This window comes from Camelus ferus, chromosome X (genome assembly GCF_009834535.1).
Source record: "Camelus ferus isolate YT-003-E chromosome X, BCGSAC_Cfer_1.0, whole genome shotgun sequence".
Taxonomy (NCBI): domain Eukaryota; kingdom Metazoa; phylum Chordata; class Mammalia; order Artiodactyla; family Camelidae; genus Camelus; species Camelus ferus.
The window spans coordinates 65006893-65151071 of NC_045732.1; the positions used below are offsets into that span (position 1 = coordinate 65006893).

The 144179-nt window shown below is 41.2% G+C and overlaps 1 protein-coding gene across 1 annotated transcript; it reads right to left on the minus strand.

Moving 5' to 3' along the window:
• Positions 1–4829: 4829 nt before the first annotated feature.
• Positions 4830–104392, minus strand: PCDH19 (protocadherin 19). Its single transcript, XM_032476098.1, is given in 7 exon segments — positions 4830–10619; positions 43055–43157; positions 43159–43228; positions 50487–50545; positions 98067–98394; positions 99088–99228; positions 102140–104392. Coding segments are annotated over 7 exon segments (3438 nt in total). The 5' UTR covers positions 104287–104392; the 3' UTR covers positions 4830–10029.
• Between the last annotated feature and the right edge of the window lie 39787 nt (positions 104393–144179).

Sequence of the window (144179 nt, forward strand, 5' to 3'; positions counted from 1 at the left end):
ATTCATGAATCTTATTTATCATCTATCTTCCCCTACAGAATGTAAACTCCTTGAGGGCAAAATTTTCTGTCTATGTTGTTCACTGCTATATCCCTAGCACCTAACAGACTAACTATCATCTAGTAAGTGCTCAATTAGTATTTGTTGACTAAACGAATATATGATCATCTTCCTCCAATCAGACCATTATAATTTCTTGCGTTTACCAACTGTTTTCTCTCATTTTTTGCCTTTTAACCCCCAATCACATAAACTTTGCCAAGTTTTCTTTCTAGTACCACTGCCACTGTGGTCCGATGCCATTCAGGTCCTCATAGCTTGTGCCTAAATTACAGCAAGAGTTTTCCACTTATTCTCCCTTAATATTCATCCCACTGCCAATCCATTCTTCAAAAAGTCTGATACTCAGCCAGCACTCACAAGTGATGCTTTCTGAGGCCCCTCAAAGCTTGTGCCATGCGCAGTGGGCCCAGGTTTGTAGAGGTAGGGTTATGGTACGTGAGGCTCAGAGTAGAAGGAGGGTGGCTACAGCTAGATGTCTTGTGAAGTTCTGACATGCATTAATCCTTCAAGAAAGAAGAAACACAGAGACAGGCTGAAAATGTAAATAATGAACCCAGTTTCTCAGACACAAGGGTAAACACTAGAATGCGAAGAATCAAGAGAGAAAATGCAGTAAGAAATAACTACGCCGCTAACTACAAGCTTCAGCATTCTCCTTCACAATTTGTAAAGTCTGTAGGTGAAGCCATCTGAAAATTCAAGCTAATGTGCTATGAAACGAGGGTATCTCTTTCTTCCTCTGAGTTGTGTTCTTTGAAAAAATTCATTTTGTGACGTTGGGTTGGAGATTGAATTTATGTTAAATGGTGCTTTACTTGTCACGTATATGCATGTACTTATTTACTTACATACTTGTGAGCATTATATACATTGAGAAAGAATAACAGAGAAAGAGAACTTGTTTTGTGATTGATTGGATTTTTTTCTCTCTCTCTGTAGTAATCATGAAAATTATTTTTTAGCTCATTGCCTGCTAATTAAGGTTAGGTAACTACTTTGTTTAATAAGTATGGCATATAAAGGTAATGTTGGTGTGGTGCCCATCAAGATCTGGGCCTGTGAGTAAGGCACTGTGTGATCCTGAAATGTCTCTAGTCAGAGCACTTACTACCCAGGGTTGGGGGTGAGTTGTTCTGCATGTAAAAACTGGGGGGTCTTCGGGGAACGCACAAAGTCCTGGGAACTCTAAACAAAGTATTTGTGTACACCGTGATAGTGGTAAAGTTTAGTCGTGACAACAGAGATCATCCGGACCACAAAGCCTGAAATATTTACCATCTGGTCCTTTCCAGAAAAAGTTTGCTGACCATAGGCACACGGAGTTGAATAGGAAATCTCAGAGTGCACTGCAGGTAATGAGGATAAGTGTTGCTTGCAAACTGTTTGTTTCAGTTATGTACATGTGTGGCTACTGAGTCATGATGCAAAATGCACTTCTTACTATAGGGAGCAATTCACAAAAATTGAAAAGCACTCTTGTAGTCCGTGTTAAGGAGTTAGAACTTCATCTTAAGAGAAACCACTGACAGGTTTTAAGCAGAGTTGTGATTTAACCAGCATTGTATTTTAGCAAGGTCCTTCTGGCTGCAGTGTGAAGAATGATAGAGGCAGGGTGGGTAAGTCCAGGCAAATCAGGAGACTAGTTCAGTCATCCAGATGAGGGATGCTGTGGCCTGCATCACAGTGCCGGCAGAGGAAAGCTTATCAAACAGTTTGGGGAAAGCTCCTTTATGTTAATTTGGGGACATAAAATGCCTGTGTGTTGGTCTCTGACATTCTGTATTTTTCTGCTAAAAAGAAAAAAAAAAAAAAAAAGAATGCTAGAATAGTGTTGGTAAAACATCTCAGTGCTTAGCATTTCCTGTAACTCAGTTCTGACATCCCAAACCCTGAAGAACTACATCCCAGACTGAAAACATTTTGGACCAGTGAGGCAAACTGGACAAGGTGACATCAGTGACAGGAATTTTAAAATGGGTTGGTCTTTACATTCTTTATAGCAAGGCCTCCTTTAGGGGAACCTGGTATATTCATTACCAAAGACTTTATGCACGTAATTGGGATCATTCCTCTCCTTCCTTCTCCTTTTTCTTTGTCTAACATCACTTTGTTGTTTAGCTCCGAGTCAGGGCCCCTGTTGACTGAGAAGGACCAGATAGAGGGCCTTTTGGGGCCTTTTCAACTCCACCTGAACTATGAAGCAGCCATGGGAACCAGTTCCTGGGCCTCTGATGGCCAAGTGCTCATCACTGATTCAGCCCCTTTTCCCAGCTAATTTTTTTGACTCCCTGATATCTTTCTTTGCAATTGCCTTGATTTCAATTTCTTTTTCACATGTGCCTCCCCTCCCTACCACCACCCACTACCACTCTGTTTTAGCCTTCAACTTCCCTCACCCTCCACCAACTTCCTGGATCTAAAAAAGTCACCAAGGCCTGTTGTGAACATGTATTGGGATGGACTCCAGCTGCACTGACCTGTAACACACATGAATACATCCTTGACAGATTACTTGAAACCCAGAGGGACAGATGAATATAGGGTTACCAGACCTTGATTTCAAGGGCTGTTGACTAGCTAGAGTGCACAGACTCTAAAAGGAGCCATAGTTCTGTCGTGCATGACTAATATGACTTGAAAGCAGGCACTGGGTATAGAAGGAGTAGGGAGTTGCCTGTGAGGCTGATCAAAAGCCCCCTGGCTTAAAAATCTCACTGCTACAAACACTTCCTTGGACCATGACACTGAGGTCTCAAAGATCTCAGCTAAAATGTCAATACGTTTTTCAGATAAATAAATGCCTTAAGACTTTAGCATCCATTGTTAATAACCTGGTAAGGAAGAACTTACTGGGTTGATTATTTGTCCCTTAAGAGTAGTTGAGAATGGTAATGAATTTAAGTAGATAGACAGTACACCGATCCTTGGGAGAGTGGGGTGGGGTCACAGCCAATGAGCCAGGAATTGCACGTAGCTGAGAGAATCTTGTGCCACTTTCTACCTTTTCTGCTCCGCATCAAAAGCAGCACAGGGATGAGGCGTCAGACATGTGCAACTAAGTAATTAGCAACATGAAGGAAGCTTAAGACCTAAAACTCTAAGAGAACACCTCACTGCTCCCATCCTGGAGAATTTTGTTTGGGGGAGGTTAAGGGTCCCATCCCTTTACAAGTGGTGGCAGTGCATCCAAGATGGTCTTCTCTCAGGCATGTTTCTACTCCCAAACTCAAATTATAAAACATGGTTAGTCCTGTCTTTCACCCTGGAGCAGTTGTCACCCTCGTATGAGAAACTGCCCTCTTGGACATCAGTTCCCGCCAGGGTTTCTTGAGCCCCACACACAGCAAATCAGTGACACATTTGAGAAGAGTCACAAGCACTTTGATACCAAACTGAGGAAGGGGATTATTTTAATGATTTGTTTTGTTTTGTTTCATAAATTTGAATAGCTTTGAGATGTTGCCTCCAACCTGGCCACTCTCCTGCATTAGGTAGAGGTCACAGTAATGTTCCATGACCTTGGATGTATGTATATTGCATATGTGAATGCCCTTCATTACATGAGAATTTACTTTCTCTTATTCTTTGAAGGATCTTATTTTAAAGGAGAAGGTTTTTGGGTTGTTTTTTTTTTTTTTTTTTTTTTTGGTCCTCCCCTCCCCTCTCAAACAAAAAGGTAGATGGAGGAGAGCCAAAAACTTATCTTTGTACTTTCGGTGTAGACTCAGAAGCACTCCTAATAGCCTCCTATGACTTAATGGCCTCCAAACAAGTGAGAGACCAGCCTCCCTCTGATACACCTTTGTGAACATCTGCACACGTATCCGTGTATGTGACTTGTGTGTCCCAGCATGTCTGTGTTTGCATGCCGATGTAACACCTGCTAACTTGCAGCACCAAATAGCTGCCTATTGCTATGGCTTTCGGGCTAATTCTGGGGAATAAGATGCAATCGCCATTTAATACAGGTGGGTGGAGACAACAGGAAGATGGCAATCCAGAGAAGCCATGGATTTCCTTGAGATCATTTCTTTTTAATTGTCCAGAAAGAATACGTCAGGCTGAAGCAAGTTAGTCTTTAACCATTAAAGGCACTACTTGAAAATGTTCTTCCGTGCTCCTTTTTCTTCTCTACTCTGATTTCTTTTTCTGCCAGTTGCAGCCAGAATGAATACTTATAGCGCCAGCGCTAAGTCCCAGAGAATAATAGTTGGGATAAAGAAAGCTTGTCAGGGCTTTCGCTGCAGCCTTGTTATGTGCAAAGTCAGAGCCTTTCCTGTTGCTTTGCTTTCAAACCTGAAGGCATCAAAGGAGCAGCCAGGTCATCTTTGTTTTAAATTCTCTTTTCCCCTGCTGTCAGCCTCTACTATTTCTCACCTTTTTTAAAATTAATTCTTCAGAGAAGTCCCACTGTGAAGTTGGCTGCCTGAAATGGTTTATTTTAAAGAATGGTTTTAGTGCTCTTGTGTAAGGTGCCACCCAGGAAAGTCTTTACCACTCTAGATGTGAATGGGTCTCCCTTCTCAGAAAAAGGTATTGACTGGGGTGGGGAGGAGTGGAGGTACTCAGGAAATGATGGGAGCCTGGCTGAAGGAAGTGGCCCCTCTTAGTTGGAAGAGTTGGTGATTGTGTGAAATGAAAATGGCAAGAGAAATCATTTGGGTTGGAACAGCAGTGACCCCACTGAGGGCTGGTTCCCTCCTAATAGTCACCCCCACCCCCATGCCAACCGACACCCTCCGAGACACAGTTCACCAAACGCTCAATAATTTTTCCATAATAGCCTTTAATACTAAAATGCATTAAATTTTTGAAGCAGAGAAAACACATTTAAGGGGAAAACAGAGAACCACCAGAGAAAAGGAAACAATGTGGCAGATAACACCATTTAAAACATAACTGTAATAATTTAATAAAGCTGCTTTATCATTTTCATAAAATAGACAGAGTGGTGATTCTTTTTTGTCTTTTTTTTTTGTCTTTTTACAATGATTCAATCACTGTGAAAATGTACATAACATACAGATCAGCATATACAACAATTTCATCTTCATATAGTCAGCAACAGAGACTGCTTAATGAGACATACTGTACTTGCATCCCTCTAAATTTCCACCCTGGTTTGACAGGTAAACAGTAATAGTGTCATCAGGCTCATTCCCCTCACTAGAGGAGAGAAGGCGAAAGCCTTTTGCAACTAATACCTTAGCATTCAAATAGCACAAGGAGGTATTTGTTGCTGAATTTCTAGCTCGAGCTAGTCTGGCTCTTGGTCATTAAAGTCTGTATCCTAGCCTTCCTCAGCTGAACGCCAGCCAGTGCCAGTAAAAATCTACTTAACCAGTGCTGTAATGGTGTTAGCTGGTTTGTTTGCTAAGGTTGACAGCAACTTGCAGTTAGTAACAAGGTCATCTTTAATTGCCAACACAGCTGGAGCAACAATCAGCATCATCAGTTGTCCCTAATGACCTACAGTGCTTTCCAATCAAGATCAGGTTTTCGTGCGTTGTTCCTTACCAAGAGCGCCTTACAATGTATATTTCCGACAAGGTGGTTTGATTTTCTTTGTGTTACAGAAGCGATATGAGTTCTATTGGAAATTAATTCACTTTTGCACAACATGTGACCCACAGGCCAATTCCAGCCTCACAAGAAAACAAAGAGAGCTGCAACAGCTTCATTAGGACAATGTGTTTTGCTCTGGAATATTTCATTATCAATATAAAGCCACCCGGTCCCAGCCCCACCCCCACACATCCCCTTTGAATATTACTTTGTTACATACTTAAACTAAAGAACAACACCTCAATACACTTCAGTGTCAGCAGATACAATTTGACTCATGAAATGACATCCTTAAATGTAATTTTACTGAGAAGGCAAACACTAGGACTGTATACAATGGACTTCATAAGCTCATTTATGCCAGTTTTTCAAAGTCAGTTAGGGTCTTATTACCCCGGGTAAAGAGCCAAGTGGACCAGACTTGTCAGGATGCTTTGGGGAACATTCAACATCGAAATGATCCCCATAAAGTGAATTGGAATTCCAGTCAGAACTTCTATTATGTACAATAATAATCCTTTTCCCACCTTGGATGCCCGATTGAGCTATCCTCTAAAACCCTGCCTCTCCCCAAACTGCCCTTTGTCCTTGCTGCTTCAAGTGCACAGCTTTTGTTTTGCCTGTTGATATGACAGAGCTATATGAAAAGTTCAACTGAATTCCCTTCATACAATCAGCTGTATGCTGAAGTAACACTATTGGGATGATACTCTGGGTGGTTCCAATTTTCAGAGTTTTAAGTTGTACTCCATTAACATTTTTGCTTAGTGATCCGTGGGACACCGTGTCAATGAACGAGTTTAAACAGGCATCTTAGGTGCAATTAGCTCTATGAGACAGGTTTACACTGGAGCAGTGATACTCAAAGTGTGGTTCCTGGGCCAGCAGCATCAGCATCACCTGGGAATTTTTAAATCAGCAAAGACTCAGGCCCCAACCCAGACCTACTGAACCAGAAACTCTAAGTGTGGGTCCCCTCAACCTGTGCTTTAACAAGTCCTCAACCATTAGTGGGGATCTGATCCATATGGATTGCCAGGTCCCACAGCCAGAATTTCTGCTTCAGTTGGTCTGGGTGAGGACAGGGAATTACCATTATCCAAGGGCTGCTGGTGCTGTCGGTCCAGAGACCACACTTTGAGAACCACTGCCATTCAGGAACTGCAGGGTCCCTTGGCCCATTACCTATTTGGGCAATAAGGTGGGCCATAATTTCCTTTACTGGCTTTTAGAGACTCAAAGGATGGTAAGTTTCCTTCTGAACAGGTTCATAGATTAGTCAGTAAAAAGAAGAAAAAAGAGATTCCACATGGCATGGTTCTCTTCTTCCTATTCCTTGTAAGTAGTATATCCCCATATTTGGGGGAAAGCAATCAATCAATGCAAACTGAACCCTTTCTAGTGCATGAAGACGTTCACCTGCTCAGGGACATGCCCAAAGCAGTTGTTAGTAAAGTAAGTCATGCCTCAATACCGACTCCTCCCTAAAAGGGACATCAGAATAAATGGAATGGAACTCCCTAGGATTTAGGAACTGAAACTGCTCCCTCATATTTAAATGCATAACATGTTTAGAGAGGGAAAAGGAAGAATATCTGGCCCTCTGGCCTTTGTGGCTTTTTATCAGACATGTTGAAAAGAAGGGGTGGGGAAACATGAACCAAAGGGAAATTTAGGATCCTTGCACAAAATTCCTATTCGCAGGCACAGCCTGCCTATAAAACCAGCTTACAAAGCCCTCCTAGGATGCACTTGTGCTTCTGGGAGGATGTATACATCAGACAACTGGAAAGGAAAAAAAAAAAAAAAAGATATTTTCTTAATGAGGGGAATTCTCTGAACATGCTCAATAAAGGGTTTGGAAGCCAAAAAATGTCTGACTGCCCACTGCGAACAAAGTATTTTGAGAAGGAAAAAGGATTGGTCTATAGCTTGAAACTGAATTCTGAAAAAAAGAAAAAGGAAGAAAAAAACACAAGAGAAAAGCAGCATCAATGTCACTGCTACTCTAACCAGTTTAAACTTAGCCGGTAAGAGACATGCCAGCCAGTGGCCTCTCTGGCTCAACAGCCATCTAACATTGAATGTTCCCACTTGCCACAATCTGTTCAGCTCCCTCCTTCCTGCTGAGCATGGTAAGAAATACACCTGTACAAAAACTGTCAAATCTGACTTGAAAGCGACCTTGGGGTGGCACCTAACAACATAATATCAGGATGGATCAGGCAAGGAACAGTCTAAATTCTACAGGCAGCCATTATAAATTGAATGAAAAAAATTAAATTTTAATGTGTTGATCAAATAGTTTATTCACTTGCAAACAGAAATAAATACCTAATTCAAAATCTACTACTAAAATGAAATGAATCAAAGGGGAAAAAGAGAGAGAATTAAATGAACCAAAATGAAGATGGTACAGTAATCGATTTCTAATTGTGTCAGTTTCAGAGGGAAATTTGCAGCCACACCAATATTTTGCATGAGGTAGTATTCAGCACTGAATAAGGAATAAGGATGAATTTGTAGCTTCATTATAAGTTCTTTTTCAGAAATATTCTCCCCTACCTAACCCCATCCCCACTGCCTTACCCACTCCCTCCCTCAAAGCCCTCCCCCCTCCACAAAAGAAAATGTTCCTAGTAATGTATAAAGCCAGGAACTCAGGCAAAAATAACTAAAACATTTAAAAGAGCTGACTTATCTACCTAAACTTAAGAAAATAAATCCTCTTTTGCATTCTAGTGCTCTAACCTTTAAGCCTTTTTTTTCTGGGTACTCTTGAATTTCAAAAAATGAAACAAATGAGAACATAACCACAAAACTTGTTTCTCCAGAAACAGCTCTTTTAAGACCAAGGCAGAGCAAAGGTGACATATTTGTTCATTTTTAAACAATGAACTCTTAGGCTGCAAGAATACTATGTTGGCTAGTGAATTTAATAGACAATTAGTAATGGGGGAGTGGGAAGAATGTGTGTAACAAACTTGCTAATTAAAAAAAAAGGTGTATTCCTAGCCTACAGCAAAGAGTTAGCTAAATCTAATGGATATTTATTTTAATAGTTTCTTGTTCACATTTTTAATTTAAAAAAGTACTAATCATAAAAAGACAAGTTCAAGTGTCCAAGTGTCTCCATTTAGAAGGCATGGTAATTGGATCAGTGATGCTGTTACATGTTACCTGTCTTTTCCTAAATGTACACTTTGTACTGCTTACTCTACCCCTATTTATAATCCTACATGGAGTTCTCAATTCCAGCCCATGACGTGCTTTGCAGTCTAAAATTCCAATCGTGATTGGGAAACACTGAATCAGGAAGTGTATGCCTGAAAAGATGCTAATTTAGAACTCAAAATAGATTTAGTCTTTTTGAGTTTGAGATGATTGGAGATGGGGAATTTCTAAGACTGGAAACTGATCACTTCAGGAGCAACTTTCCTGTTCAGGGCCTGAAAATGAGAAAAATTGATCTCATAAAACTTTCAGCACAGTATTTCTGACAACTGCAAATTAGATAGCAGAATATCCAAAAATGACTTTCTGCAATGATCTATCATGGATCTGGGCAGAAGACTGAAAGGCAGGAAAACTATTCTGCAAGGTGGTGAGCAACCACTCCGTGGGTCTCCTCCACGTGAGTCTCCTCCAAGTACTCAATCTTCATGTGTGGTCTTACTCATTCACTTGCCGTCTCAGTTGTTTGAGCTTTGTTTTTGTCTGTAGTTTTATTTTATTTTTTTAAGAAAAAAAACACCAACCTCTAAAAGCCTTTTGCCATCACCACACACGTAGCAATTTGCAATATCAAATACAACAATAGCACAGCTAGCAAAAGGGTTCTTAAAGCAGGGGTGTCCACAGCAAAGTAGTGGCATTGGAAAGTACTCGAGCTTCAGAAACAACCTTTTAGGGGCTCAATTTCACATCACTGAATCAATGAAGAGTACACAATAAATGACCATTAACTTGTCTATACTACAAAACAGTGGCGAGCTTATTAAAGGTGTCCAGAGCTTCTTTTTTTTTTTTTTTTTTGCTTTTTTAAATGTAATCCTCCACAAACAATGGTACTTTTTATTATAATTTCGACATAGAAAAATATATAAATTCAAACACTTAATACATAATACTTTTTCACAACTGAATTTGTCTCTGTTTCCCCAATATCAAGGCCCCATAAACAACTAAAGCCAAAGCTAATTTGCTCCAACGGAACACCCCTGCTGTCTGTTGAAACGAGAGGGATTGTCACAGAATGATAGTCATTTATAAACAATACATTTAGGGAAAGCTCTGAAATACAGCCACTCAAAAACCAACCATTGATGAGCAATTAAAATGATCAGCTCCTGCCTCTTCGCTAGCCAGCGTGGTTTCTCTCTCTTCTTCCCCAAGCCTGGTTTAGAGAACGATATCCTTCAGACGCTTCATGCCGGGAGACTCTTTGTCGCGACCCTCCTTCAGAATGGGGTTGACCTCGTGCACGACTTTCTCGCCATCAGCTCCACGGGGCTCAGCTTCAGAGGGACGAGAAGGGGCATTGTTGACATACTGCTCCAGATCGCGGGCCGGGGGCGCCAGGGCAACGGTGTAAGACACAGAAGGCTTGGTAGGCAGAGGGCTCTTGAGGTGCAGAGGGGAGGTGACGGGGCTAATAGCCTCACAGCCATTGCCCGCCTCCCGAATAGCGCCATTGACCTTGGGGCTGCAGATGGTCACATCGACAGTCCTCCTGCCTTTCAGGGTGGGCCTCTCCTCAGCCGGGTGGTCGCTGACATCTTTTCCAAAGGTTGCAAAAGTCCGCTTGGTGGGGCCGCAGTCGTCATAAGCTTCAACATCAGCCGCAGTAGCTTCAATGGACAGCGCAATGATGTTCCTCACGTGCTCGGGAGACTTGGAGCGGGTGGGCATGGGGTTCCGAGGCATCCAGCACCTGTCAGAGTGGCCAAGAATCCGGCACTCTTCCCTGCAATGAAATCCTTCATTCTGATCTGTTTGGAGAAAATAAAATGTCAATTTCATCAGCTTTTCCCAGGAATCACTGTTACTCTCCAGTGTTGGTTTCTTAGGTGCCCACAAGCCCTTTTGGGAAATGATACCTCTAGATAGTCCTTTATTGCCTTTTGGGACAAGTGTGAAGAACTGGATTTTTTGAAAGCTGTAGGTCTCCCCCTGTATACTCTCCCCAACTTTTTTATTATTATTTTTGTTGCTGCTCCCACTGCTGACAAAACTAAAAACCTAAAGGGAAACACGTTATGATGAAAAAATATATTTAAAAAAAAACTTTATCCTAACCGTCAAGGTACTGAGAGTCAGCATTTTTATCAACAACTCCTACTAAAAATCAACCGGGTTTGAAACTGGTTCCAGCAGAAGAGGGAGTGGAGGCAGAGGAGAGAATCCAACAGTCAGTATATCTGAGAAGTCTTGATCATGTTCTCGAGTAATAGCACTGTCACACTTTCCCACCTTACCTGTCAGTGATTATGGTGCTTAATATTTAGATTGGTCTCATGCTGTCTTTGAAAACCCAATCATGTCACTTCTTTTTGACCACCAGTCCCACCAGCCAATCTCCTCACTAAACCATTGACATGACTTTATTTCCCATTAGGAGGAATACACTGAAATCTCTTCCTTCTATTTGACCCAGAAGCTTCAACTGGCCCTATGCATGTATCACTCATAGGCTAAACATCGTTTAATTATACCCAACTAGCCATCCCTCCTTATCTTTCATATCTGAAGTTTCATTAGGGTCAAATTTATTAAAATAATTCTTTCATGGATTACTTTAATCCTATCAAAGAAGATCTCACCAGACAGAATTTAGAATTACTGGCAAGACATGTTTTTCTTTTCAGGTCAGGTTCATTTAGAGTTAAAAGTTTTAATTTGGCTCTCAGAAAGTCTTTCTACATGGGCTTCTCTAAAGCACAGGCCCAGGGTTAACTTCTGCCTGTCTATTGAAAAACTGTTAATGTCTGGTTTATAGCCCTAGTTTTCCAGGTCAACTTATATTTATGTTACATTCTTGCATGAGGATGACCTAATGAAAATTTTCATCCCATCGCACAATGCATCAAAATATGAGCGGCGTAACATTTATAGAAATCCTTGGGGCAGGATCGGAGGAGGTGGAGAAACAAGGAGAGATTGTAAAGACAAAAAATACATGACAAAAAAAGTTGGAAATATGTGCTGTGACTGCTTTTTTGCAGGAAGCAGAAGCCTGCAATTCAAGGTCTTGCCTGATATTAATCTATATATAACACATCTTCCATATACACTTGTAAATGACATAGCAAAGAGGCACTGCTCTCCCTCATTTATCTAGAGTTATTTTGGTAAAGGGGCACTTGGGAGGGGGCTCAAGAAATAACGGTTGAATTGGCTGTATACTTCATAATTTGAAGAAAAGGTGTTAGAAGCAGCTAAATGTCAAGACCTAATCCAGGCTGAGTCCAGATTTCAACACAGCTCTGGAAATGGCCCTTGACCTAGTCTAAATATAGTATCTCCAGAAGGCTGTGGGATCCCTGTCCTATTTGTCCACAGTTTAGCACACAAAGGCCTAGAGGCCTTAGCCTATGAGCCCTGGAACCACAGCCATATGACCAGCTGTGAAGAGGAAATCTCAGCTGACCTTCAGACTCATATTATAGGCCATTTGCTCACATTCCTCGAGCAGAACAGTGGTAAACTACAATACAGTAGAATCTTCCCAATGCACTCAACATAAAGCTCTCAGTTTCTTTTAAGGTTCTAGTTTCAAGTGGCTGTCTTCAAATTTGAAGATGCAGTTCCTCTTCAACACAACTCAGTGTGAGAATGGCATCCACGTGGCACCCCAGATCTAAGTACCTGCTCCTTCCCTAGAGTAGGTGGCTTCAAGTGAACAGCATGAGAAGACCTGGATCCCCAGCATACCCGGAGGGCAGAGACTCCAGAGGCAGACACCTCTAAGATCTTATGAACTCAGGAAGACCAGAGCAGGGGAACTCAGTTATCTCAGAAGCTTCTCTGCAAAGACAGTACTTGCTCTCAGCTTACCCAGTGCCTAAGTGAATAAATAAATCACTACTTTGGGAAAAGGAAAAGTTAAACTCACTCAGCGCCCCTAGGAATGCAATCAGTCTAGTCCTACCCTCCAATCTCACCAAGCCCACCTTAGCCCTATTGCAGCTAGAATAATATGTTATTCTCTTGGATTAAGTATGTGAATGTATTATGTGCACTGTGCTTACCTCATGCAAGTGAAGACTTGACTCTGAAGGACTCATTTACTCACAATGTCTCACTCCTGGCTTAGATCCGATATCTTTAGTTGCTTAAATCCTTACCAAGAGCAGTGACTTGCTGCTTCTCATTTTTAGTACCAAACCACACTTAGTGACATTTGTGTCAATACTATTGAAACAAAATCTAACCCAGCTTTAGTGTTTCTACCCATATGAAATATGAAAGAAACCATGGAGAATATAGACTGGCATAAAGAATGTCTTACCAGCCCAAGGTAACCTACCTTCATAAATGTAATGCAAAGGAATTACCTTTCAAAAATCAAAACTTCAAGTCAGTAAGGAAATTAAGTGTGTTTAAGAAGTGAGAAAGTTACAATACAAAGCCCCTTAACAATACCAATGATGACAAATCAGATGTAAAAAAGCAGAGACTACTTCTGGAATTCCTAAGACTGGTAGAGATTATGTGCCTGCCATCATGTAGTACTGTGGCTAGGGGTGGAGATGTGAGAATAGACAGGAACCATTTTGTATCATCACAAATTAACTGTCAAGATGCTGGCTCCAGCTGAAACAGAGGTAAGCTAACAATTCACTAATTTCCAGCTAAGAGTCCTCTTATGAGCCTATTTGCGACTCTATACCTTGCTAGATCTTTCTCTGAAAGTATTACCCTGAGCTTAGGCAAAGCAACATGTAAGACTTTAAAATCCACACACAGTTGTGGAAATTTAAACACATTAACATGTACAGATGAATGAAAGCAGATGTAGACATGATTAGGGGTGAATGATGAACTTGCAAACTGGTCTTCCCTGCTTGTGAACTTGTCCTTAGCATTTACAAAAAATATTTTATACACACACACACATATTTTAAATGAATGAAGAGTGTGCATAGTTTGGAAGAGGGACACAAATCTCAAATCTCGAGGCCATAGAATTCCTTAGTTCAAAATAGATCAGATTATTTTGGACAAAAAAAATTAAAAATAGAAGAATAAAGTTTCTTAAATTTAAGTAGTAATAAATACATATTTTGGTTACAATTTGTCATTAGGGCTTTCATGAGAGACTCCCAAAACCTCTGGCAAAAAAAGAAAGAAAGAAGTAAATCTTAAAGCATCAGTCTTGTGAGAGCATGGGAGGCATAAGAGGCAGTGATGACTAAGTCATGATGGATAAGGAAGTAATTCAACAGAAAAAGAACAGAATATGTTATTTTGTGTAGATAATAACAAACCTTTTACAGCAATTACTACCCTCCTCAGGACATGAAACTGCTGTCTCTTCAGATGTGGGCAAACAGTGCGGTTCCACACTAGAAAAAGCCTACCCAGGGTCCTAACCAAAGTAAAAAAAGGAAAATGATGAAAACACCATCTCAGGCTTTGCTAAAACTTTCAAAGTCCTGGTGGAATAGAAGGGCTGAGAGGCTCTATTGGGTTTGTATAGATGTCCAGCCACAATGGATGTGTTCAATAACACTGGCAGTCCTTTCTCATGATTCAGAGTTTGGGTGTATTAACTCAAAGATCCCTATGATCAGAGACAAAACTCCAACACTAAAATAGTTCAAGGTAAGAGTTACAAGAGCAATGTGTTACCTCCTCAGAGGTGATCTGCAATCAATGAGGCAGAAAGGGAAAGTTAAAGTGAGTTCCAGTTCCTAAGAGTTCAAGTAGTTAGCTACTTCTAAATAGCAACAGTAATATAACCTACAACCAAGTGATGTGTAAATCAGAAAAGCTTCCTGGATTGTACTCATAATATCCACTTGGCTTAATCTGCATCACTCCATAAACAAAATAATCTATGACCAAAGTGCGGCCATTTTTGGTGAGATATAATGGAAGGGATTGTGGCATTGATTATGAAAAGGGTAAGTGCTATTAAAATTAATCACGTGCACCTAATCAAGAAAACATAAATGTTGAGGTGTCCCCTCTTGACTTAACTCTTACTCATCTGAAGCAGACATAACAAACTGTCTACCAAACAGCCGTATCTATTTTTAGTATTTAGAAACAGAAGCCCACTTCTGTTAGGATTGGTAGTGTGCCAGCTAAAAAACGGTATTTCCTAGTCTTCTTTGTAGATAAGGGTGGCCATGTGACTAAGAGTGGCCCAATGTTATGGAGGCAGGATGTCAAGAAAGTTCCTTAAAAGAGGGAAGCTGACTTAGCTGACAGACTCTTTAGTTTTTATTCCTTCCTGCTTTGTCCTATCTGGAATGGAGACATAATAGCTGGAGCTACAGCATCCATCTTACTACCATGAGGCAACTCTGAGGATGGAAGCCATGTGCCTATGCATAGCAGAGTAAAAGGATATAAGGACTTCGGGGGAGGGTATAGCTCAGTCGTAGAGCACAAGCTTAGCATGCATGAGGTCCTGGGTTCAATCCCCAGTACCACCATTAAAAAAAAAAAAAAAAGGATATAAGGACTTTGGGATATTGAAGATGTTGTTGACCTGTCTTACTAGAACTGAACTTCTTTCAAATAAAAGGAAAAATAAGCCCTCCTCTTGCTTAATTCACTGATTTATTTCCTTCAGTGGGAGAAAGGGATCTTTATTACCAGCAGCTGAACACTATTCATAACTGATATATTATCCCTGAAGTCTCAACTTAAATGTGACTTCCTCAGGGAATCCTTCCCTGATTCCTTAGATTAAGGTAGGTCCCATACTACCTCCTTTTATAGCACTCATCATACATGTAATTACTTGTTTAATATCTATATTTAATGCCAACTTGTAAATTCTAAATGAGCAAAGATTATATCTGTTTTGTTCCCTCCCACGTCCACAGAGCCTAGCAAAGGGCCCAGTACAAACCAGATACTCAACAACAGTTTAATTTAACTGAATGAAAAAGGTACAAAAAAAAGAGTGTTAGCAACAGAACAAAGCATCTTGGTCAACACACCAGATATTGTGCCACTAATACAACTCCTAAAAGTGGAAATAACTGTTACATTGTGTTTAGTAGAAACACTATGGAAACCTACAAAGAAAACTATGTAGCTTAGCCAGAGGCAATAAAGTGAATGAAAGCTTGAGAAAGTCAAGTGTCATCTCAAGTCTCTGAATGGTTTGCTGCATACTATATGCAGATCTTAAAGAGGTCTATTATGCTTGGCTGTCCAGTTGAAAATACATTTGCCATGTGCCTTGGAGTTTTTAATCCTAACAATATTTAATGGGTCTTGTACTATAATAGTTAACAGCACAACAATTAGAGCATCTGCTTTATGAAATTAACTTGTTCAAATAGCAAGCATTGTTTCTTGACATCAGATAGAATTGTTCATTCCTATAAAAAATAAAAACCAAAAATGGGACCTATGGTGAGCCTTTTAGATCCACTGCAGATGCTGATTCTTTTTCACAAAACTAATTTAAATGCCCATTGAAAAACTAATGCTCCAGTCAAATATGCCTGGGAATCACAAAGGAAAGAATTACCCTAGAAAGAATTCTTAAAAGCATCTTAAGGCCTGCAAAGAGTCAGGAGAAAGAACATCTATCCTTTATCTGTAACTTAACAAGGCAAATGGGTTCAGCAATGGGCTCAGTGGAAAAGGGAGGGAGGGGGAGGAAAGGAAGGAAGGGGAGCAGGAAACACGATCTAGGCTTCAGACATTCCATCATGGCTTTGAACTGGTTGACATCTTAAGGGCTAGGCTTCTTTTGGGTATACAGATACCAGCTGAGCAGATAGCAAAAATCCAATAAGGGCTTAGGACTTTGCAAAATGACAACTTCCCAAAGCCCTCTCACATTGTAATTCCGGGAGGAGTTTACACTCACTTCCTAAAGGACCCAAAGTTTCAACAAGAAAAGATGGAGCTCCATCTCTAAAATATTTAAGGGTGCACCAGTGAGAGCAGAGACATTTTTAGAGGCTCATGAACCAATGACATCAAGCTATCCTGCAGCCATTCCAGTGTGACAAGAAGTAACTCACAAAGTACATACACTACAAACCACTACTTGTCTCTTACTCACTCCTTTCTTCTCTTTCTTTCAGCTTTTGCTGCCATTTTGGTTCCTCCCTAACATTTCCTTTCTGTTCTTCTGTTCCCTAGCCTCCTGCCAGTTAGCAGCCCTTCCTACAGCACTATGGCCTGACGGACAGCAGGCAGGATGCCAGAACTGTGACTGGCATTCAAAATATCCACGTGGTATTATTTGACAGATGACAAAGAAGAGTTATGCCAAAACCAGCCCTTGTAACATGGCGAGAAATGCCCACATTTTTTATTCATCTGGGTAGAGGCATTAAAGGCCCTGTTGAAATAAAGGATCCACTACCAAACTGAGGTCATCAGATTTTCTTTGGTCATATAGCAAAGCCCTGGGTGAAGGGAAGGATAGGAGAGTTCTGGAGTAAGAAAAGCTAGAAATGTCTGGAGGCAGATACCTCAGGAAAGGTAAGGTGGGGGATAGGGTATGGGAACAAAGATTCTGAGACTAGCAAAGGGATGTTGCCAAAAGGGAGAAGACAGGCAGAGAGAAAAGCCCATTCTGATCAGCAAAGACTAGCATTTTCAAGACAGCTATTTAAACAGCAGGAATTCTGTGACATTTAGTTTCAGCTTAGGATGGAGAGGATGGCTGAAAAGACTGAGGAACCCCGACCTTGTCCTAGACCATTAGACAGATCAGCATCAGTTAGCAAGTGCCACCCAGTATTTGGCCTCTGTGATGCCAACTGGCACATTGGCATCTCCCCTCATTCACAGTCTATGCACCTGAAATTCACTTACTCCCGGTGCAACATTAAAAGAGATTAAAAAGATGCCCCTCTCAGAATGCAAAGCAACTGCATTATCTTCAACGGAATCTTCAGTGCTGAGCTCATCAAAGAGACAAAGTTAAAACATACTGAAGTATAAGTGCTTGAGAATTTAATATTTATGATAGATGAGAGTGTGGCATGTACAGTCATACAATCTAAGTTGCAATTTGGGCAATCACAATAGTTCCTGGAGTTTCCATTTTTGTACTGGGGCCAAATTCAATTCGATCCGTAAAGAAGAGATTTCAAGATGTGTATAAGTATAAATCATTTGTGCTGATGCATGGGGAGCAAGGAAATGAAGCAGAAGGCTGCCTGGAAAATTGAGACTGAGAAATAAGAGGTGCTGACAGTGACTGAGATAAGCAGAGATTGACTAGAGTGGAACCTTTGTATTTTGGCTTCTATGGTGGAGCAAATTATCTGACAAAGTGCTGGACTTCATCGAGGTGCTTAGAAACCATTTGAAAAAGCTTCACAAGTAAAATATGAGGTGTCACAGAAGGCCACTGAGCTATTCCCCCAAAAGAGGAACACTGAGATACTGCAGCTTGGAGCAAAGTGGGACCATTTTTTGAGAGTTTCATTCTAACATGTGCACAGAATGAAGTCCCTTAGCCTACATCCATCAGACACCTCTAACACCCAGTCACTTCTGTGAAGAGTTCGAACCCGTTGTTTGACTTTGTGTAGATGAAAAACAGATAGATCGTTTCACACTGTTCTACAGGTAGTTATGCTGCAAAGACAGAGCCTTTAGATGGTGCTTATAAGTAGCACTGAACCTAATGTTATCACCAACTTGGTTTCACTTTTTCCTCGAGAATAAGGAAATTGCTGATGTGTCATTAGCATGAGAACAAGGCCACTTTTAGGCTAGTCGTAAGTTTCTGGGTATTGAACACAATGTGTAGCAAGGATGGCACAAATAAGGCTGGCGCAGAAAGCAAGAGGAACAAGGCATGATCAAAAAGAGAAAAAGCTCCCCTTTTTCAGTGAAAATTTACTGTTGGTGGGAAAAAAAAAAGGCATCCAGCAGTTGGTGTTCTTCTTAACAGGAACTGACACTTCCTTCAATCAAGTCCCAGGACATTCAGTTTTGTAGAACAGGCAATGCTATACATGAGTCAATGAAAAATGTTGCAATGGTAACTTCTAAATTCTTTACAGATTCTTGACTGCCAAAATGTTCCTGTTACTCCAATCACTTCCTTCCCATTTGAAAAATAAAGCGCTTGGTAAACCAATCACTGTTCCTTGCAGTGATTCAAAAAAAAGATACCATGTGTCATGTCATCAGCTGGCTAAGCAGGAATCACTAGAAATAGTCACTGGAAGCAAACAGGAGTGTCAGAGGGATTAATATCTGTTAACTACCTAGGTTGGACTATTCATTACTAACAAAAGCCTCATAGAAAAGTCTAGCATTATCTTGATATTTCAGTGTAACTTCAGCAACCATCTGGAATACTGTAATTGCGATGACACTGCTTCTGGGTACAGCAAACAGCACAATCATTAAAAAAAATTCATTTCAAATATCTTCGTGGAAGCTAATAAATTTTACAGCCATTTCAATCCTTCCTCATTGCAACAAAGAAAAGCTTAGTTCCAGACAAATTAAAAGTAAATTGATTGCCTTAGGGGAATCTATTCAAATATCACTTTTCCATGTTAGAAATCTTTTTTCCTAAAACATTAAAGACAGAGAGAGAGAGAGAGAGAATGAATCTTGGATGGGGGTGTGAGATGGATGATGGAGATAGCGAGTGGGAAAGGGACAGAAGCCACTGTATGAAAAAGACAAAATAGCAGCAGAGGCCAAAACCATTAAATCCTTGTTTGCAAAACCAGGTAGAAATCAACTTAAAATAAAATGCAAATATGCCACTGGGGTGCAGGCCTAACATTTGTGCTGGAATTTATGAATAATAACTATGAATAATGAATACCAAAATTGAAGGGAGCAAACGCCACCTTCTATGTTTACTTGTCATCATCCATCTTTCATGGACAATGCTCAATTTTATTCTTTTGCTCTTTTCCTTACAGTTACTTAGAATTATTCTTTTTCCAGTTGTCCACTTAATCATACTAGTGGGAGAAAGCCAGCTGTATTTTCTTGGGTGTTGCCTCAAAAGCAATTAGACAAATCGAGAAGCAAGGCCAATTAATTTGTTCTTTGAGGAAGCTTGATAATTTGAATGCACCATACGCTTAAAGTCCTTTACAGCTTTAGCACATGGTGGTTCCAGGATGAGCCCCTGACCTTCAGCTTGTCCAAGTCTACTTTGAAAGAAAGAATGGCCGCTCCATCTGAAGCATCAAGGAAGTCTTGGAATCTCTTTTGGCCACAGCTGTGAGGACTTTTTCTGAGCTGGCTTGAATTCTGAATACAGGAGAAGCAGAAGGCTTTTCGGTTAAGATGACCTGAGTTAAGATATTCTGACACAGCTCTGGAAAAATCTATGTAAGAGCTGATGCATAGTAAGTCTGAATTATGGCCACAAAAAACTATCACAGATACACACATGTGTACACACACACACACACACACACACTCACCACTACCAGTCCTCATCATCCTGAATACTTATCTCCATTCACAAGTTGAAACAATGGAGCATTAGACATCAATCACATCTCAATAAAGCTGGAAAAAAAGCCATGGAACAAATCAAAAGATTACTAAAAACCAGTCTGGTAAATTTAAATGCTCCGTCCATTTAGTACAGATCATGTACCTTTACACCCTTGGAATAATCTGTTTTTCCAAAACATTGCATCTCCTGAACTCCAATTTTATTGCATTTGCCCCTTGTTGGTTAAAATGCCAATCTTTCATGACTGGGTCTGTAAAACATGAGGCTAATGAAGGAATGCCACGCTGTGGCTGGAGAAGCCCTGAGGAATCTAGTTCTATGTGCAGAAAACAAGACAGCACTGGGAGTAGAGAATTTGACGCTTCATTCAGCCTGCATGATTTCTATTCTCGAAGATTTCAATTTGGCAGTTCTAGAGAGGGAGGGTGCAGGCTTGTTTAATCTAAGATGTTGGACTCTAGCATAAACAATATTCTAAGAGTAAACTGAAATTATTAATTAAAGAAAAAGCCTTCTTTGGCCCTAGAGCTTCCTTATCCCCTTAATTCCACTTTGCAATCTTTTTTTATTTGCTTCTATCAGTTAGTGAATGGCAAATAATTTAGCTTGTTATTAAAATTGCAGATAAAATAATCAGCTTTGGCAAAATGCAAACGGCAATGAACTGAAGAGCTAAGGATCATCATCTGCTTACATATTAAGATGTGGTACCATTCCTTTAACTCTCTTAATGGTCTTGGATTGGGGGTAGGGGGTAGAAAAGGGTTGGAAAGGAGAAAAGAAGGGGGCAGATGCAGAATTATATTTTAAGACCTCCTGCTGACATTCAACGAGCTCTCTGCTCTTACTAATCACACACACATACACACACAACACAGAATTGTCATGCTGACATAGCTTCCTGGATAAGATACTTAGAGGACAGTAACAAAGACATTGATGCATAGTTTTACTCTCCTGGGGAATCTTTGTCCCCCTTCTTCCAGAGTTTATGCAAGCTGAAAAGTTTATATGTTTAACACCCTGTTATCCATTCCAATATGGGAGGTCAGCGGTATTTCAACAAAGAAACCACTCATGAGGAATGATTTTTACGGAGACAAGAGTGGGAAAACGAACTGTTTGAAATGAGTCTAATTCCTTGTGTGACGGCTAATAAAAAGAAACATCTGAACACAGTGCTTGAGAAGCATTTTTGCACTGTTCAACAGACTGAAAATAATAGCCTTTTTTCTGGTCTGCATTACCATTAATAACAGCCTTCCCTTCTGGTCCTCTGTGTTTACAGAGGGAATAAAGATTGATACAAGGGCTCCCCTTTCTCCTGCACCACCCAACAAGACACAGACTGTCCTGATGATTTTTTTTAAAACAAAAACCAACTTTTATTTTCAAAAGCAAAACTAGCCAGAGTACCTAAATGTTTCAAAAATTACTTAAAGAACTGTGAGGAAGCCAGAGAATTGCCTAGAGAGTGCTCAGAAAGATGTTCGGAGAATAAAACGGGATGTTGACATCCCGCCTTTGTTTAAGGAAGCTCTTGAACTCCCCTGGGAGGAAATCCTTCATCTGTTCTATTTACTTTCTCCTGACCACACCCCAAAGACTGTCCAGGGCAGGGGAAGAGTAGATTGATCACGCACCAGATTGAATAATCCACAAACTGCAGGCTGTCAGCTCCGCTAATGCATCTGAGATGGAACTTGCCTTCACAAAATTTCAACACATTCACAGGTATTGCATAAAGGAAGGTTCCCCTGAAGTTCCATGGACCTTTTATGCCCACCTATAAATAATAAGTGCTCTCATGAATTAATTTTCACTTCTTCTTTTCGCATCTCATTTCCCTCATCTCCATTCCATAGTATTCAATCCATCTCTGCCCTGCCCGAAATAGTCTCTTGTCTTACCATTCTGTTCAGACTTTGTTTCTCCTCCTTTGGCTTTGTAGCCTTCCCTCATCACATCAAATGTTTCTGCCTAGAAACTCACACCACCAGGGAAGCTACAGGGAGGCAATCAAGAACAATAGCAGTGGCCAAGACTCTGACAGAAAATCTACCAATATGAAAAAGGCCTACTCTCTGAGATGCTTCCCCCTTCCCACCAAGGAATCTTCTGAGGAAGCCTGATGGTTCTGTGGGGGCCCCTCTGAATATTAGAAACAGTTGCATCTGGAACTTCCTTAGCCGGGTATGTTACCAGCACCCCTCACAAGAAAAACTTGAGGAGAGGACTATTATCTGTACAGCTACATAGTCTGCACACTCTATAAAACAGCCCACATTTCCATATTAGGAAAGTGAATGGTTAACATTTATTGTAAAGTAGAATTTTAAAACTCACAATCCCCTCAAATTTGGAAAAAGTTGCCATGAATTTTATGTCTGCCAAAAAGAAAATCAAAAAGGTATTCAATAAACTACTCAACTATTTGTTCATTGGAAATTCACAGACTAACACTGGTCCTCTCCTGTCCTTCATGTTAATATCATTGGGCCATCAGCCAAAGCCTAGAGACGTAGTAAGCTTCATCTTGGTGAATTGGAATCTCTAGTGTCAGATACAGTCAGCCTGACTAATGCGAACTACAGCTTGCCAAAATCTACAGCCTCCCTGTCTGTTCCACCCATCAAATATGCTTAGAAGTCCCATGGCACAAGCCCAGCAGTCTACAGATCCTGATCAACTATCAATAGCTTAAGCGTAAATGATTGTAAGTGAAGTACAAGCCAAATGTGTTTCCTTTTTAGTTGCAGGAATCCCAGTGCTATTATGGCACCCATAATGCTCATACCTAATGATTCAGACAAGCATCCAGGAGCTTAGTGTTATGGGATGCTCTGCACATGCTACAATTACAGCATTCAGCATAGCACTAATAGACATCCCAGTCTCGAGTTCCAAGGGCACCACATGCACAGCATTGACAGGCGTGCCCCCCTCCCCAGTTAAATATGATGGAAGATGTAGGGGTTCCCATATGCCCTACTGCTAGTCTGGAGACCTGTTTCTGCCTCTTCGGACTCCCACAGATAGTGAACAAAGGATGCATGTGTAGACATTTTAGCCTAGGACTCTCTAGTGAGTCTTATTTCTCCAACATCCCAATATGGCATCAAATGGTAATTTATTGAATTTCCCTCTCCTTTCTATTCCTCAACACTCCCCATATGATTCAAACTCAGTACTCTATTGAACTAGCTTTTCTACTCAAACCAGAGGCTTCTCATCCTATAAAAGAATATTCCATCTCAGCAACACGACTTTGAAGTGAGCATCTCAGGAAAAGTGTTTTTCAATAGCTAGTTGTATCAGGAGTGAATCTAACTGACTGTGTTATCCCTAAATGCAACAGCAACCCAAAGCACTTAAAAGGCAATGCTTTCTTTTCTTCCTTGATCAGGACCATATCCTGACATTCACATCCAGTGGAAAGCCAAGTGCCTTTGTGTTAACTATCACTGACCCTCCCGCAAGAATAAACTGGAGAATCCAAGACATGGAAACCTGCTATCTCATCAAAATCTCAGGAATATGCAAGCCCATGTGCCTCTTTAGAGGGACAGAACAATTACTAGATCCAGACTCTACTGAACTAAGCAGAGCCAACTTTGTACATAATCGTGGGTGGACGGTGGGGATGGAAAAATTGGATAATCCATAATATTTGTATTTGTTATGGAGAAACCACAGTTCCTTCCACAATAATAGTGTTCATATATTAACAGTCTTTAGCATTATTGAGCTAGTCGTTATTTCCACAAATCTCAAGAACAAAACGGAGTCCAGGTATCAGAACAAATCAGCCCTTTTCAAAGGCAATATGTCTGTGCCCTTGCTTCCAGTGAACATGGAGAGAATCAAACTGAATATAAATGCAGCTACAGTTTCACTAGACATTTTCTTTTTACTGCCATATTTAATCTTTAGGGCTTCCTTATTTTGTCCAGCGTCTTCCATTTCTTTGTTTCCTAGAGCCATACTGAGGCATAGTTGAGGATGTGGCTTTCAATTTTCCTAACCTTTGTCTAGTTTTCATCCCCTACTGATAAGAAGCTATGACAGTAATAATTAACACCAGCTGCCCCATCTTCGCTTCTGACTCTAGCAGCTGAGCAAGGCAACCTCGCAGGGTGTGGACTAGAGTGGGTGGAAGAATGTCTGGCTCCAGCCCAGCCACGGTGGGCCTCTCCCAAATTGCAATCCTCCTTCATTAGACAATACCTCAGTTCTCCGATCATGTTTACACAGCTGGAACTATGCAGACCCCGAAAATCGGGCAAAGCGCAAACCGCCTAAGACTGCTCCCTGCTTCATTCGGGATTTAATCCTGTTTACCTAAAGAGGAATCAATGAATATATTAAATTCCCAGCGTTGGGATAACTGGCTACCGGGAAAGGGAGAGAAAGCTCCCCTTCCTGAGCACAATGTGTATTAATTATCATGATCGCAGCAGCCCACAGGTGTGACGCTTTCTGTCCACTTGTGAGTAATCAGCAGACAATAAAAGCGCACAGCCCAGAAGGAAAAGCAGCATAACAGGAAGCAGCTCCCCACCCCACCCCTCAAGAGGTGGTGTGGCGCAGGGCATAAGACTTTGGGCCCTGGAGCAAGGTTACCTGGTTCAAGTCCCAGCTCTACCACTTCACAGCCCTATCCAGAAGTTACTTAAAATCATTCTCTGTACCTTGCTTTTTGTTGGTTTTTTTTTCATACAATTCTTTGTATGACTACATTGAAAAACTACTTCTAGTGAAGAGACTGGCACGATCTTAGCGAGGGAGGATTTCTAGCCACTCTGGCCCTTGAGAGGATGGGTGAGTCTGCTCTTCCCTTCACAGAGCCCCTGCCCTGCGTTTGTCATGTTCCTGCTGGCCAACAACAAGGAGACTCCTCCCCACAGCTCCATCTGCTCCAAAAATAGAGAAAAGATAGACTGTAAGTTTAGTCCTAGGCATCTGACAACCATCCCTGCTGAGGGCCTAAAGCCATAGAGACTGGTGAAGAAGATTTTTAACATTGCTGACTTTTTGGGTGCATAAAAGCAAAGGCAAACCTTTCTGATACAGCACTGTGTTCAAAAGCAAGCTTCTCTCCAGAAAGAATGAGGCATGCATAAGTCAGATCTACTGGGGCAACTCAAGACTTAATCTGTTTTAAGGGGGAGGGTATAACTCAGTGACAGAGTGTGTGCTTAAGCATGCACAAGGTCCTGGGTTCAATCCCCAGTACCTCCATTAAATAAATAAATCTAATTACCTCCCCCCAAAATTAAAAAAAAAAAAAGACTTAATCTGTTTCTTGCCAAAGGAAAGCTTACTACCCCTGCTGCACATCTGAAGCCAGCTTCTCTTAGTAAAGTGTGCATTCGAAAAAGGCACCATCCCCCTCTCCCAGAGGCAGGGTGTAAGACTGTGGGCTCTGGAGCAAGACTGCCCGGTTCAAGTCCACTTAACAGCCCTATCTGGAAATTACTTAAAATAATTCTCTGTGCCTTGGTTTTCTTTTCTTCCATCTCTAAGCTAGGAATAATAGCACTGACCTCTTGGGGTTGTTGGGATGATTAAAAGTATAAATGCATATAAACCAAGCAAAAGAGTGCCTGGCACTAAAGAAGAACTCAGTACATGGTTAGACCAGGAAGCTCTAGCTCCTTGGGATAGATGGAGACCAAGCTGGCCTTATCCTTAGGCCATGTAGCCAGCTACTGGTGGGATATGAACAGAGGGATGCTGGGAAAGACCCCATGTTAAAGACATCACCCTCATCAGGCTGCCTTGGTGACCCAAATGCCACTATTAATTATTCCTTTGGATTACCATCACAGTAGGATATCAAATGCTATTTGGAAAGAGAGACCAATGAGTTTAACAGATCCCTTGGAATAATTGGGACCTTGGGGAAATGGAACAGGAAACAGGTAAGTTTATAGGTGGGAAGTAGGAAACAAGCAAAGAGAGCCTGAGAATGCGGGGCCCCCGAGTAGAAGGGCTAATGGTGCCTGGAAACCAAGAAAACCCAAGGGGAGTTTTAGATGCCAATGCTCCCAAATGGAGGGGAAGGAGCAGGCAGACAGATACAGTTTCGCCACGGCTCACCCTTGCATACTCCTGAGAATGTGAGGAATGCTCTTTCCTTCTGTGCTTTCTTTCCTCCTAGGCACAGAGCTAATTCTGACTCTCTGCTGCAGTAAATCTCATCACTTAAGAAGAAAGAAAACACACACACACACACACGCAGAATGCATTCAAAATTAAAAAATAGACCTCAGAAAGGAAATATTGACAAGATGCCTAATATGCTAAGTATGAGGAATTAAGTTAAATGAGGCACTTGGGGCAGGGAAGCAAAAACAGGCTGCACCACACACATTTGAAACGACAGTACTAAACTGACAATACAGAAGGCTTTCGGTTGATTAACAGGGAGCATAATGTGAGAGGGAAGATGGAGTGGAGCGGAGAAGCTGACTTGGTATCTTAGATGTAAGAGCAAGCAATGGTAAGCACAAATCCCAAAAATTAACAATGGAAGTGAGTCATCATAAAATTAAAGACCAGAGGGGCAGATAACATCAAAGCACCTAGGGAAAAACAGCAATCGCCTTCTGAAACACAGGTACGTAAAAGTAAAACAAAAAAGAGCAACGGGTTTCTTAGGAATTGAAGTGGAGAATCTGTGAAGTGGACAAATAAGGGCCATTTAATTCAGAGACAAAGTGCATTTAGGATCTTTCTTATCCTCTGTTTTTCCATCCAAACCACATCAGGGACATTGGCCGAGGTTCTCTCCATAGATGAATCAGCATCTCAAAAGGCTGAACAATGGAATCACAACGAGGCAAACGGAGCTCCGAAAGATTGTTAATTCCCCCATTTCACATGAATTAAGCCCCCCAAAAGACTGAAAGGCACCAAAGGCAATGGGCACAACTCTGGCCATTGGATTTGGGAGTTCCATCACTAGGACATGGGCTAGCAGTCCTGAACTAATAACAAACTAAGAAACCGAAAGAAAGAGCTCATCATTCCATTTGGGGAAAGGCAGAGGCAGCTGCCAAAGCATCAGAGAGGGAACAGCTGTGTTCTTCACTTAGGGGAAAGACCTAATTAAGTTGAAAATTGCAAACTATTCAGAAATCGATGATTCAGTAAGGGAGAAGGAAGACAAGAACATGAATTGGGTGTTAAAGGAAAGGAGGACCATTTTCACAAAAATACACACACTTGAAAACAGAGTTAAGCTAAACATATGCAAACAAAAGTCAAAGAGGAGGAAGAAACTCAGAATGTTTAATACAAGCTATCTTCACCAGTTTCACCCTAATTTCACTTGCCATGATGGAAGGATTTTTACAACCCAAAGCCCCAGGATTGAGTCCTATTTCTCATCCTGCCTTGGTCTTTAGGAATAAAGAGGAAAACCCAGCCAAAATTCCTTCTGCTTCCTCAATAATCTCTTCATACTAAATGAAAAATGAAGAGTCATAAAGTATCAGCAAGAATTAGCCCCTATAAATCATTCCAGTCCAAACTCTTCATTTACAGATGAGGAAACTGGGGCCCCAAATGAGGAAGTAAGTTGCTTAAGATCACAAATGGAGTTAGTAACAGATCCAGGACTTGAATCCAGATACCTGAACCAGGGCTTTCCCCTCTATATAACAAAAAACCCAATAAAAAGAAAAAAAATTAGGAAACACCTCAATAAACACTGGGAAGTGAAGAGTGATCACAGGGTGTTTTAACAATGTGGAAAATTTTTTTCGGGTCATTTTTGAGAAATGTCTATCACCAAAATGCCCATACAGTACCACAAAGAGCAAGCCCATCTAGAATGAGTGGGCTTCAGCAAACCTGCAGTCCAATAAGTGAAAAAGAATGGAGCCATCTTTTAAAATTTATGCCATTTATCTTAATGAAAGCATTCGACCCCAAATAGCCCAGATCAGAGGAAAAGAGGAGGGGAACAGAAGCCAAAGACTTGAATTTCATCAGGCATTCTTTGAAAGAAAAAGTGTTAAGCCCCAACATAACCAAGAAACCATCACGGTTAGAGGAAAGGAAACTTCAGGAAGACAAGCTGTAATTCAATTGAAGCGTTGTGGTCAACGGAATTGTGAGTGACACAGACAGCACGACAGGCCAACTCAAAGAGTCAAAAACAAAGTGAAAGGCCAATATCTTTACAGATGCCAACACTGTAGACAGACCTGGGCACTTATCAAACATGCCCCTTGGGCTAGTTAGACAGACCAGTTCTTTCCTTCCATCTCATAGTCATGCTTCTGACTCCCTGAATCTTTCTGGCTTCACTCCTATACTGTGCTGCAGTTTCCCTAAGCAAGATCTCTTATAAATTGGAAGGGGTAGCCCTTTCCTAACAGGAATGAAAACTTCCTGCCAGGTCAGTAGCCTCTGAGATTTCAAATGGAAAAACAGAACAATGCCCTGGAGTCACATAACAAATCCAGGAAATACAAAGTCTCATCTGATCCTTGCCCCATCTTAGAATAAATCATTTCACCTCTGGCATTGGTAGAATGGGGTGGATGAGAGCTGCCTGGGGATCAGACATGGGTGGCTGGTATCTGTTGTTTGGTAGCATTCAGAGCAACAAATTGATCCACTTTTGTTCACTGAGGGTCTTCTCCATTCTTGGGAGTGTACTATGAGCTGTGTGGGAGGAGGGGAAAAGTAATAAAGAAGGCAACTGTACCCAATGAAAAGGAGCCATACAAATCTTCCATAAGGGGACACTGAACCACTGGAGCCACTGCAAAAAAAGTTCTTCCTCAGTGTCATTGAAAATATCTGTGGTTTTTTTTTTTTTTTTTTTTGTAAAAATAGAATGATGAAAGAGAAGTTGTCCCTACAAGAAAAGAGAACGGAATTCAATTGAGCTTAAAAGGGGGGAGGGTTGGAGAAATAACTAAATAAGAAACACTAAGGAAAAAAGTTGGACAAGGGCAGGGGAGAGGAGGAAGAGGGGGAGGGAAAGTCTGTAGTAAAGTTAGCAGTTTACAACCTGACTCCATAGAAAAAAGGATGCCAGATTTGGCTTAAAGTGTTAGATTTTAAGAAGAATAGACTGGCTGTGAGAGGTGTCACATGTTGATCGAGCAGGAGGAGGAGTCTTAAACTTTGTTTCAGGAAATGGAGACAGTTACCAACTAGGAATAGCCAATTTGTTTAGGAAAAGAGGAATGAACAGACAATCTAAGTCCACTGTGCCCTTAAACTTATCTGGCCTCTAATACTAGGGTGAAAAGCTCCTCCCTTGGGAGGCCATCACTGGTCCTCAGTTTTGAACTGTAATTTTTTTTTTCTAAAATGGAAACGTGACCTGCTACTTCAGTTTGATTTTCACCCCATGTTTCATGACATTGCCATTGAGCAGTTTCCAAGAAAAGAACGCCAAAGGGAGGAAATGAAGATGAAAGAGCAATTACCCCTCAAAGCAAGCACACCATACCATCTGTTAACCCGAGTAGGGCACTCATTACAGATCCACCGGCAAATGGCTGTGTGCTCAGGAATCTGAGAAGATTGTGCTCAGAACCTAAAATGCAGAATAAACGAGCTTAGAACTTGAAAGGTCCTAACAATTATCAACGCCCTCACAGATTTTCAAAAAAGAGGCAAAATGCAAATTAGTGTGATATAAAATATGTATATGGTTGTTGAAGAGGTGCCGAGGAAAGGAGAGATTGGTCAAGAAAGGCTTCTTAAAGGATTTAAATTTTGTCCAAGATTTGAAAGAAAGAAAGAGATACGGGTAAATGAAGAGGGAAAGTAAAGCAAGAAGGAGATAACTCCAGAGTACTTTCCTAAGTATTTTATGCGCAGTATCTCATTTAATCCTTACAGCCACCCCATAAGGCAGGTACTACCAATATCCTCTGTTCTACAGACGAGAAACCCAAAGATTGGACAGGATAAGTAACTTTCATACAGTCACACAGCTATGAATTCGTGGACTACGATGAGAACTGATAGCCCCTGACTCTCAGGTTAGTGTTTGTCTGCTAAACTAGATTGTACTGATAGTAAAGTGCTCAGGTCAAAAAGTCAAGGAGGAGAAGGGCAGAGGGAAAAAATAATTATCTGGCTCACAATTCTATTGTACCAAGAAAAGGTGTTATACACACATAAACAGCACTTTGATTATTGATCTTAGCAACATTATTGCTCATCAGACCCTCTATAAACATATGAATTAAGATTTTGAGAGGTGAGTGACTTACCCAGGGCTCTATGATAAATAAATAATAGAGCGAAAAACTACAATTCTCTTTCCCCTGGGCAACATGGCATTAAATCATTTTAGGGCTATAATGATCTTTTTAGCATTTTGCATGTAGCATGTGGATTTCGATTTTTAGAAAGGCAAAAATTAGGCCCTTCCAGTTACATTGATCATAGAATGTTATGTTCAAGCAATGGAAGTTCTTTTCCAGAATCTTTAAAAAACAAAACAAAACAAAAACAGTGCTTGCCCCTGAGTTCTTTTTGCATAGCCCTAATTCCACACTATTCTGTCTGTGTCCTCACTCTCCCCCTCCCTCATTCTTTCTGTCTTCCTCTCTCTCACCATTTCTATTTATTGGCAAACACAAATATGTCATAAGGTCCCTTACAAGTCGAAGCATTTTATGCCACAAAACCACAGCCTGCCAGCTAAATTCAACACACTATAACACTATAACCAGTGAAGATGAGCCACCGGACTCATATGAATATAAGACAAAGAGCTCTAAGTAAGGCAAGAGTTAAAAAGAAAAGAAAAGAAAAGAAAATTCCTTTATCAACTGTGTATTTAAATGGCTCTCCCCTGGCATTTATTATAGAGAGGATTTTATAAGGGGCTTTGGTTGAGGTTTTTTTCCTATCATTAAGAAATTCATTTTTTCCACTACTAAAAGAGGCAGAAAGCCAAAGGCACATAAATTCCTATCATTGCTCAGATGACATTGTCCCCATAGACCTGCTGTGAGCTCATTCATATGACAAGGAGATGTGACCTTTCAGGTAGGAGCTGGGCATTTTTCAGTCCATTGGCAGAAAAATAGAATAGAAAGGATCCTTTGCAGGGTGGCTTCTTTACAGGAAAAGTAGAAATGAAAAATGTATCTCTTCCATTTATTTTTTAATGAAAGTCTGGGCATGAGGCAGATACAAACAAATAAAAATAATCAAAATGGTGTCCCATTAGCCCTTTAAGAGCAGTGAGGCAAGAGAGGGAGAGCAGGCAAGGACAGGGACCCTGGGAGTCGGGGCATGTACATTTCTGCATTGGGAAAGCAAAGCGGAGTCAACGCCGACAGAAATGAACTAGAATTTTGCTTGTTTCACCACAAGGCTCAAGAAGATGTGCATTTTGTCCTGTAGATTAACATGGATCTCTCTTCCAAGTTCCTATACACATCCTATAATTTCTCAAACCAGAGTCTCTTCTAATTCAGGGAAAAAAATGATTTGATAGCAAAGGTAGCTTTTCATCATTCAGATGTTTCACAGTGAGAAATCAAATAATTATCCAGCATTCATTTGGACATTGATAGCTCTGGGCAAACTCATGAGGTTGTCACCTTTGCCACTCCTTTTTTGTGTGTGTGCTTTCCTCCACCTGCCAAGACCCTTAGTCTTCAATACTGTAGAAACCATGTCCCCACTGCCATGAAATTCAAACTTAAAAACAATCTAATAGCAGTCATTTACAACTTAGTGTGAATTTGAATAAATGCATTCCCTCTTCCCAAGGGCTGCTTGAAGTTTGAACTATAATTGTAAAATGAAATGTCTGACCCTCTGTTTAAAGGTATCATAGACAGCTGCAAGCAGATGAGAAGCTTTGGGCAGTGGTGTCCCTGAAATCACGCTAAGTGGATTATTTCGCTGACTGAATCTCTAAGTGATAACAGCTCAAAACCACTCTGATAAGTAATTTCTACGTTTACTCCCATTTTGTAGATGAGAATATTGAGGGTTCAAAAAATTAGTAATTTGAGTAAGGTTAATAGCTATTAAGTGGCAAAGATAAGCATGGAACTTAGATCTGTCTTGTTTCAAAATCTGTACTCTTAGTCACTGTGATGCTATGCTTGCCTTTGAATTTACAGGCAGATTAGTGGTGTCAATCTTGAGAATGAAGTAGGGTAGAAGCAGTTGTACTGACTCAATAGGACTTGCTTATATTAGTTGGAGCCTGAATTGATGGGACAGTCTGTCTGGCAGACTCTAAGGACAATTAGAATTCTCAGGTTTGCATATGAGGATTAGCTGGATAGTATGGACGATGCCTCTCCTGTCCCTGCCTACCTTACTTTCAACCACCAATGTTTGTATCTTATTTCATTTCTTCAACTCCTCATTCTAACTTTCTCTACTTTTCTCAGTCAGCTAAGAGTCTGACTTTGAGTCTCAGTTTAAATAGCTGTCACTCCTCTGTTAACTTTTTAAAATTCTGTGCCTGTCTCCCTCTCAGGGTTGCTGTGATGGATAAATGATATAACATGAATGCCCTTTCACAATGATTTTGGGGACTTTTCAGGACTTTAAACATTCTATATTAAGTGGAAACTCAAGATACCAAAGGGGCTCTAAGTAATGCTGCAAGTAGAATGTTAGGTTCTGTGTCTACATTTCTTGTATAGGTATATTAATCTCTAAAGGAGCCTAGATGATTAACATTAGGCTTCTGGAAGAAGTACCATTTTCTAAATTAAATTCAAAAAGGTCTAACTTTGCAAATCTCATTTTTTTAAATAGAGAGCCAATTCCTCATCTAGAGATTCTGTTCCCCTAGGATTATGTAAGTCATTTATTTTAGATAGTTTTTATTTAGGACAAATGAGAGAGAAATGAGACCTGTACAGGTGCTGTAGATGAATAAACAAAGGCACAGGGTAAAGACGTGAGTCCAACAAGCTTCAAACACTTATCTCACAATGCTCTTTGCTCAATGACACTTACTCCTGGGTGTGGAAACTGTCAAAGAGGGAGTGGGATGGGGGACAATAGCAGAAAGGAATGCTGCTCCTTCATCTTCATCATGCAAATATAATAGCTTGAATGTTGGGTAGGTCCATTTGTAACCTATCATTTTGAGTTAAACAGCTCTTTAATATACAAGACTCCCCCCTGCAACAGTACAATACTCATTCCTTGGCTCATCATCCTGCAGAAAGGAAGCAAAACACACCTCTAACCCCCTTAGGCAATCAAGAGAAATTCTGTCCAAAGCAGAGTGCAGACAGGGAGTCTGGCAGACAGCGCTACAGTCCAGGAATGGGTACCTTCAGACCGTCAACATATAATGTTGGTAGAAACATCTGCCGCCCACTTCAGTACCACTGGAATCTGGAGAGCATTATAAATTATACCAACTATGGAAGCAACTTCTTCTGGCATTTTAATTACTGGAACATTACAGATTAATCAAGCAAACCATACTTAAATGGCAAGTCGGTCATTTTCCTCTATGAGGGGAAACACCAAACTAATGGAAGCTTTAGAGTAGACTGTGTTTCTTTGAAAATTGTGTTTTAAACCAAAGAGCCCAAGCAGATAGTTTTATAGGTCTCTAATTAGCATCACAAAGGAAACACCAAAAGGTTAATCAGAGATGGTTAGTTTGGAATGGTGGTTTCCTGGTGCCAGCTCCAGCAGTTCAGTCTGTTTGCAGACTCATTAGCTGCATAGATTGATTATCAGCTGAATTCAGGAAGTGCTCACTTGCTGTGTTAGCAGAAGGCTAGTGTGATTCGATACACCTACCCTACAGCTAACTAGGGCCCAACAGTAAGGTAATGTTTTCTGCAGTCCAAGAAGGCAGGTTTTCTTTCCTTCAACTTCAGTTGACATCTATTATAAATCTGTTTGGTGAAGCTCTGAGAGGCATAATGAAACCTTCTAAGTTGACAGTTGGCACAAACAAAGGTCTGGCTCCAGGTCTTTAAAATCCACTTTGTGCATAGACACTGTATTTCTGAATTCTCATTTTGCCACTAAGCAAAATCATCCAGTGTAAGAAAACCCAAACTTAAAAGGCTACTCACAGATAATCACTCAACTTCTAAAATGTATAGTTTGATGGGCTGGGAGTCAAGCAAAAGAATTTGCACTTTGGGCTTCACTCTGAACATTGATTTGTGTTCTGAATTTTTGGTGCATCAGTTTTCTTCCAGAAAAAAAAACAAAACAATGGAACAGAGTTTTATACGAAGCATGCCTCTGAAATAAAATGGCTCCTTGAATTAAAAGGACTAAATTTTCTAGCTAGTGGTGATAATAATAATAGTTCTGCAAATTTAACGTACTTTACATTTGCACATGAATAATGGTTTAGCGTCTGCATCTGACTTGCTTTAGTTTATCAACAGTAGGCAACCTGACTTATAAGCTGGAGGCATTTTTTTCCAATAAGCTGATTTTTAAATTAAATTAAAATCAAAACCATTCTTTTGGTTCACCTCCCAGATTAGAGCAACTGACAGCCTCATTAATGATTAAAAACAGCAGGTGGTGATGTCTTGGAACGGTCTGACCAGTCTGAGTATCTTGGAACCTATACCATCCCTCTTTTCCCCCTTTTCCATGTGTTAAAAAGAAAGATTCCATTGTTCACATACGTTGGAAACTCCACAGAGTGAAAGAGGAGGGAAGAAAGCAAGTGGTCGAACATCTATTATTATCCATGCTAAGGACAGAAAGGAGAGGTTAGAGGTGGAGAAAGCAATCACACAGAAATGGGAAAATGTATCTCTGCACTGGATTTGAATTTGCAAACTCATGCCTGGGAAGCTCTCTTGCTGCAATCAACTAAGGTTACCAGGTTTCTCCAGGTAATTACAGCAGTGTTTGTTTACCTACATCTATTTAAGAGGGAAGCAGTGTAATAAGTTATGCTTCTGTTTAGAGCAGGTTACAGTTGCACTCCTGCATGACTTACAGTCTAGGTACTAGACCATGAATTAGAACCCAAGGCTTAGCTCACTGGAGCTGGGGAGATGAATGTGTTTTGAAGGTTCTAACTTCTACCAAATTGAAAATCTTCTTGTTAAACTAAAACAAGAACCTGGAGAGACTCATTTTTCAATAAAGTCAATATTATGAAGATTAAAAGGAACTAACCATAAAATGGTGTCAGCTATTATTTCAGATTTAACAACTTACAAGTTTGCTGTCTATACTGTTGTGAAGAATAATGGAGCAGAACTATAATTTCTGATTATCAGGAATCCTTAGAAGACAAAGTGTCTCTCACGAGGCCACCTCAGTGAGATAAAACTTTGAATGAATTCAGCCAGAGTTCATTTTCTGATAAACTCCTTTGGCTCCCTCTGAATTCTGTGCCTTTCAAATCACCTCTGCTACCTACCACCTCACCTATTCCCCCAACTACAACAGTAGATCTTTGACCTGCATGTTTTGGGGTGAAGTCCAGTGTTCACCATAAAACCTAAAATCCCACTTTTACTTTGTCACCTGCACACAAATGTCCAGCCTCAAAGGATTTGCTCCAAAACAACTCTAGAGACTGGCAGCTCATTGATAATCTCTTTAGCCCAAGCCATAGGGAATGGCTTTATATCCTCACTACATGGCAGAATAATCGGTTTTGGGGGCTCCATTCTGCCAACTTCTGTAAGTCTAAAAAGCAACTTTGCTGATGGCTCTAAAGGCTAGTTCAAACCTTTTCCAATCTGGTGCTTGGTGATTTTCCCATATCTGGAGTTTTATGTGGGGTAAGCCTTATAGGAAGAGAAATTTAAAAGATTTTATTGCCAAAAAGCCACATCTCCAAAGTGGATGTGTCAAATTAGCTTTCCTTGGCTCAAAATGAACAAACAGGCAATGAGCCATCTGGTGAAGACAGAGACCAAAAATACCTGGGGCAAAGACCTGGCCCTGGATGACAAAAAAGCATCTATAATAAGACTAGGAAAGCCATCTCACAAGTATTTTGCCCATACAATAAAGAAATAATACCTGATTTTGGTATGCTTGAAATTTCTTTCTATATTATGACTAGACTTAATTCTTCATATTTATTTCATAATAAAAGGGTTGAAGGGAAAATGAACAGAAAAAAATATTTCATAAACATTTCAATGGAAAGTTCAAATTCATGTTTTCCCATCCTGATGGAGTTTATTTATGGTTCTTAACCATCTTATGATAGGACAGAAATAATGTTAAATAGATTGAAAGACCCAAAGAAGACAATGATCTTGATATTTCAATGGACTTTTTGAGTGTATGAAACCACCCATTTGTAAAACGACTTGATTTGCTTCTCATCTGTTGTCCTATTGGCAGTGTCCCCACTTATCATGGCCTGCAGAACTTGCTCTATCATGAAGCAACTGGAAAAAAATTCACCTATCAAATCATCCCAAACAGAGCACAATTTTATCTTGCATACTCTGTCGGGGCCTGGCTTCCACTATTCCTCCAAAGGGATCCCATTACACCAAAGTGTCTTTTGAAATGCATTTTGCTTTCCAGCTCAAATAATCTTAATTAATTTCTTCACTGATCCTATGCAGTCTATTCCATACTGGACCATTTGTGCTATTGGGCCATAAACTCCTAGAGAATGAAATTCTTAATTGTTCAGTGTGCTCCCTTTATATAGCTTCCATCCTCCAATGCTTTCCAAGTGCTCAGAAATAGAGAAATTCTTAGTGTCAACCGGTCAAGAAAGCCCTTGGCATTTATTCTCTTGATGAATAATGAATCCCTTATTACAGGTAATTATTAATAATAATAAATTTTAAAGTAGACAATGACTATGAGACAGCTAAAAGTTCCAAGTGGATCAGGAAAACACTATTTAAAAACGAGGAATGGTGCTTCTGTTTCAAAGCAGATGAACAGATCTGTCCTAAATGAACTCTCTGAGCAAAGGGCCCATGCCAAAATAATGCTAACAAACAACTGCTAACAGGATGGATGTTTCCATCAGTTAAGGACAACTTTTTATTCTAATGATCACCTTGCCAATAAAATGTAAATAATCTTTTGGAAGGAGTCCAATTGTCTGATGTCGCAATGTAGTTGAAATACACAAAAACACCCACCTATCACCTATCTGCTCACCTACCCAGCCATGGCTGAGACTGAGAATGCATAAAGGTCCTGGACCTTTCAAAGGAAAAGGCAGACTGGGCATTGAGCATCACTGAGTACCTCTAAACCAGCCAGGTAACTGGGCACATCAGAGATTAAACCTACCAATCTTACAGTGACATTAACTAAAAGGAAGGAGGAAGTTCAATCTCAGAGCAGATGGACTTAAAAAGAAAATGTTTACCATTGTGACAATGTTCAAATCAGAACATCAAGGAAGAATCTTTCATGATACTCTTATTAAAAATAAGATCTTGACTGTTACAGTCTTCTTTTATTGTTTCTTTTGCTTTATTGGCACAATATTAATAAACTTTTGTTAGACCCAGTCTCTATTCTTATGATTTCTAAAATCAAAAAGAATTATTCATTTCATCATTGAGCTGACCTTGGTCACCCCAGTAAAACCCAGATAATCAAAGCTAAAAGATAACTTTCACAGTCAATAACAGAAGTAGCTGACACATTCCAGAACGAGACAAATAGTGGGCACTCAAAAATATTGTTGAATGAATGAATAATATATATTCATGCATGGTTCATTTCTACCTAGTATTAGAATGCTGTATACCTGAGGCAAGATGAAAAAAATAACCTGAAAGTCACATATATAGAAACACTGCCTATGTACACCTTACTGTGTTCAAGTAATTAAACATTTTACCTGGTATATTTTCAAGAGGCTGAAGACATTTTTAAAAGATTCTATATGAGCAAAACCAGGGGAGAAATAACCACATGAATTGCAAAACAGTATATCTAGCCTCAAAGATGCTAATTCGGGTCCAGGGGGATCTAATCAACCTCTTTGTTGAAGTAAAGATAAAACTTTTTGACAGCAAATGCTATTCTGATAAAATGGAATTTTCAATTACTCTATGAACATCTGGTCCATGCTACCATTTCTGGAGCCCAGCAGCACACTGCTTTGCAATGTCACCAAATATTCTCCATTGAGAACCCCCTATTTTGCTAAGAGACTAATTGAAAGGAGTGTTTGAAAATTTAGTGAGGTGAGAGGTGAGTCAGGGGGATAGGTAAGAGGATAAGGAAAGGATGTTCAGTCACTGAATCATAATTTCATTAAAAGGCAATGAAATGAAATTACACATTGTTGGTAGTGTTGAAAGTATAAACGTCTTAATACACCTGTGGTTGAAACTAGACTATGCATAGTGTGCAGCCTACAAAATATTTTCATGGCTAATTTGCAACAGCAGTTGCATTAGGCATAGATCAAGTTCTTCGAATCCATGGTTTACACCACAGATATGTTAAGTGATATTTGGGTGATGAAACTAGCAAATAAACAAGTTTAGTAAAATGCAGACGAACCTACACTTCCAGAAATAAAGCAATCATTATATTGCATTTGGGTGCTTTTAGATGTGAAAATCAGATAGATGTTATCACAAATTTCTGCATGTTGATTCCATTTGGTATCAATTAGCATGGGAGGGAAACCCATTCAGTGTTGCAGTCAACTCCAAATTAGGTGCATATTAGAGTAATTAGAGTCATCTTTTCAGCTGATGAATTTATAATCAATAATTAAAATCATACGGTAAGAGAGATCGAGTGTGATATGAAACAAATTGTTTGGGCTTGGGACTAGTATGTACAGTTCTAAGACATGAACCCATAAACTTGAATTTCATATCAGGACAACTTATTTAGGTATGCATAATGAGACACCTAAGTCATCACAAATGGGCATGCAGAGAAGCAAGGATGGGACAGAAGCCTACTAACCCCAGCACTACCCAACTCACAAATAACCCTAAGAAGAGACCTCCAATTGTGCAACAAACCCATGAGCCCATGAGCCTCTGACACCCCTGACCACCCTACTTTCTGGTTCCTCTTCTTAGAGACTGTCTGCAGAAATTGCCTATGGTGAAATTTCTGTCTCTGCCAGAAGGTGGTAATTTTACTAAATCACTCAAATTCAGGGAGAGAAAGCATTGGTTAAAAGATTTGAGCATGACTCCCAAGCTCAGCACCGAATCACCTCAGGAACCATATCAGGTAGTAAAATTTGCTGAGTGACAACACTTACTTGTTCTCAGGGCCCTCTGAGAGCTATAGAGAGATAGCACTCCCCTAAGTGTCATATGCCAGTAGAAAGTACAGGATAAAGAATGCTCCATCACCTTCTTTTCTGGGAAGCCATGACAAGAGCTACAGCATTGGGGACAAGCTGAGACATATTAATTCAAAGGCACTGCAGATGATAAATGTCATTCAGTCACCTGGCAACTGGGAAATTCCACTCAGCCAGTCCATCAACCCACTGACCTGGTTTTAGGCATGTCAAGAGTGATACCAGGATTGATAATAATCCAGAAAGCAGAGATTCCTGCCAGTCCCTCTTATCTCCACCCTGACCCAGCTCACAGATGTGTCTGGTTGGGGCAATCAAAACACAATCCAAAGACAACTGTCTAAACCTGGGCTTTTGCCCTTTGCGTACAAAACTCGTCCAGACAGTCTCCTTCCTTGGTTGAATATGGTGATTCTGGGTTCCCATTCCTAGAATGTTCTCAGAGAAGGGTTACTGAAGATTAAGGGATCTGAGAGTCACAAAGCACCCTTCACAATCATGCTGAGCATCCTTCAGCTACAGATAGTTAACAAGAATAAAGCTCAAAGAAACTTTTGGCAGTGTGAAGACGCCCAGGGCCCGACGTGCCTAAGAAAGCGAGGAGCAAATACAGTTTGTACCTTTTCCTCAAACACTGGCAACACAATATTAGCTCACTGAACAACTCATTCCTGCTCAAGGAAAAAATTTACAGATGCACAAAAGTATATTTTGAAAATTCTGAGATTCCCCATCATTCATATGCCCATATATATGCAAGGAAAGATGCTAATATTCAGAGTAGAAACATCACATCCAAGGTGACCCAAACTTCCCAAAGCAAAGGTGTAAGGTGCACTCTACTGGGTATATCTGGCCCAACTTTGGAGTGATTCTGACAGGACCAGAAGAAATCGTATCAGGATGAGAGTTCATCTGACAAGGTCATTGTAATCCCTTGCTCTTCTCCAGAGACATCCACTCAAACTTCAAGAATAGTTCAGCTCTAGAACCTTCAGGATTTCAGGGCACTTGGGTTTGAGATGCTTATCACAGGTAACAATGAACCAAAGAAACCTGGGACCTTTTTTTTTTTTTCCCCCTCAAGGAATCTTTGAGACTTTCAATGCAGGTCTAAGTTGAGAGGAGATTCCATTTTCCCTCCTTGCCTTCCTAAATCGGTAGTCCTCAGAAGCGACAGTACCATCTTGCCTTGGAACAAATCTAACTAGAACCATGCTGGTTATGATTACTAGTTATGTGACTAGAATGGTTACAAGATCAGGCAGGCATGCATGATAAATTCACTTCAGTGATTGCCTTTCAGCTACTGCGCCTTAGGACAAAATGAGAAACATTTATTATGTGAATCCAGGTTGGAGACAGGAAAGTGCTATAAAATGTTCATTTTTGAAACCATTGCTGTTGTTTGAGGTAGCAATATTCAAGCCCAGTGAACTGGGCTGACAGCATCTGTGGGGCTAGCCTAGAGCTGGTTTGGGATATGACAATTAAGTACCACTATGGAAAGCTCAGTAGTACTGGCATATCATAAGGTGGAGCCAGAGATGTAAGCAAGACCTGAATTCCCTTTGTACCTAAACTTCCAATGGCTCAACCAAATTGTAAAAGAACAAACCCAAGGGTTGGTCCAAGGTTTAGCCATTTCCAGAATAATGGAAAAAATGAGGATAAATACATGAAAACAGACTATTGAGAAACAAAATGTAAAAATGTTGCCAAAACAGAATAGCAAAAAATGTGTGTGTGTGTGTGTGTGTGTGTGTGTGCACGTGAAATCCTCATCTTAAACATAGGAGAGTCTTAGGATAATGCCACACGTTTGCTTTAGAATCTCATTATTATACAATCTATTGTATATATACGCATACACACAATACATCCCATTTGTAAGAAACACTCCCTCAGAAAGACTAGCTGCAGTCCACCGATGTTTTCCTAGAGATATACGACAAAAAACTAAAACAGATGTTGTTCTAGCCAGGCACAAAGTGAGAATCAATTATGACTATTTCTTTTCCTAGAGTCATTCCATTTTAGAGAGCATCTAACTAAAACCCTTTCTGATATAAATGAAAAAGCATGTCTTTGAGACGCAAGACTAGTAAATGATACATATCAGTCTGTATCCTGTGACATGCTGCCAATCCTCTGAGAACTAAATGGTCTCTGTTTCAGTTATATAAATGTTTAATTTTTTTCATCTTTAGTCTTAGTAAGGTTGCCCAGAAAGTATATTATCTCTGCGGATGTCACCACTCACCAATTAGGGAAGGCAGCAGGGCACAACTGGCAGTGACTTCTATATTATAGACTTTGATACTTGGGTCTGCTGGGGAGGGGATGGATTAAACAATTTAATATAATCTACAGTGACTAACTTTTTTTTTTCCATAGAAAACATTTTGTTTTGTGGATCCTGCATTTTTTTTTCCTTTGGATTCATTTACAAGACCAAAACAAAAGCATTTAATGATGTTTACAGTGAAATGAAACAGCTGAAGACCAGCACATAATCACCAGATTTTGTTTTCTCATCTTTAAATCTTTTAGCAGTGGGGCTTCCAGCTGAGCTTGCGTCTAGCTTCTCTCAAGACATAGCCAAGCATTCTGAAGCTTCACTGAGCCTACACACCAAGCTGAATTCATAGTTCTTAATTGAAAAAGACAGGCTGTTTGCCTAGCATGTTTGCATCCGTAAAACATTGAAAATGACATTTGTGCCCAAGTCCATCTGAGCATTCTGCCTTAGCTGAACTCTGCTAATGCTTTTATACCCTGGTTGACGTCTGGCACAATTTGAAATCGCCTCCTCTTGCCAAAGCATGTGTGGCTGAATTCACGAAGATAGACTCTTCTTCATACATGAGGCTGCCACTCCTGACAGGTGCTTTAAGGCATTTTTCACATGCACAGAATGTGACATTAAGTCAGCCATTTTGTCTTACCCTGGTCTCCAATGGCATGCATTTTCCTGGTAGCTAAAGGGATTTGGCATTGCAGCCCCATAGACAAAAAGAGAAGTTTTGGATTCTGTCTCCTCAGTAAAGAGTATACAATCTGTGGTCAGAGAACAGAGTCTCTTTCTGGGTAAAGTTAACCATCCTGATGCAGAAATTAAAACTGAACCCTTTGGCGTCATTAGCGCTGGGTTCTCTGCAACTCAACTGATCAGCTGGATTCATGTACTAAAGGAAAAAGAGGCCTTTATTCCTGGTGAGAAGGCATCTGCTCATTTCCTATGTGCTCAGTGCAAGTTATGATTAAAGAGTCTGTATGCAACATGTGTAGGTAGTCAGTTTTTTTAATGACTGAATGTTATACAATCCTAGGGGATCACTCAGGGAGGATGAAGAAGAATCTGGACAGGTGTCAGGACAGCTCAAAACTGTGTCGATGCTGCTGAAGCATGAGCACAAGGCACACCTTGACAGTACACTCATTATTCTAAAGTGGTAGAGTGAGCCTCCGGACACTCTGGGCTCTTTGGAATCTATGGTTGCAATTTATATCCAATCAGCCCTTACCATGGTCAGGCATCTGAGATCCCACGGAGGTCACGCTGGTGTTCAGCACATCATTGACGGCAGTGTCACAATACAGGCTCCGCTGGACATCATGCTCACTGTCAGGTCTGGTCACTCTCCTCATGGCCGCTATCCTTCAAGCTGTTGCCCTCTAAGTCCTTGAAGGTGGAGCTGCTGGGTTGAAAAAAGAACGACAATTTGTAACTGTGATAGATCTGATTTTCGAAAACCTTTCAGAGCCGGGATGATGTCAGCACTGTGGTGAGGCCAACAGTGACTGGATTGTCCAACAGGGTAGAAGGAAGAGAAATTTCTGTTTAAAGACCATGGAACTCAACACTGTAGAGAGGTTCCCACTACTGGATGGTGATGCAGCTAATACTTTCATTCACTTATCTTCAGTGCGTCACTACAGGCGAGGCGGAAGAAGCTACAACTCTGAAACAACCACCTGCAAAAGATATCATCATTTCAGAAGGTTTTTTTTTTATTCTCTTCTTACACAATCAAAGTAAAACAATCATAGCTAATGTTCACTGAGGGATTACTGTGCATGAGGCACTGTAATAAGTGCTTGATATGAATTAACTTTTTTACTCATCATAACTCTATAACAGAAAGGCGCTATGAATATCCACATTCACAGATGAAAAAACAGAGGCACATGGAAGTTAAATAACTTGTCCAAGGTCACACAGTGGGTATAAATGTTGTAGCTCTAAAACCAAGCCCGGGCCATCTAGCCCCAGAGCCTGGATCCTTAACCACTATATCTGCTAATCAGCTATGCAAATGAAAGTGGCAGAAATCGAGGTAATACAATTAAAATAGAAAGGGTTGTCCGGATCAGAGTACTCAAGTCTGTTTTAACTGAGAAAGGCTGAGGGCCAGATTCAAAGAAATAGAGGAGACGCAGGAGCTGAAAAGAGGGGAGCCTTGGCACATAGAAACTAGGATAAAAGTGAGAACCAAAGAGTAAGCTCGAACGAAATTGTGAGTGTCGTTATGCTAAGAACAGTGGCACTTTCAGCTCAAGAGTTTGTGGGTAAATTTTCCTTGCACTTATTAAATCAATACACCATTCAATGCAGTAAGCACACGATCCAAGAACCCCACACCATTTCTCATGAGGTAGAGAATAATACATAAGGTACATCCATAGAGGCCCCATCTGCTCTTCCTAATACTTTGTATGTCCTGACAGAGTCTGCAGCTGTGCTGCACCATGGACCATAAATTATGCATCTGAAATACCTAGTGAATGGTGAATCCATTCCCTAGTCAGCAAGGAAGCAGCAAAGGCACACTCAAGAAAATGTGTTGTTGTCTCAACAAGGGAGAATGGCACACTTGTGAATTAGAACAAGTCCCAACAGACCTCCTGTACCTCTGAAAAGGGAGCCCTGTGGAGATGACACTGCAAACTCGCTTGATCTGCTCAACCTTGAACATCCACAGGCCTGGCTCTCTGAGGCTTTGATAAGAACATTCGGTACATATGATGAAGAGCTATGCCGTGTACACAATGGCTACATTGTCATTCTCCACATTTGGTCAAAAGGAATCACAGCAGATTTTTAACATATGGACCAACCTAGATGTAGAACGCTTGCTTCCCTGAATATGAAAAGGAAAAGATCAAAAGGGCAGTAACTGGAAAGCCATAATTATCAGAAAATGAAGGGCAGAAGAGGGTGAAGCGCTGACCTGTTTGCTAATTATTTTCAAGAAGAATAACTGGGCATCAACTGTATTAAAACTAAAATCACTCAATAGGCCAACTCACTCAGCTCCTCCAAATTATGTCATGCAGCTACTCAGCCCTGGGGACCCACCAGGATGCAGTTCTATTCAAACACCAATCATCCTATGAGTCTTTTATGGTCATTAAGACCAATTGGAAACACATGCTTTAAAGTGTGTCACCATCTCTAGCTTGAGGGCAAAGATTTTGAGGCTTCCTGTAAAGACTAATCCCACAGCTTGACCAGATTCAAAGCTTGTTTTTTTATAAAAAAATTTGGTCCTGCCCACATGCACCCTGGCACCTTAGGAGACAGGAAATGACCTTCCTAGATGATGTTACTGGCTTCTACATTTTTATAATGAATAATTATTCAAGGTGTATTTCTGGTATCGGAAGCATATGAATATTTCTTTAATCCAGAATACAAAATTGTTACCTTAAGCCAGAGAATTCAACCCTGAATTGACTGCAGTTCAGCAGTTGCCAAAACTTATTTGTGATATATGATGGTGAGAGGTAGCGAATAAGGACAATGCAATTAACCATTCCTTAGAGCAAAGTTTCTCAACCTGGGCACTGCTGACATTTTGGGCTTCTTTGTTGTCAGAGGCTGGCCTGTGCATTGCAGGGTGTTTAGCAGCATCCCTGGCCTCTACACACTAGATGCCAGTAGAGCCCCTCCCAGAAGTTACAACCAAAAAGGTCTGAAGACATTGCCAAATCATCCCCAGTGGAGAACCACTCCTCTAGGTTCTTTAAACTCTATTCCTATAACAGGTTAGATCTCCTGACTGTAATGGAAAGCACATTGAACTTGGGAGTCATTAGTACAAGTGATAATCCATAATCTGCCACTGCATCTAGTGGGACCCTGGGCCTGATGGCTAATGTCTCTGTGCCTTGATTCCCTCATCTGTAAAATGTATTTGCTAAAACCTCCTTCACAAGGCCATTTTGCAAACTCAATGAGACACTCCCCATGAAGTACCAGGTACACACAAATGTTCAATAAATGGTTATTCGTTTATCTTTTTTTTTATCATTTCTCCCATATATGTTACTATGTTACTTGAGTTACAATTAAATATTATATCCATAGTCTTTTTATAGGATTGATATAGGAAATGCATATATAAAGGTTTCTAAATCTTCTGAAAAACTATAGTCAAACATTGTTCACTGTTAATTTCTTGTAAAATTCAGGAACAGGAAAACAATTCTCCTGTCCCATGTGTATCCTTCCTTTATCGAAAAATGAGAACAATATGCTCTAGTGTACTTACCATTTTGTCTTGGCTACTCAAATGCTTCAAGGTAAATATAATGTTTAATTGCAGTGAGTTAGTGCCAGGGATCTCTCTTTAGATTCTTCTAATTGGTTTTGGATCTGTCTTTTTAAAATTTGATCATCATTTTCATATGCAGCTGAATATTATAAACCACCTCAGAGCTTTTATTTTTTAGGTAGAAAGAAGAGAAATAATAAAATAGGGAAGAACTGGCTACTAGGATTTAAGGGACTGGTAGTATGAGTTTGAGAAGTCACGTATTCTCTAAAGAAAAAGCAAGGGGTATTAACTCCCTTTCCCCAAACCTTAGAATAGTTAACTTGCTTAAAGTCAGTTTGCCCATATGACAAACTAAGTACATTTACTCTCATCTTGTAAGGACACTTAGTGGCTTAATGAATGGATTTCTGTAAGGCAGTTTAAGACTCAGTAAGCAAGATGCTGCAAATTGTAAAACAGCCTGGTAAATGGCCACTCACCCAAAACAAATTACAATTTATGCCAGGCATAAAAAATGCTGATTTCACTTGCTTTATTACCTGTGTACCTCTTGGAAGATGAAAGACTTGTAAACCAACTTTTGTGGGACAGTAAATTAGGGTTCTTTTTCAGTGGTATTGTAAATACAGATCTGTGTATTACTTGCTCTGGTGGTCAACAGAGGGATAAGTTTGTTTGAAGAGAAAAAACTTTAGAACAAAACTCTGCACATAATAGTTACTCTGAAAATTCTTGATGAATGAACGTTAATAACATTCTGACTCATCTTTACCCTTTAAAATATCAGAAACTTTTCCAAAAGACAGAATTATCCAAAAGGTCATATTTGCTAGTAGGTCACACCACATATCCAGGAAATACCTTCTGAGAGTAAGAACGGGAAGGGAGTGAAAGTCAAATGAGTACTGTAACTATATTTTAAAGACATAAGGAAGATTCCAGAGTGGTTCTTGGACCACCTGTATCACAAGTCACCTTGGGAACCTGTGAAAACTAGAGATTCTCTAGGGATGGAGCTAGAGACTCTGCATTTAACAAGCCTCCCAGGTGTTCTAATGCATGTTAAAGGGCAGAAATTGCTGGCTTAAAGGGGCGGTTCATGCTAGTTTTCAATGGGAAAATGCTGAGGTTTTTTTCAACATCTTTCATCCATTCATTCAATAAACAGGTGCCACCACTTGTTATAGACAAGGCACCATACCAGGTGCTGAAAAACCCCAGGACAATTTGGGTGGAAAAGGAAAGTGCTATGCATGGTTTAGGAGCCAATGCTCATTTTTTTTCCCCACACTGCTTCAGTATCATATTCATTTCCTGTTTTATTTTCTTGGAGCTACAGCCTCATGCCCTGCTTGATATTGCTCAAAAAGCACTGCAGGAGTGGATATCAGACAGCAGCACAGAGAAGTGGCACGAGGAAAGACAGTGTTGCAGCAGGGGCCAAGTACCACTGCTGGCTTTCCTTGCTTTGAGATGATAGCAAGGAAACAAACATAGCAGGAAGGAAGTCCATCCAGAAAAAATTCCATACTGTCTCGGCTTGTTAATCTGGGACTCTGACATAAGCCTTGGATGCACCTGCAGGTTACAGGTGATGTAAGAAACCTACAGAAATATAACGCTAGATTCCTCAGTGTAGATTATGAGGAATGTGCCACATATCTCCTGTTTGCCTTCCAAATCTACTCTTCACCCTTCTCAACATTGATTTGTGCTAGGAGAACCCCCTTGCCCTCTAGCTTTCCATTGGTTTACTGGAGGTAGATAGATGTGAGAGAGAGAGGGGAAAACAAAAAAGGCTGCCTGTAAGACAGTGAACAATTGCTGGAGAATGCCAAAAAGAAGGGCCCAAGAAGCATCCTTGGATGAGAAGAAAGTGAATAGACAAAGAGAAAATGGATAGGAAAAGAATTTCTCAAAGTTGGCCTGAAATTGGTTTGTCATTTAAAGAAACAGGGACTTGATAATAAAATTAAAACTGATAATTACATTCAGAATTCTTTGGCCAGGAGCTTTTTCCATGCATGTAAATGGATCCGCAAGAAACCACACACAGCAAAATGCCTTTGAAACATCACTATGAGCTATCTGAACACGGTTTGCATGGTCTTATCACCTGGCATGAGTCACCACTCTCTTTTAACATTTTCCACACGTTTTACATTTAAAACAGTTAGTCCCCTCAAAAAAAGCATAGCACATAAGATTCCCTGTGTCTTTCCAGGTATTGTGCTTTGTCTAAATTCAATTGATCCCATAAATTCCAAGGCCTTTGTGGTTTTCCAAAGCCCTCAAGGTGCCAAAAACAGAACCTGGCAAAAATGCATGTGTTCCTGAGCTTTCAGATGTTTCCTCTTCATCAAGGTAGTAAAAAGCCACTCCCTTTGATTTCAGGCAACATCAGGACTTTTTTTTTTCCACTGAAGGCCTCTTAAATCCAGGTTGTGCCTTTTGTGTGTATGTTTGTGTAGACAAAAATATATAAAGTAATTAATCAAAATCAGACGTTCTAGTGAGTCCCAGAGCTGCTGTGGAAATACGTGTATCCCAAAAGCTAAATGTTTGAACGTAAGTTTTCATCTCATCAGTTTGCCTTGTGCGTGGGATATTCAGGTCTGACCAAGATGGTGAGGGTCCCCAGGAGTCTTAGCTTTCTGCCATGCTATTAAAATCTGGCTCATGCTCTGAGTTAAACCTGGACACAGAATTCCCAGGTACCCAGAGCTAGCCCAAGGGACCTGTGAGGATAAGGCAAGTCACTGTTTTAGCAGAAGTTTAAAAAAAAACAAAGGAGCTTTGAAATAACTGTTCTGAAGCAGAAAACAAAGCAGATTTCTGCGGCAAAGTTACTCTAATCAGTGCACAAAAAGAGGGTTTTTTTTTTTTTCCCTCCTAAAACAAATCAGTCGGATAATTTTGAATTCCTCACCTTTTGTTTTTATTCTGTGGGCCAAGAAAATATTCAAAATAGATTCCTCCCCACCCCTCAAAAAAATTGCAAACAGTGCTATGACTGTTAATACTGAGCTATACATTTTCAGATAATTAACAATCATCACTTAAGGTCGCAAGCAGTTCCAGACCAATACAGATAAATATAACATGTTTTCAGAGGTTATTGCAGCATCGTGAATTAAATTAGATATGAATTAAAGTTGTTTGCACAACCAACCTGTTTATTCCTTGAATCCTACCCTTCTGGTGATATAAATTTATGGGATTAGAGCCAGCAAAATAATAGAATTTTCTGATCTTCTCTACTGCAGCTCTAACATACCCTGCTTGCCTTTCTATTTCATTTCTATTATTTTAACAAACACACGAAGAGTTCAATTTTAGCTGCAGAATAACCACTGGACCATTCAAGAGGATGTTTGCATCGAAAAGTAATAAAGGCATCATCTGAATGGTCAGTAATGGTTTTTCTGCGCAAGAAGTTCTCTGCTTAGAGGACTCTCTGAAACCCTTGTCTTGCCTGCCTTGGGCACGTCAGTGCCCACAGCACCAGATGCAACCTTCCTTGGCAGTATTCTGCTCTGTATTCACATACATTGTGGCTCCATGAATAACTGAGTTATGACCAACCATTCACACAAATCTCAGCTTTGAATGCTTCATTGGAAACACTTCTATAGATAAACAAGTTTCTACTGTATAGCTCAGGGAACTATATTCAATATCTTACAGTAACCTATAATGAAAAAGAATATGAAAAGGAATATATGTATGTATATGTATGACTGAAACATTATACTGTACACCAGAATGACACAACATTGCAAACTGACTATACTTCAATAAACATTTAAAAATAAAGAAACACTTCTAAACATTTCAAGATTTATTAAATAAGGCAAATATCTTTTCTTTCCCTCTCTCATCTACAAAGTTTTTTAAAGGTAAAGAATTCGCTTCTCTGTCATTAAAATATCCTTAAAATGATTTCAACATTGTCAAAATAACAGTAATCTTGAAATTCACTAGAAGTTACACGTGAGATAAATGTTAAGGCCTCTATTTAAGTGAAGAGCAACAAGAATTTTGATATCAACATGATTTTGAATGTATCTGTTTTCTAATATTAGATTTCTAAATCATCACATACAACTGTATTTTAAAATGATCCCAATTTTATTTTTTTTAATTGTTTATGTATACATTTATATAAAAAAACATGATAAAATGCCAACAGTGATTGTCTTGGGGTGGTGAAATAACGAGTTATTTTTATTTAGATTTTTTTTTATGCTTTTCTGAATTTTCCTAATTTTCTACAACAAAGAGATAGGTATTTTCATTTTATAATCTGAAAAGGACATCACTGAAAAAATTAATCTTTTTGCTTTTTATATTAAATCAGGCTTAGTTGTCGAAATAGGCAAGCAAACCAACATACCTTTTGATTAAATGGGCTCGGCTGTTCACGTAGTTCGAGTCAAAAGAGTAGTTTTCAGTCTGCAATGGGGAAAAAAATTTTAAAGGTTACGAAATTGATTCATGAAAAGAGCCAAACTGTCCTACTTAGGAGGAATTTTTCTACTGGGCAAGAGGCAATGAATGAATCAGAAACTGAGGCCATAGTAGGGCAAGAGCCTAAGGAGTGCCTTCCATCTCCTGGGGGCCCCGGGGGCTCTGTGGAGGCAGCTTGACACAAACATCCTCTAGAATATGCCTGGCTACCGACCGTGCAACCACTCAGGGAAGATACAGCATGACCCAAAATCTTTACAGAAAGTAATTGCTTCCCATTCCCCAGTGGACACAATTCTGTGCCCATCAAATTGACTGGAAGTTCAAAGGTATTTTTATTAGTAGTAGATAATTAACATGTTAAAACGTTTATTCCATAGATATGGAAATGCAGGCAAGGTAATCCCCCACTGTGGATTTAAACTCTGCACTTCCCTTTGTTTTAAGACATTTTGCTCAGCACTGGTTATACAGAAAGGCCTCCGTTTTATCACAGATGTAAAGGCAAACAAGTATGATGCCGAAAACAGGGTGAAGGGCAGTCCACAGGGGGTGCCAGAGCTTTCATGTGAAACATGAAGTTTGCAAGCAACCCCCTGTCTCAGCTCCTATCATTAAAACACCACTGTGTAATCTGGTTACAGCAGACTGCCTGAGCAACGGCTTTACAAAAGCCAGTGCAGAATACCTGCCAGATGAAAGCGATGGGAAAACAGCTGAGGAGCATCCGGTGGTAGGGGGGATGGAAGAGGGGCAGACTTAGAAGGTGGGAACACAGGGGAAAGTCGACACTGGACTAACCAAAAGTCCTAATAAAGGGGATCTTACCTCCAACGCTAGAGTACTACTCTCAATGAACCATTGTATAAACTAAAAAATGCCCCAACACATCTCCTGCCAGTCTACCTGAAATCTTTACCATTCTCACCATTCCTTAGGGCCTTCTGAAATCGCATCCACTGAAAGTGCCTGGGAAAGGAAACACAATAGCTGTCTAGCTAACAAAATAGCAGATTCCTTTCAGATGACTACGTGCCACACATTAACTGTGCTCGGCTCTTAGATGCAGCTTTTGGTTTCAAGATCAGAGTTTGGTAGAGAAGAGAACAGGGCAGGTGATGGCAGATCTGTTAGAGCAGGCAGGTAGCTAGTTAGGAGCAGAGAAAGGGGGCATGGGCCAAATGGCAGGAAACCACACATCTTGCGAACAATGGGGGTCCTTGGGCCGATAGAGGAAAGCAGGAACCTCTGGACTCATAAGAAATCACACATTTTGTGGTGACAAGTGTCTTGGAGGCAGATAAAGAAAGGTGGGATAAGGCAGGAATCTCCTGTGTCCAAATGTAACCTTTTATGCTCTCATCCAAATATAACCTTTTCCTCATTATGCCCTCATTACAATAAAATCAGCCTTGCAGATTAGAAGTACCTAAACTGCAGTGACATCATGACACTTCCCATCCAGATTAAATAAAGACAAAAATCCCTCCTCCCTTCAGGAAGGTGGAGATGTGATGAAAATCAGGAAATACGACCCCAAACCCCTCCCTCCTCAATGGATAGTCCGCTCATTCATTTTTACACCTCATGTAACCAGCTTGCCAAAGAAACTCAGCACCGCTACTCACCTGAGTCTGCCTGCTCTCCCCTTGAAAGCATACTATCACTTACTAAATCCTCGCTTTGCTTTCTTGACCTCTGTGTCTCATTTCTGAATTCTTCCTGCGATGAGACAAGAACCTGCTCTCTTGGTAACATAAGTACCACATGAGCACCAAACAGCCAAGAGTCAGGATAGGGAACCTAGGTATCTAGAGTAGGTGGGAATGAGTGGGGAGTAGGTGGGAGAAAGAAGGAGAGCCTTCAGAGAAGAAAACTAAATCCCACCATTGTCCTGTACTTACTCAGACATGTCCATGCCCTCCACATGGCCCTCATTTGAAGATAAGCTGTGTAATATCCACTCATGCTGCTTTTATCTAGTAAAATCCCCTTTGATGAAAACCATAAGTAAGTTTTGGTGGTGTTGGTAGGAATGGATTGGGAGAGTGAAAATCAAAAGGGTCAGTTCATTTCTAATTTTTCATAAGAAAATGGATGCCAAAATGTTTGCAAACATAATTACAGGAGGAGGCGGATGCAAACTTGAAGCTGCCTTGGGAATACAATACTAGAAGAGGTTATCCATCAGTCAGTCAACCAACAAGCATTTCTTGAATTAATTCCTTATGCCAACGTAAAAGGTAAAAATGGTGTTGGGTAAATGTGCTCTTCTGTGATATTCAGTACAATATATAATTTAATAAGTGGAAGTCTTCTACCCCCTCAAAAGCATTCTATCCAGCTAAAACAGGGAATTGATTAAGCACTCAGGAGTCTAATTATTAGTTTGTGCAACCTTGGGTAAATTACTTAATTTCTATGTGCTTCACTTTCCTCCTCTGTAAAACAGGCATAATAGAACATGAATACAAAGGGGATTTCAATTGCATTTATCCTGGCTCATGGTGAAAACGGTGGAAATCCTTATCCCCTGCTTTCTACAGAACCTGGATCTGCGAGTAGGATCCGGGATTTGACCCCATTCAGGCAATAAAAGAGTAATGGGCACATATTCCATCTTAGTCTCCAAACTTAGTAAATCATTTTTTCAAGAAAATTAAGATAGACACACAGATGCAAAAAAGGAAAAGAAGATACTGGCTTTGCAGGGAAAGCATGAGCAACATCTCAAGACACTGTCATGTTACAGAAGCCAGTTTTCAAGCAGAATATTTGGCATAGCTTTGCATATGAGAGTGTCCAATCTGTGCACGCTGTGCATCAAATATGGAAGCGCTGTGGAGACGTGACCTCCAGGCATGGTCCCAGAACTCTGTGCTGGGGCAAATAAGCAAAACCAGACACATTTCATCCCTGGTCACTGTACTACTTCTTGGTTCTAACGGAAGAATATATCTCACCTTGAGGAGTTCCGCTCACAGGCACTGAGTTAAAAGAAGAAACGGGTTGAGAAGGCTTGCTTATGAAAACCTTAACAAGACTCTTTCCCTTGCTGTGATGTACAGATTGGTTAACCTGGGCAGATACGCAAGGCATGACCTGCCGCTGTAGGTAGGAGAGTATCACTGAAGCTTATCACCCTCTCATCTTTCCTTCTCCACTTTTTACTCTAACAGAGTAACCTTCCCCCATTCTTGTGGGTGCTGGTCTTCAAATGTAAATATTTCGTTCCCCAAACCAGCACAAACTGTAACAGGCAGATGACCCATGCTGCATCCTTAGGTAAGTAGAAGCACTAGTCATGAGGCAAGTTCCTAGAGCTGACTTTCCCATAGTGGATGGAGCTATGCTGAGTCATCCATTATCTTTCACCTTTGTAATCAGTCTTGGGTCTCTCTGTGAGGCCGTTTGGTTGGAGTTATGGAAACAACCTCTGACAGAATTATTCTATTGGATAGGATACACTATTCTGGCCTCATCAGTGTTACAGTCCAACAACTGAGCTAACTGGCCATAGATGACCTATTATGGGGCCATGTACCCTAACATCAAGTGTTCTTACTCGTACTGATCCAAGGTGTGTGCTCAGACCCAACTCCGGTGCACTGAAAGAGTACATATTTTCACTCTTCAGGTAGAGCAAAGAATGAGACTCAGACCACCTTGAAGAAGGAAATAACCTTAATGAATAGTTTGCATGTCTTAAGCCAGTGACTCTCAGCCCTAACTACACATTAGAATCAACTAGGGAACTTTAAATATATATATACTGTTGTGAAGGTCCCACTCCAAGAGATTTTGAGGTAAATGGCCTGCAGTGGGGCCCAAGCATTGGTATTTTTTAAAAAGCTTCCCAGGTCATTTTAACATACATCCAGAGTGGAGAACTCCTGAGCAAAAGACTGCCCACAGGCTTTTATCTGATGTGCTCTGTTTTCTAAGGCAAGCCCAGCTGCTCAGATGGTATCTCTTTTGTCAGATTATCTGCTGAGGTCATCTCAGTAGAGGCTAACGAATGACAACAGAAATACACTTTTTAATAAATAATAAAAGAGCTTTTCTGTTTTGCATGAATGTATTGGCGCCTGGTTAGCCTTATTTAATCAAAATTTGCTTGACATTATTCCAATCCCCTCTCTAAGTATTCTAAATGGCAAATAGCACGAAACATTTGAGAGGGGAAATTTTCTCTAAATGTCACATTAATTTCACTAGGAAATGTCCCCATTCTAATGAGACAGCCAAGTTAACACAGGAACACAGCAAAAAGACAAGAACAACATTTGTTTCTGAAAAACCTAAATTTTGACATTCAAAAATGGGTCTAGAGCAAACTTTTATTTCCAATCTCAATGGAAAACAAGTCACTTTCCTATCATTTAATATATTTCTCCCAAATCCTTTCTCTAATTAGAAGTCTTTATCCTAGGATTCACTGAAAGCAGACTTCTCACTTGGTTTAGGTTTAATTTAGAAAAATAAAATAAAAGCTTAGGGCTTTCTCCTCTAAGGACTAAAACTTTGATTTAAAATCCTAACCATTCTGCCTTGTTTTTAAAAGGTATCACACAGTTGCTTATTGGTTACTTAGGAGCACCATTCTAAACATAAATCACTGTACCATGCACCTGTACAGCACACCCACTGACCCCAAAGCACCATATTTTTTGAGTTCTTGCCTTTAATTCAGAACATATGTCTCCCACCAACTTGCTATAAAACACTCAGTATTGTTCCTTCTCAGTGCTATTAGTACATCAAAAGCAGCTCGTCTTCCATTTCAAGACTGATACTACTGTGTTCTTGGAAACTATAATTCTATTTGTTAGAATAGTCTACAAAATGAGAGTTAAGTCCTGGGTCAACAGCTGAGATGTTGTTTTCCTAAGGGGAAAATTACATGATTTTTAACATGGGGACTTCGGTGTAATGTTTTGGGTTTTGTCGTTTGGTTTTTCCCCTGCTCAGGAGCCTTCTTTGCTGACTCCTTTCAATTCCCAGCTCCTTTCTGGATATGGGAGGTTTCTAGAGAGACTTTTGGATGGGTGGTGTGTTATTATGTTAATAAGTCTGGCACATCAGAAGTCAAATACTTCCACGTTGTCAGGCCCCCAAGGTACCAGAATGTCCTACTTTAATTGTCATTTTGCATTACTTTTACAGTTCACTGACTTGTGCCCTAGTCTCTGGAAGAGTGACTCTGACTCTCTCAGCACATTTATCACCAGGAGAGGCTTCAGTCCTGAGGAGAAAAGGAAGCCCAGTAAATGCAGATATCCAGGGCTAGAATTTTTCCCCAGCAGCATAAATCCCCAGGTCACAATACAAAATTTCAAAAGGTTACAGAGGCTGAGATGAAAACAGAGATTCCTCAAACCTTAAGGTTTTCATGTGAAAATGAACAGCCATTTTAAATTACACTTTCAAAGTCCCATCAAACTGAAAAGCATTGTAACTGCAATCTGCTAATTATTGCCTTTTAATTTTTCACTCTTAGTCATTTTATCAATGCAAACAGGAAAACTGGAATCCCGAATCAGATGTGCAGCAGAATGATTTTTAAATGCTGATTCTTTTTTCTCACTGCTGATGTCTAATAGTGATAATTGTGCCTATTGATCAAAGATGATCAGACTCATAACCTTTTTCTGAAAGTGACTGCTGCTTTAGATGTTCAAATGGCATCTCCTCACAAAGGCATTTTTAGAAAATGAATTGACAAATGGCTTTTTCCTCCTTCCTATCCTTGACACATAAAAATGAAAATGTAAATTCTATATAAAAATAAAGCCAACATGCCTCCAGCTAGAATGTATATTCAAAGACTCATCCATCCAGACAGCAGCAGCTGAAGCAAGAATTAGTGAAGATGGAATAAAATGCACCATCCCCAGAGCTGCCATCACTAGAAAGCTCATATTTACCCTGAACTGGAAAACAAGCTAAGTTAGCTTCCACTAACCATGCCTATATACACACCAGGACTAATTCTCATGTACACGCACACATGTGCATGTGCACACACACACACAGTTTGACCACGGTGAGCAATGTGGTATAATGGAGGGACCTGGATTCCCTCTTCATGTTTGTCACGGACTCATTGATGGTCTTGAATGAATCATTTTATCCTTCTCGGGGCCTTAATTTACTTATCTGTGAAATGAATAATCCAAAGGATGTCAATGTTCCCTTTCAAGCGCCCCAAATTCTAGGATCGTAAAACAAAATGGCTCTTATCAATTCATCCATTCAATAAACATGCACCAAAGCCTGAAGATGAAAAAATATATATATATAGGCTGCATCTGTGAGGAGGTCACAAATTGACAGACCTCTTACTAGGGATGGTTAAACTATCTGCCATTCAGAAAAACATGAAACACACGCACGCATGCACAAGCCCATACTTACCTGCAGATACACGCATGTACTTGTGCACAGGCTATGGTGTGCAACTTTGAGAATTACACTGCAACTTGATGAAACTAATTAGCACCCTAATGGCTTGATGGTAGTAGGTGATGGACATAGGAGGATTTAGCCTTTACATGTGTTACATGTACAAACTCACATCACAAATTCAGAGAACCTCTTTCTCCTATCAGATGAGTTATAAAATTCTTCAAGTTCTTGGAAATAGCACATGTGTATATCCCTTTGGCTCCATTTCCACAGGCTTCATCACCTGTGCCACTACTTCTTCATCTCCATCTGTCTTTTGCTCTGGCCCATTCTGCAAAACACTATACACATAATCTTCCTTTCCCACTATTTTCATCCCAGCACTTCTCTTTTCAAGGGTTCAAAGAACCCTCACAGTGGTTCCCCATCGCATTGAGCATTAAATCTAAATTAAATCTTTAGCGGAGCAGTCATCCAACACAAGTCTTCTACTTGCCTCTTATCTAATTTCCCTCATTTCTAATAAAGCTACATCACTGATCATCCCACATAGCTTAGCATGTTCTCAGCACTTAGTGTACAGACTGTGTGATGTACTTTTGCACTTACTTGGGCTCTACGTTTATTTCATGTGTAGCATGTCAGTTCCTCCTCTAACTAGACTGACAGCTTCCTTTTGAAGACTCACTGCCACAGTGCTGGAGATTTAGCAAGTACTCATGTAAGTACTCATGTAATAAACCCATCAGCAAATGACCAGAGAAGAGATCGAAGAGGTTAAGAATGAAGCTTCTAATTAATGGCAGTTAAAGCAGGTGACCAATTCTATTAGGCCAAAGTGGTCTTGTTTCTTCAGAAAGCATCCATTCTGCACACTGTCTTCTATAGTTACAATCTGTTCTCTGTCCCCACTCCCAACTATTACCTTATAAATACACCGCAGTCTGGATATAACTGCCAAGGAGAAGATGCCACAGTTAGGTGCTTCCTTCCCATCATCCACTGTCCCTGCCATATCTCTGGAAATGGCAGTAGTGACACATGTTCCTAGTTTGGAAACTAGGGTGGATAAAAATTTCTGTAAGAAGATAAGGCTTTGCCTTATCTGTAGACCTCTGAGCCACAGACTGACAGTGTGGCAGCTACTTTTCTGCATGTGGAAGAGAACTCTTGGATTCCAGTAGCTTTCAGGACAGGGCTATCAGTGGGAAACACAGGTCATGTAGTTAACATCAGAGTCAAGTGGAAAGAGGTCCCCTCCTGGTGGCCTTTCATCATCACTCCTAAAATTTCACTGACACCATTGATGTGATCAGACTACCTAGAGGTGACAAAGGCAGCTTAGGGAAAGCACTCTTCTCCACCCTTGTCTTTCATTGGGTCAGAGGTGTGCCTTTAGAAGAGCAACCCAGTGAAAATATGACTACAAAGGTCTCCTTGAGAAACCTAGCAGCTTTCTGCAGGAATCCACACAATTCAGAGGCAAAGAGCCTACTGAATGCCCAGACTAAGCATCATACCAAAATAGATAAGAACAGGCTTCTGAATAAGTTTCTGGGACCATCTTCTAAGTCCTCTGTGGGGCACTGTGTACTTTAAAATAATATCTGATTATCAAAAGCTCTGAGGAAACAATTAGTGCCTATTCTACGGAGGAATGCAAAATCAACAAGACTTCAGTGTGGATAAAAGTAGTTTAAGAGTAAATAAAATGACTAATCCAATCACATGAGTCACTCTATCTCATCCCACATAAACAAAATTCAACCTAAGAAGTAAATAGCTATCAACCACATTTGCCGGCGGAACAAACCCTGGAGTCCAATCACCTTCCCCAAATATGTAACTATAACACATTAAAGCTATTTTGCAGGCACAGAGTGCCTTTCATCCCCAAATATCAAAGCACTTTACAAGTAGTTGCCAACTGTGATTCCCCCCTCAAGCAGCCAAGAAAACAAACGCACAGGTTAAGTGCTACAGCCACGTTAAATACTGACTCAGCTAGAATAAGCCACAAAACAAGGACAAGAAAAATCCCCAGGAACACTGTTCTTGGCATGACCTACTACTGAGATGGAAAGCAAGCACAAGATGGTAGCATCAGGGAAGTGATTAGTCTGCTTTATACCTATTTTTCTCCAAATGACTTTCTTGGCTACTTCCAGTGAGTAGGTCAGGAGAGGATAGCCTAGCAGAGAGACAAAAGGAAAATTTGGCATCCACTAACTGGAGACAGCTCTCCAGACCTAGCTAGAAGACCCAGAAACACAGCCCAAGGGATCTAGGAATTAGCCACTTTCTTCCTTGGAACCTTGGTACCCATTTCAATTGTCCTTTAGAGGCACTGGCAACCATCTTTACAAGATGACCTAAGATGACTAGTGATGACTTATGGGGTAGCTTCCATTTCAGAAGCTATGATTTGGTAAAGCTGGTCCAACTGACAATAAGAAACCAATATAAGACCTCCCACAAGCAATGGCCCAGGGATTGATCCACAATATGAGCTCTGCTGAATCCAGCCTACCTTTGCATCTTTCTGGCTTAGAGCAGGTCCAGCACTCTCAGAACCAGAGCTGGTCCATTTCTGTTCAATTCTATTTTATTGGTCTCAATTTTCTACTGCTTAGCAGCTTTGGAGCCCTGACTGCCTGCAGAGTGCAATTTCATTGAGCAAGCCTTGTCAGCTGAAAAGACTTTCAAAATATTTGGAGGGAAAGCAGTGGGTGGCCCTGTGCCTGTGGGCCAAAACAACACCCCCAAATCCAGTTCCAGCCTCAATCTCATTATTTATATTATACATCACTTAAAAGCCAGTTGCCTCCACAAGCTTATTTAAGAGGGAAGGAGTAACAGCCTTTGGCACATCATTCTAAATTCATTTCCCTTGTACCGGCTTGTTGCTCAAGCCTGTAATATATGATCACGCCGACCAAAAACAACCGAGAAATATACCATCTTAGAAACAGTGAATGTGTTAGCTTCTAATATTGATGTTTTCTAATTAGATGCAATACAATAGATCATTTTCTTGTTTGCGGTCGATGAAATCCTCCAAAGTTCTCTTTTGTTGTAGCTCTTTTGATTACTGCCATGGCAGACTGAGGGGTATCTCAGTTCACTGGGAAGCAGAATCAAGGATGCACACACACAGCATCCACTTATATTTACTGTCCCCAAAATATAAACAGACTATTTACTTCAGATCTTTTAAGCACCCATTTCAAATTTAATGAGGCACAATAAACATTTCTCAAAATCAGACTCCATGGTTGCTTAACATTGGCAACCCTCTAATTATGACTGTAGTTTAAATAAAGGGCATTTGGTTCAGTTGAAATTATTAGGCACTGAACGAAGTCCACAGTAGCCTCCAGTTTCTAGTGACTTAAACAAGCATGGCAGCAAATCAGTGTTGGAGGCAAGATAGAGCTCAGACTTCAGCATCACTTCATGAGGCGTAAATGAGAAGTAATAGGAAGAGGACTGACTCAAGGAAGTAATGGAAATGTTTACTCATTTTCTAAAAACCCCTACCCGTCCTCTCAAATCCTAATAGACTTTCTTATTTTATGCCAGGGTAGGGATGGTGAAGGCAGGCTGGAATTTGACCTGAGTTTATAAACAGAGATTAATCAAAAGGCTACTATCTGACATCAGAGTGCTGGCAACCATGCACAGTAAAGCCATCATTACACCTCGCAAAGTGGCTAATATTCTCAGCAGCTTGAAATTGTCAAAGTATTAGAAATGTGTAATGCAGTTATGCAATGCACCAACAGAATGCCAATTACTAAAGCACCTTGCATTTATACGGAACCTTTTATCACAATGAATTTCAGAATGTTTAACAGGCTGTTATGAAAAGGCATCATTTACCCCCACAGGTGAAGTCTAATAGCATTCTGCACCAGTAACAGTAAATAAAGAGGGTTTCAGGAGGGAGAAAAAAATTTACTTAACCTTAGAGAAACCAGAAGATAGATAAATATTTAGATAGGTGGAAAACAGACACCGAAAGTTGGCAACTGGGCCTAGATGTAGCTACATTTTCTACGGAGCTCCTGGCACAGAATTGAAGAATTTTCCTCCTCATCCAGCGAGCAACACTTCCAGGAGGTGCTTAATGACTGCAATGGAGCAGGTGCCTCTTGTTAATATCAACTAGAAAGAATCCACCTTAGGAAATGGACATGATACACAAAAACTTGCCATTTCTTTTCTTCTTGTTTTCTTTTTTTTTTTTTTTTTGCCTTTTCACCAACATTAACTAGTTAATCCTCCTGCTACTATTATAAGCTAAATAACTCTTATTAACCCCACTAGCAGCAGGACAAAACAGGTTAAGAGACTTGCCCTTTACTAGAGAGGAGCAGGATCACATCTGCAAGCAGAATTCAAGGATTTCTCACTCCAGGTCCTGCACTCACACCACTAGGCCACACCTCATTAGGATTCTGGGAAATGCAATGAAGTAGAAGTAATTAGGACTGGCTGACTGGATGTACTATTTGGGAGGAAAAAAAAAAATACCCTAGCCTGCTTAAACATGACAGGTTCAAGGGCGGTGAACACAACTAGAGCAATTTCCTCCTGCAGGAAGATTAAGAAATAATGAGGGGGAACACCTCACCGCCCCCCGCGCCATCAGACTCCCAACAGCAAAAACCAGGAACAATTCCAAACTTAACCTGTTAAAAAAAAAAAAATGAACACTGTCAGAAATATAACACTGTACTTTCTCTGCCAGTCCTACCCCGCAACCTGTATGAGTGACTTCTAACTTCTTTTCCCCATATTGTTCTGTGTCTGCCCTCCCCAACTCTGTCCTGGTCAGTCTTTCAAATATTCTTTGACACTTCTTTCTCCATTCACTTTATGTGCACACACATCCTTCTCTCACAGGAAACTAGCACACTCACTCCTCCAATACTTGTGTCTACTTGATAACAAAGAAAGATTTTGTTTGCAGTTCAACCAGTACAAAGAGTTGTGGGAAGTCATATCGTAATTCATACACACACACACACACACACACACACACACACACACATGGTATACAATTTTTATGAAGGAAAAAGGGTTGTATATTTGTGTCTCTATGTTTTTTGATAGAGTTACTGGGGATTGAATCCAGGACCTCATGCATGCTAAGCATGCACTCTGCCACTAAACTATTCCCACCCCCACCCTACCCCTGTGTCTCTATATTTTAAAATTCTTGTTCCTGGTAGACAGACAAGCTTCAGTTAGGGCCATAAGTCACCCTGGTGATTATTTCTGCAGGTGGTTTAAGCTTAGAAAAGACTGCATACAGTATTCAAAGAAAAGTCCTAGAAACCCTTCAAAACACAGAGCCCTCAAGGAAAAAAATAGAGAAAGTTCTTACTAGCTGTGTGACCTTGCAGAAGTCACTGAACCTCTCTGACCCTCAATTTCCCAATCTAGAAAATGGCAATAGTATCTGTCTTTATCCAACAGAGTTATTATTAGGATCCAATAAAATAATAAATGTGCAGGTACATTCTAAAACTGAACCGTCAGACAAATGACAGGTCATCTGATTATCAGGTCATAAACGTGATTTCTCTTGAATACTTATTTCTATTCCCAACTAAATTCCCATTGAACATTAGGAACAGTTTTCTTTCTGAGGTTCCCTACCAGGATATTTTATCTTGTTCTCCCCTTATCTGTACTATCAGAAAAAGAAATAATGTGGTAGGCAGTCATGTTTTTTGGCATGAGAAAAAAACATATATATATGAACCCAACTTCTCTAATTGCTGACTGGACATCTTAGCTAGAGTGTGTGTGTGTGTGTGTGTGTGTAAAGAGGAAGAAAACTCAGTTTAAAGAGAGTTGAAATGACCTCGCACCATCTGAAATTATGTGAAAGGCAAGATTTGAGACACTTAAAAGCCTTTATAAACTAGTTTTCCTTCGCCCCATTTCCTTCCTCTGTTATGATTGAACTGTCACGGAATCTCTTTTCTTAAAGAAGAAAAAAAGAAAAGAAAAGGAAAGGAAAGGAAAGGAAAGGAAAGGAAAGGAAAGGAAAGAAAAGAAAAGAAAAGAAAAGAAAAGAAAAGGAAAGAAGAAAGAAAAGAAAGAAAAGAAAGAAAGGAAGGAAGGAAGGAAGGAAGAAAGGAAGAAAGGAAGAAAGAAAGAAAGAAAGAAAGAAAACCTCATCCCAGGGTTAAGTAAAGCACATTAGCATGCATAATTCAGAGCCGTCAGCTGGAAATGAGCCATTCAAAGCCTAGTGTGGTGGGTGGATAGAAAAACACGGTTAAAGGACTCGAGCAGCCTGACCAGGGTCTTCTAAGAGCCCAAGCAATGAGAGATTTCAACTCAGGACCACCCTGGAGCCTGACTGCTGGGCTCATTCCACCATTCCTTAGAGCTGTGCTGTCCAACAGCATACATACTGTGTCCGATAGCACAGACACATGTAGCTATTTAAATTTAACTTAACAAAAAATAGAGTTAAATTTTTAGTTCCTCAGTCACAATAGCCACCCTTCAAGTGCTCAGTGGACAATGTGGCTACTGGTACCACATTAGACAGCATGGATGTAGAATATTTCCATCATCCCATAAAGTTCTATTGGACAGTGCTGCCTCAGAGCAAGACTGTTGGCCTGTGACTTAGGACTCTCCGATTTTCAGATGTAATGCCCTTGGTGACCTAAGGAAATATAAGGAGTAAACTTACCTCTAACATCTGTAACGCACTGTATTGCCTATATGTCAGCCCCACTAGGCTGGAAACTCCTTAAGGGCAAGGACCACGTCTTTAGTGTCTGTATCTTCAAAGCCTGTCATCATTCCTGGCATAGAGCAGGTGCTCACCCACTGTTTGTTGACTGACTAACAGCTGACGTTAGACACGTCCATGAGATCAAAAGAGCTCATTCGTCTCTTTTATAAACTGAGTCAAAAATGTAACATTTGCAAAGCTCTTTTAGGAAAGGTTACTGTGTTTCCTAGACCTGTATTTGTTTCAACATTGCTAAGAATTTAGACCATAGGAAGGACTGGCTTAAGTCAAAAACTACCCTTCTGTCTCTCCATTCCTGTAAGTCCATGTCTTTCATTCATCAAAAAAATCACTTGTGAGTGTAAAAAATTAGAATCCCATGTTTATTAATATTAAGATGCCAGTGGATAATACACATTATATTGAAACATGATACAATCAAACCTTTAAAGAGGGCTTTTACACTCTAATACAGCGAGAAACACCCTGTGGGGCTGTGTATCCCAATGACCCAATTTTAACAATTATTTTCTTAAATGGCACCTTGTTTTTCACAGAGCTTTGACCTATGCTCTTTGCCAATAACCACAACAGTCTTAAAAATCTAGAGGCAAGGTATTATTTTCGCTTTTTAACAGGTGGAAAAACTGAGACCCAGAGAATTTTTGAATCCAGGATCAATAGCCAATTATTGGCAGAATCAGAGCAAGAACCTAAGGCTCTTGCTTCCCAGACCAGGGGACCTTCCACTCAGTCCAGCTTTATAGACAGTAAGAAATGGAAGCCCAGTTGGCTGACAATGCTTTTGTTTTAAATCTATAGTCTCTTCTGAGATCTTTCAAAAAATTTTTTAAATACATCCTTTTATGCAATATTAATTATCTCTTCAGATCATGATAGCACATTTAGTTGCTTTACTGCCAAATGTGGTCATTTGCAAAGGTTCTTGAAATCATTAGTGCGGTCTGATCATGCTATGCTGTCCCACGCAGGCTTTGAAAAATTCCCTTCTGGCCTTATGACTATCATAGAATCATATACCCACAGAGCAATAAGACTCAAAAAGATCTTAGGGAATATCTAATCTCTCTCTGTCTCTCTGCCTCTCTCTCCCTCTTCTTCTTATCTCTCACACACACACTCATTCAATATTTTGAAGACAAGGAAATGGGCCCAGGGAACCTCACAACCACCCTCACTGCATCAGAGCTGGTTGTTAGAAACCCAGGCAGTAAGTTTAGAACTCAGCTCATCAGACATCCAGACCAGGGCTCATCCCTCTCCACCTACCCAACTCCCTCCTGTTATTTCTCCTAAGAAGTGCCCAAAGAGTAAAACCTAATGCTGTAAATTCCATCAACAAAATTTCTCGAGGGACGGAAAAGTAAAATTTAGTGCAAATGAGGTTTGTAAATCATTTCTTGTCAATATCCTACCATTAAGAAAAGTCATTGTTCCTCAGGATACTGTAGAAAGAGGATGTATGATCCATCCAAGGAAACAGACTGTCTTTAGCTGAGTGATTCGAAGAACATTGAATGATAAAGCTTGGTGAAATACAGCCTCATTCTAGCAAATGACTTGCTTTGTTGCCACTTAAATTGCTCATCTATAATTGCTAGAGATAAACTGCAATCAAAATACAGTATCTTCTATTAGTTTTGCCCACTGGGGATTGTTTGATCATGGTGAAATTATCCAAAAGGTAAATTTGCTCATTTTTACTGCCTCAGTAGAAACTGGCATTAGACCACTGAGGGGGGCTAGACTGATGGCAAGTGTTACTTCCTGGTGAGGGAGCTTTTCTATTGTCTAAATAGGACTGAGCCTCTGCCTCTGTGACTAGCAACAAATAAGCAGGAAAGGAGGACTCTGCTCTGCCCACTTCCTCAAAACATCATTCCCAGGCTTACTAGCTTCCTCGTGCTGGGGTCATACCTTCCTGGTTCAGACATCACGAATTCATATTTGGTGATCATTCTGATGGAGTTAGGCTGCTGTGTCTATTTTTTAAAAGGTTTGCTGGGCAAATTATGGTGTAAACAAGATTATAAGGGAAGTGTTTAAACTACTTAAGAGAATAAATTGTTTTTAAGCACTTTAGAAGCAATTTACAAACAATAAATATGTTAACTGCACATCATTCTTATTTATTCATTAAAGCAGATCCAAGGACTTCTACTTGGCAAAACTTCCTGGCAAGGGCTTTGTTAGTCTACTTCTGATTACTCTATGAACTTGGAAGTAATAAAATTGCCTTTCTTTTCTATCTGTAATTCCGACTGGCCTTCCCCCAAGTTAGTCTCAATTAATCAGATTTGACTGTACTATATAAAGACTGAGTAAAATGACAAAGCCATCAGCCCCGGGTCGAAAGACATAAAAGTCACAGAAAATCCTGCACTATGTTTAAAACCTCTTTGCACACACAACCAGCAGTGAAAAATGGTAGATGGGTGCAGTGGGGTGGGGGAAGAGGGTAGAAGGAAAAACAAAAAGATATCACTCAGAGCCCTCCCCACAATTGAAAAGATTTGCTTCCTGCTCCCTGGCTGTCCTTGAGTGTGGGTTGTAGAACAAAGGGCAGAAGTACACAGCTCAGGCTCAAAATCATTCAGTTCAATTCAACAAATACTATTAAGACTATGTGCCAGGCCCCAGAGTAGATGCTAGTGCTATGGAGATGAATCAGATTCCACTCCTGCCCTCAAGGAGTTCACATTTCTACTGCGAGGAAGAGATAAGCGAAGAGACAATTATCATGCCGAGTTGTAAGTGCTGTGACAACAGTCTACACGTGTGGGAGCACAGAGAAGAGAGCAACGGAAAAGAAGGCTCCCCTAGGTGACACTTGCTATCGGAACTGCCTACAGACACATGTGATCTAAGCGAGGGACAGGACTAGGACAAAAAGTTGTTGGGGGAAAGAGTTTATTTCTCTCTCACTCGAATTCTTGATTTTGCAAGTTCCATGTGAGTGTCAGGTGTCAGGGAGAAAGACCATAAGCCATGCTTAATAAAATCAAGCAACTTCCCTACAGCCCCAAATCCGGCTGGATTTAGATTGGCTCGTCTGTAACATTTGGAAGACAAGTTACATTCAGTACAAGTTCTCAAAAAATCAATGTCCGAAGTGGTAGCTAATTAAACCACAGAGACTTATTTTTGAGCCAGGAAAGGTTTTCTCCAGTGGTCAGATGTTCATGACTTTCAAATTCTTTTTGCAGCCTTTGCATAAAGATGAGTCCTGAGACAAGCCGACCCTAGCTTGGATAGTCTCTTAAAAGATGCCCTAAGTCCACTTGTCAGAGGTAGGAAAGAAGATAGAGCTCTTTCCTGCACAGCCTGTAGGTGGAGCCCTTCACTTTCCTCAGCCTGGTGGACCCACTGGCTCTCAGCCCTACAAGAAAAGATGACCATGAAATTTGCACACTTAGCAGGGAGTCTAAAGAGGTGGATTTTATGCATGTTCCCTTTCTCTTCTGATCACCTGACACTGCCTTTTCTCCAGAAGAAGCTGAAAGTTCCAGGTACTGCTGGAGCCCTAGTCCATCCCCCACCCCCATCACTCACCAGGCTGGATCCCACCCAGTACCTTAAAATGAAGGTCACAAAAAGAAACAGAGGAAGTCTCAGCTTGTTCACAAAGACCATCTCTGCTCCAAGAATGATATTTCTGTGTCTTCTCTTCCTGGATAACAGGGCCTGGATGACTCTGAGGCCAGACTGTCTACTACAGTTGTCTTAAGCCAGCAATGTACACATTGTGTTTCTGTGCGAACAAAGACGACTTTTATCTCTTCCCTCACAAATTTTCTCCCCTGGGCTTTAAAAAATAAATAAATAAGGCATGGGAAATAAAGAATTAACAAAGACAAGTAGGAATGACCTCTCCCTACAGTGTTCTAAAAATAATGTAGAGCCTATGGAGGTCAATGATTTCATAAATTTCATCTTTTGAACACTTATTTTCACAAGTTAATATTTCTTCTGTCATTTGTGATGATGATGATCAGTACCTTTTAGAAAAAGAGCCTGCAAACCAGAAAATCTCAAAATTTCCCACTACATGTTCACCTTCTCAATATTTCTAGGAGGAAAACAAGCCACATCCAAGGCTATTCCAAGATATTAAATCCGTCTTAACCTCACTAAAAGCACACCACTACAAAGCTGCAAAGGGTGTCAAGAAGATGGAAGACAGCATACTAGCCATCAGTCCATCCTTTCTAAGATCTTGCCTCTGGCAGTGGTTTTTTTTTTTGTTTGTTTGTTTAATGATGAGATGATTAAATACAGTGCACGCTACAAGGGAAAGGGAAATCCCCATGATCACCCAATGACCCATCAGGTGTTGGCCCTACACCTGAGAGCTGATTTTCCAGGCTGAGTATGGAAAGCTGTTGTGCTGGTCAAACAATTAGCTGGTCCTGGGTTCAAACAGTATATATTTTTACTCAAAGGAACTAATTCAAAATCCGAACATTAGGAAGAAGGATGTTTTATGCTTCTGTGACCCATTTTCCCAGTGCAGACCAATGATAATGGTGGCTTCATGCAACTGAATTTTTGTCTCTATTAAGCAATATAAATCTTGCTCCACAAATGATGTGGTCTCCAGGCCCTTAACCAGTTTCTTAACCTTCTTTGAAACTTACTTTAGTCTGTCAGTGTCCTACTTAAAATAAGGCATAAAGAATTGAACAAAGTAGTCCAGATATAATCTGAGCAGCAGAGTTCAGGGGGGCTAATCCTTCCTATAATCTGGAAACTATACTTCATTAATGAGGTCTAAGATCATATTTGTTTTAGCAATCTCCTTAACCTCAACTTGCTTCCCTCATAACATGTCTATTCTTCCCAAAGACTCCTTCCACTCTGGCATTACCGGCTCCACTCCAGATTGGCCTCAGGTTGGAGCACCCAAAAAGACCATCAGATAGCCAAGCAGAGCCACTAAAGGAAAAGTAGACCAAAAGGGAAAGTAAGGGAACTTCCGAAGAAACCAAAAAAATGGTCCTGAAAAGGAAAGAGAACAGGCCAGCTAATGATGCTAGCAAGGCGCCCAGGCACAGAGGACAACTGGAGACTGCCGGAGATGGTGGTCCAGAGATCATGGCTGTGCCCGTTGCACCCTTCACTTGGGGTAAATAGCTAATTAGTCCTGCTCACCAAAGTAACACCACATCGCACATAAAGGCAGAACTCAGCGTAAATAACCAAACTATTGTCTACTTGAAGAATAAACAGAAAGAAAAAAAAGTTAGCTAAACTATATTCCACAGATGTCAGTTTGGAAGTCATAACTTTATTAAAAGTCATGCTCCCCTGGATGCACATTATTCCCCTCACCTCTCCCTTTGTTCCTCTATTCCCCACCCACTAGCCTCTCTGTGCTATTAAGAATTTGGTAAATATAGTCAATTATTCTAAAGGTGCCCAAACTCTCATTTCAACTTGTTTCCCAGTTAATGTACCATGGCAGAGAATGAATCGCTATTACAAGGAACTAAAAATAAAAATGTTTCAGAGTCCGTAATTGGCTTGTCTTGTTGGACTTTTTAGAGAGCCAAAGTACCAGTTCCAGGCTATTAGCCCTTGGTTCATAGGAGAATAATATAATATATTTCCTCATTAAAATACTTCGCTCTCCATGGTTTAAAAATAAAAAGGATACATTTTATCCTACAATTTTTCATTTTAGGGGGTTTTGAATCTTTGGAGGCACAATGAAAGGAGAAGAAAAAAAATAGGCACTCTGCTCTGAACATCAGCCAGTTACTTCATTAAAGCTTTCCTTCCTTTTAAGTCAGTTTTCTTGCAGCCCCACAATTCACCACATCACACAGCCATTAATTTGTTTTCCAGAAAAATATAGCCATATATATGTGTGTGCATTTAAAATCAAATGCCAGTAATTAGCTGGGGTGGAGGCTGAAGGTATCTATATGCAATTATAGGAATCAGACATTTGAAATCACAAATTCACGGATCCCTAGACAACCGAAAGCAATTGAGACTTGCTGTTTTGTAATCACAGTCACCATGGTGTTTCCTACTATAATCCACAGAGACCAAATGTTCAGTGGTCTGTCTGTGGCCTTTAGCCCCATAGAGTTAGTAGCTGCATCCTGGTCCCCGTGTGCGGTACATGTTAGTAACCTGTACCGCTTTCCATCTCACTTGTCGTGATTTCAAGTCACAGTCTGCATAACCATCTTTTCCCTGTCTGTCTCCTGTACTATACTCCGGGCTCTGTGAGGGTAGGAGAAATGTCTGCTTTGTTCCTCAGTGTATATCCCATACCTGGTAGGATACAAGGGCAGTAGGTCAGGTAGGTACTAAAGAATGAATGGACTATCAGCCTGGCTGGAGAAAAGTCTGTGTGTGAAGGAAGAAGGAATAAAAAAATAAGTCTCACTGAAGCCTTACCTAACCACCCTATTTAAATTTGCAAAATATCTCCAATACTCACGATCTTTCTTTTCTGACTTACTTTTCTCTGTAGCACTTGTCTTCTAAAATACCATATATTTAAATTACTTATTTTGTTTATTGTCTCGCTTCCCCTACTAGAATGTTAACATCATGATGTTAGGAATTTTTGTCTGTTTTGTTCACCACTCTTCCTAGAACCCTGAAAATACTGCCTGGCGTGAAGTAGGTAATCAGTAGCTATTTGTTGAATGTATTAATGTTCTTTCTGGACTAGGCAAATGGCTACACACACACACACACACACACAATTTAAATCCTAAATGTGTGATACTCATTCTAAATGCTAAAAGGGCATACCAGAGAATGGGCCTACACTAGCTCCCTTTTCTCAGTTTTCAGCTTCCTCAGATGTCAGCAACTGGTCCCATTTTACTAGGACAGGGACACCCAGAGGATCCCAACCACCTCCATGTACCATCTGTCCTGTGTAGCCTCCGAGCATCGCCAAGCCACTTCAAGCAACACAAAGCCTAACAGGGTAACTGTGTGTAAAATAAAGAAGGAAACAGCCTTTTTTTGATCATGGGATTCCAGTGTGACATGGGAAGAAAGTGCTCTGGCCATTTCTAAAGTATTAGCCTAACACCCTCTACTAAAAGCTTTTCCTAGAATTGTCCCCAAACTCAAATTTTATGGGTCAGCCTGAATGCTGACCCCTGACCTAGGTATTTCTAGTCATGGGGAGTTGGGGATGTGAACAAGTCATCGGGATTTATACTAGAAGACTCTCACTTCTCTGGAAAACTCTGCCGGCTGGTGAAAAAGAAAGGGCTCTGGTTCAGAGAGACTTGGGTTCAAGTCCTGTTTATACGTGACCTCAGGAAAATTACTTAACCTTTAAGTACTTCAGTTTCTTCGTCTGTAGAAATAGGATAACACTCTTTAACTCTCATAGGGCTGTTGTGACCATTGTTAGCTAATATACGAAAGGTTCAAGCCCAGGAACTGATGTATATTTGGTGTCCAATCAATGTCCTCAGTTCCCTTCTGTCCTTGGATCCCATCTCCTGGCTTCATGGAAGAAACGGGGAAATCGATTTGCTATTCAAAACCACTATAAAAAATCTTGAATTCTTTTTGTGAACAATGATATCTCGAAAAGGATAATCTCATTGGGGAAAACTGGTTTCATTTTTAACCTCCCCCTTTGTCTTTTCTTTGCACTATAACAAGGAAAAGCAACTTAATATGCCGAGATGCACGGAGAAAAAACTAGGACTTTTCCCCTTTACTTTTTCAGGGAAGGGAAAGAAAAAGCTCTTCAGAGCTCGCCCCTTTTCCTTTGCTTTGAAAAAAGAGCAAAACCACCACCAGGCAATGTTAGATAGTCCCCAAGGCATTCAATAAAAAAAAAAGGGCCTCCAACAAAATTAAAACTTGGAAAACCTCAGAGGGGCAGAAACTCGGGTGAGGAAAACCTCACCACTTCCTTGTGAGGGAAAAATAAGAAAAGAAAACTGATAACAAGGAACAGGCTAGAGAGCAAGGCAAGAAAGTTCTAGATGAGAGGGGAAAAAAAAACAAAAAACAAAGTAGGGCTCTGCCAAAAGTGGAAGCCAGAGGGATGGTCCCTGGGGGCTCTCACAGATGACTACAAGGAAAACAGCAGCCTCAGGGAACTGACGCTTTAGCTTCTCTTTTCAACTAAACTTTTTTCATTGTGGCTTGTGCTTGCTGGCTCCAAAACCTCCAAAAGTAGGAGAAGATCCTATAAAATAAGGGTTTCTCGAGGAGAGCAACCTTTGGAGGCTGGGTGGTTTTCATCGATTTAAAAAGTAGCTTGCTTAGAAGAGGGATGCAAACTTAAAAAAAAAAAAAAAAACTTTACCTCTCCCCTTTTGATAATGCATAGGCAATACCTTGGGAAGAGGGGGCCAAATACCAGTTATTAATTACCCTAATTAACCCAATTCATAAGACATATTTGTATGCTGTCATGACAACTGCCTTGACTAACTTGCCAAGAATAGCTTAGCTGTCCATTCAAATAAATCCCTGATAATTACCAGTCTAGTTTACTGGGCTTCTGTGATAATAATAATTAGTGCTACTGTGCAAAAGGTCGCACTAAACAATTTATGAATGATGCATTTTGCATGGTGATTATGTGAGTCACAGGCAATGTACAGAATGTTCACCATTATGCTATTAATGGGGAAGGGGGTGGCCAGATTTGAGGTAGTGACTGACTCTGTGGTCTTTGTAGCTAAAAATGAGCAATGGGGAAAAGTGGCAACTATATCATGAATGAAGGCCTATCCCAGGAATAGCAGGGTACATTGTGACTGACTGTTTCTCTGAAGCCATAATCCATACGTGATGGTCACAAGTTTTAGATTCAAAAGCAGATGAAATATGAAATAGTTGAGTTATAGAAGTACATACCCTGGGTGGTGGGGGAGGAAGGGTATAGCTCAGTGGTAGAGCACATGCTTATTAGCATGCATGAGGTTCTGGGTTCAATCCCCAGTACCTCCTTTTAAATAAATAAATTGCATTCCTTTTATTTAAAAAAAAAAAGGGAGAAGTACATACCCTGGTGGGAGTATCTGAGAAGGTAGGAGGATGCTGCATTACACATAGAAAGAGCTCAGTTGAGGCTCAGGAACAGTGCTGGGGGATAATAAAATCTGTGTCCAGGTGTGCATGTTAAGCCCTATGCAGTCAGGGTAAACCTTGAAAAGAAGACCAAAAGCCCCTTGACATCTGGTGATGGCCCTGGTCAAGTAAGGAGGTAGGGCATTTCTGTTGAAAGATCAACGTTTTATTACTCCAATGAAACAGTGTTATGGTCCACATGTTTGAAGAGTAACACATCTTTGAAAAATGAGTTCTGAATGTCATTGTCACTTTTCCATACTAGTAAAACCTCTTAACACTCCACAATTATAATAGGAAATACGGATATCGTACTCTGGGTTTTAGATGTACAATAAATTTGACTAGTTAGAAAAGACTGAGTCAATTGCAAAAACATTAGTCCTGCCACCTCTTTCTATTTTGCCATATGTTTCGTTCCCTCCCTTCCACAGATTTTGTTTTTTAAATGGCACAAGATTTCCAGGTCAAGAGGGAAAAAATACACCAAGGTTTTGGTTTTTATTTCATTCCTAATATCACAGAATTGTCTTTATTAGCTAGGTCTTATCCTAAACTACATTTCTTTTGAGATCATTATTTGTCATTTCAAGCTTCAGTCTGTGCTATAAGCACTATTCACAACAAATTAGAAATTTGGCATTAATGAAGCGCTCTGGTTGAGTTGGCAGAAAGAGATACAAAACACATCCCTTTGTTGCCAGTAAACTTGGATTTTTTTACCGACAGCAAACGCAGAGAAGGTTCATTTCTGGTGAGCAATTACTGAGATGCTACAATGAAGCACCTGGAACCGTGCCTGGCATGTGGTGAGTGTTCAAGGAATGAGGAGCTAGACGAAGAAGGAATTCGGCAATATTTACCCTAGTATGGGACACAGACTGTGATTTTGCCACCAGGTTGAGATTCTTGAGCATTAAGATCACAATTGGCAACCATCCCCTTTCTGTTGCTTGTGGGAAACCATGACTGACTCCATTTCCCATTACTTTTGGTTCCCTCCCTCCCAGGGATGAATAAAATTGTACAGATTTCGGTGTCAAAAGAAAACAACATAGGCCTTAGTCTGTATGCAATCCAAGTCCTGTACATACGAATGTTTATCACTCTATGCCTGATGGGGATCTCTTAGAATCACATGAGTTCTACTCTTGAACTAGGTACACATGAAAGCAGAACTGAGTATATTATGAGACCCCAGACTTTTATTGCAATTCTGCCAATACCTGCAGTGGGACTCGGTAAAATGTCCATTTTCCACTCAACTGTGTTTCACCATGGTTTTTTTTTTTTTTCATTATGGGATAGAGTGGTGGCAATAATGGCATTACACGTAACAAGTTGCCTTACAAGGTGCTTTAATTATGCCAAATAATAAACAGTTACCAGGAAAGTAGTAAAACCAACACCTGCCCTTCATGCACATAGTTCTTCATCGTATGCGCCACCTTGCCCTGTCCCTGCCCAGCAGACTGTAAACACCTTAAAGGCAAGGATTATTCCCCACTTGCTTTCGTAAACCCTGCGGTCTCTAGTGCACTCTGATGCACAGGTGTTCAATACGGCACAGCTGAGTGGAACCGAACTTGTGAGCTGATACGGCTGCCCGAGGGGTGAAGAGTGAGGTCTGAGCTGTGCATTAGAAAATGTGCAAGAGAAGTAACTCTGCAAGTGTGTAATTCATAACCCAATGACTGCCAATAGGAAAGAGAATTTAATACAACACAGTGCCAAACGCAACTTTACAAGCAGCAACCCATGTAAGGGAACCTAATACTCCACACCTTGTGGAGAGGAAAATCCTGCTAGGCAGTGAGGTGTAAGGGAATCTAATCTGCTATGAATGGAAGGCAGCCTAATAGGGTTTGATGTGATTGGAAATCCAATGTGCTGGAGTGGAAGGAAACCCAATACGGGATAGTAGGGAAGAAGGAATAAGCATTAGTGATTAACCAGACTGGTCACTGGAAGTTTCCCTTGTTCCAAAGACACAAAACCAAGCCGGATAAGTATTCAGCGCAGGATTGCAGGTCTATTGAGAAAGGGCAGGAATGACCCTGACTGTACAAACACTTTTTTTTTAAAGTTGTTCATTTATACGACAAACCAAGGAGGAGCCTGGGCCCAACTGCCAATCTTGCTCCCATCGTACAGAAGCCATCCAAGAGAGAGCAAGCTGGCAGCGCCCCTTGCTCCATCGGAAACAGTTACTGTGTTAAATATCCTTTGTGTTTAGAGTATTAGTGTTTTGCTGGCATGGAAACTAAGAATGCTTCTACTGGGCTCGCAAGCTAGCATGCAATCTGTCCACGTGGATCTTGGACACAAGGGGAGGCACCCCAAGAGCCCCAAAGGGAAAAGCTGAAAACCATTTTATTGGGAAATCATTCGGCTTTTTAAATAACCTGCTCTTCAACACAGCTGTTTTCCAAACTCACTAATAGTCAGGAAATTTACATGAAAAATGGCTTTTCGGAGCTATCGCTATTATTTATGAGAAGCTATAACTGTGCCTGATGCCTTCCAATCGGCAGAATATGCTAAACTAAACCTTGTTCATTCCTCGTGTGCAGTTACTATGAGACTAGTTAGTTATAAAGCGCCCTGCACTTGCATCAATGTGCTAGCCAGGATAACTACACCCAGCCAAGCATTTCTTTGTGGCACCAGAATCCTTTGAGCAAAGCAGAACAAAAGTCAGGTTAAGACATCAGAAGGAGATTGGCACTAGGGGCAGATGAAATGTGAAGTGTGTGGGCTTTTGTCAGAAGCCAGTACTAAGCTGCACACCTCCTCACTCCCTGCAGCTGGGCTCTGGATGTCTTCTCCGATTATGTCATTGACACAAACAAGTCTCCACCTTCGTCAGCACTGCCATGCCAAGACATCTTTGGAGGAGCTTAAACTAGCTCTCCTCAGCCTCTCACACATCATGCACAGAACCATCACAGACATATGCGAATGGCTTTCTACAGCCAGTGATGTTGGAGGCAGACAGGCTCCAGCTGGCTTCTCTGACCTTGGGCAGAGTGAACAGAGCACACAGTTAAAAGGAGACAATCCTCTCTGGATTGCAGCAAGGAGCAAATTCAATGAAGAAGTCATATTGGGGAAGAAGATGAATCTCCCCCTGGCCACATCATCCTCATTATTAGGACATGTCAGGAATCAGGGCAGCTGCTAGGACAACAGCCCAGGGAAAGCAAAGAAGAAAAGAAGCGCAGACTTTCTGCCTTGCTATTAGCAAGATAAGTCCTTCTCAAATGAGTCGTGGAGGGGACCAGCAACCCTGAGGTCTGTCTCACTCACACACACACACACACACACACACACACAATTTGCGCCCAGATCTCAATCCTGTTCCCATTCCCTTTTTTATCTAGACAGTAGCTTTTCCCCACTTTTACAAAATCGGTAGGGAATAGTTGCCCTTGATGAAAATACTACAAAGCGAAAAGGCCAAGATGCAGCCCTGTCTCTGAGGAATGTAAAGATGAAGAGATAAAGACAATGAAATTACTGTGGCCAGAGGAATAAAGGCTGGATTTTAGTGCATTTGTGCGCCCTCTGCTGACTATCGAGCCGAACTTCACTGAAAACAAAAAAAGTTGGAGCAGAAAGGGAAGGGGGAGAAAGAAAGGGAGCCTGGAAGCAGGAAATAGGGAAGTAAAGAGTTCTCTCTTATCTGGGACCTGCTGTCTGTTTATCCAGAGGGAATATGAAAAGGAGGGATGCCTTGTCTTCTCTATCAAGAGCAGCCAAGAAAGAAGAGAAAATCATAAATAATGCCTTGACACTACGTAGTAAATGTGACTAGATAAGCCTTGTGTGCACCACAGACACAATCTCACAGAGCTCATCAGTACACCACTCACTAACGCGTATGGGTGCAGCATGAGCATAAAAGGTCATCAAACAGAATGCACTTGAGCCACAAACCATCCATCTGAAGCTGGCTGCAGGCTGCTTCTTCCTTTACTTTAAAATCGATCTTTTCCATGGTTGCTTTTCTGAAATGCATTTGCTTCCTGCAGAATTCACAGTAGACTCTGTGCACCACCCTCCTGTCTCAGCCCCTTTCCACTTTTTGAACCAATGTCTATGTCTGCGATTCAAAACTTCAGCACTCACGTTCAAGCCACTGGGGTTGGGGGGTTGGGCAGAAGAACAGCTCCTGGAGATTAGACCTAAGGTTTCATTCCAGATTTCACCTCACCAGCCACAGCATGTGCTGTTTTCCCACTCATCCACCTGCTCTGATTCCCCTGGCTCTCTCACTCCATCTCTTTCCCACCTCAGGGTCTTCACACAAGCCACTCCTTCTCAGCTTTCAACAATTGCCCCATCTCTACACCTTTTTGCATCACCAACTCTTGCCCACCCTTCAAGGATCTACTCAAATATGACTTCTTTTATCCCCCAGACTAGGTCAGCTTCTCCCATTTTCTTTCACAATCACATGGTCTTTCTTTCACAGCACTATCATTTTATATTGGGGTTTTGTCTCCCCGCTCTGCAAAGGCTGGGACGATGGCAGTTTTGTTCACCACCATTTAACCAACATCTAGAACAATACCAAGGAAACATGGGGAGGGGGAGTATAGAAGGGAAGAAATGAATATATCCTCACCAAAACAAGCTAAACTACTCAAGAAAAGGATTTTCTAATACTGACATAAGCCTTAAAAAAGCATTTTGGAACACTTCCCCCAAAGTCTCTGTTCTTTGGTTCTTATTCCTCCCAAACACCCAGATATACTTAGTTACATCGCAAAATGCTGGCAGAAATCTTATGCCACAGACTGCTTTCTGCTTCAATCACCTTTAATTCTGTTTTCAAATTCCAAATCAAAATCCTGTTCCCTGCTACAACTTCCCACTCCAAGTGCTTATGCTATGTTTATTTAATTTTGTAAACCAAGGAATCAATAAAATATTATATTGATAACATAATTTCATTGTATCCTGTAAACAGGCCGTCAGCTGATGCTGAACCAATTAATATTGAACTCTACGTATTCTCATTTAATCGAATAGTCACATACATACGGTATTTACAAAGTCCATTATTCAGCAATAAAAAGGCCCAAAATTATTTGATCTATTTCTGACCTTTACGTTCTAAGAAATCTTTTTTTTCCACTTCAAAATATTATTTATCAGGCCTTTTACCAAACTATACTCTGTATGCAATATATAAAGTCCAGGGCCAAAGGTAAATATTATTTTAAAACTCCCCTTCCTACTAATAGATGAGTAAACATGACCTATTGCCCAGTCTACAAATGTTTAACATTGGTAAGAAAATGCCAGAAGGTCTTAGCTTCGTGGAATTTCACATACCTGACTTAAAGATGGGTTAATGCCAGCCACCCACAGAGGCATTTTATAGTCTTCTGTACAGCATACATCTAGCATCACAAAAGACAGCATAATCTGACAATCTGAAACTCCGGTAAAACCAGTGAGTGATTTGTATTCAAGCTTCTGCGGTCATTGAAAGTAGATTTTTGTTCCTCTGCTACTCAGCGATAGGGAAATTAAATTTCATTTGGGGTTAATGCCTGCTTGATTTGATGTGGAGGGAATTTTTCTCCCCTTGGTTCTTTACTTGCACTGAGAGAAACTACATCTCATAGAATGCTTTAGGTAGACTGTCAGGGTTATGGAGCACAATGTATATGATACACTTCTCTCTGCTACATTGTTATCAATCACTAAATTACCTTTTGCCTGAACAAGAAAGCAAGAGCAGAGGAGGAGAATCTGTTTGGGGCTGGGAACCGCTTCTAAAATTACGTTAAAGGGAACTGTCCACCTGACATGAATCATTAGATAAGCCTTGTCTTTTGCACATTTCACAATGGTTAGGATGATGTAATATGGGCAATTACACACAAGCAACTAGAAACTTGTCGTCCAAAATAGCTACAGCACAGCTGAGGTTTACTCTGGGTCTGTGGTTTATAGCAAAGCAACAACCCTCCTTACGTACCGAAGCCACTACAAATTCAAAGGAAACCCTGAGCTGTGTGTGGCTCTGATTTTAATTGTACCTGCATGGATTACAACTTTATAAGCTAGAAAGAAGGGGGGGAGAAAGATCAGCCTATACTTAAATGAACAGAAAGTGATTAGTACTCAACTGCTGATTATGGGGAACAATATCTAGCCAATTAAAAAAGCAAACTGGTGGATCAGTCCTACATACGACCTGATTAGGAAATAGTGGCACCCAGCTACTCATTTGTTTTGTTGGCACCAACAGTTCACCTACAGTGAGACCATGTTCACCATGGTTCACACTCTCCACTCAGGTTAAATATATTCACTTACAGTAAAACCATGTTTGCCAGGGTTCACACATTTTGTTCACATTAAATATTAGAATGGAGAATCGAGCTTTGTTCTCCCTTTGCACCACTCCCCCCACCCAGCTTCCTGATATTTCCCTAAAACCCCTCAAAGTATAAATTAGTCCCCAAGTGGCCAAAGTGGAATTGGAGCTCCTGTCTTAGGCCACTATATTCCATCCCCCAAATTGAGAAAAGAGTATAAAATATCCCCTGATGAGAGAGACCAGAACTGGTTTCCTGGGTGGAAGAAAGGCATGTCTGGGACAGAGCACAGTCCTGGGAACGTGAGCCCAGAAGTTCCTCGCCATGAACCAGCTATTTAAAATTCATTTGTAAGTCACTTGCATGAAAGAAAGAAGAAAAAGCAGTGGCCCTGAAAGAGAGCCCAGGTCTGCGGAAGCAGCAGGTCACAGGAGAAGAAAGGCTTGGGGCAGTATTTATTGAAGTGCAGGTCACAACCCCAAGCCAGTGGTCCATGAAATTGCCATCTCCAGAGCTTCCTAGCTAATGGAGATGCCCAGCACAGAGTCACGCAGGAGAAAGGTTGAAAAATGCCAGATTAAGGCCTAAATTGATATCCACTCACTCTGGAAAGAAAATACAAGGGGATAACATCAGAGAAGGGCTCTTTGCTCTCCTACCAGCACATCTAGCCAATCCTGATTCATGTAGGATCTCCACCAACTTCACAGCTGAACCAGAGGTGAGTATCGCAGCCAAGAGCAATGAGAAACCTTGAAGGAGCCACTAATGAAAAAAATGAATATTGTCATGTAAAAGAGACTTCTAACTAAAAGCAAAAAAAAAAAAAAAGTGGAATTTATTTGCAATAATTAAATAGAGGCGAATGGGAATCTTCCTTAATTTCAAATTTGGATCGTGTTGCCCTCTACAGTACATTGTTAGGGGAAATGAGAATCTGATCGCTCCCTTCCAGATTGAGAGGTACAAATTGGATGTCTTCTTAGGCATAAAGAGATGATGATAACAATAATAGCTATTTAATATTTACGAAAGGCTTAGTATGTGCCAGGTACTTGAAGACTCACATCAAATCCTCACAAGAATCTATGAGGCAGGTAGTATTATTTTCATTTTCAGATGAGGAAGCTGAGGCTCAGAGAGTAACTTCCCTTAAAGTCACTGGCTAAAGACTTGCAGCATTAGAATTCTAATAGTCTGTATCCAAAATGCAAGGTCTTACCACACTGTCCTGCCTATTCTATGCCCAGATGCGTAAGTCCAACTCCTGCCTTTTTCGTCTCCCAGCCATCCATGTGAAAACCATGTCTAAGAAAACAAAAACCGCTAGCTGCAAAATACAACTGCAAATGTCAAGAGCTCTCCTATATACTCCATCAGCTTTATCCAGTAAGAAAATGCAATGGAAAAAGAGCCCACTCAAAATAACAGCAAAACTATCAAATAGCTGGAAATAAGGTGCACAAGAAATGTAAGGAGAACTAGGTAAATTTAATGATGATGTTAGAATGAAACGTGAGTAAATATAAAGATAACCGTGTTCCCAGAAAAAGATACTAAACATTAAACGCATGTTAATTCTTCCTAAATTTATCAGTTTTGCACATTTTCAATCAAAATCCCAACATAATCATTTTGAAACTTAGCATGATGAGTATATGTATGTATATGCATGACTGAAACATTATGTTGTAAATCAGAAATTGACACAACACTGTAAACTGACTATACTTCCATTTTAAAAAGGGGGGGGGGAGAAACAATGTGATTCCAAGATTTATCTGAAAGAATACAGAAAAACTAAAAGTTTTTTGAAAAGACAAAGACTAAGGAGAAACAAACACTACCATCTATTAAAATTTATTATAAAGTATCAGTAATTCAATCAGTGCGGTATTGGTACAAGAGTAGACAAACAGATCAGTGGGAAAAAAATGGATAACTCAGGAAAGTTCCTAGTCTATATAAAAACTTAATATATGATACTTTTACGAAGCACCAAAAAAGCAGTGGGGAAGGAGGAGAAATAAACAATAAATGATACAAAGTGAACCAACTACCCATCTAGAAAAATATTTTTATAGTCATCTCCAACCATATGCCACAATAAATTCCCCATGAATTGAAGATGTAATGAAAAAATGAATTCATAAGAATCCTGGAAAAAATGTGATATATATATATGCAGATTTGACCCACCACAGATCAAAAATATTTGCAAAAAAACTTCCAAAAAGTCCAAAAAAAGCAAACCTTGAATTTGCCACATGCTGGCAACTATTTATGTAGAATTTTCTTGTATTAGGTATTGTAAGTAATCTAGAGATGACTTAAAAGTATATGGGAGGATGTGTAGGTTATATGCAAATACTACAACATTTTATATAAGGGACTTGAGCATCCACAGAAACAATCTCCCACAGATACCAAGGGATGATACATACATGTATGTGCAGATATATAATCTCGGGGTTGGGAGAGTTTCATAGCTTAAAAGCAACAAAAGAAATCATAGACTAAAAGACTGATATATATTCTATACAGCGATTCCAAGACCCTGTAAATTAAAAATAAGCATAAACAGAATTAAAAGTCGTACTATGCACTGACAAAAAAGTCTTTTCAACAAATGAAACAAGGGAGTTTTTTTTCCAAAAAATCACAGAAATACAAATTTAAACTAAAATTAGATACCCATTTTCATCTACAGAACTAATTCTCCCTCCAATCCCTGTGCCCTAGCCTCTCATTTGCCATTTTCCCAACAGGTACCCATTCTAATTTTGTTTTTTAGAATGTATGAAATCTTTCATAATTTATTTTTTTTACATTTTTATTGAGTTATAGTCATTTGACAATGTTGTGTCAATTGTACCCATTCTAATTAATTTCCTATTTATCATTCTACACAATTTCATGCACATATAAAACAATAAAATTTATATTTTATTTTTCTCTCGTTTTTCACACAAATGGTAGTATGCCCACATATTTTCCTGAATCTTCCTTTTGTTTAGTTAACAGTATATTTAGAAATCTTTCCATATCAATATAGAAAACATTCATTTTTTAAAAGGTTATATTGCTTGACATACATATTGTTTTAATTTTTGTTATATCAAATAATGCATCAATGAATAACCTTGTATTTAAGTAATTTTACACATGGTCAAGATACCCATAAGATATCCTAAAAACATACTTGCTGAGTCAAAGGGTATATGCATTTACAATTTTGAAGATCATTGTCAAATTGTCCTCCATGGGACTGGTACCAATTTATACGCCCAATAGCAATGTATGAGACTGCCTGTTTCCCTGTGCCTTCATCAGACTGATGATATTATTTAAAATTATAATAATGCTTTGTGAGTACAGTGAAATGGGCTCTAACACACTGTTAGGTCTGTACATTGGTACTTTTCTGTGGGTAATATACATCAGAAGTCTTAAAAATACATAAGCCTTCACATAAAACAATATCACTTCTAGGGAATTTATTCTAATGACACAATCAGAGATCACAGTGAGATCCCCATGTAAGGATATATAAGGATAACTAACATAGTATTATTTATAATATGACAAAATTTAAATAACTTAAAAAAACAACATTAAAACTTGTTTTAGTAAAATAAATCCCATCTATAGAACAAAATACAATTCAACCACTAGGAAAATATCTTGCTTATAAATGTTTTCCAATGATAGAGAAAAAAATTCATGATATAACATAAAGATGGGAAAAGAATCAGAATGATCTCAACTAAAGTGATTCCAGTTTTAAAGCAGTAAAAATATGGAAGTTTTTTTTTTCACTAATCCGGTAACGTTTATTGAGCATTTATTTTGTATCTGGCATGCAACAGAAAGTTCACGGTGGTTTCCCCTAACTGGTGAAATTATGGATGATTTTCCAACTTCCTTAAGTATTTCTGTTCTTTTCCATTGTTTTTACAATGAAAATGAATTGATTTTGTAGTGAATAATAAAATAAGACACTAGACCCAGCCTACTTTTCCTTCAGAGAGCAACAGGTTTCTTCATAATTGTCAAGTGAAAGCCAGATAGTATACTATATTCACTCAAGACATTAACAGATGTGTCGTCCAAGATACTAACCCATGAGATTACCATTTGTTGCAGGGGGCTTTTGCGTGTCTCTATCTCCCTAGGTGGCTCAATTTCCCTCATAATGGCACTGGTCAACAAGAACTTCTCAGTCACACAGTCTAATCAATTCTCTTCTCGGGTCCTTGGCAACTACAGCCGGTGGAGAGTGGAGGGTAGGGAGAACTTCAAGGTCTTCAGACCTATCCAAGGCCCATAAACAAGTTCACAATCAGACCTTCACACACATACTAGGCAGCTGCATGTGTTTAGTACTGCCTTCTTCAGAGTCACGACCAAACCCCTACTGACAGGCAAATGCAATTGGATCAGAATTCCGTAAACAAAATTCCTTCCTTTCAGTCTTCTTTTCCCTTTCTGGAGTTTTAGACTCACGTTAGTGGTGATATGAATTTACATAGTATTGCATTTTATTTTTTCAGCTAGAAGACTCTGCTTTATCACATTAATGTCTTTCAAATCCTGGCTTAAAATTAATTAAATATTTCAATTTCCTGGAAATTCCTTTCTAATCCAAACAATCTCATCTTTAAGCCATATGAAGGGGAAAATGTGAATCTTTTCCTAAGTCGCTTCAAAATCCAGTTTCAAGCATTCTCAATATTTCTTTAAATGAGGACTTTTATATTAAAGAGCTAAAATAGAAAAGGGGGGTGCTGGGAAGAAAGTGATGGTGTTTCCTTTAATTTTCCTTAATTTTTAGTCCCTTCTTCCTGTGTCTACACTCACAAAAAAGAAATTGCTATTTATTTCTATCAAATACTCCATGTTATAACATGAAAAACATATAATTCAAATCGAAACTCATCTAGTTAAATGATTACACATATAAGAAATACAGTCCTACTGAGGTTCATAGTCTCCATTTATCCAAGGGACAGACTACAGAATTAGGCCGCAGATGTTTTCCTGTAGCAGGCAAACACTTCATCTACAATCAGGATGATATTGTACAGATGACATTCTCATCTATTAGCTGTGGGGTGGGGGTGGGGGTGAAGCATCTGTTTGTTTGTTTGTAGTGAGAATTTTCTTTACAATATCTAAATAGTCCTGATATCTACACAGGGCCGCCAAATAGTCACTTTACATTTAAGTGCAGTACTTAGTACGTGAGAAGTTCATCCAGCCATTATTTAAAAAGTGTCCCAGTGGATGCTGGGCTTTGTTGTATTTATGCTGTTTAAAGTTAGGCTAATAGATGGGGAGGCAATCAAGTAAATGTGCCTTTCTTAAACAGAATCAAACACATTCCATTTTTTTGGCAAAAAAAAAAAAAAACAATGCATTTAGTCAAGGCTGAGTTTGAGATTTTGAGTATCTCAATGATCACCAACTCATTAACTCTCTCCTTTTTATTGTTCTAAAGTGTCGGGGCTGCCCTATACCTCAGAGCCAAGAAGTCCAAGCAGGAAATCAAATATTGAGGAATATTAAAAAGATTCTCCATCAACTTGGCTATTTGGTCCTGAAAAGAGCACTGAAAAAATACATTTTACCAAAATTGGCCCTTAGAAAAAGCCTATATCATTTTTATGGTATTAAAAATCTCTATAGATTAAAGCTAAATGTTACTATTTTAAAATTGCTCATTCTAAAAATAAAATTTGTGAACCAGATGTCTAACACTGGTGAAATAAATTTACTTTTGCAAGAGTATACATATGGGCAAGAAGAATGAAGAAGGAAAAACGTATTTTTCATAACATTTTTTCTCACACTTAAAAGGTAAACTGTAAAGAAAAGGGTTATTTTTAAATGTGAACCTCCATACCTGTTATTATCTCAGAGAGACTTCCAAAAAAAGGAAAATAGGAAGAAAAATTTAGAAAGTATGATCTGATTGAAAAATGAAAATAATTTACAATCCTGTTTATGTCATCTCTTTGTTCCTTAATATTTACTGTGTAGTATAGTAGTTAACTTTTTTAACTTTCTGATCTCAAAAATAATACACGTTCAATGTAGAAAATTTGGGAAATTAGAAAAGTATATTTAAAAAGTAAAAATTACCTGATTTCCTGAAACTGAGATAACTATTAATGCTTTGGTAATTTACATTCCAACTTTTTTGCTATGTGTATATATTTTTAAACAATTGAAATCAATCTATACACGCTGTTTTGCTTACTGATTTTTTTCAATTAGTGTAGGTTATAACAAGAGCATTTGCTAAATATTCCTCAAAATATTATTTTAACGACTTCATAGTATTCTAGCAATGTAGGTACCAAATATATTTAGTCATTCACATATTGATGATATTTAGGACATTTTCAATATTTTATTTCTATAAATTATACTGAGATTAACACCCTTGAACATGAATTTCTAAGCAAATCTAAAATTATTTCCTCAGAATAACTTCCAGAAGAAGGAATACTAGATATTTTAGGGCTTTTAATGTGCATTGACAAATATACCCCAAGAAAGATTATATTAATTTCAATCCTATCAATTATACTCCATATGCAACCACACCCTTGCCAAAGCTGAGTATATTTTTTTAATATTTCCTAATTTGATAAGTAAAAAATGACATCTTGCACATCAAATTATTGTCTGTGGTTCCCCTGAGGTAACAGATTGGTGAGAAAAGAGTTGTGGAGACTTCTATTTTATACACTCTTGTAATGCTTGACTTTCTAATAAGTACATATGGTGTTCATAATTAAAGTTAATAATGAGCATTTCATTGCTATTATTTGGTTACCAAGACTGAAATATTTTTATATCTACTAGTCACTTGTACAGTTCCTTTATGAATTACCTATTTGCATCCTTTGCATAATTTTTAAATTGCACTATTTGTCTTATTGATTTGTAAGAGCTCTTTATATTTTAAGGGCATTGCTTAAATGTACCCTTATCCAAAATGTCTTCCTCACCTCCCTAGAGAACCCTCATTCCTGGCAAAACATGTGCCCTTTATCCTTCCTTATTTTTTTCCGTATCACCACCTAATAGATTATATATTTATTTGTTTATTGTTTGTGTCCATAAAAATATAAACTCAGTGGAGATAGGGACTTTGTTTTTTTCACTGTTGCATCCCCAGCACTTTGAATAGTGACTAGCACACAGTAAGAATTCTATAAATATTTGTAGAACTAATAAATATAGGTTATTTGTCTACTATAGAAATTAAAAATATTTTCCTGGCTTATGGTTTTTTTTTTATTTAGCTTTTGACATTTTGGAACATAGACATTTCTCAATTTTACACAGCACGAGCTGCTGGTATTTTTCTTTGTGTTCATTTCCATCACTTGTATGCTTCTAAAGTCCTTTTCAATTTCAAAATTAGATGGATATTTATTTATATTTTCTTTTAATAATTTTATTTCAAATAATAAAAATTTTCATCTCAAAATTTTCAGTCTTTAATCCATATGGAATTTATTTTGTCATATAGTGAGAAATAAAAACATTTTTTTCAATTGTTTAAAAATTACATGTCACCACTTAGTGAATAATCCTTACTTTTCCCATTGATTTTTTTTGTATATGTTTAACTTCTCATCTTGTCTCCTCAATGACAATATAAGCTATGAGGGTAAGCACTGCTTATACTTCCTCTCTATCCCTCAGGACTGAGTACAGAGCTGGTCAATAAAGGATGATCTACAAATATTTGGTGGATGGATGAATGGGTGAATATTTTAAAGTCAAAATATTTTTTGAAAGGAGTCTAACTAGCTAAACAGTAAGTCCATTCACTGAAGTCTGGAAGCAATCAATGTACAGGACCAGGCTTTACCTAGAATAAACACCCTTTAAGATCAGGGCACAATAACCACAGTAAAAATTGTATAAACTCATCAGTAACAAAACGTAATCACACCTGACACTGAACAAAAGGAATTGCACACAATTGGTCCTGCCTTCAAGGAGCCCCTGAAAAATATTCTTTAGGGGGCTTAAAAGTAAAACAGAGCTTCCCAAAAGCTCCCTAACTGACCTCTCCTTCCCCTGAAACAGCAGTTTACTCCCTGAAAGAAATAGATTGCTTTGTTACAGATAGTGCCCCAAATCCTGCTGAATGCAATCCGCCAGCATCCAACATGCATTGAGTTTAATAATTCTGAAATCAAATCTGCTTTAAAAGAAAATCTACCTCATTTTTGGCTCTCAAGCAAAACCCCAAGTGCCCCGTATATATTGATTCTGTAGGGCTCAGTTAGCCTCCTATGGCCTGAAATTAAAAAGAACAACAGCAACAAAAATACATGTTTTTATTGCATCCCTGCTCTTTGCTGATTATCTACAGCAAACAGCAAAATGAGCAAAGCCATGGTGAACTGCCTCTCATGCCAACAAATGCCGCAGAAAGAAGGACAATCAGTGGAAATATATTGTTGAACATGAACAGTAGCTTTAAAATATTTATCTCTGTTGCAAGGTATTAAAATGAGAAAACTTTCAAAGTGGAAGCTTCAAGCAATTGCATTAGAAGTCGCATAATTTGGTTAGACTGACCTTAGAATGGAATAAAAAGCTGCTTATTTCCATAATGTTGGCCTTCGACAGTATGAAAGGTTAGATAATTTATCATGATATACAAAACAGTTCTCAAGAATACCTAACTTAAAAAGGAGGTCTTGGTGACTTACAGCGCAGTGAATTTTTAGGTAGCGTGATAATCAACATAAGTTATACTTAAGTGAATTTGTGTTCTTCTGAAAGGTCTAGTTTGCCAGGCCAGAGAAGTGCATCTCTTTCTCATCCCTAGAACAAGTAACAGACCCACTGAAGAAAGGTTAGTGTACTCCTTGCTGCCTTTATGACAGAACTCACATTGGATAAGAAAACCCATTTGAATAGGGAGGCTACCGAGTTTTGATGTACATACCATTCACATTAGACACAGAATATCTCACCCTCATGTAAAAACTAAAAGGCTGTACCTATTTGTGTCATCTGTCATAACTGAGTCCCTTACTCTCAATACCACATACAGAGCAGCCATCATCATCCCGCGGACCAAAACTTTAACGCGGTCAGCTACATGAGGCCCTTCAAACTAATGCTGCAGAATTCACAGAATCACACTCAGAGCTGCAAGAGAACTATGAGATCCCCTGAGCTGGTCTCACGTAATTGTTCCTGGATTGGTGCTGTTAGACATCTGTTTGGATTTTTCAGAATTCTCAGTGTCTTGGAGTCTGGTTTCGTTTGTAATAATAGATTTCAATAAACTAAAGCTCCTCTTTTATGAAGTTTTTAATTCTGTTTTGTCTGTTTTGCAAGTGACCTCCCCTCACCATTCCAGAATCATAGATTTCTAGACCATTATCTTTGGGAATACAGGGATTCAGGGTGATACAGACATTAGAGATAACCGTCCCAATGGAGTTCAGTAGGCTCACAGGGTGAGGAAAGGAAGGTACTGCGAGTGTCACACATGTTTTTGATCCCATGTCTCCAAATATGACACCATGCACAGCCACAAACCTTTGCAGTTCCAGATTTTTTTCTCCACCTTCCATGATGGCTTCTTGAGGGCACCAGATGATCAGATGTGCAAAGACTGAGCCCTCGATGCCATTCCAACAACACTCAGTGCCATGGTAGGTATGGCTTACCAGTTTTATAAAATTTTGCTCTTATCAGGCCACTACACAATGTAGAGTTTGCGCAAAAGCATTTTAACTTTCTTTCCATTTCAGGAATTTCCTTATTGTATTTCTTACTGCAACAAAGCACACGCCTTTTTCTTTTTCTAAAGAATTACAAGTAGAGGCAAAATTAGAACGAGTGACCTAGAGGTACAAGGACACACATCCCATTAGCAAGCTCACAAGCCACACAGAAAATTGGTGTTTCATATATAGCACTGGAGATTTGTTTCTAAAGAAGCATAACTATCACAAATTGTTTTGCAATTAAAAAATCAGGCAAAATCTCACTATGAAAAAGCCATTATTTAATACTAATGCCATCATGTTCTCTCCCCTAAGCTCTTAGGAATAAATGTTGCCATTAGCATACTCCATCACTCGAAAGTCTATACTTGCAAAAATGGAAATGCACTAATTAAAGAAATGACCAATACGGCAAGATCAGAGTCAATGCCAGTCTTCTGAGTGCAGCATGCCTGTGTCCTCACCATGGCCTCTGTGCCTGGCAGCACAGAGGAGGAAATCAGTCTTCCAACAAGCTGTTCAACATCTCTGCTTGTTCCTACATTTCCAGAGCCCCGCATCCCTCCAGCATGTCAAGTTTCAAATATGAATGCTAGATTACAGGCATGTTTAGTTATTAAAAAAAAAAAAAAGTTGCTTAAAGGTTAAGTCAATCCATATGAGTGCAGTCTGATCCAGTCTCCCTAGTCATACATCTCACTTAGAAAAGATATGGTTTTATAGCAAAGTACCTGTACACATAGGCAGCCCAAACCAGATTTCCTTGAGCCAAGTGAATTAAAGAGGAAGAGGAGGACTTTAAACAGAATTATGCCCAAGAAAGACAAAAAGAGAAACTGAACCTCAGAGAATTATTTCCAAGGAATTGCAATTCCCTATAAGGTTTTCTTAAGCTAGGTTGTCTGCACGGCAATGACTATTTGGCGGCTGCCTACTCAGTTCTCAATTAAAAATAGTCACCAGGATATCGTCTCTGAGCTATATCAAATTGGGGTGCCCTGGCCTCACATTTGGGGGGATCACACCCTGCTGTGACTAGGCTTATAAGCATTTCCTCAGGGAGGCAACCAGCAGAGTGTCAAGGGGTGAGGAGAAGGCTCTGAGAACCTAAGCTCACAGATACGTGTACAATCAGGCCAGCTCACAAAGGCTCCCTCACCTCAGAGGCAGAATAAGTGAATGAGGGAAACAGATAATGTTTTCTCTCTCTCCCCCCATCTCCCTCTCCCTCTCCCCGCCACCCACACACACACATCTCTACAGGGAAAGTCTAGCCTTTGGATTGAACTTACCTTCCTGCCAACTTATACAGGGAATCCATTTTGTTCAGAAGAGCAAACTACACAATCAGAGACGAGGTGCCCTTCATGCTCTGGAAATCAGATTTAGGAGCAAAAATAATCCAGAAAGCAGAGACTGCCAAGACCAGTGCTGGTGGCAGTGAGGGAGAGCAGCTTGCCACAGAACAGTGGCCAGATGGGGCCCGGTGGGAGAAGCTGAAAACTGGCCACCCTGGCACTCAGAGACTTAATGGAGCATCCAAAGACTATGCACATCAAGGCAGTGTTTAAGCATCTGACATGAAGAAGCCCTGATGCTTGTCCATGAACACTGAGCTCAAGGAGAAGGCAGGCTTCACAGCCACTTCTTGCCTGCTTCATCCCAAATGGTCTGCTCAAAACTCAAGATAGCTGCCCCTAACACCTGTCTGTCTGTCAATCTAACTCTCACCCTCATTTCTCTTCTTTCCAAAAAGTAATTGTCTCCCTCCCCAAAAGACGGGATTTAAAGGAAGTCTAAGAGAGCCCTTTCATTTTCCAAAGTAACTGCCAGGCACTACTCAACCCAGCAAACCCGTATTGACTTGGGGAGCTTTCAAGACCTGGGGTGGCAAAGTGAGAGTCATCTGCTTTCCGAAGTGAACGCAAGAGGCTAAGACAAAAAGCACCAAAGCACTCCTATGGTTTTCTGTTCTTCCAGCTACAGACTTACAAAGAATGGAGGGAGAGGAATAGGATGGGAAGAGGGCAGCTGTAAGCTTTTACTTTTTTTTTTTTTTACATCTGGAGCAAATACGAAATGTTAACATTTGTTAAATCTGGGCGATATTATGTCTTCTCTGGACTCCGTGTATTTTAAATATTACATAATTACATTTTTTAATTAAGTGTGATTCAACCAGAAAGGCTAAACTGTGAGAAGTCAAGGGAATAATGAATTAGTCCACCTTTCAAAGGTTTTGTAAATCTTGCCAGTGTGAGGAGTTGCACTTTAAGCAAACAAAATACGTGAAAAATCCAGCCATACAAAGGAAATCGGTAAGGAGTTGATTACTCATGTTACGCCAGGGCTGTTTCCTTTATGAAATAATCCACCACAGGGTTTCTATATGGAGTGCCATCGCTGTGGTTAACATGGGGTTTAATTTACAAAGGAAACACTCGCTGCACAACTTTTCAGGACCACGACTACTGGCCAAAGGTATAGCCACAGGTCCTCCTGTGGAACCTAATCAGGTTGTCTGTTCTGTGACAGAAAACACTTTGAAGCTGTAACAGAGGAACTGCCATCAAGCAAAATGGAGTCCAGTCTGGTCCCAAATGATGCGTGCCTCAGCGAGTCATTTGCCTGCCCTCAACCCCATTTTTTCATGATTATAGAGTAGAAATACTGGTCCTTTCTGACATCTCCTCCAGGAGTGCTGTGGAGCTGTGTGGTCCTAGCCAGTATTTTTAAGCAAAATACTGAATAATGCTGAATGATAGCAAATGAGGTTTCCACATGGGAGCCCAAGTTCCCGGGGCTGACAGAGCTATTCTGCAGCTCCGGGCTGCTGCCCTGGTTCCCTGGGGGACGTGAGGAGGCGTGAGCAGCCTGAGTACACCCACTAGATGCAGAGTGACCTTCCCTGCACAGCCCACACAAAACCGCTCGTAACTACACAACAGCCGAAGGGGAAATGTAACTTGAAGAGCATTTCCCTCTATAAACAACTGATCCTCTGGGACTTTCACTTCAAGCCTCTCAATTGTTCGAAGTAAATGAGGCTCACATTAAAGGCCAGCCAGTCACACATCAAGAAATCAAGCCTCCTCTCAGTGGGGGAAAATGGCCGCTCCAGAGCCAGCCTCCCACCTCTCACACACAGGCCTCTTGTACGAATGCCTTCATTCACCCACGTCTGAGATGCTCAAGCCAGCCAAGCTTGGCCTCCCCCAAGCCCTGGAAGCTGAGATACACATGCAGAGGGGTCAACATCTCAAACTCCAAGCAGACGCCTCAGATCCACTGCAGCGCCACAACTGAAAGACTCCAGCTCTGCCAGGAGGTGATTTCATCCTTTTTCAGTGTTCCAACTCCTCACAAGCCATCCCCCAATCTCTTAGCTTCAGCCTCCCGGGCACAGTATACCAAAGGCACAGCAAAGACTACGGCAAGGTTAGGGAGGGAGAGGTCTGCAGCTCCTCCCACCTTATAAATCCGACTGACAGCCAGGGAAAACCCAGGTGGGGCTACTGGGACCCAAAACGAGTGGTCCTCTGATAAGAGGAATTCCAAAGCCTCAGAGCCCTCCATGGAAAATGTCTTACCTCCAGTCGCCTAGGGAGAAAAATCTTGGGATCATTAGCAAGCGCTCTGGCTGAGCTCAACTTTAGTGAAGGTGTATGGGGAGAGCGGTGATCTCTAACGTAACCAGTTAATTGCCAATAAGGAATGATAATAATAAATTAGCAAATACTAATGTAAACTAACTCAGTTCTGCAGCAGTTGCATGGAGACGACAGAGGAACAGTTTATTCTGGAACACATCTTGCAAGTGGATCCCCTCTGGGAAACGCACTGCCTCGGCTAGGTGTGAAACGGGCCAATAAGATGCAGTGTAGGCAACAGGTGGCCCTAGAGTTTCTCTCAGTAAAAGTGGAGCCTTTTTTTTTTTTTTTTTAAGAAAACTGGCGTTAGCCTTGAAAAGATGCAGGCTACACTGTTTTCCACTGCTTCCTTCTGCAGCCTGAGGGGTACTTTTGACCCTTAGGGATAAGACTTAGATAGTTCTAAGACCCTGTCATAACAAGGAAAGTAAAATAAAAAAATGCTCACTGAAGGGTTTGTTGGTTTGTTTTAATTGGAGGTGGTGATTTGTGTCATTATCTTGCTGTCCAAACCAGCCTCATCGTACCGATTAATTTTCTAGTGACTTCTGAATCTGACATCTGATAGGTTTGTGGCTGCTTTTCCAGCTCCTTAGCTCAGAGTTTCACTCAAATAACTACAAATCCCTAACTTTAAAACTCTTTTTAGGGACCAAAGCATGCTGAGCTATTTCTTTCTTACTTTTCTTCAAAGCCTAACTGATGTTTCAGTTTCATTATCTGCACTAAGATAAAATGCATTGAGACTTTCGGTAGGATAATTGGAAGCATTCAATCTGATCGGCCACACACATCCTCGTCCTGCAAACTCTCCCATTGCTACTTATGAAACTGCTCTGTGAGCCACCCTAGCAGAGCACGCACATACCCTGAGGATGTCTCATATCAAAGATGCTACTGTTTGCCAGCAAAAGGAGGAAAAATAAAAAGGGAGAACTCAAGACTGAGTTTGAACTCTAAATCTAAATCCCTACGTACCTACAATGAGAATTCTGGGAGCTCTCTTAGAGTTGTCAGCTCCAAAACATTCAATACTAAAAAACTAAAATTAAAATACACCTCACCAAAGAGACTGGATCTTTGGCCATTTCACCCCTCCTGAATGCAGGAGGAGGAAGAGGTCCTACCCAAGTTTTCATTACCAGCAGAAGAAATGAGTTGCATTTTCCTCCTCCCAACAATGACCACGGCCTGGGTGACAAAAAGGGTAACGCAGGGATGCTGAAGGACAAGGAGTAACAGTTTCCAGCATCCAGAGGCACCCAGTAGGCATGCCTCCATTCCATAAGATTGGAAGAAAATTATTTGCCATACTGAGGAGCCTCTATAGAAACTAGAATAATTTTAGAAAAATCTTAGCAAACTGACAAAACTACCATCTTTCTCTCTTCTCAGTTCTATATTTCTTTTTTAAGCTCCTTTCCCCTCTCTTCACTCTCCCTTCACCCCATACACCCATACACACACCCTAACACACACACACACACACACTCACATACATACACATTTACTTACACATACACTAAGTCTGTAAACTAAATAAACCAAGATGCCAAGGAATACAAATCTCATCCTTCCATTTAAAATATTTAAGAGATACCTGACATCACTAATTCTACAAAAGTCTTCTGTAAACAGCAAAGCATCCTCCACGTTCCCTCCTCAAATTTGTGTACAAAACCACAAAATCCACATAGCTGATTTCCTGACCAACATGAGAAGATGGGTAAATGATGATATACACTTTCAGGCAAGATGGTCTCTGTAATTCTAAAGGCTGAGTTCCAGTTCTCTAGACTAGTGCTCCACGCCCTTTACCTGCCTACCTGCATTTAAAGTTATGTTCCCTTTGGTTTCTAGAACCAACCATGTTCAGCTGTGGCTAGGTCTGCACACTGATACAAAAGTTATCCTCAAATCAGCACCAAACCTCGAGAGAGCTCAAACAGTCAATCTACATATAAAATGATGGCAAGGCTTCCAGGGAAAGACAAAGGAGGCTACAAAATGACCCGTGCTTGGAAACTCCTTTGTGTTGCTCACAGGGAAATCACCTGGGTGATCTAAACTCCCCAACTAGACTATGAACTCTGATGGCAGATGTTACATCTTACATTTATTTGGGATCCCCGTGGTACCTGCCATACAGCTGAGCACATAATGGACACTCAAACAATGCTTACTGATTGGATCTAAGGGCATGGTTGTAAACTTCAAATTGTTGACGGGGTTCTGTGAGGGAAGCAATTCTGGGGAAGCAATTCTGGCTCCTCTATAATGCATCTGTCAGTAAGCCTTGTAACTGACTCTGCAGCTAAGGAAAGGAGTGAGTTTGTCACAAGGTAGCCCAGCAGAGGAACCTAATGTATAGTGAGTGACCTTCCATCCCAGTCTGGAGAGTAAGAATGTAACATTTGCTCAGGAAAGAGATGTCAGCCTGAATTGAAATGACCTGTTTACTTGTCTGTCTCCCTGTAAGCTTCCTGGGGTCAAGGATCAAGTGTTTCATTTTTGTATCCTCGGCAAGGTGTAACATGTCTGGCGTGTTCTAACTGTGCAATAAATGCTCCTGGGTTGAATTAATGAACAAATAAAAGTATGCTTTGGTGCGAAATAATATAGAGAAAGGTGTACATGACATAATAAGATTTAATACAGAAATTTCCACAGAATCTTGTATTTATCAGATGTAGCACTTATTACTCTGTGCTATAATTGCTTAATATATGTTGATTTCTTGGATGGATTAATTAATCAGGAAAATATAAAGAAAACGGAGGAAATGTATTAGGATATTACTATCCTAATAATGGAGACTATGCCATTGTACCTGATAGTAGCATTTATCACTCCATAATGCAAAGCACCTGTTTGCTTAGCTCCTCCATTAGAATGTGCATTCCTTGAGATCAGAGAACATCTTTTTCACTTCTCTAACACCAGAGCTTAGAGCAGAATCTTACAAAGAACAGACACTCAACAAATACTAGGTGAATGTATAAATCGATCATTCATGCTCTTTGACATATTTCACTGTACGTAAGTATTCTACCTAGACCACGTTCAAGGACCTCTGGTATGGGAAGAAAAGGAGAAGTGTCATTTTCCCCATGCAGGACTCTGTGACAGATGCAGGTTAAATGGCCTGATTTGTGCTCTATTGTAAGTGGGTCTCTCCCCTTCCTGAATGGGTTTATTAGTTGAATTCTCCAGGATTGTGTATTAGAAATAACACACTTAACCTCATTGTTTCTAATACATGCTGTCTCAGCCCTGACTCTAGACACTAGATCTGTGTGATTTTGTTAAAATAAAGAGAGCATCCAACTTTGTGAGTCAGAGATAGGATGAGTATTCAGACTTTCAATGGCTTTTGTAAATAACTGAAGCAATAATTTGTTTCATTCTGCCCATTTTGAGAAACTCAGAAAGAACACCAAGATCTTAGGTAAACCATGCAGACATATTCATATATCTCCTCCCCGCTCCAAGCATCTCATAGACACCAGGGCTCCAGTGCCTTGAATTCATTGCATAAATAATCACCAAGCCCTCAGGATTCAATTCTTTTGTCCACCTCCACAAGCAACAGCAGTCGCCACCTGAACCCACAACCTTGGTCTCTTTTACCTCCATTGTTTAAAATTCCAATATGAATTCTGTAACCACACCACTTTCTAAGTCTTGTTTATACAGAACCAGCTTAAATTCCTCTTTGGTTACAAGTGCCTAGGGAGTCACACTCAGGTGTGCAGGCCATTGCAACAGTGATTCTTCAATTATTGTCTCGTGAAGAGATCTACAGTTCAGGGGGCACCTATGGGTCAGACCCCTTACATTACATAGTGTCATATTATTCCTTGGATCAACATTGCTTGATAGATGTACCCATTTTGTAGATGAGGAAACAGAGTCTCAGAGGGATTCCATAGCAAGATGCATCCCCCAGATTCAAAATCATGGTCTATCTGATTCCACTAATAGCACTACCTCTCCCTCTCCATTGCTGAACTCTTGGCGGTCCACAAGTAGTCCTCCAAAAAGGCTATGGTCTAGTTCCTAGTAGTATTCACTAACATTCATCATTATAACTGAGCCAGCCTCAAATAATACTGGATTTTCAATAAATCCTTATTTATAGATTTATAGATCGACAATATGAAGTGTTTCTCTTGCTGCAAGATCATCAGTTTCTCATTAAAAGCTCTGCTTTTTGGTCCCATTAATTCTGATGAGACATATTTTTCAGGAACTAGGAGGAGCAGTCAATGAAAGTGGTCCTAAAACCCTTTGCCCTATGAAACTGATACAAATTCTATGAGGCCATTTTATATGCATTCTAGCCCCGGTATGTCAGGTGAATTATTTCTCAGGCAGGAAGGTGTCACTGAAGCAGTACTGGCCAGAGTTAGAGTCCTGTAGTCTAGTACGCTCCGGATGTCCCCACTCTGTGAGTCTGTGAACAATTCCTTTAGTATCTCTGGACCTCCATTTCATCATCTATGGAAGGGCAATCTATCAAGATACCTCACTATAAGGATCAAAGGAGACAATGGTTGTGAAGTGCTCTGCAAGTATGCAGTATTCCTTTCATTAGTGGCCTGAAAGAGGGCACATGCCTCCCAGAGCATCAAATTTCCAACCAAAGAGGGACTTAAGTAATTCAAGGAAAACTGAAATTAACTTAAGCACTATTATTTCCACCCAGCCACCAACCCACCATCATCTATGTTATCACCCCACTACCCTGAAATATTTCAATAGCCAGCAAACATCGGGCCACATAATGTGTAAAAAAAAGATGCTTCCACTTGAAAACATTCATTCTCAGTGAAGAGAAACAGAGCTAACTCAAAAGCATAGCTGATTCCTGAAATTTTCATAGTGACAGTTTCAACCTCCTCATTTGTCAAATGTCCCCATAAGAACTACTAAGAAATGGCAAAGTGGCTTTTTTTTTCCTTGCTTCCCTTTAACCAGCCCATCCATATTCTCAGCAAAGCACGTATATGACCAAAGAAAAAGCAAACGGGGCTTAAGGAGGCTGAATCACTGTCACACTAGGAAATTGGCCCTGGAGCCTTCTAGGGTTCATCCATCTTTAAGACTACTTGTTGATTCTTACTCAGCCACTTTAACTGGAGTATGGGTACCACTGGCTGGCAAGCATGTCATATTGGCAACAGGTGAAGCAAATCCGTCTTAGGCCAGAATACCACACAGGTATGCCAAAGGCTCAGACCTTGAGCTCCCACTCCCAACATCCACCCTACGAAGGCCCAGTATGTTGGTTTACCCCTTGCCCCAAGAACTACTGGTAGCAAACCCTGATCATGGAAATGGGCTTAGGCAGAGAAGTTCTCCCCACCCCTGCCACAGAATGTGGCACCATAGAGGCCTATGGGGTCCAGCAAGCAGCATGGGGGGAAAAAGGTCTGGGAGGACCTAACAGAGCTGCTTAGCTGCACTCACCTCGGGCAGAGGCACACCGTTGATGATCAGGTCTGGCTGCTGGGGGCCCTGGCTGTTGAAAGAGTGATGATAGATGTGGTTGGCGCTGGTATTGCGGGTATTCTGGTTCTCCACATTCAGGAAAGTGCTCTCAGAGCGGCGGCAGCCCAGAGGCAGGGTCTGCTGGTGGTAGTCGAAATAGTTGAGGGACGAGGTCAGGGAGGAGCAACTGACAACGTTCATCTTGTCTGTCTCCTCCACATCCCGGGGTACCAGGCGGATGTCATTCTTACTGATTTTTTTCTTCTTGCTTGATTTCTTTTGATGCCCATAGGAGTACTCAGCGATTCTATGTGATAGAAAAGGCAGCATGTATCGCTAACGCCCTCCCAAACCATGCAGCGATTGATTAATCAACATTAAGCACCCCAGAGGGTTGCACCCCATCTCCGCTCCAGCTTCTTATTCTGGTGCATTACATCATCGGGTTTCTCCCTGTTCTTTTCACATGCGAAAACAAGCTGAGGGCCATAAAGTTTTTATAATAAACATAGTAACCTCCCACTCCCCCCACCCAAAAAAAGTTTCTATACTTTGGATTTGGAATTTCTCATTGTGAGTGGCCATTTAACAAGGGTGTGGGGATGAGGAAAGTTGAGCCTATGGGAGAGAAAGCATGAAAATGCTCAAATCTGGAGCTTCCCTGGAACCCAAAGGAACTCCTGGGTGAAATAAGAAGCAAGTCCTAACTTAACGGAAGAGGAGATAGAAGGAAATAAAAAAAAGTAAGCCCCTTTGCAGTTCCTCCAGGCAATTGCCATGTGGTGAACACCCTCGGTCAGGTTCCTCTGTGATTGACCTGATCAGTTTTTGAGCTGGAGTAGACCAGACCCCGTCCTTTGCCAAATCCTCAGCTCCTCTCCTCCACACCCTCCTTCCCCCTGCCCTAGCCCTGCTCCCTTCTCCTCCCCACCCCACCCCCGCCTCTCCTCGAGAAATCAGATAGCCAAACCCATTTGAATGAGGGGAAATGCCTTTTTACCTCTTTCCCCTTAGGCTCACTTTCTCCTCTGCCTTTTTGTCTTGCTCCTCGCTAATGGGAGAAACCGAGATGCAATGCAGACACTTGCTGTTTTGTCCTTTTATAAAACAGCCGAGGAGACAAGTGATGGTTAAACAATTACTGCAAAGGAATTTAAAGGTTAGTGCATTCAGCATCCTTCTCCATTCAGGTGTACCTATAAGCAGCTGTGCTGCAACTGGAACATAAAGAGCTCAATTTAATTAACACTGACACAGACCCAGTAACGTGCACCAAAGACCAAGCATTAAGAGACTTGTCAAAAAAAATACATTTAAATACATAGCCAGGTTCTCAAAGTCATTTATTACTTCGCACATAATGATTCACCTTATTGTTTGGAAATTCAATTTCTGAGCAATAATCAGCAAAACAATAGGGTTAATAAATAATACAAGCTGATCTTTACGAGGGAAAGACGGTGCCTGTATTCTCATTCGACAAAGCTAATTGTCTGAATACAAAAAGGGAGCCCAATTCAAGCAGCAAGTGCAGATCATCTCGCAAGTCTCAGAATGAATGCATGTGAGGAAGAGGCTCTGTAGAGGCTGAGAACAAGACACCTCTGCTTAATACATGGAAAGACAAGCTCCTGAACTTTAGGTTTCTAAAAAGTCTGAGCAATCTCCCCAGGCACATTCTTCCCCCAGCCCCAGGATCTTCCTACAGCTGAGCAGTTGTGTTCCCCTCACCCTTGGCTTGGTACCCAGGCAGACTTGCAGTGAGGGCAAGCTGCTGCTACCTACCTACCTACCTATCGGACTTGGGAGCAGATAAATTCCCAAAGACCCCAGGTCTGGGGCTTGATTTTCTTTTCTAATCTGTTTACAGAATCAATGGGAAGTTCTAATCATTTTGTTTCCCCATGAAGGGTAAGTTTGGCGATGCCCCGTCCAATTATTCAGCTGAGGCATTCATTGCGCAGCCTTTTCTGTATTGACCAATTATTTAATTAAACTGTACTTCATTAATCCCAAACCAGCACAGGAAACAGAGCTCTTTACAAAATACACATACGAGTGAAGTTGGAGAGCACTGAGATTTGCTTTTTTTCCCCCCCAATTAGAATGCTCTCCTCCCTGTTTAATGATCTCCCTGGCAAGCTCTCGGAAAGAGCTCTCACTTCTAGTCATACATCACCAAGAGGTGGCAAAGCCTTCAATATCTTTATTTCAAGTTGGTTTCCTTTTTATCAGGGAAAGGGTCTTACGAATTTACTTGATGCTGAGGAAATGTCCTAAAAAGAGTCCCCTCCATCATTATCTCCATATAAATAAAATTTTATAGACCTCACATTTTTCTCCTATAAAAATCGCCACTGGCAGTCACAGGTTTCAAAGGTAAGAGCAATATTAATTTCCATTTCTCCCATCTGAAATGACTCGGAGCTGAAGGAAAGAAAAGTCATGGCCATTTCACTAGTAACAGGATTAAAGCATTTATGAGGCATTGCAGCTGCTCTTTTATGGCACCTGATTGATATTCATGTGTGGTTAGCATTTGTCTACTAACTTGTGTAACGCAGAGAATAGTAAAAGGGAAACAATAATTGCATGGCTGTTACATATTCAGGGGGCTCTGATTCACAGAAGTGTGCATTTCAGTTGGTGTCAAATACAAATCGGACTTACAGGAACATATTTTGACTGATTAACATGCAAGCACAGATGGCATGAAAGACACACTGGGTGTGTAGGTGTATTGAAAGCACACACACACCTTGGTTGGAAATAGCATCATTCATTTTCAGCAAATTAAAGAAACTTTTTTTTCAACCGTTTCGATGAGACACTGCTGGAAAAATAATAAAAACGCTACACGTATTATCCTAAATTGGATATTGGATTCTAGAAATACTTAGACTTATTTGTTCTATCTAATTGTAAGGAAGGGCTTCAGCAAGACCCTCCAAAGTGCTTCTCAGGAAATCTTTTTTCAAAAAAGTTACTACCTGTCATTCCAGTTTCCACATTTCTATTCTGCTGTCCTCTCTCTCCCTCCTCTCTCTCCCCTCTCACCTCTCTCTTCACCCTCCACCTCTCTCTCTCTCTCTCCTTTCTCTCTCTCTCTCTCCTTTCTCTCTCTCTCTCTCTCTCTCTCTCTCTCTCTCATACACACACACACACACACACACACACACACACACACACATCCTGCACACATTTCAAGGAAAGCTGTAACACAATAGCCCATAGTGACATCCACTGGTAGGGACCAGCTCTTAGTGCCACAGCAGAGTCCCACGTTAGAGGAAAGCGCCATCAACTCCAGAAGATTGCAATTTCTAGTGAAACATGTGGATGCAAAAGCCCAGTCCCTCGTTGGGATGTTTGGGCTCTATGCCCAACAACCAGATATTTGAAAACACATAGATGACTGGAAGAATTTCACTTCACATAGCCAGATGTTTGGGGACTGGATATAAAACAAGCCAAGAACACACTAAAAAACACTAATCACCTGCTTCCTCTCACCGCTCCTGTTCTCTCTCCCCCCAACTCTGTTTTCTACCTTAGACTCCCACTCACAGGCTCTCTTCAGAGTTTCTCTCTACACAGAACAGGGTAGCTGTCAGCACCCCCTTTCCTTTCAGTACCTGTCCCCAAAACAGTACAGCCCCCAAATCAAGTTGTAGTACTTCATGGCTCTGCTGAAAATCAATCTTTCTCTCTCTCTCCCTCTCCTCTTTCTCTCATTTATTTTTTCTGCCATAACTACCTCATAGAGACAGCTGTGCAAATTTTAAAATGATAATTGCTTTTCTGCTCATCATCATTATGTGACAGAATCCATTCAAACAGTAAATGATTGTCTTCCAGCAAATTGTCAGATCAAAAGAATTGATCAACTTGGGCTGCCACAAACTCCCCCCTCCTCCCGCCTCCAAAAAGAAGCGCTGTAAGTGGGTGCATGCATTGAAGTAGGGAACAAAAGCACTGGGATTTTTCACACAGAGACAGATACATCTTATTCACCCAAGACAAAGAAGGAAAGAAAGAAAAGTTGGCTCTACCTGCAGTTGTAGGTCCGGATCTCTTTGTTGTCTCGCTTGCACTTGATCGCCACGAAGATCATAGTGACAAAGAGGATGCCGGCAATGGAGCCCAGGGCGATAATGAAAATCAGGGACAAGTTCACCGAGCCCATCGACTCTTGGGCGTCGAGAGCAGGGGACAGGTAAATCAGGACGAGCGCCGAGGCAGAGAGAGACGTCTTGCCGTGGTCGTGAGCCACCACAATAAGCTCGTAGGAAGCCTTGGAACTCTCGCTGAAGGTGCGAGTGGTTCTGACCTCGCCATTGACCTGGTCTATTTCAAAGAAGCCGCGGTCGCCCTCTGTCATGTCATAGGTGACCCGGCCGTTCTCGCCCTCATCGTAGTCGTCTGCTTTGACAACGGTCACCAGGTAGCCTATGCCGGAGTTGCGGGGTATGTAGACCTCCGCAGTGCCATTGATCAGGGGCGGGGCGGTGATGACTGGGGTATTGTCATTGACGTCGAGGATGATGACCCGAACAGTGGCATTGCTCTGCAGCGAGGGCAGGCCGCCGTCCTTAGCCAGCACCTTGAATTCAAAAGCCTTGGTCTGCTCGTGGTTGAAGGATCGCAGCGCGTAGATGTCCCCGGAGTTAGGGTTGATGGAGACATAGGTGAAGACAGGCATGTCCCGCACCTGCGACGGCACGATCTGGTAGGAAACACTGCCATTAAGACCCAGGTCGGGGTCTCGAGCAGACACAGAGAGCAGATAGGCACCGGGCGTGTTGTTCTCCTGCACAATGACCTGGTAGTAGGGCTTGGAGAAATGTGGGTGGTTGTCGTTCTCATCGGTGATGCGCACGGTAAAGGACTTGGCACTCTGCAGCATGGGCACGCCACCGTCGCGCGCCTGGATCGTGAGGTTGTACTGGTCGTGCTGCTCGCGGTCCAGCCGTCCGTCCACCAGGATAGTGGAGAAGCTCTCGTACTCCTGCAGCCGAAAGGGCACGTTGCCCAGTAAACGGCACTGCACGCGCCCATTGAGGCCGGAGTCTCGATCAGACACCCGCACCAGTGCAATCACGTAGCCCGGGGGGGCGCTCTCGCTCACTTCCACCAGCTCGCTGTTGACCGACAGCAGGTTGATGACCGGTGGGTTGTCATTGGTGTCCAAAACGCTGACGGTGACCTTGCAGTGTGCCGGGATGGAGTTGGGCCCCAGGTCCTTGGCTTGCACGTCCAGTTCGTACACGTGGCCCTCTTCGTAGTCTAGGGCACCAGTGACCGTGACCAGGCCGCTGTGTGGGTCGATCTGGAAGAGCTCTCGAGTGCGATCATTGACGTAGCCATAGAAGGAGTAGACCACCTGGCCATTGGTGCCTTCGTCTGGGTCGCTGGCGTTGAGACGAATGACGGGCGTGTTGGGAGGTGAGTTCTCTGGCACGCTCACCGAATAGGTGGACTCGCCAAACACCGGGTTGTTGTCATTGGAGTCGGTCACCTTGATGCTGAGGCCAACAGTACCCAGATGCGGCGGGTCGCCACCGTCGAGTGCAGTGATGCGAAAGCTGTAGTGCGACTGCGTCTCCCGGTCCAGACTCTTTTCCACCACGAGTTCGGCAAAGCGTGAGCCATCGCCGCGGGTCTTGATCTCCAGGCCGAATAGCTCATTAGGCGTGAGCTCGTACGTCTGCACGCCAAAGCTGCCCGAGTCCGGGTCATAGGCGCTGTCCAGCGGGATGCGCGTGCCGGGGCTGGCCGCCTCGGAGATCTCCAGCTCAATCTGTGCTGCCGGGAAGCTGGGCGCGTTGTCATTCAGGTCCTTGATCTCCACCTTAATCACGCAGATCTCCATTGAGCTGGACATGACCTCGAGCGAGATGATGCACTTGGGACTCTGGCGGCACAGCAGATCACGGTCGATCTTCTGCTTGGTGACCAACAGGCCCGAGCTGGGGTTGATGTCCACCAGGTGCGGAGCCGAGTTGGACACCACACGGAAGGCAGAGGCCTGCCGTGGGTCCAGTGCGAAGCCCGCCTCGCGCGCGTCCTTGGCCACGTTGGCGATCACCGTCCCGGCGCGCTGCTCCTCTTCTACCGAGTACTTGAGGTTAATGAGGGCGGCCGCCTGCGTCCACAGTACAGCCAACAGCAGCAGCACCGGCAGCAGGAGCGACTCCATGGCTGCGCGGGGCTCTGCCTGGCCTCGCCTCTCCACACCCCTCCGAGGTCGACGCCGCCGGCGCTCCAGCTTCCCGCCGACTCGGGCCGCCTGTTGCGCGCGCCCCGGGGCCCCGGAGGCCGCGGGAGGAGTCCCGCCCAGGGCGGCCCGGCGGCGCGGGGGGGACACCCGCGCCGGCTCCAATGCTGAGGTTGCGGTGGACCCGGCGGGGGCTCGCGGGGGGCCCGGGGGCTCCGGGGGGCCGAGGGAGCGCCGCGCGGCCCCGAGCCCCCTCCCTCCAGCCCGGCTACTCAGTTTTCCCCCTTCAAAGTTAGCCGGGCGCAACTGGCCGCAGCGACGCAGGGCTGCGGGTCGGACGGCGTCCGAACGGCCGGGTCGACGCGCCGCTGAGTCCGGACGGCACTTGGGGCGAAGGCGGGGAAGCCGGTGGGGACACAGCTTCTCAGGCACTGCCCGGCCGGCCGCGGCGCACCGGCACTGGGGCTGGCGGGCGCGTAGTCTGTGCACCTGGCATGCGCAAGGACCTCCCCCCAGTGCTCCTGGCTCACTGCGGAGAGAGGACCCGCCTGGAACGCGCCCTCCGGGGTCCGGGGGGGCCACGGTGGCCTTTTCGAGGCCTGTTGGGGAAAAGGGGGGATCACAAGAGGGAGTTTGAGTTGCTGTCAAACGCTGCAGCCGCCTGAGTATCCGGCTGAACGGGATGGCGGTCCCCGGGCCAGTAGAGGAAGGGGGAGGGGAGACAGGCTGCCGAGGCGAGAGCGCGCTCCCTTGCACTGTGGTTGGCTTCAGAAGGCTTGAGGGGCGCGTCTGTCCAGGATCAGAGGTGGGCACGGAGTCACCCCCACAGAGCAGTTGGACTGCGGGCGTTTGCGTCTGGGAAATCAAAGTTACCAACGCAGCCCGAGCTTCCACGTCAAGTTTGTGGAAACGGGGCGATGGCAATTTGTCCAAGAAAATAAAAGTCCCGGTCTTTCCAATAGCCCGGGGGCGGGGAATGGAGAGGAGGGAAGGGGAAGCGACAACAGTACCGGCCAGGAGAGGCGGGGCCGCCGCCGCGGGTACCAGGGGCTTCTCCTCCTCCCTCGGTCTGGGCTGGAGTGTCGCTCCGAGGGCCGCCGCTGCCGCCGCCGCGGGGGTAAGCCCTCCTAGTTAAGTCGCATGTCGCTGGGGTCCGCCTCAGCAGCTGCCACTGTCGACGGTTATGTCGCCGCCAAAGTTTACTTGCGGGAGCGTCTTGATTCCATCCTCCCGGAGAGGCGCTGGCCGCGCTGCGTTGGGCTCTCTCCCTCCCGGGCGCTCGCGCACTCGGGAGGTCTGTCTCGCTCTCTCTTTCTGTCTCGGGCTGTATATGAATGTGTGAGAGAAAGGAAGAGTGAGTGTGTGGTGTGGGGAGTGTGAGTGGGGAGTGTGAGCGAGCAAGGGTGGGAGGTTTCGATCTCCGATGAATCTGCTCAGCCGAAGTGCCGCGAAGCGCAACGCGCCAAAGGCCGGCGCCAGGCTAGGGACGCGGGTGCCCGTGCCCCCCGGGCAAGCCGGGCATGGTGCTCGGGAGCTTTGCTGCCGTCTATGCCCGCTCGTCCGTCTCCTTACTGCGCCCGCCGCCGCTACTGCTGCTGCTGCTCCTCCCGATGCCGCAAACTACTGGCCGCGGAGTCTGGAGAGAGCCGGAGAGAGCCTGAGCTGCCGAGCCCGGCTACGCCAGGCACTGGCCAATCAGCGCGCCGCCCAGCGGGCTCCGGGCTTGGGGCGGGGCCAAGGAACGGGAGGGGGCGGGGCGGGGCGGGGCGGGGCGGGGCGAGCCAGAAACTTACACACTGGCGGGACCAAGTGGTACCCCGGCCCGCGAAGCCCGGGCAGGAGTCAGGGGAGGCCAGGCGGCAGGCCCAGCAAGGGCAAGAGGGCAGGGTGGAGCGGGGAGAGGGGCGTGCTGGCGCTGCAGCTGAGCCTCTCCGGGAACTGCACGCCTCTCGTGTTTGTAGAGATTGCAGGAAAGAAGATTTGATTCTCTCGGGGTGTTTATCTCCCTCACATATCTTCATATCTTGAATATAATATTCATATTCATATTCTCTCTTCCCCTCCCCCTCCCTCTTTGTCTCTTCGCCCTGAATTTGTCTGTCTGTCTGTTTCTCTGTTTTCCTCTTTTCTTCTCGGGAAGTGCAAGGAAGAAAGGGAAGGAGAAAGCGCCCCAGAGGTGGTCATTCATCCGGCTCTTGGCCGGTGAGTCTTCACTTCAGCTGAGAGCCGCAGCAGCCATCCTCCCTGACCGTCACCCGCAACCCTCCTTCCCCGGCACTACGCCCCCGCCCCCGCCCCCGCCCCCTGCCCCCATAGCCCGAGGAGGGCCCCTGGGCCGGTTCGGTTCGCTCTTGTCTGTTGCTTGTTAATCAAGTGGGATCTGTGGCGCAGGGACTGAGCCGCGGAGACGGCTGGACACATTTCGTTGCCCCTCACCCCACCCTGTTGGAGAATTTAGCTCCCTATAAATAAACTGTACGTTTGAGAAGAGAGGGTGGAGCGGACGCCGCCGCGCCGCGCCAAGCCGGGAGAGCCCCGAGCCCAGCGGGAGCTGTGGGGCTGGCGCGCAGTCCACGTAGGTCGCTGGCAGCTGGAGCCGGCGCCGGTGTGCGGGGCGTCCCAGTCTTCCTGCGGGGCCTCGGTCCCAGGGGGCTGCCAGCTTTGCTCGCGCGGTGGCGGCGGCGGCGGCGGTGGCAGCGTGTGCCAATGCTGAGAAGCTGAAGGCCGGCGTGGCTGGGGCTGATATCAAACTCGGCTTGCTTTCCGGACTGTAGGCGCCCTGGGGACAGAGGGTACTCCACCCCTCCCTGTTCTGAGTCTCTTAATTAAGGTCACCGGCGGGAAGAATCAAAAGCAATTCACTGGACAAGTGTTTTTTTGTTTTTTGGTTTTTTTTTTTTTTTTTCATCACGCATTGGGGGTGGAGGGGACTGGCTTCTGAATTCACAATTCTTAGAAGAGTAAACCTTCCTTCTGAGTCGTCTCGGATATTTGGGAGTCTTGGGTGAGCAAACTCATAATTAGCTCAGCGACAATGGCCTAAGCCTGTGTGCTTAAAATGAGACTCCCTTTTGCCTTTTAAAAAACATTAAACAAGAAAAGGAAAAGGAGCTTTTGAACACATAATAGATTTTCTCAAAACTGCCATCTTCTTGCAGAGAGCAACCCAGCTGCTTTTTAAAAATATTTCTCCTTCTAAGAGACGCTAGTTTAGTAGTCTTTACTTTGGCAGGGGGAAAGAAGACAGCTTCTTCCTACAGAAAGGAATTATTTCAGGAGTGAACGTGCATCTGAGACCAAGGGGAGGGAACGGGGAGCCTGATCCGCTTTCCGCATGGGGGTCATTTCACTCTTTCACATTAGGAAACCAGTCAGCCCAGAACATCAGGGAGAAAATCGAAGCATGTGCAATGAGTATCATTTAATTTGGTCATTTAGAGGTGCGGGTGGACAGCAGAGTTGTGACTCGAGGGAGCACTGTGGCCCGCCCAGTCTTCTGCAGACCCTGCTGGAGGAGAGTGACAACATGGCAGGCAGCGCGGGCGCTCCTCGCGGGCTCCGCAAAGAGAAGGGCTTCATTTGATTTATCAATTACTTACCTTTGATGTCAGCGAGTGGGAATGAAGTGCATCTTGGTCTAATTAAAAAGGCCTAAAAAGGCATTTGAAATGGGTTTGCAATCTGATCACGGGATGTGAGTTCGGCGTTTGGCAGCCTTCTAAAATATTGCTTGGACTATTTAAACAGAACAATTAGCAGCATGCTAAAATGTTTGCATGCTATGCTTAGAAGCTTTTAGCTGTAAACTTTAAGGCGATCTGTTCCCCTTTAAGTTAAAAAAGGATGATGCTGCTTCCTTGTGGCGAAGGCTGTCAGGAACCCGCTGATCAATAAAAGTAAACTGGCGCCTCCACGGCTTGATTGAGCGGGAGCAAAGAGTCTGAGAAGTAGTCTCGGCCATTAACAATCCCCCAGGTAACGAGAAATGGAAGAATTACTCAGGTAAAATGATTAACATTGCCGTGGCATCTGAAAAGTTGCACACAACAAGATATGAGGGCTGAGGACCTCTTACCTTGGGGAGTGCTAATAGAATGTCTATATTCTGCTGTCTTTTAAAGATAAATAGGAGAATTCAATTCATGTACAATGTCATTACCTTTGTAATTGCAATCACATTGTAAAGACATGTTCTGTTTGCAAAGACAAATGCGTGCTTCGCTAAGGAGGTGGCACCAGGTTCCCTGAGTCCTGCTCGCTGTTCACACTCAATGCAACCCCTCCCCTCCTAGTAGAGCACCCCAGGTATTCCAGCAATACCAAACCGCTTTTATGGAAGCCAGGTGCCGAGGAAGGCAGGGGTGTGTGCCTCGGCTTCCTTCCATCCCGTCAGCCCCAAGCTCAAAGAGATAGTGACAACTCTCCTCCAAAAAATAGTTCTTCCATCCCCCCAGTCTATTTCTACAGATAACCCCAATGCCGCCGTTTGCTCTCCGAATGTATTTTAATAGACACATTTCACCATTATACTCCAACAAGGTTCACAAATAGACACACTTGATCATTATACTTCACCAATGCTATTGACTAAATGAATGACTGAAAACACCTTCATGATCAAGAATTTATACATTAAATGAATAAAACCGTTCTGGGTGTAAAAAGAAAAACAAAAAGAAAGTTCTCTTAGTCTTAGCTTCCCTTTACTTCAATCCTGAAGGGAGCCCCACCTCCTCAGCCTCTTTAGAGACACAAGAGGGACATCTAGTGACCGTCTCCAGTATTTTTGATCCAACCTTTGCTAAGAAACACTAGGCCTGGGTACCAACTACAGTGCTGTGTAGTGCTGGCCAATTCTCTGGGCCAAGGCAACTCTTTGGGTCACTGAGGCCAGAATCAAAATTGGTAAGAAGATTTTTTTTATCTTTAAAATTTCAGCCATGCCACTGAAATAATGCTGGATGGCAATGGAAGAAGACCAAAGTGGGGGAATCCTTACATTTAAATCAAGCCAGTGTATGAGGATAATAACTCTTGGTGTCCCAGCATTGATAAGGATAGGGTAAAAGGTTTTGTTCAAAAAGGTTAAAATAGATGATAGAAACTAAGATAGCAGCATATGAGGGCTGTAGCACTGACAAGTTTAAGGGAGATTTATGAGATGTGTGTTTTTTTTTAATGTTTGCTTCAAGCTCTGAAGAGGTTAGCCAATCAAATAACTTCATTCTCACTCTCTCCTCCATCCCCCAACTCCATCCCTCTGCCTTTGTTCCTGAAAAGTGGATCATCATCTAGCTTGACTTCTGTTGCATTTCGTGGGCATCCCATTCTACTCAACCAATCAGCTGCCTAATGAAGTTCTCTTAGAAAGAAAAGCTTGATTTACAAAATAGCCAAAGTCAAACTTTTCCAGTCTGGGTATCTGATCTTTTTACCTAGGTTACAGTGCCTAGGGTAAAGAGAATAAAACAATGAAAATGGAAGAAAGAGCACAAAACCGCAAAGTGTCATTATTAAAGTCATCACCTTTTTTAATTTTTACAATATCCCTGGGATATAAAAGGACTTTGCAGACATTGAAGCAGAGTTCCAGAGCAGTTTGATGACTTGCCAAGATGACCTCATGACACAATCATTTCCTTTGTAAAATCAACAAATGTGTGCCCAGCATTGTGTTAGGGACTGAGAATTTTTTTTTTTTTTTGGAGAATTTTTTTTTTGAGAATTTTTTTTAAAAGATGGTCCTTGCCCTTGTGAAGTTTTAAATTCAGCTGATTAACTTAATAGCAGCATGTAATTCTATGTACTATAGATTTTGCTAGAGGGGGAATGACAGTGAGGTATATCATGTTGACAGCTTCCTGAAATTCTGTCCCTTCTGCCCAAAGTGATTGCCCAGTTTCTAGTTAGCCACCCCCAACACAGACACACACACACACACACACTCACAGTCCCAGACATCACAAGGAAAGGCATTAAGAGCAGCAGCCAAGGATGTAGGCCTGCTGGGCAGGGGTGGAGTGCAGTTTCCACCATCCTGGATGCTGTTTCTGGCCCTTCTGAAATACCAGGAAGACAAAGGAAGGGGACCAAAAAAAGTCTTTGAGGTCCCTTGCATTTTTTCCTCTCTCTTCCTCCCAAGCCCCACCCCCATTCCCACCCTGTGACAAAGGGTAACAGTGACAGCCAGGGAGCTGTAGCAGGAAAAACAAAGAGTAGAGAAAGTGTTCCTTAAGTGCTAAAATTGTTCGTCATGGCCCTGATGTCTGCCTTTTCCAAGAAACACAAGAGAGGTAGGGGACAGTGGCAAAAAAGAGACAGAAAGCTATTAATCACTCCAAGTCTTCCCGTTCTGACAAGGCCAGCATCCCTGAACAGATTATGCCCGAGTCCCTTCCATGTTTCTCCCCTCTCATTAGGAGTGGCACTTCCCACAGGGCCAAACCCCTGCTGCTACAAAACTCATAACTGTCCCTAAATAAACACACATCAGGGGGACCATTTAATTAGCAAAGGCTAAATCAGCAGATACATTTCAATAAATGACACTGCTCTCTAACACCTTCTGTCCTACCCTGCAGTGACTACCTGTGATGTTTTGACAGCACCATTTGGGCTCGCGGCATTATTGCCTAAATCTTTTCATGTGAATTCTCTCCAAGTGGATCCCAAACGCTATTTTCCTAGGTGCAAACTCGTACCAACTGTTATCGTTCCACCACCACCACTTTTGAAAACAGAAAGCTCTCCCTTCAAAGGCACTCTGATCAGATCATGCCCAGCCTTCCCACTGCTGCATCTCTAATCCCAAAGAGAAGGGTAAAGAGTGGCATTCCACACACACTTCCACCACCAGAAGAAATGCCTTCTTGACAACTTGGAAATAAAAACCATTACCAAGTAAGAGACTTCAAGAACCAACTTAAATGCCAAACTGAATGCTAAAAAGAGGAGGTAATTGAAAATGTACAGTCTAGAGATGCCCTGTTTTAGGCCAAGCCATTTTTTTGCTGTTACCCCCAAATTTTTGTTCTGCAACCTAGTAGGTAGATCCCAAGGACCCCTATACCATGTGTAACTCCCTTGGATTAGAGCTCCACACACAGGTCTGGCTCTTGACTTCCAGCCTAGATTTCTCACATAGCCTCTTCTACTATTTCTGGAGTGTTTCAAGCAGAGCAGAAAAAATGGTGGAAATATCACTGAAAGGAGTGGTTGATAGTGCTGAAAGACCCTTGATTAAAATATCAGGCCTACAATGGGCCTTGAAAATCAGCTTTCTAAATTAAAAAAAAAAACAAACTATCCAATGGCCTGGTTTTATCAGAGGTTGAGTTCTTTTTAGAGATGCCCACAGGACTGGAAAAAACCAAACCTGATCTTTTGAGACTTGGAGATATATGGTGATGGAGCTGGGGTAACTGTGTGAACGCCATACTAGAGCATCCCTTTGCATTCAGTTCAAATACATAATAACAGCCAAAGAGCTGGTGAGAAGAGGAGCACAAAAGTCAATCTGATGAGCCAACTTCCTGGGCTTCTCTAGCTATCTTGGGCAAAAGATGATTTCAGTGAGGACCCCCCTCCACCACCACCACTTGCTGTACAATCTTTAGTCCTAGGTGACCAGGTTGGGCCTAGGTTTGCTCTTGGTTCCTCCAAAGCTTCTCCCAGAACTCAGGAGTGGCCTTGTGTAGCTCCCTGGGGGTTCCACCTGCTCCACTGATGGATTTTTCACTGAACTAGGAAACTTACTAGTTGGTTTAATATCAACTTAAGAAGAAAAGAAAGAGAACTAACAAACATGACAAACTATGGGTTTGACAGCTGCACTTACATTACCTGGCCCAGCAGTGTAAGTACCAAAGGCATGTCACGTATGCCACTAACAGCACAACGCACAGTATCTGTTCAGGTTGGCAAGCCCTGGGGCAATGGAGAGTAAACTGAAAGAGGGAGATCCCAGAAGGAGGCAGAGAGAGCACCACAAAGATAGAGCAGAAGTGACAGAAAGATCATTTTAGCAACAGAGAAATTATGCACATTTTTTGAAGGAGAAGAAAATAATGGATTGCCAGCTGGGAAAGCATCCGGATCTGGGGTCGAGTTTGCATCCTAGTGCACTGGACTTGGGGAGGGAAAGCATATTTATTTGTGTCTGTTGCTTGCAGTGGGGGCCAGAATGGCCATAGAGAACCAATGACATTTCTTCCAAAAACTGGGAGTTGGGAGGGGTAGAGAAAGAGAGTGTCCTGTGTCACAGGAGACACCAGCTGGGCTGAGCTGGGCTGGTCTCTTTCAGCAAAGATCACAAAATGCAGCGACATCAGTATCAGGCAATATCCACTCAGGGATAGCAGCCTAGGCAGCAGTGATCAAATTAAGTCTTGCGCCTAATGACGAGTTGGTAAGAGAACAAACAGTCTTAGAGGGGAGCTGGCCCAGCTTGAGGCCCAGGAGGCGCTGCATGTTCTCTGCCCTGGGAAACAGTGCAACTTGAGAAAGCCTCGCTGTCTGCCTGTGCAGTTTCATTTGGGGGAAAAGGCAATCAGTTCTGGAAGGCTGACCGAGAAGAGTGGACAGGATGATAGCTCAAAATGAGATCCATCAATGACTTTGCTGCAGCCCCAGCCAAACAATCAAAAGCAGATAGTCAGCTTCTAAAATCAATGCTTCGTGAGCTGATGAGCCAGCCAGTGGAGTTCACGTTGGGGTGGGGTAGCAAGGAGGTTGGGGAGGGAGGGTAGACAAATTCCTTCTCTCAAGCCACCCACCAAAGCAAGCAGCTGCCTTTCCTTGAAACAGCAGGCTTTGGTCCCTAGCAAAATCAGAACTGCAGTCTCCTTGCAGAGCAAAACAAAGGAGCAGTGGGGCGAGACACTTTTGAAAACAGGAAGGCGTTTTGGTAACAATCACAGGAGGGCTGGTAAGCCATTGTGCTCTTGGGATCCATCTGCTGAGCTCCAGAACATCCTCTCCACACTCCACCCCCATGCAGCTCTCAGATTGCACGCCCAGGGTCAAGAGCAGGGTCATTCAGAAAGAAACCGTAAAGTGAAAAAGACCGACTCAGCCTGAAGATGAGAAGTCGGAAAATCCGGGTCTGATTTCTTCCATCCATGGATGTGTGCTGGGAGAGGCAGGAGATCCCATCTGATTCTTGGTGCCATTGCGGAAGAGCAAGAGTGGGGGCTTAATTAAATTAACAGAAAATACATTTAAAATGAAAATCGCTGTGCAACCTCTAATCAGCCTAAAATTTGCTGCTGTGGGAGACCACTGAGAGAAGCATAGTGACTGCATCTTTAAGGGCCTGAATAATTTTATAGCTATTAATAATTTTGTTAGTCATGCAATATAAGTGAACACTAGCAAGGTAATCAAATTGCATGCTCCATAGCAGAGATCAGGGCTATCCGGGAAAAAACATTTAGATAGTGTCTCTCTTCAATGTCAATGTATATGAAGACGTCTACCACAGACCCTTCTTCCTAATGTAAAGATATTTTTAATGGATACCAGACTTGATAGCATAGTCTGTGAAACCACCAGATTAAACCCCAGCAGAAATAATCATCTACTAGAGTCAGAAGAAAATTCACAACTCTGAATTTCACATATTTTCTTATACATCAGAAAAGACTCACACATGGGCCTCCCTTCCTTTATAACTCAGGGCTCTGAATATTACTTAGTGGACCATTAACCTGTTCCAATCTTAGCATTAGATTTTTCTAGCCAAGGAGAGTAAAATAAAGATGCTTAATTTAGTTCCCTTTTCCCTGAGAAATAAATAGCTGTCACACATCCAGAACAGCAGGGTTCATGAACGGCTTTGGAACATGGAGATCGATGAAATTTGACTGTCTCTGGAGAAAAAGAGATCTACATAGAGTTTAACCAAAGATTTCCTACCATAGGCAGTGCCTGGTCATCAGGAAGCCTTTGAAGGCCCTCCCAGATTTCCTGTTCAGTCTTGTTTGATCTCCTGTGAACATTATAATTATTGTAAAGCAGTTTTATAAATGTAAATTACTCCATAAATGCAAAATAATTATGTCCAGCCTAAGCAACTAATTTCTGATTTCTGGAAGTTCTCATAGATTGGTCTAAAATAGATGGTAAACGTAACAGGATAATTCATCCTCTAAAGCAGATTTACTTGTAAGGATGATGGTTATGATGATGACTATTTAACTATTTCTTCCCTGTTCCTTCACTTTCTCATCCTAGTAACTAATATTTGCACATGAAAGGACTTTTATGTTTTGATACAGCTTTATGTAACAATTGGTCTCTTGCCAATTGTAATTAATCATGAACCTAATTTCAATTTATCTTTGACCCCATTTAAGCCATCACTGTCAGGAAATGTTACTTAGTTGACCTAAGTTCCTATACTTGATGCTTAAGGCTGAGAATACACAGCATTGTAAGGCATGGGTCCTCCCCTCCAAGGGCAGGGTCTAGCTCTGGGTTTCATAAAAGGAGAACTACATATACAAGGAAGAATTTATAAGGTGTCCAAATGGCAGTACTCTCCATTGAAATAAGGTAGTCCAAAGGAGTGACTGATGACCTAGAAGCTGTGGGAAAGCCCTTCATGTGAGAGAAGGGGTGTTTGTAAAGGCACATAAGCTGCAGTAAGTTCACCATGTTGGGCAAACAATTAAGAAAATCGTTTGGCTCAAGTATTTGTTCTACAGCCACCATTGAAGTGATGTGGTATAATTATTAATGGCACAAGCTCTGGAGCTAAACAGATCTGGGTTCAAGTCCTGGTCCTACCATTTCCCTTGCTGAGTGACCTTGGGCAAATGAGCATAGTATCTGTTTCATAAAGTTGGGGGATTACAGGAGATGATGCCCATAAAGTGAGGTGAGATTTGTAAAGCACTTAATGTTTTACATGTCTGGCACAGAGTAAAGAACTCAATAACTTGTAGCTGTTATATTTACTAAGAACAGTATGCCAGATATAATTTAAAGTGCCAGACTATGGCTAAAGAAGAGAAAGCCTCTGCCTCAGGGATCTCACAGAAGCTTTGTATAGCAGAATAATGGGAGCTGAGGTTAGAAAGGTAGGTAGAGGCTACTGTGCAGGGCCTTGATTGCCAGAATGAAGAATTCGAGCTTTATAGTGGAGGCCAGTGGAGTCATCAATGGCTTTTAAATGGGGTAGTAACTAAATATCATTTATATGACTTGTGGTTTGCTTGGAAATATCAGGTTGGCTGCCTCTAGTTTGCCCACATTTTAGGTTAATTCACTAATTATTACATGAGTCAAATTCCAGTATATCATATACCAAGGCAGTATAACTAGCGTGAGCTCAGGATCCATGCTGAGGATGGGTGGCAACACTGAGACCTGAGGTATTGGAAGTCAGAGGAGGCTGGTATCAGCAATGGCAGCTGGATGTACAAGGAATTCATGAAGTCCCAAAATATTTCAGGGAAGAAGAGTACGAGATACATCCATCAGCAAAAGATTCCAGGTAAAAAGCACAGGTGGAGACTTGAGCTGCTTCCAGGAGATCTGGCTGTTTGTGACAGAGTATACAGTGAGTAGGATCTATGACTCGGAGGCTACACAGATATCTAAGGTACATCTCTAACACACTTCATGTTAAGGTAAGGGGTCTTTACAGTTTGCACAGTACATTTAAATTCTTTAATGTGTTTGTACCTTCAAAATTTTCATACTCTAGACTAAATCCTCAATCACTCTTCCTTAGTTATGGCTTGGATAATTGACATTGACTATGGGCCTGGACCTAGATGAGGATCCTATTAGTAGATCTAGTTGTAACCAGCTGGAGGAGGCAAAGGCAATAATAAAAAGGAAGAGGCTTACACGGAAGACTGGAACATGTTTCCCTGGCATTTTGTTTGTAATAAAATAAATAAATTAAATGTTCGATTGATTGAAATAAAATGTTCCATTGATTGAGATCTGAGAGCCTTTTTGTTATAAAGAGATTTTATAACAAGAGCTTGGAGGAAAGAGATATCTGAGTTGTTTAGAAAATATTCCTTAAATTATGGTTAATTTTCTTGGCAAGTATTTATTGAGCTCTTACTGTGTGCTAAGCACTTGGGGAAGGAGAATGAACAAGCAAACACAAATATGGTTTCTGCCTTCATACAACTTTCAGAACAGTGGCAGAAAGACTGAAAAAAAAAAAAACCAAACTGACACCTTCGACAATTTAAAGTTATAATAAGTGATATAAAAGACACAAACATAGACTGAAATGATGATGATTATGATGATAGCCAGGCACTGTTCTAAATGCTTTATGTGCCATAACTAATCCTCACAATAACCCTATGAAGTATGTATTATTATTATGTCTATTTTAGTAGGAAACGGAGATGCAGAGAGGCCAAGTAACTTGCCTTGGGTAATATAGCTAGTCGTGGGCGGAGCCAGGGAATGGATCTATCTGGCTCTAGAGAGGGTTTTCCTACTGTACCAAAGACAAGGTTAGAGAAACCAACTTTAAAACAGATGGTCAGGAAAAGCCTCTCTGCAAAAGTCACATTTAGTATGAGATCTAAAGACCAGCTAAGGCAGTCTACATTGATAAGAATTCACTAAATGCCAAGAGACAGCCTGTTGAACAAACTGGATTTTCTTCAAGATATTTGCTAGCTATTAGACCAGGAAAGTTTCAGTAAAAGCAGTAAGAGCTTTGTCAAAAGGTCACACAGTGTAAGAAAAAGACCAGGAGACAGGTTAGTACAAGACCTAGTGGTAGAAATGAAAATGATTAATTCCAGGAACCCTGCTGGTGTATCTGTAAAACTATGCATTGCTATGGTTTGCATACTCTTGGGGAAAGAAGGTCCTGGACCTCTCCTACATATTCCCACAATTGCCACCTCTGTCAGATCTTATGACTGCATCAGAAGTATGCTCCAAGCCCATGACATCTCTCTTTAAGCCTTGCCTTGGCAAAATGAAAATTAAATGTGTCTAAGAGCAGCCATGACCAACACTAACAATCAGTCTCTTCCATGTGAACATAAAGCAAGCTTTACTTTGAGAGTGGATCCTGCAAATGATAGTTCTCTTGGTGCTACCCACACAGTTGCTTTAGGCCTGACATGCAGACCAACTCCAAAGTTGAGAAGACTCCTCCTTTCTCTAAGACCTACCCATCTTGCGCTAGGTTTCATCTATCAACGAAGGAGTAATCCCTCCTCTCTCCTTAACAACAAAGAATGTAGCAAATAAAGCACTCAAGTTCATCTTTATCTTCTGCCAAGACTCACAACTGAACTCTGCCGTGAGGATGGACTGTGCTGGCACCCAAATAGCAGTGAAGATGGAACTAAGGAGATAAGTAGCAAGGCTCTCAGCATAGGTTGATGATAAGAAGAGCAGCTTTTCCATACTCCCCAGCTCTTATAAAGCAAGAACTGGGAAGTTCTTGACTGTGGGCTCCGTGTCTAATTGACAAGGAGGACCTCAGTCTCTCTTGATATCTATATGTCCTCAGGCAAGAGGTTAACAAGAAGAGTTGAGGTGCAGTTGGGCCACAGCACTGGTCAGAACTAGGTTACTAATGCATTTATTAATCACAATGGATAACTGTAGCTGGTAAAGGGTATGAGAATCCTGTTTAAAGATTCATTACTTCCAACCTTGTACATTTCATTCAATAGTCTAGAATCTAAATCCCGTTCCATAATCAAGCACCTCCTAAAGAATCAGGAAGCTTGCAGAGAAAAGGATTTCTTCTCGGAGAAGAGAGCAGATTGAACACGTCTGTGTCTGTGGATGGCTGGCTGCGAGGAGTGAGCTAGACAATTACTGCTGAAATCCTCCCCAATTCCAGGTGGTGGCAGCACAGCTCTAGTTCCAGAAGCTGAGACAAACCTTGTCATGCTAAGCCTTGGAGCATCTCAGCAGTTACAAATGACTAGGATTGAAGGGGAAATGGATAGTCACAGCAGTGACCAAATCAGCCTTAAATAGATTCAGGGCTGTAACTGAGGTTCCTTCAAGCTTGTCTCTGCTCTCGTCTAGACACAATTTCACCAGGGCCCTTGGATTCATTGATAGGAGTATCTTGGCTGGCCACTTCACAATGGTGTCTGCGCTCAGTAGACCCAACAATGTTTTCATGTCACTCAGAAAGGCCAGAGATGAATCTAGTCTCTTCTTTTGGAATTATGATTCAATAAATAGTGTCCCTAGAAGAGATGAGAAATCTGGGAAAGAAGAGACAGGGGAAAGTGACAGAAACAGTTCCCCCTCTCTTTGGCTGGCCTCCATTCTTCCATCCCTCCTAGGTTCTCAGCCTTGGAAAAATGATCTGGAGTAACCCAGCATACTTTATGAGGAAGGGTGAAGTCAAGCCCTCAGAAGAGCTAGAATGCCATCTTCTTTTCCTCTCTGCCATCTAAACTCTTCATGTAACAAAGGATGTACTAGTCCAGGCATAACTAGAAAGTGGAGATAGCACATGCCAGGGCTGGATATTATTTTCTTGTGAATTTACCTGTTCCCCAGCTTGTCATCACAATAGTGACTAAAGTTTTTAAAAATATATACAGAAAGACCACAGGAAAAATTAACATAATGAAGTATTCAGGACCAAACTTGATCCTTTGAGTATCACAGAGGAATAGTAATAATCTCCTTATATTCCTATATACCTAGAGAACCCTATTTTTTATAAAACACGTTCACATACACTGCTACAGCTGAGATTCCCAATAGCACTGTGAAATAATTATAGAATATCATTTTACAGATGAGGAAAACGGAAGCTAAGATAGTTAAGGGTCTTGCCCAAGTCACTCAGCTAGGAAGCAAACAAAAGCAAGACTCAAACCTAGGTCTCTCTCTCTCTCTCTCTTTTCTTTTTGGTAGAGGTAGGTAATTAGGTTTATTTACTTATTCTTAGAGGAGGTATTGGGGATTGAATTCAAGACCTCATGCAAGCTAAGCATATACTCCAGCACTTGAGCTATACCCACCTCCCTAAATCCAGGTCTGCTTGACTCCAAATTGAGCTCTCCTTCTGCTATGCCTGTGGTTCACTATCTTCTTCATGAATATAAACACCCCTTCCCAGATCAAAATATTTCAGACATCCCACCAAAAAAAAGTTTCTTCTTTTAATAGTCACTGATTTAATAACATGAAGCAGGACAAGAAGCCACTCTTAATTCAATAATGCTTTTAAATGAATGTACAGTATATCCAAAAAAATCAATATTAATTTAAAAATATTAAATGATCACCTTTTTTTGGTCTACAGATAATGCTTGGAGTAAAGAGAGATTCATAGACTCTGCACAATGGTTGGAACCATTTCACTAAACCACCAAAGCAAGAGGACGTGAGTCTCACTCTGACCATTAAACAGTAGAACATGGTGATTAAATGCTTAGGCTCTGGAATCAGACTTTCTGGGGTCACAGTGGTATCCACACTATGCAGATGCAGTTACCTGATTCTGATACTAGCTAGCAGTACTTCCCTGGTCAAATTTCTTAATCATTCTGTGTCTCAGTTTTCTCTTCTTTAAAATGAGATAAATCATAAAGATTGTTGTGGAAACTAAGTGTGAGATTGTGCACATAAAATACTTAGCACAGTGCCTGACACGTATAAAGTACTGAAAAACCAAATGTGTTATATTTATCAGGTCTTCAAAATTCTCTTCGATTATTTCATCTGTAAAATGGAAACAATGATAGCTCAGTCACCCTAAAGCTGATGGCTCACCATGTTATCTTGAGGTCCCTTCCAACTCTAAGATATATGATTCTGAGACCATCACCAGCTATTCCTCATAACAGGACTGCTGTTGACTTAAATGAGCCATAGCAAGGAAATCTAGAATCAGTGAAACCTATGAAAAGTCCAATAGTTCAGAACAACCACCAAAGCAACATGCCTAATCCAGTATGACCTCATCTTACTTCCAAATAAGGTCACATTCACAGGTTCCAGGTAGACATGAACTTGAGGGAAAGGGTATCATTCATCCCACTAGTCTTGGAAATGTCACTTCATCTGCCTACACCTGTTTCCTCATCAGTAAATTGGTGATCAGTAAATGGGTGAGAAAAGTGGGCTCAAAGTATTTTGATGATGATGACAAGTCCAAATTTTCCAGAATCCATAATTTTTATGGTCTCCAAGCACAGTGTGTTTATGGGGCCCTGAAACAGCAGAAGAGCTCACACAAAAATTCAGAAGTGTGAAAGATTGTGGTCTGTTGTCCAAGCAGATCAGCTCAAAGCATTAACTGACCACAAAGTGTCACCTCCCGCACTACACCAATACTATGGTAAACACTATGACAGTGGGGACCAGGTCATTTATGAGTTTTAAACAAGTAACACCTCACACTGTGGGTGCTTAATAAGTGTTTATCATCATCATTATCATAATTGTATCACAGGTTACCGGCAGAGAGAGAGAGTGCTCATCACAGCTGTTTTGAGATAGTCTCAGTGGGGGAAACCAGAGGAGGAAAATGTTCTCCACATGATGTGGATTGCCCAGTATAGCAAGTTTTGCCTCTGGATAGCATCCATGGGATTTTTATACTGCTGTCCTCTTAAAATTCAAATCTGTTACCTACCTTCCTACACCCTAAAACACAAAATTACAACACCCTAAAACACAAAATGCCATAAATCCCTAAGATAATGATTTATCTAACATTTTTGCTGAGGATAGTGAGAGTGGATGGAGCAGGGGCACGCTTAGCAAGGTATTGAGGTATCTTGGAAAAACTGCACTAGAGTTCAGAAAAGCCTAAGCACATCCACGGACTTACTACTCACTATCTATGCAACCCTGGCTTATTAGTTTCCTAGGGATGCGGTAATGAATTACCACAGGCTGGGGCTTAAAACAACAGAAATTTATTCTCTCACACAGTTCCGGAGGCTAGAAGTCTGAAATCAAGGTGTTGGCAGAGCCATGCTCCTTCTGAAGGCTCTAGGGAAGAATCTATTCCATGCTTCTCTTCTATCTTTTGATAGTTGTTGGTGATCCTTCGAGTCTTTGACTTGTAGCTGCATCAATCCAACCTCTGTCTCGGCCATCACACAGTCTTCTTCCCTATGGTCTCTATGTCTCTGTGTCTCCAAACCTCCTTCTCCTTACAAGGACATCAGTCATTGGATTTAAGGCTCACCTTAATCCAGTATGACTTTATTTTAACTTGATTACATCTGAAAATACCCTATTTCCAAATAAGGTCACATTCACAGGTTCCAGGTGGAAATTAATTGGGGAGAGGGGGCACTACTCCTGGGAATGTCAGTTAATCTGCCCATGCCTCAGTTTCCATATCAGTAAATCAGTGATCATTTCTCTGGCCATGTGTATCACACAATTATAAGATAATCCTTTGGGGGGAACATTGGGTATTTGTGGATTATGTATCCATCTTTGTGATTCTAGCACCAGTTTGGAAGATGGAGAAGTGGTTTGTTTCCTCTTTCAAAATGCAAGTCAAATTCGCTAATAATATTTATGGTTGGCTGCTTGCTGCAGGAGAGACAGTTACAAAGAAGCAAAAGATTGCATGCTACAAAATTACAGCGTGGGTTTCTACAAACCAATACAACCTATACATTACATTATTTAATATAAATAATAGATGTTTCAGAAGTAATCACTTTTGAAATATAAAATGTTCTGTCCTTTAAATAGAAATAACCCTACTGAGCCACAATCAGTAAAACAGAGTGTTTGAAGTGTTTTTTTTTCCCCAGAATAAGAATTCATCCAAACACTTCCCCTAGGTCCCCATTGCATAAACATAAGCCCAAGGCCAGGGTAATGAGATCAGTCTCTGGCTATTTCAAATAGCTCCCTGTGTATTGAAAACCATTTAGCAATTGAATACACAGTACAGTGAGCCCTGTTCAATTTCTCTGAATCCTACATAGGTGGAAGTATACCGATGAGTTTATCATTATTTACAGCTAATCAACAATAAGCTGTAAGGTTAAGTTGAATAAACAGAATGTTCTTGGTTATAGCTTCCTTCTGCTGAAGGCTTTTATATCTCTGTACCTGATTCAGTGAAGTCAGTTGTTGGTGTCCCATGTGCTCATGTGGGAAAAGGTGTAGCTCCCATTAGCAATACTTATACCTCTACTAAAATGAAAAAAAAAAAAAAAGCCACACAGAGAACAAATCAAGGAATACCCCTCTGGGCTGATCCTTTAGTAGTTTCCCTTGGGCCATCTTTGTGCTTAATGATGGATTGTTCTGCCACACTATGGGACTGAGAAAATCCATTCTTTCTTTCAGCCCAAACCACCTGCACTTGAGTTAACAGTTTTACTCAAAGGAAAGAGAAAATTGTTTCATATGAAAATTAGGCACACAGGTAAAAATTCTGGTAGAATTTCCCCTTAAACAACAATTAGATGTCAAGCCACACCTTCAAGGAAACATGTGAATTTGAAGATTTGATTAACCAGATTGATTTTTCTAATCAAGCATTAAGAGAGAACCAGTTAGCTCAGATGATTTGGACTATGCAATTGGGATTTCTTTGATACTTCTCAGAAGAGAAACGCAGCCAATTTGAGTGAGAACATAGGCTCACTAGGATCAGTCTGAAACACCTTGCAAGGAGATATTTGTTTGGAACAGTCTCAGAAATGAGCTGAGGTAGGAGGTTGTGAACTTTGAAATATGGAATCTCTGCATATAGAGTTTAAGTGGTCTCTGCAGAAGTAGCCTCTCTCCTAACTCCATTAGCGTCAGCCTGGAGCCAACACCAGATTATCTAAATCAACCACAAAATTTTAAATAATATTATATTTGTTATTTAGAAAGCAAAATGGTCATTATTTCAAAATCAAAAGATTTTTGGACTTTCTACATTTATTTTAGAGTTTAGCGTATTTTAACTTTTGAATTGGATATGGGAGGAATCATAAGCTTTTTAGCATGTAGAGCTACCAAGTGTTAATATGGACAGGACTAAGCAGATGGTAAGGAAATTGTTTACCGTGTTAACAATGGGAGCATTGTTAAAAGATGTTTGAGGAAGAAGGTATGAGCTCTAAAATCTGGGGATCTGGAGTTGAATGATTCTTTCTACCAACAAAGGCCCTTACCCATAGAGTACCCAAAGAGGCTACCAGAAGCCTCCTGTCTGTCTGCAGCAGGTTAGTTGGAGGCCTGAGAGGAGACTTTCAGACTAGTTTCCAGAGAGCAGATGCTAGCTGGTGAGCCCCGTTTACCAGGCCATAGAAGGTCTGCCAAGCAGAAAGACCCTGTGGAGAGCCTGTGGGTTGGAGACTCATGACTGTAGTTGTTCTGAGATGGTCCAGGGCTCCAGAGCTGCCAAGCAGGCACCTGCTCCCAGCATTGAGATTAGGAGAGAAACCAAGCAAACAAAGTGTCCCATCAACCAGTATTTAACCTCCTGTTGCTGGGAGTTGCGATTTCTTGATTCACTGAGGATGACAGAAAAAAGTACCGGAGCAGTAAGGCATTACTTCTATCTAGGCTCATGCCAAAGAGGTGAAAGCTCCCCATCCAAAACCAGTCAGTCCAAAGCGCACTCAGCCTCACAGTGTGATTAGGAGGTCACATTTCAGCCGCTCAGTCATGGAAATGAAGCTCCTTGAAATTCTGCACGCCTCCTTAAACAAACAGAGGCTTCAATCTTCATCCTGGGCTCTTGCCTGAGTCCGTATTAGACAAGTATGGAAATCCAGTTCAGGATTTTACTTCCACTGTCGTGGGCTGAAGCATTAACTCAAAGACTTGGCCCAGCCAGACAACTAGATCTCTGCTTGAGCTGGTGCAGTCACTTGAAATAATTTAGTAGCAGGGACTTTCACCTCAGGCAAGCGTAGGTAAATCCTAGATTAGCGGTCCTTGTCGTTCCTAAATGGACTGCACATCTCCTGCTGCCGGGCTTTCATTAACAAACTCTGAATAAACTGAAGGGGAAATAAACAAGCCTCTCGTGGTGCACACATGCACTCACAGCCTCCTCCACTTTCATCTGTTGCCTCCCGGGATTCTCACTTCACACTGGGTTCTTTGAACAGTATTTTCCTTCTTGTCTTTTTACTCCAACAACACGTTCACTTCTTTTAGCTCTACTCTCTTCAACTCCTCTTTCTTTGCTGCCCAACTGTAAGTGTCATCAACTCCCACCGATTTCTTTTTGTTTCCTCTGTCTACAGTGACAATTCATGCTCAAAAATAGAGCTATCGCATTCCCTACTTTTGCCCTCCCCTCCCAACACGAACAACACTAAATAACAACCCATGCTAACATAGAGGAGAAGATCAAAGGTATGAGGGATTCACAATGCCATATCCAGACTCAAAGGACTGGACAGCTTCATTTCAAAAAGGACCATAAAGAAAGAACAGACATGGGCAGGTGGGTTGGAAGGAGCACTGAGTTTGGTGCTGGCTGGGTGACCTTGACAATTTCATGACAGTTTCCTACATTCTGTGTTCCCATCTGCTAAAAAAAAAAATACAGACATAATTGAAATGTCAGCTACCTGTGCATTTCAGGGAAACTCATAAGTCGGTTACACAAAAGAAAAATTCTACAAAAGGCATAAAGAACCCCCTAAATCCCTCTCTGGAAAAGTAGGAAGAGTATTGAACATTGGAGGATGAGGCTGCCAAATTGTGCCCCATGAATCTGTCTTTGACTTCCTTCTTTTCTCACTCCATTCTCTCTTCATGAAATACATCATAGCTAAAATTTCAATCCCTGTGCTGATAATTTCAAATTCTGATATCTTAGCCTGATCTGTCCACAAAGCTCTGTGCTTATGTACCCAACCACATACTTACTGGACATCTCATACACACTTGGGTGTCTCACAGACATTTAATTTACCCTAAATCCCCTCTTTTCTTATTCTCTGATCCATAAAAAGAACCATTTTTATTCATCCAACTATCATAGTCAGAAACATGGAGGTTAGCATCCCCCTCATTCCCATGTCCATCCTTTCTACCTCTGTAGCAAATCATCCTCTCCATCCCCATTGCCACCACTATAGCCTTGGATGTCATTATTTCTTACTTTTATTATTGTAACAGTCTCCTAACTGGCCATGAATACTCACCTTTGTTCATGAGCTTCATGTACTTGTCACTGTGCTTTCCTCCACCACCACTATTCCACTCTTCTTTCCCACTGCCATCAAGTACCTACCAGTGTCAGGAACTGAGCAACACCTCTATATGCATATTCCCATTTCATTCTATAGTCACCATTTACAGAGGAGGAAACTAAGGCTCAAAGAAAACTAATTTGTTCAAGAACAATAGCTCATTTAAATTCAATTGCAGATCTACCAGACTCCAAAGTCTATGTCTTTTCCACCGCACTACACTGTGTCCTTTTTCTATTATTACATCTAGCTTTTCTCATTAGGCTTATTTGGTCCTTCTTTCCCTACTAAACTGTGTTTTAGCACCATGTCATTCTGGTTCACTAACGTATCCCTAGGACTAAGCACCATGCCTGGCATCAATATGGAATCACTGAATAACAATAATGACTAATTGAAATCCATCAGGAAATGTTCTCCACCAGTTCACACATCTCAATTTTTCTCACCTTACATCTTCACTGCGGCACTACCTCACATATTGTGCCCATAGATGGCCAGGTTTGGAGCTATCACCTGGAGAGAATGTGTCAGACTAGTTCCATTGATTGTTTCCCCACTTCCCTTATGATGACCCAAGATACTTTTTGACCTGCATGGTTTTTATGCTTAGTAAAACCTTTTCTAGGTCTCGGCACAGCCAAGATTGTGGCTGGGATGGCAGGAATCCCAGCTACCGATGAGATTGGAGGTGGGGGGCTGTGAAGGCTGATTTGCTTCTACCCTCTCCAGCTTAAGAGGACACAACCCTGTGCCCTTCAGAGCTAGTCAGAGAAAATCGGAGAAAACCAAATTTTTGGCCAAATTTTGACCAGCAGAATTTGGCCATGAGCCACTCATTTTGTTTAACGATGCAGCACGTGTTCTTGGCACTTAGACTCTAATAAGGACTGTACAAGCACTTGGCAGGACACATTCTATCAAAAGGTTTTGACAACTAGAAAGCAAACAAAAGGACAATTTAAATGTAACATCACATCCACTCAGGCTGTCACTCAAGGGCCTACCAGTGATCTGACACTGAATCAATAGCATCTGGGTTCACTGAAGTCAGATCAATGGCTTCACAAAGTTTCAGAGCAGCAGCAGCAGCACAAAAGCAAACTTCATGTCTCCTGCCTATCATTACCGAGGATGTAATCGTTGTCTGGCTTCTCTCAGTGCCAAAGCCTCAGCACACTACTGCCTGAAGACTGTGGGACTCTGACTGAGATGACTGGGCACGTCAGGCCATTTTCTTCTCGCCCACCTCCTCCCTCTACCTTGCCTCCTCCTGCTCCATCCTCCATGAAAAAACAGGAACTAGCTTGATAAGGATTCCCTGACCCCCACACAAGAACCAGAGAGAGTCCATCTTACAGACTCTGTGAGGAGCCACCACAAGAGTGTTAAATTCCTGGGGAAAAGACAGCTTCCAAAGCTAACTCAAGTTTGGAGGGTTTCAAATGCCTCCTGATCTCTTTACTCCCTGTGTATTCAAGCTCACCTGACCTCATGACCCTGTGAGAGGCGTCTCTTTTCAGCTAGTAGAAGGACTCCCGCCCCCGAATTGCCACTTCTCCTTCCCCGTAGCCTCCAAAGCTAACATTTGGGAGTGTCAATTTTCCAGAAGTTTCTACAGAGTTTAAACAATTGAGTAGCTTAATAGGAACTGTACAAATAGAAATCCCCCCCAAAAAATTACATGAGGAAAGAGAACAGTCTCCAAATGCCCCTAGTACCTGAGAGGGGAATTCCAGGAGCCTAGTAAGGTTGAAAAGGCTCTAGTCACCAGGACAGAGCAGCATTAGATGGGTGGGTCAGACAGAGGGTACATCGATTTCAGGGCTCAAATGAATTTCTCCCTCATGCCAGAGCACCTATTTTACTCACCAACCTAGCCAAAAGCTTGCACATCAATGAGATGAGGATGAATTATTGAAAAGCTTCTGTATAAAACGCTGCACTCTGCCATTTCCTACAAATCAAATTATTGAGAGAGATATTTGATTGTAAACATATTTAGAAAATGATTTCATTGTTGTTAGGTTGGTTTTGCTTGCTCCTCCACCCCTTAAATTTCATTTGCATTAAAGTGCTACAAAGTTAAAAAGGTCATACACACATACCCCCTCCCAACGCGGAGCAGGAACACCAGCCACAGATGTAAATAAATTCAATCAGCGAAAAATGAAAACCTATTATAAGCAATAGAAAACCCTTTAAATCATGCCTAACATCCTTAAACAGAATTGCCTCCTCCTCACCCAGGCCACTAACACATAGATATCCTGACAACAAATAGCGCTTTTTTTTTTTTAAATAGAGGGACCCAAATTCTATTTATAGTTCTCAAGCTGCAGATTTAATGGGGTTAACCGGGTTCCAGTGCTAGTCTAAGGAAGATCTCAATTTCAATCACAACACATTCTGAGCACCTATTGTCTCCGGAGGTGGAAGCCTGGCCCACACCCTGCTGGATCTTTTCTAGGCTTCACCTACAGGCACAAAAGCCCTCTTAGCCAAGACTGAGCAGATTCTGTTTCTTGCTGCCTTGGGCAGAACAGTCATGGGAAAATGAAACATCAGATGACCCAAAGGCCAAATTGCTTCTGTTGAGGGACTTGCCTAATGGCATTCAACTAGGATGCCATTGCCCAAGGGAGCCTCTAAGCAATGCCTTTGGCTCTAAGCACTTGAAAAACAAAAAAATGAATATTGTGGACTTCCCCACTCTGACAGAAGGTAATAAAGAGAAGCTCTAGTGACAGGAGTGAAGATACATTAATTCCATATTTCATTTTTTTAAACAACTCTGTATTGAGTGCCTGCTATGTGCCAGGTATCAAATTTAAACCACAGTTGTGAAGTCCCATTATCAAATTTCCAGAGCCCCCAGACTCAGTTTCCCCTTTGAACAATGACAGTAATGCTGGTGTGAGTCACTGAGGCGTCAGGGAATTTGATTTATTAGAAATGAGCCTCTAGACAATGGAAACTGGTCATTTATTCTATATATATTTATTGATCACTCCCTTTATAGAAAGAATTGAACTAAGCACAGTGACCAATGGGAATGGGGTGGGGTGGGACACAAAGGAAAGGGAAGGCATGGTTTCTCCTCTCAGGTTGGTTCAAATGACACTGAGGATACAAGGAAACAGAGACCAAGTCCAGTATTAATTCATTTGGCTTTGTTTCAGCTGCAACTGAACAAGGCTACTTTGTGTTTTTAATTCATTCATTTATGCACTCACTTGACATTATTTGAACACCTGTGCACTCAGCACAAGGCTAGGCAACAAGGAATACAGAAATAATGGCTTCTGTAATAACAGCAACCTCTAATCAAAGAGCTACTATATACCAGGCCCTGTGATAAACTTACATGTTCTTTTGCATCACTCACAAAATCACTGGGACTCAAATGATCTGCTGTGTAATAATGTACAGAGGTTGATTTAGGTACAAGGAAGAATACCACCCAAGAGCTAATAGTGCCATATACACAGCATAAGTGGATAAACAGCTCCCTGAGAAGTATGATCTTAGGGAACATTATTATTTTACCATTGTTTATTATAATTGTGTTATTGCATTCATTGTATTGATAATAAGAGGCGGGACCATTTATTAATGTGCCAAATGCTCCACCAGTGGCTTTCCAAGCATTATCTTTTTCATTCTGCACAACCACCCCATGAGGTATTATTATCCTTATTTTACAAAGAATGAAGCTGGGGCACAAAGAGTAAAATAACTTGCCCAAAACTCCACAGTAAGAGGCAGGGTCAGGATTGGAACTCTTGTCCGGCTGCCTCCCGAGTTCTTTTCATTATCCTCACTTCAAGGTCCCTGACTTGAGATGTTTCCATTGTGGTGGGGAAAATGAGACACACCCAACAAACAGTTTATGTAGAATATAGGATTGTAGTCAAGTTATCTGACAATTTCCTCATAAAAAATGAAGATAATAATACCCAACTTACAAACTTATGGTTACTAGGGGCGGGGAAGGGGGAAGGAAGGGATACATTGGGAGTTTGGCATTGGCAGATACAAACTACTATGTGCAGAATAGATAAACAACAAAGTCCTACTGTATAGTATAGGGAACTATGGTCAATGGCTTATAGTAACCTGTAATGAAAAACAGTATGAAAAAGAATATATATATATATATATATATATATATATATATATATATATATATATATGTATAACTGAATCACTATGCGTACACCAGATACTAATTAACATTGTAAATCAACTATATTTCAGTTAAAAAATACTCAACTTACCAAACTTGAAGAGTGATTGTGATTATCAAGTGAAATATTTTAGAAACCTGTTTGTACAGCATTTTGCAATCTATAAAGCAAACAAAGGAAGGAATGCATGCAATAATCACTGCAACAATCACTGCAACGTCCAGCTATTCCAACAGCCAGATGCTTTGGTGGCCAACCTTACGTGTTTTTCCTTATAAACCCTTTAGTAGTAAGACCCCGTACTCTAATCAAAAACAGGAAGCTTGGGATCTTAACATTTGCTGTTCCCTCTGTCTGAAATAGTCTTTCCCTAGAGCCTCCCATGCCTGTCATAATAACCATGGAAAATGGAAACCCCTTAATTCACTGTTTTATTTTTCAGGGTACTTATCACTATCCGAAATTATCTCCTTTATTCCTCCGTTTATTATCTGTTGATCTCCAACCACTGGAATATATTCCCCCTGAGAGCAGCAACTTGCCTGTCTCTGTGCATTCCTCTATCCCCAGTTCCTCGAACAGGGCCAGGAATGTAGAAGGTGCTCGATAAATATTGTGTAATAAATGTAATAACAATACATGGCAATGAAAAAAGAGGCATGGCAAGGTTTTATAATATGAGTAGGTCTGAGCCTAAGAACTAGAAATCCAAAAGAGGGAGCAATTACTCTGAGCTAGGATAGAACAGTACAACATCAAATGGACACGCACTTGAGTTCCTCCTTGAGGAATGGGGAGCGTTTAAATGTGTGAAGGGCAGCCAGGAGGGCAGAATGGATGGTGTCAGTGTTAGGTAGTTAGATAAGTGGGTGCACTGGGCAGATAAGGTGGAGGAGAGGGAGGATGGTCCGGAAGATGGCAGTATGCCCGCTTTCAGCACAAGAGGCTTTACTTTCTCTAAATAAATGCCAGCAAGAAACCGGTTAGAACCCAATGGCCGCAACTGCTTGGTAGTGACAAGGACCTAACCAGACATGACCCAATGCTCATTGTAATATAACTGGCATTGCAATTTAGGCACCCCCCTTGTGGGTTTTTCTGTGTGCATCATAGGTAAGGACATGGGCAAAAGGCAAGAGCGTGACTAAGTACTCCAGGGGCAAGAGCTGTCAGTCAATCAAGGGCCCACCTCTAAGCAAGGGTATAAGACAAGAGGACCAAACAAAGACCGTTGCTATCCTGCCTTGGATCAGCCCACCTCCCGTTCTTGGAGGTGTACTACTCCTTTGCTAATAAAACCTTTAAAATCTTTCACTACACAATGCTTCTGCCTCCCATTTGAATTCTTCTCTTTTGGGTAAGACAGGAATGGGGTCTTTTTCCTTCCCCTTTTGGGGTAACATCAGGAAAGGGTGACTGTAGGAGTGAAGATACCTTGTCCCAGAAACAGTGGTGAGCTCAGTCTGCTGAAGGGTGGTGGGGTCAGAAGTTGGAAATGTACACAGGTTAGTTATGGCCAGATAATGGAGATCCTTGAGCGGCAGATTAAGAAGCTTGGCATTTAAGGAAACTTTTCCTAAGAAAAGCAATGAAAATAACAACAACAGCAACAACAATAATAATAAAGAAAGTGAAATGGGGATTAAAATGGAAACACATTCTAGTTTTATTTTCTTCACGATTATTATTACAGTCATGGGAAGCCCTAGGGAAAGAGCAGAAAGAGCAAATGTTAAGGCCTCAAGCCTCCTGTTCTTGGTTAGAATATGACTACTTACTATAAAGTGTTTATGAGGAAAAATACACAGAGGAGCCTGGTCAGGTGTCAATGTAAGGGCTACTATAGATCATAACACTTATTCAGATGAAGTTTTATGATGACAGCTATTTTTCTGTGGTAGACACAGAGGTGTGCTGACTACATTCTGCTCCAAAGAAGGCCTTGCTGACCAGCTACAGGGAGTGTGGTCAAAGTAGGACTAGAAGGTGCGACCATTTGGGACTGACAGGGGACCCTGGAGCCTTCAGATGGGCAATGGTCTTTCCTTATTTCCCTGCAGAGTGGGCTGAAGTTTCATCTGCCCTGCTGTGATTTGTCAACATCTAATTTAACTTCTGCCTAATTCTATTCCCCACCCTACTTCTTTTCACAAGTGTTGAGCCTTAATAAGCATCTTGTACCCCAAACTCTGTCTCCAGTTGCTTAACTATGTAACATACTTCTTTACATATTTTCCTCAAAACAACCCTACAAGATAAGGATTGTTATCTTCACTGCACAAGAGAGGAAACTGGGACTTAGAGAGGGTAGGTAATGTACCCAAGTTTACATACTTAGGAAGAGTCATGTCCAGAGAAAGCAATTCTTGGCAGGAAAATTCTTCCCCCATTCGCCTCTCCTTTCCCCAGCCTATCTTCATGCATCCCATTACCAAAAGTCGTGTTGCCATTGGCCAAGACTCTTGACCCAAAATGACCTCCGTAAGATACACAAAATCCAGAGACTTGCTACCACTGCTACTTTCTCAAAGTTACGAGTCAAATATGCTCACCTTATGTAATTTTTCCATTTTGATCGAGTCTGGTCACATCACCCACAAACCAAGTTCCCAGTACAATGACTAAATCCATCTTGAAGACTCTTGAACTACACCATTTAATAAACCGTGGCCTGGACGTGCTACATTTGCAGCTCTGCATATGGCAGCTAGTTAGCATTACTAGCTGCAGAACGTGAAAATGTCTCCTAGCAGAAACTCCAACTGAGCAACCTCTGCCAAATAAAGAAGGGACATTGCAGGTCCTCCCCATGAATGCTGTTAGTTTCCCTCAATCAAGTGTACTGTAATTAACTGTACAGGTGTCACCAGAAATTCTCTAGAAACAGGTCTATAAATTCAAGTGACGTGAAAGATGCCAGAAATAAGAACAGAATCATCTTGGGTATATATTTAGAAATGCTGAAGATGTTCCAGTCTGGGGAAAAACAGCGTGTGTGTTTTAAAGTCTTAGGGATTGATAGCTCTACAGCAGGAACAGTGTATGAAGCAAAGAAGGGTAGAGGAACACGAAAATCCTTGGCTGTGAATTACCTCTACCCGTGGCTTTGTTGTTGCTGTGGATAAAATGAAATTGATTTTAGGTACAGCTAGTAGAAGCAGTAACATGGTGTGAGAGGAGTAGTCATTCTTGGCCCTGGTTTACCTCACTCTCACTATATTAGAGATGAAGGCCAATTTTCTTCAGTCAAAATGCATGTATTTCACTTTTTTGCTACAAGAGGTCAATGGAACATAAGATTCCTTGCATCAAAATTTACTTTAAGAAAACTTTGCTGAAACACAGCTCTTTTAAGATGTGGCGGATTCCAAGTCTTATGAAAGGAAAAGCGAGAGGCAGAGGAACACAGCCTGAAATTCTCTTGCTTACAGCGTAACAGAAGATGCTTCAGCTCCACATGGGACCATTCCCCAGGTGACTTCTACAGTTTCCCTGCGATGAATTAGACCACTTAATTAGTGTTCCAGTTACATCTTAAGTCTTGAAAAGCTCAACAAAAACATAACTAGTATTGTGCATATAAAATATGCATTAAAATTAAAAGGGCAAGCTTTAATAAATTAGTTGCAAATAGCCCCCAAATGAGTTCCTGTGGAATGGGAACCTAGTCTCATTCATAATTGTCTCCACCATAGAGATTAACATAATGCCTAGCACACATAGGTACTTGATTGAGTTTCTTAACACTGAATTGAAAAGGGGTGTTGAAACCAAGTTGGGAGGAACTAATAGACACAACCCATTTTAAAGATATTTAACTGAGAAGTTACATCCTGACTACACCTAGGGCACCAAGCTGTTGACCTCACGTGGGTCTCCTAATTTGAGAACCAAGGCCTCCCATATTTTCCCATTAATAGAAAAGGCAGCTACTCTAAGCCTACCCTTTCCCCTTCACAGGGGTTCATATCGAAGGGCTCTTAATGCAAGCTTTTTTAGACAGCAGAAATCTGTGTTTTCCATCAACAACGGACTCATTTTAAATGATCAAATTCTGTGTGTTGTCACATGGTCTAAAATTGTTCTACTAATTTTTTCTAACCCAGAAATTGCTTTAGAAATTTCTGTCACACAGCAAGCTGTTCTGCGGAACTCTTTTTTCAGAAAATGCAATTTATCAAAAAATTGGTTACCAACAAATATATCCCAATGTTGTCTCTCCAATCTTTCCTACTTTAATCTTAGGGGTTCTGCATTTACTGAAATGTATATAAGCCACAAATTTTGCTTTGAAACATGTTTCATGATAACACAAATTTACCCAACTGAATGCAATAAGAAAAAAAAAAGGAGTTAGTTCCTTAAAGTTGGCCCAGTATCCTATGAGACATTAAAGAATTCTGATGTACAGGAGAGTCTGCATATAATTGGGTGCTATTGAGACTACCAGATAAGCACTTCCTTTCTGCTGTGCTTGCTTGAATGATGAAAATCAAACTGTCTACACCAACGAAATAGCAGACTTTCTTAAAGGTCTTATTATTATAAAATAAGGCACATTCCTTAAAAATTTGATGTACACCAGGCCTTAAATTGAAAAGTAAGTTCCCTCCCCTTGCCACAGTTCAGATCACTATCAACATACCCTAGTCCACTCCTAGCACTAACCACTGTTAGCAATTTCCTAAGTCTATTTCCAGGAATCTTCTATGCATTTACAGGCATATGTGTAATAGTTGAATTTTACACAAATAGTACCACACATATTGATTTACAATTTGCTTTTACAACTTGGTATGTCTTGGATATCCTTTCCAATAAGAACATATATAGTACCTCATCCTTTTTAGTATTCTGCAATCTAAGTGTGCCATAATTGACTTAACTGGTCTGCTATGTATGGATATTCAGTTGTGTCTAGTTTTTGCTATTAAACATAATCATCTTTGTACATATTTCTTAGGGCACATGTAAGAATTGTTGGAAGAAAAGTAACATATGGGAATATAAAACATTGAAACTGCTTTGGTAAATAATTTGGTATTTCCTCAAAATGCTAATCATAGTTACCATATGACTTAGCAATTCCACTCCTAGTTATATACCCGAGAGAAATGGAAACATATTTTTTTGCAAAACCTTGTAGACAAGTGTTCACAGCAACATTATTAATAATAGCCAAGACTGGAAACAATTCAAGTGTCTATCAACTAACAAATGGATAAACAAAATGTGGTATACCGACACAATTAAATGTTATTCAGCCCTAAAAAGAATAAACTACTGAGTCATCCTAAAACATAGATGAACCCTGAAAATATTATACTAAGGGAAAGAGAAAGCTCACATACTTGTAATTTTATTTACAGAAAATATTCACAATAGGCAAATCCATAGAGACAGAAAGTAGATTAGTGGTTGCCAGTTGGTTGGGGGTAGGGGGTTGGGGAGTGTCTGCTAAGGTATGAATTTTCTTTTTAGAGTGATAAAAATGTTTTGGAATTAGATGGTGATGGCTACACAATCCTGTCAGGATACTAAAAAACACTAAGTTGCACATTTTAAAAGGATGAATTTTATGGTATATGAGTTATATGTTGATAAAGCAGTTTAAAAAAGTAATATAAAGCCTTTCAAAGAAGGGTCAGTCTGGAATACATAAACTCCACTGGAATACTTTTTATCTTGGGATATTTCCCACATACCCCAGAAAGAAAATTGCCTTTATATAATTCCTCCCACCAGACAGTTAAAATGTTTTTCCTCATTTCCTAAAGGAAATGACTATGTTTAAATTAGAAGAGAAAAAAATTAAATCAAAGATTAGCTTTCAGAGACAAGCTTAAATTTCTCTTTTTAATACTGTTTCTGTGTTGTTGTTTTTTCTAATTATAAAAGTAGCACATACTCACTGTATGAGATTTGGAAAAGACATAAAAGCCTAAAAAGAAGAAAGTAAAGATTATCTGTCATCCCACCACCCAGAGATAATCATTGTTAACATTTAAGTGTATTTTCTTCTAGTCTTTTAATATACTTTTGTTTATGAAATTGAGGTCACACTTTGTACACATAGCTTCAAATCTTATTTTCTTATTTTAATATTATGATACCATGAGCATTTTCTCATTTCAAAAGCATGATTTTTAATGGCTGCATAATTTTCTGTTCTATGCCTATAGCATAATTTATTTAACCAGTTTCCAATTTTTATATATTTAGTTGCTTCCAATTTTTGCCGCTACAGTTTTTGTAACTAAATCATTTTTACACATTTTTAATTATTTCCTTGTGATAAATAGCTAACAGTGAAAATGCTGGGTCAAAAGATACGCACATATTAAAGTTTTTGGTATATATTCTCAAATTGCCCTGCAGCAAGGTCAGAGCAGTTTATACCTCCACTAGTACTGTTTCTCCCTTAAACTGTCCAACGCTGGCTATGACAATTTGCTTTTAATTTTTTAATTGCTGTCAATGTGTTAGGCATTAACAGAACATGAGAAGTTGCTGTTCTTTATGTCTATTGGTCATCTTTATTTCATTTCTTTCTGTCTTTCTGTGTATGTGTGGGTGTGCAAACCATCTGTTCATCTCCTTTGTCTTTTTGTCTGTTGTGATGTTTGTATTTTTCTTATGAATCAGTAAGAGCTCTTTATATATTAAGAACATCAGGGGTTTGTCTATCATATATACTTACCCTGTAAAGGGCATTTCCATACCTACAATACTGTTGTACTTCTCTAGAGTCTTTATGTCTTCATCAGGGCGGTTTTCCAAAATCCAAAGAGGAAAAAGGACAGAAATATTCCTTTTCCTTTCTTTCCCCCACAAACTAGAAGATGTAAGAAACCCACAAATGATCTTAAAAATAAATGGACCAAGTTATTAGAGAAATAATTCAGTCTCCCCTGTGGATTCACTAATGGCCCCTATAAACACCTTTTCTTCCAAGTCTCTCTGGGCACCTAATGTCTGTTCTAAATCAACAGACCTAGAGGCTGAAGGCCTGCTGAACCTTTCCTTTCCACCAGCAACCCAAACTGCAGTTTCTTCACAGTCCCAGGCACTTTAACACTTGCTAGTGCTTAAAGAGCAAACTCTAGAGATTCTAATCACTAGGCCTAATTACAATGAAGGGAAAATTTTCACTGAAAAGTTAATAAAAGAAAACAATTACTAAGCCAAATGGAATCCCATTCTCTTGACAGACTGATAATGTGGCTTAGGCTGTGTTTCCAGAACCTGACTCCTGAACCACATCCAAAAGTAAGGGGGGAAATCTCTCCTTCTTAACTATCCAGGAAAGAAAAGGGCCCTTGGGAGCTTCATAGAATGTGCCCAGTCTGAACCATGTTGAGTCCTGGGGTAGGAAAGGACTTGGCTTACTGATAATTTGCTATGGCTTGAGGGGCACCTGAGGGCCTCGAGGTTCAAATCATCCTTTTGTGCCCACAGATTAATGCCTGAAATACCACCATGGGTTTAGACTAAATATCTAGTGCTGAGTCCAAAAGCAAGCAACTGCAAGGAAGAACTTTTACTAGTCAGAGACACAGCAGTGAAAGTGAGGGGTACTGGGCTCCCTCTAAGGCATATGAATGAGGTGTGGCGGGGAGGAAGAGAGTATTATGTACAGAGTACCTGAGGAAGCAAATGTGATTGGTCCGCGAATCTGCCCAAGGCCGTAACTGACAAGGGATAGCTGCAAATACATTCCATGGTGCTTCAACAGATGCAAGTGAATAATAGGACTTTTCTAATAGACAAGGGTTTTGCCATTTCTAGTGCTCCCTTTGATCTAGATAAGATTCATCTTTACCCAAGGAAACAACAAAGTATCCAGATTTCTCTTATGTCTTCATAACAGAGCTTTGTCACATAATTCTGTCTATAGGCTAGGGAGAGTTGAAAATGCTTTACATATATTAAGTCATTTATATTTCACAATCACACTGTCAAGGTAGGGACTATTATTATCTGCATTTTACAGATTAGGAAACCAAAAGATAAAGAAGAGGCAGAATTGAGATTTGACCCAAGTTTGGGAGACTCCAAAGTTTCTATTCCAAACCATGTTTGGAAGCCATTTGTCCATTGCCAAAAAAATAGCATTCATGCCCAAAAGTCATTGTCACTATTCCATTTCAGCTTTCATGTTATAGTTTCGGTGCTCTTTTAGAAGTTATTTAAAGGGGGGAAGCTTTTTGAGATGCTTATAATGGCTAGGAGCACAAGCTTTAAAATTAGATAGACTTGGAATCCTGTCCCAACTCTGCCACACACTAGCACTGTGAATTTCAACAAGTTACTTAACATTGTTGAGCATCAATTTCCTCATCTGTAACTGATATGATAATCATAATCTCTACTTCATAGGGGCTGTTGTGAAGATTACATGGGTTAATATTTGTACAAAGCTTACTATAGGACCTAGAACCTAACAAGCACTCAGTAAGTTTTACTTATACATATTACACAGCTGAAGAAGATATGAGGGACACTCTAGAGTTTAGCTTCAGTTTGAGATAACTCTGAGTGGCAAGGAAAATACACAAGCACTAGCCCCACCAAGTGTACCCCCATTCAAGAGGGAAACCTCCTCTTGAGCAAGAGGTCCAGGCAGCAGTCACCTACAGAGCCAGCCTCAACAAAAGACAGCTGCAGTCAACACCCAACAGCACAGTTTGTGTGCTGATGACAGTGGTGGGGGTGAAATGTACCACTGCACAGTAACTCAGTCTTCTCTGTCACCCTTGAGGTATCTTCCCTTCAAAATCCAAATGCGAAGATCAGACACTCTTTACCTCCAGTTTGTTTCTCTTATCCACCTGAAGCTTGTTTATCAAGCTTGAGAAACTCAAAATGCAAGCCTTAGTTTCCTCATCTTCAGTGGATCCAAAGGAGATGACCAAAATCATGTTTGTATTTTCAGGCTGAAAAATCCAAATTAAATCATAAAGCCAGAGTACCATAGATATCATATAATGGCCAAGGAAAACAGATCAGAGTAGATCTGAGTTTAAGCACAGCTCTGTCACTTACAGACTGTGTGACCTTAGTCAAGTACCTTACCTTCCCTGAGCCACATTTTCTATAAAATCAAGGATAACAGTGGTTGCTGCAAGTAGTAAATGAAATGTTGGGCTTGGAAGTGCTTTGCAAACACTAGGGGATATACTAATGGTGGGTATCTTAATGTAGTCAAATACATGCAAAGAAAAATACTAAAAATCAAAATTACTGCAAGACTCATTTAAAAATTCTTAACAGAAAACACTATCACTGAATTATAAATCATGTATTACTCATTTATTATTACTATTATTTTAACTGCCAAAGTTTTAGCAAACACAGGCATAATTTGAAGCAAAAGAAGGAACAGAAGCCTGTGGAAAAATTCCGAAAACATGTGGGCAAGTTTTAGGACTGTAGATGGCACTAGTTCTTTGGAATGTCTTATTACTTTGTAAAATGTATGGTTTCCCTTTTTCTTGATTTGGGGTCCAGAGGAGGATAAAAGATTACCTAGGGTAAAGGGTTCACCAAGACCCCAAAGAAGTGTATGAAGATACATTCTAAGCTGTAACGGACGAATACTGCAGACATCCTGACTCTCCACCCAACAAATCCCGTTCTTTTATCTCTGAATCCCTCTCCCCAACTGAGCCCAAGCAGCCTTGACTGCATTGCTGTCATGTGGCCACTAGGGGCACTCTCTGTGTCCCCAATTTCCTGGAGATTAGTGTAACCAGAACAATTTTCTTTCTTAGCTTTGCTGAGTTCGGTAGGGTAAAATTTTTGAAGCATGACCTCACAGAGACGCTAAAGTAAAACAATACAGAACTAGGAAAAAAACAATTCAAAAGCAGAGAGACCAATGAGTTCCGAGAGCACTAATTTTTTGTCTCTCCTTTCATAAACTCTAATTACATTACTTGGCAGTTATCCACTAAATTTTAAATGAGCATATTCTTCAGCCAAAGAATGCCACTTCCAGTTCTCTATCCAGAGAAATTCTTGCACATGAGCAGAAACAGGCATTTGCAAGGATGCTCAGTAGAGTTTGTAATGAAGAAAGAAAAAAGGCAAGGGAGAGAAAGGGATGGAGGGAGGGAAGGAGAGAGGGAGAAAGAGAGTGGGGAGAGAGAGAGAAAGAAAAAAAGAAAGGGAAAGAAAAAAGAAAGAGAGAGAGAAAAGGGGGAGCATTTATATCAACTATAGTTTATACAATCAATAGCATATAGAATACTGGGCAACCATTTAAAAGGAGATAGAGCTGTCTGTACTAAGACAGAAACAGTTCTAACACCTGTTGTTGGGTACAAAAAAGCAAGCTGTAGAACAACACATAGAGCAGGATATTACTTCTGTGAAAAAGCACAAAACCAAACAATATAATTCTCTTTGTACACATCCAGTTAAGTTCATAGAAAAATTTCTGAGAGGGTGCACATCAAATAGATGGTCAAAGGTAGGTCAAAGAGAATTTTTGCTTTGTCTTTATCGTGTGCATTTTTTAATGAGAATGTATTTTATATATTTATATTTTTCTTTTTAATTAAAAACATAATTGTAATCTCCAGTCACAGACCAGGAACTCAGCATGGCTTCCTATGGGTGCTGCAACAGCCCAGGGCCATCCTCATCCCAGCGCGCAGACTCAGATTGCTCAGCTCTGGTCCTGCTTCAGACTGGCTGCCCCTACAGCCTCCCTAGGTCTTTCCCTAGTCTTTGGTTGGAATTTCCCTTTCTGCTGCTCTTAAAAGTGTTCATTTACTCATCATTCATTCAAATTCATCAACTATTTTTGAGTCCCCACTATCTGCTAGAGACTAAGAATAAAATGATAAGTGTATAACAAAGAATGTTACCCACCATCCATTTCTGCCTATAGTATATTTTGAAAGGAATTCAGGGCAAAGATCAGAAACAAGGGACTCTGTGCTCCGAGGAAACTGGCAGAACAGGTCTTTAGGTAGTTAGATATTTTCAGGAAAGGTGTTTAATAAATGTGGATTCTTGCATCGTCCCATACTTAGGAAAGCATTAAAACCATTAGCTAAGATATCTGTTCCTTGTGACTAGCAGCAACCTTCTACCAAGATGTGTGCTTGGTTGCACATATCCCTTCTCCAAAATCACATGCATACTGACCACCCCCCTTACCTCTTCTGAAGAGTTCCTCAGAACTATGCAAGAAGCTTTCTCCCGGGCTATAGTCCTCAGTGAGTCCCCAGATAAAACTGAAATCCGCAACTCTCAGGTTGTGTGTGTGTGTGTGTGTTTTAAGTTGACATAAGTAGAAACAGACACAGCCCTTCCTTACAATCTGGAGTTTAGAGTCGGTACTCTAGAGTGGGAAGAACTTGAACGCAGTACTGGGTTTCTGTTTCAGCTCTGCATGACTTAAGACGCAGTGTCCTCATCTGTAACATGGAACAATAATGTCACCTACCTCACAAGGTTGTCGTAAAGATTCAGTGAAGTAGTACAAGTAACTTATAGAGCAGAGCACATGGAATAGAGCAACTACTCAGAGAACGGTAGCCTGTCTCCTTCCATGTATTCTGTGTTTTCCAGCACTAACGTTCCCAAACTAATAATACCTATTATAGTAAGCACTTCTATTGCTTTTACTATGTACCAGGCACTTTTCTAAGTCTCTTACAGCTATTACCTCATTCAATCCTATGACAACCCTGCAAAATAGGTATTTCCCGATGAAGAAATTGATGCATAAGTTCAACAATTCGCCCAAGTTAGTTAATAAGTTGCCCAAGTAGTTAATAAGTGGCAGAGATGGGATTTGAAACCAGGCAGTCTGATACCAGAGTCTGTGTTCTTAACAACTACTCTTTGCTTCTTGCAAGTATCTCTATGGTTATGGGCCCCTGGCCTTCCTCCTCCAAGACCTATTTGTCTTTTTCTTTATTCATGCAGCAAATAGTCATTGAAGACCTGTGATGTGCCGGGCACTCTTCTAGGCATAGTCCTATAGCAATGAACAAGATCAAGTCCCTGCCACCATGAAGTGTCTAGTAGGGTGCAGGAGGTGAGGGGTGGTGGGAGACAATGAATAAATCTATAGTATGTAGTTGTATATGTTTGAAGAAAATAACGTAGCGGTGAGTCTCATTCACTTTGAATCAGTCACTAGCTGCTAATTAGGGAAGTTTCTCCTTTTTAGAAAAAGTCAGTTTTGCTGCCTGTTGTTCTGAGCTCACAGGAAGGCACTTGGCTTCTGTGATAGTTTCTTCCTCATCTCGTGCCCTCTTGCCTGCTGAGTTAGCAGAAAGCTGCAGCTGGTTCTCTTTCAGAAACCCAAGCCCCTGAGGGGTCTGCCCACCTTGTTCCTGTTTCATAGGAGTCAAATCCTTCTCTGTTATTTGCAGAGCAAAGATTACAACATACCCTGAGGCTACAGAATGCTGAGGTCTCTCCCAGAGCAGGTTCTTAGCTCTTCCCATATCCCAGAAGCTCTCTTCTGGGTCCTGCCCCAAGTGGATGATCTCACAATATGCCAACCTAGCCAGTTTGACATGATCAAAATATTTTCAACATCCAGGAAGCATTTGTTCCACATCTGACATTTTAAGCCAGGGCACTTTGCCACACAACATGTACCATACCCATAAAACAAATAAAGAGACTTCATGCAACAAACAAACCCACCTTATCAAACAAAGCAACAAACAAAAAAGCCCACGTTGGGTATTAGCAACCATCTCTGGTGTGTGCCTGGATACTGCCTCCCATGAGCTCATTTCAACTCCTTTGGGTTTTTTTTGTATATATTTTTTAATTGAAGTATAGTCAGTTTACAATCCAACTCCCTTTTCTTTGTTGTCAGACCTCATAGATCCAGTGAGCTATGTTAGACCTCTATCTGATTCTGCCCCTAAGGACCCTCTCTCTCAGAAGGAGCTGCAGATAAGAGGCAACCTGGTAGATCTTAGCAATTATGAGTATAGGTTCTGGAGTCAGAGAGCTTGGGTTAGATTCCCAGTTCTGCCACTTACTGGCTTTGTAATTGTAATACTGTGATTTATAATAAGAAATATAGATTTGGTGTTCATCCAGTTTCTGACACAAAGCTCCTAAAACCCTTGGAATTTTCTAAGTTGATAAGTGTGATCAATGTGTCTTTTGTTATGTTAATAGGTGACTTTTGGACCGTACCTAAGGATGGAGGCTCTTTGCCAGGAGAACCAACCAAGTTATTAGAAAGTTGGAACTTTTAGTCCCAACTCCCTGACCTGTGGGGAGAGGTGAGCTGGAAGTTGAATCAACCACCAATGGTTAATGATTTAACCAATAATACCTATGTAATGAAGTCTTCCTGAACATATAGTGGTTTGGGGATATGCTTAGAGAGGTCATGGAAATTCTGCACCCTTTCCTCACACCTTGCCCTATGCATCTCTTCCATCTGGTTGTTCCTGAGTTATATCCTTTTATAATAAACTGATAATAATCTATTAAGTAAAATGTTTCTCTGAGTTTTGTCACCCACTCTAGCAAATTAATTGTACCCAAAGAAGGATCCATTAGAACCTCCAATTGACAGCCAGTAGGTCAGAAGCACAGATGTCAACCTGGACTTTTGATTTGGCGTCTGAATGGGAGAGGGACAATATTCTGGGACTGAGCCCTTAACTTGTGGCATCTGATACTATCTCCAGGTAGATAATGTCAAAATTTAGTTCAATTGTAGGACACTCAGCTTGTGTCACAGAATTGATTGGCTGTGTGGAGAAACGTACACACATTGGAATTGGGTGCAGAATATTAGTAACCATAAACCTTGGTTTGCTCTTGTGTAAAATGGGAATAATCATACCTACCTCCTAGGGTTACTGTGAAGATTGAATGAGATAATGTTTGTAAAGTGCTTTGCACAGTAAATGCTCAGTTAACGAACTAAAAAAAAAAAGGTTGATGTCCTTCTGGTTACTGTTCTTAGCTGTCTCCTCTTGTCATTCTTTGTATGTTCCCTAGGAACTCTTATCTACGTCATCGTTTCAAATACTGCAAATATGTTGATGACTCCTAAATTTCACTCTAGCCCAGAGCTATCTCTAGAGCTATTCAAAGTGGTGGCCAGCTATGAGATAAACAGTTTGGCCAGAAAGATGCATATCAACATGTCACTTCCTTCCTTGAGAAAGTCTTTCTATCAAAAAAATCACCTGAACTAAACAGTAGGCACAGTGAAGTCACTGATGTACAGTCCAGCTCAATTTCCTTATCTTGTCACACACCAGCAATTAAGATTTTGCAGCCGCACACAGAGTAGCAAGGACATGTCTAACTGGATGTTCCATAAACACTTGACCTCCCCACCAACGAGGAAAGACCCTGTAGCATACAATCTCTGTCTTTCTAGATAAGTGTCGCAGACATGCACACCACCATCACTGCTACTATCCTTAGCCACTTTTTCTGATATTTACTATCATTGCATAGGTCTCAGGTTCCTGTATTTGTGCCCAGACCTCCATACCTGACTCTAGGACTATGTGAC